This window comes from Hippoglossus hippoglossus, chromosome 4 (assembly GCF_009819705.1).
Source record: "Hippoglossus hippoglossus isolate fHipHip1 chromosome 4, fHipHip1.pri, whole genome shotgun sequence".
Taxonomy (NCBI): Eukaryota; Metazoa; Chordata; class Actinopteri; order Pleuronectiformes; family Pleuronectidae; genus Hippoglossus; species Hippoglossus hippoglossus.
In genome coordinates this window covers 5639846-5784024 of record NC_047154.1, presented here as the reverse complement: position 1 = coordinate 5784024, position 144179 = coordinate 5639846, and the positions used below count along the sequence as shown (strand labels likewise).

The following is a 144179-nucleotide window of genomic DNA, read 5'->3' as shown; positions in this document are numbered from 1 at the left end:
CTGTATCAATTCTCGGCGGGAAGGCAGAACTTGACATAACATCAGTGCTGAAAGATGTTTTTTCATTTGCTTGTGGTCACTAATACACTAATCAAAAATGTAAGGGAACACTTAAATCACACATCAGATCTTGATGAAAAAAAGTATTCAAGTATAAAATCTTTACTGATGTACATTGTACAATTTGTTGAGAACAAAATGACGTAACGGTCAATGGAAACCAAAATCATCAACCCATTGAGGGCTGTATTCAAAACCACACCGAAAATCAAATTAAAAAATTTAAATCTGATCCAACTTGCGTTAATTTCATCACGGCAACTCATAATGTGACTCAGTAGTGTGTATGGCCTTCGTGTGCCTGTATGCACTCCAGACAATGTGCGGGCATGCTCCTGATGAGTCGGCGGATGGTGTCCTGGGGGATCTCCTCCTAGACCTGGATCAGGGCTCCTGGACAGTCTGTGGCCGTACTTGACAGCATTGGATAAATGATACATCACAACCCATAGGTGCTCGATTGGATTTAGGTCAAGGGAACGTGTGGGCCAGACAATGGTATCAACACCTTCATCATCCCGGAACTACACACACACTCTGGCCACATCAAGCACTAGGATGCACCAGCGTAATGTCTTAAAACTTCATTTTAAAGAAACCCTAAAAATGAATTCTTAGCCCCTACAATTGCAACATTATGCGTTGTATCTTAAAACTAACTATTGATATGCTGAGTTGAAATTACTTTATCTTTTGCAGTCAAATGTAAAAGATTTTAATGCAATACTTTGATCCTTACTAGAATAGTCATATTTACTTTCTGTTCAAGCGTTGGATATGAAGTCAACATCATGTCTTATTTGTAAGTTGTGAAATTGCTAAATATTCTTTTACTGAAAGAGCTCTGTCTCCAGTCAACGACCAGTTAACCCATTCATACTTTATTTTATTTGACTGTCAGAGCACATACCTGTACCAAGGTCAAACAGTCCCCTTATGAAACCACATTTCAATTCACTAGATCCAGATTTTTATTTGGATCTGCACCATATTTGAATTGTTCTCGCAATGTTAAAGAAAGTGAAAAAAAATTAAACAGGTTCTTTTCTGACCAACACGTATCCTTCCAACAAGTTTTATGGAAAATCCATTGAATATGCAGATGAATATCTTATTGGTGGAGGTAATGAACGGCTAAATAACTTATCACAAGTTCAAGCATGAAAAGACGCTACTGAGCAGTGATGATCTTACATCTCAGTTGGACAGGAGGTTGGGTGGTCTGCCCTCTACAGCTTTCCCTCCCTTGCTTGTTTATCCCAGCGGAAAATAAGAAATCTGTGATTTTTTTGCACAACCCATCATTTACACTTGATAATCAAAATAGTATCCCATATGAATATGTAGATACAGAGAGAGATGATGTTCTGTGATTTCTGAGAACTACTGATTGGTGGGAACTTTCATATAGAAGCAGCCTCCAGCTCTCAGTGTAATGTGGAGTGAGAGCATCTGTGGGAAACAGTACAAGGCCAGGAAAGGATTATTCCAGCAGCTCACGCTCTTCATCCTACAGCCTCTCCCTCATCGTCTTCACCTGCTCCCAGCTGGCAGAACCCAAGGACACACATGTGCAGTCACTGTGGTTAACAGAACAACATCCTCCTTTCTGAAAGCAGCAGAAGATGATTGTGCTGCAAAGTGGAATGGACAGCCATTGCTGCAGCACTGTGTTGGCAGAGTCACAATAAAACAATGGATCATAAAGTGTCGTTCACAGTCGAAGATCAAGGAGGTAAATGTGGAAGCACTACCTTGAAATTTGTAATGACAAAAGCTCTGGGAAAAATAATATTCATGTGCAGCTTCTGTCTGACCTCCACTTTCTGGAAGTGAAAATACGGTGTGGATTAGTTGATTTAATAAAGCAGGGATATGCAATATTGCATAATATTTATAAGCTGGAAAAAGTTTGTAACATATCATATATACAGTACAGTATATGTCTAATATGTCCCAGGCGATAGACTGAGCCCATTCAGCTGTATCATGAGTGCATGTGTGAATTATGTACTTAAGAAAAATGCAAATCAGACGTGTTGCCTGCCATCAGACCTCTAGGTACGTGTCATTTTGTCAGAAGAAACACTGTTACCATGGAAGCCAATGATGTGTAGTGCAGTGCTGGCAGGTGAGCACAGTGGTGATCTATGAATGCGATAATCTACTTTAGTGTATTTTTCCACAGCATTACCCGACTACAGCTGCAGCCGCTACTGGTCAAATTTACAGAGAGAGACTGCAGAGTTTTCAATGAGGACCTGGAAGATAAACTCATGGTTTAGAGGTGCCTGCACCTGATCCCTGCCCCTGGTTTATCAGTTTATTCCTAGAAGCAAAACAAGACTTAAAACTTTCCATCACTGGAGAGCGATGTGATGAACTTGCCAGCATTGTTTCTCGACTTTAAAAGGCGTTAATTCTAACTTTGGCTTTTGCAATTACAAAACTTTACATAGTCCTTTAAAATGTTAACTAATCTTTGAACTTACCCCGAGTGGTACAGTATCTTATTCGCCTGCTTCAGCTTCAGATTAATCTTACTTGAACTAGAAATACCGCGGTTGTATGCCTTTGCCAATCAGCGCAGTTTCAGTCTACACACATTTTCCGTGACCTTTAACCTTTGACCACTGAAATCTAATCAGTTCATCATTGAGTCCCAGTGACAAGTGGTCAAAATTTGAAGAAATCTCCTAAAGACAGAATTGAGATATCATGATTAAGAGGAACAAAAACATGTTTTGTGAGACCACCATGACCTTGACCTTTGACCACCATCATTTAATCTGTGCTTCTAAGTGAACATTTTTGCCAAATTTGAAAGGAATATCTCGAGGAGTTGAGATTCATGTATTCAAGATTCCAAAAACATGGTATGTGTGGCCACCGTGACCTTGTCCTTTGACCTTTGACCTTTGACCACCCAAATCTAATCAGTTAATGTTTGTACCAAATTTGAAGAAGTTCCCCCCGGGTGTTCCTGTGATGTTGCGTTCGCAAAACCAATAACGTGTCCTGTGAAGTTGAAGTTTGACCAACACGTTCTAATCAGTTCATCTGTGAGTCCAACTGAACATTTGTGTCAAATTTGGGGAAAGTCAAATTGGTGTAGCATGTGTCATCAGTCACTCATGACCTCACAACTGCAGACTGTGTGTGACTTGTGTCAGGTCGATGAGGTGAACTGCACTGTGTCGACTTCAGGATTAGTTTAACTTGATTTGTGGACCGACTGTATTTGTAAACAGACCCACGTCTTTAAACCTTCTGCAGGGTCAGCACTTTTCACAGATCATTCTAATGATTGTTATTTATACTCTCTGTTGCAGCAGAACCCTGTTCTCTCCTTCTACTGTGGATATAACTGTTGACAGTTTTCATGAGAACAACATCAAGAACTGATGTGTTTGCACTTTATTAAATCATTTAGAGCCTCTTTAGGGATGTTTTATGTTCATGACTTTCACACTAACACAACCCTGATTGTGTTATGTTATGTTAAAATATGTCTTACAGTGCATGTTCAGTGAAGAGACGCGTATTTTGCCTCTGTGGTGAAAGGACAAACATAATCGCATCATTTATTTATGGGTGTGAGCAAACAGTTTTCAGAAGGGAAACCCAATCATGTTACTTGTCTTTGCCTTTAGGTGAACATCCTTTATTGAATTTCGGACACGTACAATTGAATTTGAAGACAGACTCAGGCCCAATTTGTTTAGATTTTAGATTTGAAAAATATATTCCGCTCCTTTCCTCTAACAGGGCAATAACCTGCAGCCGATAAATGGTTCAGATATTTTGCTCAGGTGCAACTCTGGAGATCGGCAGTGATTTAATTTCTCTCCTGCTGGTTGTAAGTGGTTTATGAATACAGCAGTTCTCTAATAGTTCACATTATTCATTTCATCTGGTCCCAAATCTATTTTGACAAAGCTCTGGAGCTGTACAAAGAGAAGCTCAGGTCAGATATTGTCTGTCAGGCACATTTACTAATAAAACAATTCAGTCCAACTACCATCATAGCTTCAAGGTGAATGCATTTAAACAAATGACACTAAAAGTGCAAAATTGCACTGATGTACATTTATGAAAAAGCAAATCTTTATTTCATATTTTCTGGTCCTTGGTAGTAATGCACATTTCAGATATAAAAAGAAACCATAGGTATGAAAATAGCATGGTCATCAGGGTTGAAATGTAGATAATGGAGGTGAAAAAGCAACATCTTCAAAATGTAATGATAATATAATAACCCCACTCACAGGACACTACGCTGTTGAGGAGTACAATCTCAACACTTGCACTGGACTTTACCATTGAGAAATGACATATCTAAGTCACACTGAAGCCACTAATATGTAAACACAAAGCAGAAAAGGTTGTACAGTTGAGTATTGTGTACACATCAGGTTAGATAGGCGATAATACATCAGTGGTGAGTCAACAGAAATATGACTCACCACTGTGGAAACACACTGTTTGGCTACAGAATGAAAGCTCGTGGTAGAAACACACTAGAGCTGCAGAGACGCCAAGTCAGAGCACGAGCTGTCAGTGAAATTTCTGCCACGGATAAAACAACAGCGGATGAAATGACAAAAAACATCTTCAAACACTTCTAGGCTAATTATTTCTGTTACGCTCATAGTTTGCAGATAAATGGCACTTCACAGTACAGCACTGAATATGTGGAAACTGAAGCCTGAAAAAAATCAATAGACAACAATTCCCCATCTATCAAAGTAAAAACTGGCACAGAAATGTCTTTGGCTTATTCATCACAGTAAAGCTGCTTTCAGACATGCACTGAACTCCAGAGAATCTCCGGAGGGATTGTATGCGAGAACGCAAATGTCCGAGTGAGAGCCTCTGGACTTCCTGCTGAGTTTCTCCTGCCAGCCCCCCTCAGGAGAACGTCCGAAGGAGAACACAGCAGGTGATCTTCTGCAAACAAGTGGGCGTGTTGATAAAGCCTCTAACACGTGACAGACGTAAAAAAAATAAACACGTAGAGGTCCCAGACGAAGATGTTAATCTCTGTACATTTTCCACAGTTCATGTCTGAAAACAGCTTGATGCTGAATGTGGCTTAGAACCAGTGCTGTCTTTGCACTGCGTTTATTGTTCTTGAAGTTGACACAAATTCCACTAACACTCTGAAAACATTCAGTTTAAGTGACAAAACTTTCCAGATCACAGAATACACAACTTTCTTAGCAAGGGGTTAACACGGAACAACCGCAACAGACTGTTGAGTTTCATCTCTAAATGTCTGTCACTGGCTCGGCCCCCCTAGATGCCCCGTCTGCATAAATCCCGCTGATCCTTGCCACAGACGACACGGCGTCCAGAGCTGGTTCACCGCTTCAGTCTGCAGCCACACACATGCCCACACTACAGCCTGGGATCAAATCCCTCCCTGCAGTGCTTACCCTCTCTTCTGTCCCAGTGTCTGGAAAGATAATACCCGAAATGTCAACGATCCAGCTGGAGAAACATGTTGCTTGAAATTAAGAGTGAATACAGAGAGGAGGTTGGGAAATAACACAGCGGGGGCAGATCCGATGATCGAAAAACCAATGCGTCAATTTAACACATCGGAGGCACATTGAATTTATTTTGTCGAAATATATGATGCTTTGTATCTCATGGGGTTCCATGAATGTTCGATGTAGATCCCTTACATGAAAAGTAAGTAACCCACTGTAATTGACCATGTTGGACAACGGGGTGGACCTATGTCCCATGGGAATCCCTTAACTAACATATGACAAAATCCTATTTAAAGTAGTATCAATAAAATCTTACAGAAAATTTGATAATAATGAACTTTTGAAAACGTCCATACAACCATCTGGAGCCATGTTCACAATGACTCTTCAACTTTTTCTTTTCAGTCTTATTGAGATAAATGTTACAGGAACTTTCTTGTGTCTGTTCGTGTTGTGTGTTTCGACAGTATTGCCTGATAATACAGAGTGAGACAAGAACGACTTTATTTGACACTCGGTGTGATTTTAACAGTCAGGGTCCATTTGGCAGAACACAGACTTATGGATGAATGCGATGCGGTGTGAGTCAGTCTGCGATGGAGCAGCCCGACATTATACGCCTCAACTCTTTCACTGTCATAAAGGCAAATGTGCCACAAACACAGTGTATGTTCTTGGAGAATGCAAAAGTTATTGTAAAGTATAGCACCACTCAGAACACCTTATTGCATCGTCCTTCATCTGTCAGCAGGAGGGAGTCAGAACACTTGGAGTTTTCACATCGTGGCCGACAAAATGCCACATGCGGGAGTTTGACTTTTGTGGTTATATTAACATCTATGTTTTTTTTTTCCTTATCTTTATTAAACAGCTTGGTCTTTCAGTTTGAGAGCAGCAATCACTGATTTCACGTTCAGATTTTATAATGCTCTCACTCAAATATCCCTGCTTGTGTTTCGATTTTCTTGTGCTCCAGCTTCAGCTCTTCTCCTCACGCTGCTTCTGTGCATGTGTGAAACCTCTGCTCTCAGACTTCTTATTCTGCTCTCACATGTTTTTGTGCCACAAGTCTGTTAAATTTCCAGGTGTAGTGATGCAAATGAAACTGCCCCACCCTCCTTTTGGTTACTTTTGCTGTTGGTACTTTTTTCCATAAAATACAAGTGGAAAACAAAAAGGATGTCTTTTTTGTTATAATAGTTGCTAGCAACTTTTGCTGCTCCACATTGACCAGCAATCTACAGGACACCAACAGGAAGCTGGTGAATGCTGTGAAGGGCAGGAGTGCATGAACCTGGTTTAAATTACTGACCATATGGGACTCACAAAGACACACCCACAACGAGGGCGGGACAATTTCACTTGTCAACACTACATCTGTCTATTGGTTGGGGAATTTTGAAAGATTTGCTGCACAGAGAAATTCTAGAGAGGAAGAAAAAAATCAGAGAGCAGAACAAAAAATCAAAGAGCATATGTTTCACTTATGCACAGAAGCAGATTGAGCTCGAGGAGAAGAGCTGAAGCAGGGCCGCAGGAAATCTAAACACAAGCCGGGTGAATTTGAGTGTGAGTGCAGGGTTTTGAGTGAGAGCAATACAAAATCCTGAAATCAATGAGTCCTGCTCTCGAACAAAACACACGCTCATGACTAAAGATAGAGAGATGAGAAAAAACCCATGAATGTCCAGTTTGTGGCACCAAAGAAAAGAACCAAAATGCCGTCAGTAGTTTGTGTATGTTAAGAAGATTTTGTGAGTGTGTGTCACTATCATATGTAGCTGCTTCCTGTTTGTCTTGTTTGCAGGCACATTGGGAAACACTTTACACCAGAGCCGGCAGAGTGTACTGTCCTTCTCCATGTGGAACTACTGAGTGTACATACACACTGTGCTACTTTTCTTGCCTTAGGTTGCCATACTTTACTGTGTGCGCAATATAAAAACACATTAGTTTAAGTATTTTAGGGTTGTTGAAACATTCCTGAAAACATAAATGGGTTAGTGGGCACTAGCAAAATATTTGGCACATAAATAGCAAATCTAATGATACAAATAAAAGAGCTAAAAAATGGGGGTATAAAAAGTTCTACTTCAGTATTCTGCCCAAGGCAAAGAAGTGGCCTTCGCTGAAGTGAGGTCTTCCCCATGCTGAGGTTATTATGAGAGGTAAATATCTGCTGCTCGTCTTGGCTGTGGGCAGGCTACGCTAAGGCAGTTCAACGGTTGCTAATGCCAAGTCTAAACACAGGGAAATCAAATCAGGAAACAAACAGTCCACATTAAAACTATAAGTCTGTCTCTGGATGTATTAGAGCTTAATGAATGGTAATGGGTAAATTGTCTATTGCATGCAAACAAGAGTCAACAGCCAAACAGAGATGAATGGGATTATTATATTTCTGCCTGAATTGATGCACAAATAACACCCATTATATTTAATTTGAGTGTCCTATTCAGGAACTGTGTTCTAAAACCGTAGGGCTTTTGTTAGTTTAAGAGCTGAAAGCAGAAAACTCAATTCTATGTCTATTCACTTTATATGGTATTTAATGTGCTAAGGGCTCTGCCATAGCTGCTGTGCAACATGCATGCATGGCATGAACATGTGTGGCATCTAGGAAAATAACAATTGAATTATGTGCTTGGCTGCCTTCGTTCTGAGGGTGTTTCATCTTTAACTGTGAAACAATGCAGTCAGCAGACTCCACACACAACTCCAATTTTTATGTCTGCACATAGCACAAGATTTCTTCTCTAACTGTACAACCTCTGAAACCTTAAGCATTGACATGGAAAGGTTAATACAGTCATAATGTATGACCCAGATCAAATCAATAAACCACTCATTGATCTCCTTTCTCTTAAGGGAATAGTTTGAAATTTGGAAAATACGCTGATATCTCCCTTCTAAATAAAGAGAATGGTCTTTCTTTTTCTTTCCTTCTATCTGTCTCTCTATCTATCTGTCCTTTGATTTCATGACAGCTGCTCATCTGATTGCCTTCAACCCCAGTGGGTGTGTTGCTGTGGACCCGAGGAAGTGCGGTGTCCACTGTGAAGTTTTCTGGATATAGTGATTGAAATGGCAAAAACTCAGTTAGTAGCGAAGCAAAGTAAGTAGCTAGTTAGCTTAGCATAAAGTATAGATACCCCTCATACATACCTTTAAAATGGTTTATACAATGTCCATATCAAAAAACTACCTCAACATTGTGAAACTGTGTTGGGACAAATAAAAGTATGGTGGCCTGCCACAGTCAAAAACACATAAGTGCCAAATATTCATTCATTCTCAGGATTTTAATCATTAAATACCATTTGGTTTAATTAATGCAACAAGACATTATAATTAATGTGTCATTTTATAAAATAAGAATTATTTTACATAAACTAAATTCTGAGGGGACATCTTTTTGAGAAAAACATGAGAAAATAGTATAATCTGGTGGAAAGTAGCAATAACTAGTCATTTTAAACCATGACTCCAGAGTAAAATCACAAATAATTTAGATAAAATAAACATTGAAGTAATGATCCTATGCTGTAAAAAAACCTTTATGCTAAGCTTAGCCTAATGGATTCCGACTTTTTTATTCAGCAAGTATTTATCTTTGTGTTGGTGGATTAGCGTCAAATATAACAAAACTATTCCCTTAAAAGAAAGGTATTTTCAAAATCCTCTTATTGAGAGTGTGCACAAGGTTTCCCATGACAATTAAAAGGACATCCCCATAATAACTGTAACCTCTGGGTTCACACTGTGGACACCTCGGTGAGAGATTTGTCCCAGCTCGAACACTACATTAATACAATATAAAGAGCAATTTAAACATTGACTTCACGAAAATGTGCCAGTAAAGCACAAATGATTACTTCTGCTGTTCAGATCTTCCTCTTCCCTGGATACAATTTATTTATTGTGTATAAGCAGTAATATTGTTGCAAGCAGGAGGAATGAGTCATGTCTAATGGCTGAGAGTCCGTATGAACTTAATGGTTCTTCATGTTGTTCTTATAAAAAACGCCTGTTTTATAAATGTATCTCAAAGCTCTGAATGAGAGAAGCCATAATCAGTCAAAACCAGGCTCTTTTAATTATCACTTTATAAATAATGTCTCCCTGATTATTGTAGCAGATAGTATCTACCCCTCCAGAGGAAGGCACTATGAATGGTTTGAGTGTCATTGGAGTTTCATCAACTGGATTTGACTGATGGCTGGATAATAACGTGTCTGTACATTCCCTACGACACAGGTCATCCTCCTGACTGAGAAGTTTGGAGTCCTTCTCTGTCTATGTATTGTCATGGCAGACAGTCCATCCTGTCCTCACTGCCGCCCTGTTTGGCACAGGCCTACTGACAAATGCTGGTTTCCAGGTGCCACAACAAAGAGTTAATTTGGTGTTACCTTGTATTACACTTGAATTTCTTCTGTTAAATTGTGCTGTCCTCCGTTTGAAAGCAAACAGGCTCCTGCAGAGTGCTAAAGGTAGAGATAGCCCACCCAGTAGACCACGTTGAACAGTAAGAAGGAGGTGGGGAAAAAGACGCGCGAGTACGCATCCAGTTCAAGTAGATCTATGTGGATGCGTCCTTTTCTCCACCCACCTTCTTTGCACTCCTCGAAGCAGCAGAAGAAGCTCTGGCAGTCTTTTCCATCCAGACACTCGTAGACACAAGCGTCCTCAAAGTCCTGCCAGTACAGGGAGTTGTTCAGAGTGATGACGGTGTGTGGAGATCGCACGTCCAGGACGGAGTAGTTCTGAGGAGACAGAGTGACAGTCCTAATAAAGCCCATCGAGCAAAAACTTTGCTAGTGCAGATTAGATGGTTTATAGTTTTTTTTGTGTAAACTTGAATAGGTCTATTTTCCCAGTCATACACCAGCAATGTGGTATAAAACTTCCATAAAGTTTACTCAGACGGATAAAAATAGTCAAACTCTTTTTACCAGGGTCAGTTTTCCTGCTTATTCACACCAGACTTAATGCCTCGCAAATATTCAGTGTCTCCCATTTTCATTGATGCTGAAGCATGTTGGTTTGATCTCATGGCTCCAGAATTCACCTTTGTTCCACTGTAGCTGTGTGGATCATGGCTGACTCGTGCACTTCACCTCCTTGTTTAGTGATGCACAATATGACACCAGCAGACTACAAAGTGGAGCAGCGACCTCACAGACTGTTTACAGTTGGTGGTCGCTCTGGTAACTGGTTATTATTATCCACATTGAAACAAAGACATCACATCTGAATGTAGGAACATTTGACTGAACACAAGATTTATGTGACTGTACCGTTAATCCCTACTAGAGGTCAACCATAAATATATATACAATGCAAAGAAATGTATAAAAATATATTTTATATAGGCTATACTATTTAATATTGATCGTAAATGCATAAATACTCAGCAATTTAGACAATTGCTGCGTATTTTTGCATTTACACGGTCACGGTTATGCCCCAATTAATTATCTAATGGAAATGTTTGCAGTATTATTATATTAGGTGCATCAAAATATAGAATATTAATCACATGCAGGAAAATAAATCTCAGGGATAAACCACTACATGAAGACGCCTGAGAAATCCAGTCATAGTTTTCTTGATTATGAAATAAATCCTACATCAAACAAACACTCCAGATTACCTATGGAGGTGGTTTGACAAAATTATCCTATATTTTGATTCAAAGTACAGTGAAAACAGGCTAATTTGGAATAAAAAAGTTCATACTAATATTGTCACAGTTCAATTCAGAGCTATACATTTAAAGATTCAGTGTGTATGATTTAGGTGAAAGGGATCTACTGGCAGAAATTGAACATAATCCTAGTGATGTTTTCAATAGTGTGTTTCATCCAAATTGTACGAATTGTTGTTTTCTTTAACTTAGAACGGGCCATTTATATTGAAATACTTTATCGGGAGCGGGTCCCCTCTGTGGAGGACGCCATGTTTTTTTACAGTAGTCCAAACTGGACAAAACCTGAAAAAAACCCTATTAAGAGGGGGAAAAGAACATGGAAACCTCAGAGAGCCACATGTGAGGGATCCCTCTCCCAGGACGGACAGAAGTGTAATAGATGCCATGTGTAATGGAGAACATCAGAAAAATAGTATTTGATACTGAGTATATAATATACTGAGTAGGTATATTGTATATCAAGCAGTCTTGTTGTAATCATAGTCCACAACCAGATGCCACCATAATCCACAATCCATCATCATGATCCACTGCCGCCATCAGGGTTCACCATCGGCTGCCACCGCGATCAATGTCCACCACCACCATTCTCCACAATCAGAAGCCAACATGATACAGGATCCGCCATTACAACTGACGGCTACCACAGGTTCTCTTTCATGTTTGGAAGGGGAGGGTGAAGTGAGGGGTCTTCAGCTGCAAAATGCAACTTCACCACTAGATGTCACTAAATTCTACACACTGAACCTTTAATGTTCCTGTAATTGAAGCTTTGAGTGATTTTAGGCTCTGCTCTGCTCTGGGCTCTCCTCCTTTAGTTGTTGATGGGCTAGAAAAGGCCCCTCAGTCTTGTAAGCCTGTTCAGACTGATGCAGTGTCCCTTAACACAGTGACAGTCTTATCAGAAGAGCTTATAAAAGGCAACAGCATCACATCATCTCAACGCTGAACTGTGTTCTCACTTCAGCCTTGTGATAATCAACCCAAAGCATTATCAAAACATCTTACTGTACCTAATAGCATCATCTCAATCTGCATGTTATCATTTCCTTATAAGTTAATCAGTGGATTCATTTAAGGAATGCCTTTAGGGAATATTGATTTAACAGATGTGTATGGAAAATATCAACTTACTGGTCGTCTAGGCTTCATACAGCTGAGTCTTCTGGCACTGTTTGAGTAGTAATTCAATGTTGCATACTCCATCAGAGCAGCGAAGACAAACAGGAAGCAGACAGTGACGAACAGGTCCATGGCAGTGACATAAGACACTCTGGGTAATGACGTCCTGGCCACAGTACTGAGAGTAGTCATAGTCAGAACTGTGGTGATACCTGAGGGTCAGAAGAGAGGACGAACCGATGTTAGGACTGCTCAGATGTAGTGATGGAAATTCACAATCTTTAGGCTGGTTCTGTCATATTTACACACATCCTTCTCCCTCAAACCGAAGCTGGTCTTGATAAATGTTTTTACTCACTTTCTGTGATGTAACATTTGTTCCCTTTGACATTCAAATCTCAAGAGAGACCAACATTGCAGGACAAACTGTGAACAATCAAACAACACACAAAATAAAATCTCGTCATTGTTTAAGTGCAAAATCAAACTGACTGAATTTTAAAAATGAAAACGTTCAGCAGTGACAAGCAGGATGACGATAACAGAAAGTAAGTGGATCCTGGTCAATTGAAGTATTTTACGGATCTGTGCTGTATTTGCCTGGAGACCATCATCTCTGGAATGAGATGCACACTTTATTTTTCTTAGCATAGAGAGAACGTAGACTCCATAAAAACCTTGTTGAATATCATGAGTGATAAAGCTCAAATATTGTCAATAAAAAGCTATCGTGGATAAAGGTTTTCAGACAACTTGTTGCCGTGTCCCACATTTGCTACACTCTGACAGAGCTTAACGATTAATAATTTTTATAATAATAATTTGATGCCTGCAAAATGAATCAGCAGCTATACTTTGTTATAAGTTTATCAATTTGCATTATTTCCATTCATTTTTTGTTTTATTTTGACATGCAGTAACACTTCCTGTCCCTTCAGTTCCTGAACACTGCATCAACTTCACCTGTACCTGCCTAGTTCCTGTCCCTGCATTTCCCACAAGGGAACCCCGTATATGGTGGGCTCTGTGTAGCTGCCAGTTCCAGGTTGTGTTTGCTACCTCATGGTTGAAGGCCCTACACTTACACCAGTTTGCCTTATGTGTCCTCATGCTCATCTTAGATGGAGAACATTACCTGCTAAACATTAGCACATTACAGATGCCCTTGTAGCCATGTTAGAATTTAGCTTAAAGAGCTGCTGTCTCTGCTTCCCATTGCTTTACTAAGTTGTGAAAGCAAACAATTGCCTATTTCATCCAGCAGACATGGTAACCATTAGAATTTATGGCCAATATCCACTCTCCTTTTAGCATTTTTTTTCCCGCCATCTTGTGCTGATGGTGTCATTTTGGAGCCAGAGTCTGTGCAGTGTTGTGGAACTGGAACCGTGGCGTCGAGGTCCCATCGATGAACGCGCTCAACCAATCGCAAGTAAGTCTCAGCTGTCAATCATCACATTTCACCCCATTTTCATAGCATCAAATGAATAATTGGAACCAAATTAGAAACATGAACACTTAAGCATATATCAGTGTGATATGAACTACCTAAAATGACTTAAGTTTGTTGTTTTTGATTTACTTTTGGGGATGTTGATGTTTATCACTACGACCGACCTCTTTGACAAAATACTGTATATGTTAGTCCTCTGATCCTTGGAGGAAATGTGGGGATAGGGTGCTGTAAAAAAAACTGTAATGGTAAAACTGTAGATTCATCTAGTTTAGGATTCTCTGGGTTACTGCATGGAGTCCACCTCTCTTTTATTATTAAGAGAACCATATCGTTATCTTAACTGGGCAAATTAGCTGCCAAGCTAGAAGGGCTCTCATTCTGATGAACAGCAGATGTTTCTGAATTCACTCAGATTGACAGGCATTTCTGAATGATTTAATTTTCTCCTCTCCCTGTCCTCCATAGCATGTGGGAAAAAAAAAACATCTGTGACTGTTTCACTGAGGTTCCCATGGTAACAAGCTGGCCCCATCTATTTCAGGCGGACATCTCACACTTTTCCTTTAGCCTCTGCTTGCCACAGTGATTACCCCTACCTGCCTTCTGCTGACACACAGATTCTACAGTCTTTAATCTTTACGATAGAATAAGCTTTGGATTTAGAGAGAGGGAAAAGTCTGGGACACATGTATCTCTACTGACGGGCAGCTTGATGTGGATGTAACTGTTAGGTTTGCCATATAATGTGCCACACAATGGATGAGATGGCAGCTGGTTGAGGGCACAATGTATGAGACGGCTTAACCTACAAGCTGGTTTACTGTGTGATAACTTGCTACAGTGCTTAGTTATAGCGTCATGTTTGTGCCACATTAGTGAGCGTGCAGTGGGACTCTCGCAAGCACATACTTTATATTTTATATTATATTAATATTAATCTGAGCAAACAAAAAATTGTCCTGTGCGTGCTCAACTCTGCCTGAGCGCTCCCTTGAGTTGGCACAGCGTACTTATAATATCACAAAATCAGCCAATCACGGACTGGGAGGAAGCAATTCTGTTCGGCTGTTTTACGTCCAATCAGGCTGCTTCCACAAGAAGCAAGCAAGGGATTTTTTAAAAGAATGAGCTTGTATTCAGAGTTGAGCGGAAAAATATGCTACTCGCTCAGAAAAGTCCCAATGAGGGCTCACTTATACTTATACCCATACTTAGTACAGTTCAATATTATATTATTGTGACTCACACCTGAAGTGAAAGGTTTGCTGCCTGGCACTGACTCACTCCAGTTCTTTATTACATGTAAGTGGCTTCATCTTTTCTCCCACATGGTCTCAGTTTGCCCTTGTACCTTTACAATTAAGGTCCATTCATTGTCTTCATTCTTTCTCCTGATTTACAAGCAATTGTTCATGATGCTTTGAAGAAAAGATGACACTCTCATTCATTTTCTACCTTTTATCCCTCTTCATCAGTGGGGAATGTAGTTTAGAGCACAGTGTGAGCAGATGAAACAACAGCAGGGCTGAGTGGTTCACTGTGAGTAGTGGCTGATGTTTTCCTCATACTCAAATTATTCCAAAGCAAAAAAACATAATTTCTTAAATTTTTAAGCCTTAAACTTTGAAGTTGGTGTATTTTTAACTGAAGGGCTCAGCAAACGCATCTCCACTGAAACATATGAATGTTGGATAAAATATAAACAGAAAAAAGGGAAAAGAAAGACTGAAATCAGTTACCTTAACCAGAATGTTCCACAGGACTGCAACAACAACAAATAGAGTGTGTACACAGGAGGGGAAAAGCACAACAAAACAGAAGAAGAAGCAGATGGAGTGACGCAAGTTAAGTGGCAAATAAATATCCACATAGTAAAGATAATGACACATAAAAACGAAGCATATTCAAAGCAAAACATGGTTAAAATGGAAGTTCAAAAATGTTGACTCAAAAGCAGAGTTTCAGACACACACACATTGTCCTGGTGTGGATAGAGCTACTGAACCGCAGTGAGTCCACAGTACCTAAAGCCGTTCTGGCTGGCGTGGCGTCCTTTTTGATCCAGAAGGACACCCAGGAGAGGACCACGGTGAGGATGCAGGGGATGTAAGTCTGGATGGTGAAGTAGCCCATTCTCCTGCTCAGGTCAAAGTACACCGTCATCACCACATAGTCCCCTGTGGCCACAACAGCAGAGCTCGGTGTCAAACTTTGCAGACACACACATGCCTGCTGACATAAACTAGAAACTCTGTTCTGTTATGTATATAAAAATCTATACTCTATACTTAAAATATCTTCTTATAAATGTGAAGTATTCATTATTCATTATAATCATAATATTTTGTTTTACTATATAACGACTATAATCATTAACATGCAGTGCTGTGTATATTATAACACATGTTTCTCTCTCCAGCTGATTTCAGATAATGTTATTTGTAAGAAATGATTGGTTTATTAATTTGATAGGAAACCGTGCTCATTAATCAACAAACCAAATACTGTAAATTAAACAGAGTTGGCTTTATTAGCCATTTTTCAACTGTTGTCCCAAACCAGTTTTTAAAAGGCAACCTGAAAAACAATAAAATTACCTGTCTTATGTAATTAGTAAAAAAGGCACTTACTTATAGCACTTTGTAGTTTGGCTTTTTGAAGACTAATTGTACTTTCTTGTTGTTCTGGGTTTATACCCTCATGGTTGAATGCACTTATTGTAAGTCGCTTTGGATAAAAGCGTCAGCTAAATGTAATGTAATGTAATTAATAATTTCTATGGACAATTAATGTGCATTTTACATGGCAATCGTTTGATTGCCATGTAAAATGCACATTAATTGTCCATAGAAATTATTAACTATACGGACCCTTAATATAGTATAATTTAATAATTATATGAATAACCTTTGATTAAACACATAATCAAAACAAGCTAAATAAACATGATTAAAATAAATGATAAAAATCAAACAGTGTAATGCAACACTCAGATACGACACAGCCACAAATACACATGTAAACTAAATCACATTAGAGAAAGTGAAGTGATTACAGATAATCACAAGTTTGTTGTAAGCCATGTCTTAAGTGAATATTTAAAGGTTAAACAATTACCAATGCTTCTCAAGTCAACAGGTGAATGATTCCAATGATTGGTGGAGCTGACTGAGATGAGTGTTTGCCCAAACTTGATGTGGCTGTACTGCACAACACCGCCCCCTCTGGTGATTTCCCTTGTTGCCCGACCACTACTGTCCATTATAAACTGACCCAGTGGGGGAGGTGCAGGCCATGTAAAACCTTGAAGATGAGGCTAGGATCATTTCAAACTAATAATTAATTAAATAGATTTTTTGTTTTTAACATCTGCCAGTAAAGGGACTCAGTTGGTAGAGGAATCATCGTGCTTGCTTTTGACCAGCTCGTGAAACAATATGTGAGAGAAGATCATAGCTTGTATGAAAAGTTTGGTTGCCTATGTCATTTTTTTCCTTGTGTGTCTGAAGTTAGTGAGGTTTACTTTGATAGTATTGGTCACCTTTCTAACATGCTTTTGAAATGATAGATTTGAATCTAGAATGATTCCAATATATTTAAAATCCAGCGCCCCTTTAACTTTTCTCCTTTAACAAAGACATCAAGTTTGTGAGTCTGTCTGGATTTTCGTAAAAAACTTGTGGCTTGTTGCTATTTATATCTATGGATCTATAACTGTTTCATTATAAACATGTTTGATATATATTTTATTAGCCAATCAGCTTTATATAGGAGAACCTTTTACATACCAACAGTTATGTTTCTGATGTGCATAATATAAAAAAATCGACATGTTTCACTGAGTACTTTAAAAGCACGATGGTCACAAAATCGAACCCAATTTTTGATAGAATCTGTTATTTTTTCAGCAGTAAATATTATTACATTTTGTAGTTACCTCTATAGTATACACTATACTTTCCACCATTCCCCACTGCTGAAGCATAGGATAGCTGTGAAGTAGTATCGAACTGCTTGTCATGTTACCACGCAGAATCAACCACGACTAAAACGTAAATTCTGTCCGACAGCTGAAATATGACAACTTGTCATTCATACCATAAAGGTAATTTCTTAGCAAGCTGCTGGAAGTGAGCAGGATGAATTAGCCTTAATAAGGACAACTATGGCAGCTGTGACTCAGGAGGTAGAGTGGGTCATCCAATAATCGCAAGGTTGGTGGATCGATTCCTAGCTCCTCCAGTCTGCATGTTGAAGTGTCCTTGGGCAATACACTGAACCCTAATTGTCCCTGATGACAGTGTGAGAATGGGATGTGTGAATGTTGGAAAATATGCTTTGTGTGAAAGGGTGAATGTGATCTTGTGACGTATGAGCACACAAGATCACAGTCCTTTTACCAGTTTATTCAGCCTGCTGAGGACGGTTATTATGTACAGTCCCCAAAAAAGTAACTGGTCTAAAGAAAGTGAAGTGATTTTAAAAGGAATTCAGTGCAGCATTGCAACCACTATGTCCTATGGTCGTCTTCCTTCAACTAGTGACTACATAAATGTCCGGACTTTCTCCGGAGTTTGCATTTCACACATGAACAATGCTGCAGGACATTCTCCCGTCAGACTTGTTCACAACAACACAAATCACTGGAGTGTTCAATGTGGCACCGCTTTTCATCCTGAGATATTTTTATTGTTTTAGTTTTTTCATTTTTGCGTCTGCTGCGTGTTGGAAATGTCATCAACACACCCACTTGCTCGCAGTGAATCATCGGGAGGATCTCCTGCTGTGTTCTCACATTAGTTAATTTGGACATTATCTGGAGTATTTATTAGGAGGATGGCAGAAGAAACTCTAGAGAAAGTCCGGAGCCTCTCACAGGGACATTTGCGTTCTCGCATACAGCTCCTCCAAATAATAAGGGATTATTTGGAGTTCTGTGCATGACTGAAAGCATCTTGTGAAAGTCTCTGCAAGCCACAGCCTCATCACATTTGCATTTATTAAACCTGGGAAAGTAACAGTGCCTCTTACCTGCTGTAGTCTTTATTATGTCTGTAGTGTTTCTCAGGCCCATAAAATCAAACTGGTAGAGACGCCAGTATTTTTGGTCGGACGCCTCCACAGAGTTCTTCCTCCACTTGTAAATCATCTCATCTCGTGGGTATCCATCTGCAATTACACAGAGCATGTGTGTGACCCTAGGTGCTACGTGGCGCATTGGATACCCTGTGCAGACAGACCTAGGGCCACCCAGAGCAACATTTGTCTTGTGCCGGAGGCTGGTTAATGAAAAGACAGTCTGGAACGAAGACAGAGGCAGAAGGAATGTAGATTAAATGAAAGTTTTGGTTCAATAAGGTACTGAATCCATCTTGATGTTGTGCCTGACCTTCACATGATGTGCACCAAGCCTAGGAGTGCTTTTACAATCGATCAAGTGAGGTTAGTGATGGGTTAATGATTCCATCTTTGGTGTCGCACTAGCCTGAATCCTTCCCATCTTAAACAGACATATAATCGTTTTAAGAAGAAAAGGTAACAATATTATGATCGTACCTGATGGCACTTCGATGTAATAGGTTTTCAATTAGGAAAATCATGAACTGTGAGAGAGAATGTTGCCCTAAATAGTAATTATTTTCAAATCTGCTTTACGAATCAATTACAATAACATTTACCACTGTTCTTATTTGCTATTAATTATGTCGTCACAGATTCACTTCTGAATTCAAAATTTGCAGAAAATAATAGTTTATTGTTAAATAGCTCTTGAATAGACAGAACAGGCCAAGTTCCGGCGAAGCATCATACAGGGTACAAGACCATGACACACAGCAGATATTAAATAATAAAATCGGAACAGAAAATGTTTATTCATCGTCGACATATTTGGTTGCAGGAACTTCAGCACGGGAATTTCTAAAGAATTTCTGTAGCCATCTAGAGTTGTTTCTTTTCCCTGCACTACTGCTGGTAGTTTGTGCCTCTTTTCAACTACTATAAATTCAAGGTCTTTTAAGTTTGCACGATTCCTTGTCAAGCTCTCCAAAGGTTTTCAACAGGTCAACCCTCACCTCAAACACAGTTTTCCTCATAATTTGGGAAATTCTCTGATTCCATCATTTCTTTCATTCACTGAAAAGCTTCTTCTTTGTTCGGCTTATTGGCGGCTGGCAACCAACGTCAAGGTGCATTACCTCCATCTACTGCTGTACTTCTCTTTCCCTCATGGGGACATATACATATTACTGAAAGCCAGTAGCTAAACAAACTAATGCACTATACTTGCAAAGATTTCTATTCTGGTTCCATCTGTCCTTAGAATGTTATCCCAGAAACCGGCTGAAACACAACTCGAGATTTCTCCAGCTCACTTTGAAGCTCTTTTTATGTCCTGCGTATTTCTACAATCCACACCAGCCTTCAGACGTCTCGCATTGAGTTTCTTCTTAGAAATATCTTGACAACATAACAAAGTCTTCGGCGACTGCCTTGTTATCTTTTTTGATAAAAATTTCCTGTGCGCTCAGGCAGCTCTCTCCTCTTTGGCATTGAGAGAAAGAAACAGAAAAAAAATTGGCCCCTTTTTATGCAGTAAAACCTTCATCCATTAGTTAACTTATTTATACATCTTTTGAAGAACTAATTTAATTTCATCCAGAGTAACCATTATTATCTGGAACACATTTTATGTCTGTCATTTATATAAGAGAGTATTTTTTTCAGTAACGTAACCTGAGGAAACCAATCTGATTTTCTACTTTATACAACATATTTTTTCACATATGAAATCACAACGTGAAAAACCGTAAAATAGAATTTGATATGTAAAGGGTTAGTCTTTTTTACTAAAATCTTTCTTATTTGTGTTTCCCTGGGCAGTGTTTCAGTACCAAGCCACTGTGAGGATCTTAACACAAAGAGGGATGTTAGTATTAAATAATTATTTGGAAGACAATTACATGAGTCAAACCAGTTCCACTGTTTATAGGGACATCTGACTATTGATTTTTGAATTGGATCAGTCTCCTCAAAATGTTTCCATGTATTTTCTGAAATAGACAATTAAAATGTGTTGTCTTTATTGGTCAAGTCTGTTTTAACACAGCTACAGTAACTGCAAAATAATAATCTGCATGTTTGGTCAGTTTAGTATTTAAAAATAAAAATAGGCCAGTGTCTCAGTGTAGTGATTTCTGTGGAAATATCCAGTGTAAAAGGGATTATCACCACCGTGCAAGAGAAAGATTAATTTACAACTGCGGTAATGAAAAGGTCTTATTGTCCAAAAATATTTAATACTAGGATTCAGCAGCCTTCTATTACTGAGTGTTTTGATGTTCCACATTAAAATGTACTGATGGAGATGTGACTCTAACAGGGAAGCACTAGGGCAAATACAAAAAATAGACCGTATAATGACAGTAAGTTCAGTTGGAGTGGAAATATTTCATGAATTTAGAAACATTTAATATTTTCACACAATCACATATAATGCAAACATGTAGCTGTGACCAAAGTAACCAAGTGCAATGAAATGGTTTGTAAACTACTGTTAAGCTTAAGTAATTCGTCATTTTGTGACTGCAACAACTTATCCAGTTTTTTGATTAACACGTTAGCAAACAAGTGCCTATTCAAACATCCAGTGGAAGCGGGGCAATGTTAGCAATTTTTATAATTATTTATCTATCATGACAACATAAATGTCACTTTATTTTAGCTCTGCTCCAGTCTACAAAGACAAATATCTGATTGTCAGATGGAATATAGTTTCGGTTAATATTTTTCAGCAGCTGGTTGCTGTGGCTGGAAGAAGGTTAAATCATAGAGTAAATTTATGGTTCATAAAGCAAACAATTAGCTTAAAAAAAGATAATAAAATGCTCCATAGGGCTGGAGGAACCATAGTTTAGTGATAATTATCCAAAATAAAAAAAATAAAAAAATCCAGCTGTGAAACTTTTTGTCAAGAAATTTGATTAAACACATTAAGGGAGCCAGTCATATTTTCTGAACCTTAAACTTCTTAATAATGAGAAGAGTAATATTTAAAATTGCCCGAAGAAAGTCTTTCACAGACATATCAGAATTTGCTGATATGCACCTATATGAAACATTCTTTTTATTGCTAAACATTTTGTAAACAATGCAGAAAAGATGTGCATTTCTGTTTACAATTTTTAAAATACATTTACTTTCTTGATTCAAGTTTTATTTATTTGGTTGTAATTGTGTTTTTAGTAATTTATTATAAATTTCATGATTAAAACACATTTTGGGAATAAATGGCAAATTTGTTTCAATGTGTATAATTATGTATCGGTTTCCGTAGTTTTTTTTAACTACATAATATCTGCATCGTTCCAACAAATACATATTGGTCGTGTTCTATTAATTTTACTATTGCATCTTTTCAGACATGACTTCCGGGTAAAATCTGGGGAATTAGCTACAGAGTTTTCCTGTCACACATGCACAACACAGCAGGAGGTTCTCTGCTCAGACGCGTTCACAACAGTCACAAAACCTCTGTATTATTCAGGCGAGTGGTGGAGCAGCCTGGTGCAACAGACAGAGGCAGGATTATATGTATTAACTCCACTGCAGAGATCACATGATCATGTTTACAGCACCACAACACCATTGTCAGCTCTTATGGCCTCGAACTCTCTACACATCTACTTCGGTGTCTTCTATGTGTGTGACAACGCCTTTTCACCCGGAGATATTTGTTTTCTCTTTTTCTTTTTTTTTTTTGCATCTGACGTGTGTTAGAAGTGTAGTGAACCCCAGTGCGTGTCTGAAAGCACCTTTAGTAAACAACCTGATAACTGCGCTCTCTTTATGTCTCTTTATTTATGCTGCATATTTGGATTGCACTCAGTTGATCATTCCAATTCCCCAGAGACATGATGGATTTGTAATGGTAAAAAAAGGTTATAATGTCCCCTCAGATGAAGCCAAGCAGTGATCTTGATACTTTAGATCCACTGCAGATAACATGTCACTCGTGCAGCATGATTCATTTAGTGCTAGATACAGGACATTTAAAGTTAAGTAGATGAACGACATTCACTCTGTAGAGCTGTTATGAAACGAGCTAGCTTGAGTCAAAGGTTAGTCCACAGTACTTGGGGTTTTTTTCCCCCAGACGAGCTGATGCATCTGTACTGCTGAGGCTTCCTGAGACACTTTGGAGTTCACTTTTAATGAAGGGGTCGACTCAAAATTAAAGCCCTGCTTCTTGGCAATAAATAGTTACATAATCAGGGAATACAAGAAAACAAAGGAATGCCACATAAAACAGCTTGAAATGTTCTAATAGGAAGTTATAGAAATAGATGGTGTTTCTGTTTGAGCAAATGGGCCCCTGAACACAGGCATGTAAAAGGCTCCTGATCCCTCCCCCTCAAGCTGATTTCAGACAGGTGAGGGGTGACCCAGCAGGCAGAGGCAGGATGTAACGTACTCATTCGCCTGCCGGAGATCACATGATTATGTTTGCAGCACATCGAAAACAGCGTCAGCTTTTATCACCGCAAACTCTTTTGTCTTCAACGTGCTTGGCACTGCTTTTTCACACAGAGATATTTCTATTATTTTATTAAAAGCAGCTATAGAGATCAATGTGTTGTGGAAGGTGTACTTACAGCTGGAGAAGATGAGAGGGCAGGAGTGCTCGTCCATGGGGAAGTTGTGCAGCTGAAGCTGGCATTCTGCGTTTATTGTCAGTCTGCAAAGAAAAGAGTGAATGTTTACTGTTTTGCTACAGTAGTAAACCACATGGGTAAATACAATTTTATTTTATTTACTGGCAACGTATCTTATATCATTTTTATTATTATAATACAACATTAACATGTGAGTGAATGCATTGGTGAATATTCGTTTTTTAAGTTGTCCCTCAGCCTCTAGAGTAGTAACGATTATTACAAAAGTCTCGACCAGTTAACAGTTGCCACCCCTCTGCGGTTTAGGGATTTGATGAGAATAATCCGTTAGTGTGAGACTGAGCTGTGAGATTGAAACATCTCTAAATCATTGAGCTTCAGAACACATGGACTGGAGCTGGGAAAAATCTGCCCTTTACAGCCTCATTCAGTTTCTACATAAATTGCCAATCAAGTTCAATTGTAGTTAACAAAGACCTTTTAAACCGTTTTTAAAAATAACCACCAGTGCTCATTGGTAGCTGTGGCTCAGGAGCTCGAGTGGGTCGCCCCCTAATCAGAAGGTTAGTGGTTTGACCTCAGACCCGGTCACCCCCATTCAGGGCTTTGATTGGTCATTACAACTAGAACAGCGCTATATAAATACAGACCCTAATTTTTTTCTAATTTAAGTTTTTCAGGCTTAGATATAATCTATCATGTATATTATAAGTAAATATTAGATTAAATACACATACACATTTCATTAATACATCAGTCGCTCGATAGCAAATTAAAGGTTGTGAGTCCATGTTTTGTTTGGATTTTGTAGATGTGCACATGGGGACACATTTATCAGCAGGTAATAAAGTAAATATCGCAAATGCAACATCATTGCATTCTTGTTAACATGCTGTGTGCTTAATGTAAGACTGCATTAAATGAGAGCTATTATCTACGAGAGAAATAACCTGAATTGGAAACATAAAGATGTATTCTGATGACTTTTATCGGCCTCCTCAGGAAACCTAGGCCCTGCAGTGTGGACAGACCTTTGACAGCTTCCATTGGCCAATAACTTACAAAACTCATAAAACACACATTTCTAGATGTGATGAGTAGCTGTGTTCACTCTCTGGACAAGTATTGACAAACATTGGTGTGGTGTGAAGACGGACACAGTTTGACATTGTATATCTTCCCACTGTTCTGGTGCCATGTGTAGCTTCATGATAAAGTATTGACAAGCTTACACACACACTTCTTAGGAAACAGCCAATTGCAATTATCACATGTAGGTTCTGTGTAAATCTGTCTGTGGTGTAGCTACAGGCCAGCTGTCCCTTAAGACAACACAAACCTGCGGATATAATTTTGAAGCCAATTTGTGGTTGGTGTTCAATTATAAACTGGTTGAAGCAAACAAATAGATTCTCAGCTCAAAAAGAAAGAGGCAACAAGAAATGCGCTTGACCTCTTTAACATGATGAAGTATTTTCACACATCAGCCTGAATTAACAGAGCCTGAAGATAAGGTTGTTTCAGTACACCAGGAATCTGTGTTCCCCTGAAAATAGCGTTTAAATCATCTGACTGAGAAACAAGCGAAGTCTGCTTTCTGTTAAAGTTTGGGCTGCAGTTGTAGTCATGCTTGCGTAATCTACATTTCTACTATTTCCAGAAATCTCTTTGTCTGCCTGTGGAACGCATATCTGAACAACCATTCATAATATTGGCTTCACATTGGCATGTGTATGGTTAATGGCCCAATTAAGACAGGCAATCAGACAATATTGATAAACTTTGTTTAATATAAATAATAAAATAAAAAATAAAAGCTTAACTAAATCATTCAAACTTGAATATGAACCAAACACGTGAGCAGTAATAACATTAATTCAGTTTCATGTTATTAAAAACATTGACTATAAAATTGGTGCAAAAAAACAGAATCCAGTTGAACATGGACGTGCAACAGCTTCATTGCAGATAAACCAGGTTGGATGAACACAAAACTCTACACACAATGTCCAGCACACAAACTATAGAAGGTGACAGTGTATTCTAGACCTCCAGGGTATTACCAGAGGCCAAGAAAACAGCCCATTACAAACAGGCCTGGTTAAAAGGGGCACTGCACTAGTGGATGAAAATACGCAGCTCACTCATTTGCTTGGATAGGGGCGATCAGAACATGGATTAACTTTTAATGCAAAGCAATTAAATAAGTATTCTGTTTTGTTTGTCCAATCACATATATGCATGCATAGACGCCTATAAAATCCTTTCTCATATTATTAAAAAACAGTGTTTGGCAGTCTGAGAAGCCTTTCAATTCACAAATCTGTGTCAAACATTAGCATTGTAATTGTGAGGATGGTAGCCAGTCAATATTACATTCAGCTCAAAGCCCCACTCTAGCCTACTTGCAGCCTCTCAGAAGGTCTTTAGCCCCTTTTTGTGTCTTCAAGGTAGCAAGGCTGCAGCTTCAGTCCACCTCACAATTGTGTATTAATAGCATGAACATGGATTCGAGGAGGCCTTATTCTTCTGCCTTTGTCAATGTGTGTAAAAGGAAGAGCCAGAAACGCAAGACGGACGTGGACGCTGTGACACTGTTCCTGGCCTTGTTTGGTTCAATGTAAACCAGCAAAGGATTGAAACGGCAATTTAGTGACATCTTTCTATAAAAAGGGTCTTTTGTCCACTATATAACAATTCCAAGAAAATGTGTATAATAAATATGTTAAGATAACATAAAAGACTAAAGCAGAGAAAGCACTTTAAAAGCCCCCTGCTCTGGTATGATGTGTAAATTTCATTACAGCGTGGAATTGGAACAATACCATGTGTATGGGAGAGGCATGGATATCGTGAAATGTCATCTCTGTTTACTCCAGCCAAGCCACTGCACAATTAATACTAAATGACATTTCACTGTCTTCCTCTCAAGCCATCGACGGATATTAGTGCTCAAAGTGTGCACGCTCCTGAATAGTCAACATCAATAGGACTGCATGAGAAAAGGATGTAGCTGGGCTTTGTTTGAGACTCGACTAGCTCTCTATGAATTGTTACATTTCCCTCGGCCCAACACGATGCATCACAGATCGTGTAATCCTCCACATCTACAATACCTAACAGTAGCGATTAAGAATCTGGATTTTTTTTCATAATTATTTTTTCATGGAATAAGCGATAATAGTTGTAAAGGTTAAATATTGAACATCCCCCCCCTCCCACTCCACAAGTGGATGAGACGGTACCAAAAAAGGAAAATTACAAACAAAAAATACAAAAATACAAAATTATATTATATTTCTCTATCATGATTGGTCACTGGTGGCGGACTGCCCGTGGGGATCACCGGAGCATTTCCCATTGGCATGAGGGTGGTTTTGGTTTTGCAATGACCACTCAACTTGACCAGCAATGATATAACAAGCAGGAACGAGTTGATGGACCTCTTGGCACAGGCACAACTCTTAGCTTACCTGTTAACCTACCATGCCGGCTGCTCTGCTGGAATGCAGTGGCGCAGCTAATGACAGGTCTCTCTTTCTACAATTAGTTTGTCATGGATACTTTTTTACATTTGCTGGTCGATTACATTTTCTTAAATATATTTTGTTATCTGGTTGACTTTCTTGCCAGATGAACATAGTGGCCATAGTCGTCTACATCAAGAAATACAAAATGAATGGTCTTTAGGACTCCTAGTCTCTTGGTTTGTGGGAGGATGGCCAGGGATGGAGTCAAATTTCCAGCCTGAATTATAGTTTCTACCCGCCCCTGTTGTGTATATTTACTCTTGTCAAGATGCAGGCAACTCATTAAACCTCTCTTCAGGTGTATATGAGAAGGAGGTTGAGTAGACCTCTAGGCTGTGAGAATCATAGGCAAATACTGTATGTTGGCAAAGACTGAAGCATCTTTCTGGGATTTAGAGATATATGGAAGAATATTCTTGGGTGAGAAGCCAAGGAAAACAAAGAGTGATGATGGATTAATGAATGTTTTAGGAATATAGTCAAAAATGAACTTCCTGAAAGTGCATAACTTCGCTGGCCGAGACGTCTCACACAAGCACATTAAAGGAAAACCCAAATGCTAAAGCCACAACACAACTACAAAAGCGACTCACAGAAACCCAACCACAGTTGAAGTAAGTGACAATGCAACAAGCAAAATAACTTACTGCGGTCATGTTAGTAATCATCGGTGAAAACGTGGACAAGCAAGCCGCTGCTTATAATGAATTTGTCTATACCATGTGTTAAGGTACAGGTGGAGCAGCCAAAAAGGAGGGAAAAAAAAGTTTTTACGAAATCTTTTTGGGTGCAACAAGCACCTCTACCGTAACACCTCAAATAGACAGGGATCACATTTCAAGCGGCAGCTGGCTTGTCCGGGTTTTCAGAAAATGTCGTCCCACTGTCAACATCCGTTGTTACTCACTTCCGTTGTTTTTGTGTTTCCGTTGTGTGGCTTTTCTATTTGTGTTGTCACTTTTTCATTCATGCTTTCTGTAAATGCGCTTGTGTGAGACGTCTTGGTCACTGTACATAATGTTGAAACTCAGTGTGGATCAGACTACCACTGCTGTCTTACCTATAGGTTCTCAGATGGTGTGATGTTTTTGATAAGGTCATAATGCTGTAAATCAGCGCCTTAATTGTGATGTAGTATATAATCCAGTAAATTATCTAGAGTTTTAGGAGGAAGTTTTGGGGAAGGTTCATTTTAGGGACAACTGAGAGAGGAAGTAAAACTTTTCCTTGACAGATATTTGAATGCTGGAATACCTTTTGTGCCACATCCCATAGGTACTGTCATTCCTGTATTAACATTCAAATGTTACGACAATGCCAAAAAGATGCTTATTAGTGAAAGAGCACTTTATATTAATGTGGAGTGCTACAATTACAAAGAGTGCTTTGGGGCACAAGGGTGGCTGCCTTAGTAAATTGGTGCTGGAAATTAACTGCAGTTTGCGCTGCAATTGCTAATAACAGGGGCTAATTGCTTTGTGGTGTTCTTTTTGGGGAAAGTTAGCATCGCAAATTGTTTCACATGAAGGTCTTAGTGATAGAGGCTGCTTGAATTTGTGACAATGTTAACAAATTGGTTTATTGATAAACATTATTGGTTCCAAACAGGTCATATAAATTGTCACACTGCACAGAAAATTGGGGATTTGTGAATGGCATTACAGGAACAATGTTAAGAAATGCTAATGATGATTTCAGATAACACACTATGTAATAACCCATAAATTAGACTGAATGTATAAATAGCGATTTCTTTTTTTTTTTCATCAAACTACATGTTAATTGAGTCATTTTCCGGTTTAAATGATCCAATTTAAAAAGGTAATTATTTCCATTCTCATTCTATAATAGCCCCTAGCTCTATGTCTAAGCAACTCATTTGGATAATGTCGACTATCTTGACTCAACAGGTGAATAAACACTGCGTATGCCCCAAAATGGTGCCTGCTGGCTTTCCAACACGTAATCCTCTATTTAGAAAATCTGATTCTGCAGTGAGTAACACAAGGGTCATATAAAAGGGTGTTGATGGAAAAGTCAGGTGAGAGACGTCTAGTAATTAAATAATATTTGATTAGGTTGTCAGCCAATTTCAGCTATTGTATCTGTGAAATGCCCATCAGAGGCACATTAATAACTTGTGCGATCAATCATTTTGTGGAGTGTTTCAATATGATCACGTTCCATTATTGATTAATCAAAAATAATCAGATTAATCTATTAATAGTTTTTTCTATAAACAATAAGATCAGGTTGCAATTTCCCAGGGAGATCTGGATGGTTGAAAACATTTGGCATTTTGTCTTGAAATATTACAGAAACATTTAAGATGCTTATATGCATCACATAAATGTTGCAGCTCTACAATAAACTTAATCACCTATATTTGATGACACTGTTTGAAACGTCACTGTTGACATGGCAAGGTTCAGGTACATGTAATTAACTAGTATATGGGTGCAACAAATGTGCACAGCCGCAGATAACAGTGCTAATTATTTTGCTGGTATTTTCACTGGCAGACTGCCGGAGCACACAGAAGAACTGGTAATAAAACATCCTGTATAATTAAGGACGAAAACTCTAAATGTGTGTATATACATTTTAATCCTCGTCCCTAAATGGTAAAAGCCTTAGCTCGATTTATCTCTTAATATGTGTGTTTACCTTAAGGTGTAAAGTATTTTCCCATCATTCCATATTCTGAGCAGCTGGTTAGGCATCGTAATCCAGTGGGAATCCGCATTCTTGGAGTTCCTGAAGATGGTGTCTGGCAGCCAAATAAGTCCGACCATATTGCTGTTTAGAGTCAGTATCTTCATCGTGCTGTTGTATCTGAGACGGCTGTCAATCCACGTCTGGGCAAAGATGATGTCGATTTGGTATTCCTAAAATAAGAGAACCACAAGTCATGGAAGTGGATAAATGTGCAGTGTCACTTGGTTTCGTTTCATTTCCAAAACATCATAATAATTCAGTTCTGTATTCTCAGCAAGAGACAGACAAAAAGGGAACAAATTCACCTGCTACTCAATAGAATCGATTTTCCTTTTAAATGAGCGTGAGTAGAAGCATTATGTGTTTCAGCAGCACATCTCTGTGTGCCATCTATCATTCATCACTTTCACCAGCGGCACCATCTATCATTTTACATGTTCACTGGGCCATATGTGGAGCACAGACCTCACCTGGCATCTCTCACTGATCTGCCTAACTCACCGTTGTGCTGACCACAAACTCCCAGGATGCAGTGCATGTGTTTTCAGCAATAACTGCACAACAGCAGCAACTCTATTTTGTTGAAAAAACATAATCTATTAGATCTGAAGTGATGCATAAAAAACATGTCGCACTTAATGTCAGGCTCATGAGTATGCCAGGTTACATTTCCGTTATGGAGTTTATAAGGTCAGTTAAGTTACTTATGAACGTTTCTATGATGACACTTTGTAACAACGTCAGTGATCATCACAACTTGAATGATTTAGTCCTTCAAAGATGGTGGTGCGGCTTGTTTTCTTTCTGTTATGCTGCATGAGAATTGGCTCCTGAATCCCTTTGTCCAAGATCTATTAAATCATCAGTAAACAATTAGACTTGGTCCACAGCCATGTTAGTGGCCTTACTATTTAATGTTCACGATGTCAGTTTGGTGTGTAAAAAGGAAACCTGCTAGCAAACTGATGCATATTCACACACCTGGCTGTAGGACATGATCATGCATTTGAAGTTGTTTTTTTGGTGACAAACATTAGTTAATTATTCACTCTTTGATTTCTGTGTTTGTTCTCTACCAGCCCCTTATGGAAATATCACATTCTTGAGCTTCTTCTTTGTTGTTGTCTAACTGTTGTCTAATTTTTACTTCTTTTAGTCTCCATGTGATCATTTCATGTTACTTTCTTTACTATGCAAGATGTGTTTTCAACCTGTTGTTAGAACTGGATTACATCTATAATGAGTATGTATACAGAATTTTTCATTCAGATCAGAATGAAACGATCCACTAGATTGTTTTTGCAGTGTTCAGTGTCTTTTCTCAATCGTAAACTGAATACAAACATTTTCCTCTTTCATGTTGAGGCTGTGTTGCTCAGATCATGTAATGTTAACATGACAAAGGTACTCAGCTGAGATATAACCATCAGATGTCTTCGTAGCTGTTACTTGTGGTGATTTAACACCTTAAAGTGTGAAAAACACAGAAGTCACAGTTGGTCACACCATTTCCTATGAGTAAATGTACACTGTCAACATACAAAACCTCCAGGTATTTCTTCCTCCCTACAGTGATGGTGGAGGGCAGTGTGTAGTCTTACTGAACCCCCGGCCTGTCAGTTACAGTAGCTGCTTGTGTGAAATTAGTCAAAAATAATGATCCTGTTAATGACAGTAAACTGTATCATAGATTAGAGGGAAAACATCAGCAGTAAATTACTCTGTAAAACCTATGTGTAAAAAGGTTTTGATTGAAAGAACCACTGACAATCTATATACAATTTCATCAGATGAACCACTACAGTATTGTGTATAAGAAGATATGTGATTGCTTAGCTAGTTACTGTATAAAGATGGTAACAACAGTTATTTAAAAATGATGTAGATAAGACTGATGGATCCCAGTTTATGCCTAATTTTTCTGACAATGCCGACACTAGGTGATTTTCAGCCTGATTTGCCATTCGCAGACGGGTTTTGCTAATCGCCGACAAAAAACCCAGATTGGTGCTTGATCGGCAGTTTGCTGTGTGTGAACTCTTCACTGACGCTGTTGGAGACGCTTTTTGATTAGTACCTGTCAAGTCTGACTTCCAACCTCCTGGAAGTTGGAATTGGTGACAACTCCAGCCAGGTGGTGAGGGTACACGTGTTTTTTGCACATGCCTGGAAACGGGAATTGCATTGAAATCAAGTAATAACCATGCATGTGTTGGACAGAGTAACACAGACTCAGTGCAGTTTATATTAACTGCATCGGCCTCGGGTCCGGTTCAGACGGAAAAAACTGAATGCCTGTCAAGTTCAGGTCAGTAGTTTGGCTTGGACAAAATTATTCGGCCAGAGCTGTATGGAGCTGCTCTCTATTCATTCTTTCACAGGTTGACACAGAAGAGCAGATTGATCATTCAGATTCACGTGTCTCTTCTTGCTTGTGTTTTTGCGATTGAAGTAGTTTGGGGTCCAGTCTGGGGTTTCTCCTGGTGAGAGATGCAGTGTGTGACCTCCCCCGTCGCCAGTCAGTCGTGTAGTGTGAACTCAAGCGACTCCAAGACTCCTGATCACACATCATGAAGTTGTGTGGTGTGAACTGTGCAGCTATCTGTCAAATTTGAAAGTTGTGTAGTGTGATCTCGGCTTTAGTGGGGCCACACACTCGCACAAACAAAGCCAACAATTCTCCTCGGCAACAGTTGGGCTTTAGAGGCATCTTTGGTGACAATATATAAACAGAAAAATATGTAATATAATGAAAATATTAAGTGCGTCCTGCAACTTTCATAATGCTGCCACTACCTAAATTACATTTGACCTTCTACCCAGTCTCTGCACCAGTTTGAATAGCTCACTAATAAGAATGACGTCTATAATCAAGAGAGCCACTAGGTGCTCATGACCTGTAATTGTTTGGCACTCAGCTGATTTTAATAAAGGAGAAGAACCTGAACAATTTTGTTAGATTTAATGACCAGAGGAGGAAAAGTGCTGCAAATCAAATAAACGAGTGTAAAGCGCTGGGAGAATCACATTAGGAAATGGTGAGTTACAGATAACACACCTGAATTTCCAGCTTAGTAATGTCTTCTATAATTCCACGTGAGTGTGTACGTTAAAATGTGCCGAAAGAGTATTGATCCCACCCCCCCTCCGCCCTCCCTGCTGCATGCAGCTGCTTTGAGCCCTTACAGGAGGCATCGCTGTGTAGAAAATGGGTCTTTCACTGCGAAACCTCAGAGGAGCTGCTATATTAAGGCTGCTGAGTTAGAGGTACTGTATATACTTGCAGTAAAATCAAAGCTACTGCTGCACACTGAAAATGGACCCTACATGATGAATTTATTCAAACTGGAGTGCGGATCAGTTTTACCCCAGGGAAATGGGAAGCTCGTGTTTTGGAATAAAGAGGTACACACTGTATAGCCAAAAGTATTTCTGTCCTATAGCTTTGGTGTATTTATGGTCCCAACATGTATTAACCATTGTTTTATAGCTCCTCCTTCTGTTAAGTATATTGTATTTGTCATGTTGCAATTCAACTTCAACACTGTTAAATGCAGTTGTACCTGCTGTTCTTTTGTCATTGTGATCTGTTGACCACACAACAAGGCATGACATTGAGTTTATTTTTAATAGAAAAACTACGGCAACAAAGTGGCATCTAATAATATTGAATAAATCTAAAGTGCTGTGATACAATTTAAAAGTTAAATTGAAATACGTATTGTATATGTGCTAATATATAAGTTAGAATAAGGACTGTTTAGTGAATCCAAATCAATTTCACCCTGATTATAAGTGACTGTAAATTAATTTATTGCTGATAATTGGTAAATCTAAATCCAATTCACCCATATAGTTAGTAAATATAAATTCATTTCACACAGATAAATGGTAAATATAAATTAATTTGACCCAGATAATTAATAATCTAATAGATAAATAAACGTTGCTTGGATAATTAGTAAATGTAAATATGTTTTCCTTTTGAAATTGATTGTGATTAAACTGGTTTAGATTAGTTAATTTATTCAATGTTTTTTAAATTAAATTTGTAGCATTTAAAATCCACTCAATTATATTACATGTCACTTTGTTGCCATAATATTTAAGCAACCCTTGATCACAATTTTTACAGTTTAGTTCCACTTAAGAAAAATCGTACTAATACAAAACACTGTTAGACAACGAGCGCAGTGCCTGTTCTAAAGCCTGCTGCGATGGACTGTTTCCTTGGGATGATGCTGGTTGCAGCTTTCCTTCTGAAACTCCACACGTCAACTATGATGAATCAAATTCTGTTTTTTGCACAGATTTTATAGTCAATGTTTTGTATAACATGAAACTCAATTTACTTTATTACTGTTAACATGTGTCTTATATACAAGTTCGAATGATTTACTCAAGTTATTTGTTTCATGTATTGCATGTCAGCTGTTTCAGAGATCTGTGAAGCACTCGACACAATGTTCTGTCTCAAATTCACAACTTTTCAAAACAAAAGCTCTGTAATTCCACTCAATATAGAAATCATTGCAGCAACAAAATGAACAAGGGTTACACAATTGTGCTCCAATGAATTTTGCTGTCATGTCGGAAATCGGCACCAGTGAATGTCAGTCCAATATGGTGAAATAAATACATTTTTCGAATGATCTAGCAGGGATTTTAACCTGAGGTTTAACCCAGGTGCCGACCACTGCTGTAGCTTATCAGAGGACATAGAAGAAGACATGTTCCACTTGGTCCACAGACTCCCCAGCCTGTCTTATTAAACATAAACAGAGAAGTTCTAATCTCCTTATCTGCTCCTTCTCCTACTTTCCTATTAGCATCCCCCACCGTCTCTGTCCTTGTTCACTGCTGTTCAGTGTAGAAATAACTCCTTTTATTCAGACATGAAATAGTCACAACTTTAACATCTGAACATATAAGTAAAATAAACATGTTCCTGCCTAAATGTGTGTGTATATTTAGGGCAGAGGGCTTACTTAATGTTCAAAAGTCCAGTTCTCTTCACTGCACTACTGTAAATTAGGACAAAGCATGCAGCTCCAGCTCTGCAGTGTGAGGCAGACACTTGCCGTAAAAGCCATACAGTCCATACTGTATCTGTCCTGTGCTTTGAGACATCTTGTCATGTTCCCTTGTCCGGGACCTTGTGTCCTCATTAGACCCAGTTTAAGGTCACTTGCAACAAAGAAAACGTCATCACCCACCTGCAGTGACCTGCTGCTTGTTGTCAAGTGCACAGATACAGTTAGAAGGAGGAATCTCTACTTTGATTCAATGTGCTGCAGTGCAACAACAGCCAGGGTTTCACATATGCACTATGTGGTGAACTTCAGCAATCGGTTCTGAGGTAACCAGTCCAATAAAGATCAGGGTCAATGGTTTTACATTTCTACATTTATGTAACACAATAGGTAAAAATAAAACATTTTAGGTGCCTGTTGGAAATATTCGATGTATCTTCTGCTAAAAGGAACATAATACACTGTATCGTGGCCCTACATCCAATTATTTGTTAAATGCTGAATCTAATGCACTCTGTGAGAAACGTGAATTGTTGCTTTTTGTTGTTACTACATCCGGTATCTGCTTCAAATATTACCCCTTCTGAAAAGTTAAGGGCTTCGATCGTAGTAAGTAGAACAGTAGAGGGTCGCTTATGTCTTGATGGGAATCCAAACCTTACATTACTCTTCAAATGAATTTAGGGACTGTCTGTCACAGCACTATAAAAGACAGAGGGAGCTCGTAGTGTGTTCACACTGGTATCATGAAAGTTGTGAGCACAGGTGTAACAGGAAATATCTATTTTGATCGTTCATTACATTCTGATTGAACAGCACTGGAAGCATATTAATATTCCACTGAGATCTGTTCTGTTTGTGGCGTTACCAAGAGCCTCATTACATGATCCTCCTGCTAGTGACTTCATTACCAAAGTCTTCCAGCCAGAAAAACTGAAAAAATAAAGAAATATGAATTAGATGCACCACTGCGGTTTATTGAGTGAAATACCCTTTTTGTTTTTGCTACCTGAGTCATCCAATAACTAAGTTGGACCAGCTGACTTACCCATTGAAGATAATAAAAAATATCATGCCCATCTCATTTCACAGCAGGTATGAGCCAAACAATTAGTGAGCTGCAAATTGCGGGGACATTGCAAATTAATATTGTGCTGGGAGCCAAAAGAAAGCCACAGTACCAGGGATGTTGCATTAGCCCCGCCAGCAGCTCACTTATGCAGTCTGAAATGAACTGGCATGAACACTGTATTTCTCTGGGTATCCGTTGTGTGATAGACTTTGAGTGAGTGGCTCTCTCCACAGATGACAATAGCATTGGGGATCCCACTGGCGTCGGCTTTTGTTTTGGAAGGAAAATCTGGATTACACAAGGTTGCCTTTGACACTGCATGACCTCAGTGTAAAAATAGCTCCCGTATAATTACAAAGATGCTGCCTTCTCCAACTTAACATATTGTTTGTTGCTTCTTCTGAATGAGTCACTCATGCTGTGGTTCATCATTAGTGAGTCTGTAGAAGAAAAAATGACAGACGAATGGATGGAAGGTAGTTGACAAAAAATAACGGATGCTCACAGCAAGCGTAAAAAAAAAAGACTGATAACAGTCAAATATGCATGTGGAACGTTTTTGCACACACTTGCGATAGCCTGTAATCTCTGGATAGGTAACATGACTGCATGGAAACAGCTAGTAGTAGTGTGTTGGGAATCAGACGGATGTTAATTCACAGTTTGGTCAACTACAATATATGACGCCTGCAGCACTGTATTGCACTATGTATTTGTTGAGATATTGTTGCAGCTGTATGGAAAACACATATTGTCAACCAAGACACAATGCTAAGATTGTAGTGTGAGTCCTTGTACACACGATACATATATGTGGAAAATGGCAAATTCAGTCCCAGGGTCATTTTGGTGCCTACACCTAAAGGAGTGGAAAGTGAAAATAATAATATATCTTATAAGAATTGAACATGTCTTCTGAGTGAAAGTCCTGTTTTATACCCGACATATCTTGTTTCATTTATGCACTTTGTCAGTATTTATACTTAAACCAAGCATTGTTGTTTTGGCAAGAACTAACCAAGTGGCTTTGCTGCCTGAACCTCACTAAACAGCAAGCGCCAACTGAAAACAATCAGAAAGGAAAAACTACAAATAAGCAACATAACAATACGTGCAACCAAACAGTGTGCCAATGAACAAGCTCCATTCTTACCATGTGAGCTACATTCTTTGCCATCTATGCACTTCGTCAATATTTATGCTGGACCTAACCATAAACTTGTTTTCGCAAAAACCTAACCAAGTAGCTTTGTTGCCTAAACGTTTAACAGCAAGATAAAATAATTTTAAAAAAGCTTCAGAATACGTAAATCTACTAATTCCAAAAAACCTCTGTAGATCTTGAGAACCATTCTTCTTATCTGCTTCACACTTAGCATGTGTAGAATAGACTCCAGCAGCCACTCCTCTCAAACCATTCAGGCATTGTATGTAGGTATCCCCACCTGTATGTCAAAAGTCCGATACTTTAATGAGTCAATGTTAATAAGTTCATATCCTTTGGATATTGGAGTTTTTTTTTTCTTTGATTGTACTTTGATTTCCTAATTTTCCTCTTAAAGAGAAGGAAATGAATCACCATCGGTCTCATGGAGAAGTCATGACGCCCTGAATTATACACTGCATTGTAATTAGAAACAATACAAGTATGACAACTGATGGCCCTGTGTATAACTCCTTCTGACAATAGGGTTTCAAATGAGCTAGTCACACGGTAAAGAGGGGGATGTTTGCATACTTGTCATAGTAGCACTGGAGATGCAGGAGAATGCAGCAGTGCTGTTTCACATTAAACAGAGTAACAGGCTGTTATCTGTGCATGGGTGCTGAATATTTCAGAAATACCATCATAAAGAACAGGACTTAACTTTTCAATACAATGTCCCATATTAGGCTGATATGACAAGATACAAAAATGACAGGGACTGCACAATTTTATAAATTACACAAGTAAAAGAGATGTAAAATGTTTCAACCTGTGATTAGAATACGCACATTTGAAGTGTCATCTTACTGTGTCAAGAAAATACATGTATTCACAACCCTTCTATTGTCAGTGACTTGCTGTTTGTTGGAAGGTCACACAGATCTGTGCAAGCACAGCTTATTCCTTTTTCAGATACTCTGACCCAATGCTGAGTTCAGCTTATACAACCAGCAGGTGTTCTGCAAGAGGTGGCTCCACACCAGGTAGAAAGCTCACACACTCACACATCAGAACAGTGTAACATCCGTGTGTTACACCCAACTTAGACTTGAAATTGAATCATCCAAAATAACTGATAATGCCAGTGTAGTTTAGCAGGGCCTTTCTGCTGATCTGATCTGAAACACATCTGTTTAACGATAAAGTTATTCTACATATCGCAAGTATTCCTGTTATTTCCCACAATGCCTTTATTGTACAAATAAGTTGAGAAGCAAGAAGAGGCTTCTGCAACAAAAAGCATTTGATGCATCTCACCTAAACCCAAATATATTTACTTTACTTACGCAGTATACTTAAGTTTAGATAATATACAATACTGCTCTGTTAATTGACAAAAATTAAATGCCAATTATCACATAGTATTAGCTCTAAATCATTTAATGAAGAGAAACTGTTTTGCAGAGTACAAGCTAAGGAAGAGAGCCATTACAACCACCACTCGGTGTCTTGATTTAGCAGTGGAGCAGAGGGGTCGACAGTAACACAGCAAACAGAAGGTCTTTAAGTGACTCATTTCTAATTTCTAATTCTCATTTCTAATGTCATAATTCAGACTTTCTCCAATATGTTTGTTGGTCCTCTGGGACCTTACCCTGTGTAGATAATTATTATGACACAAGTGATTAGAATCTTGTCATTCAAAGAGAAATAATTGTAGTCATCATCATACTCGTACCACAGTATCAACACCAGTGTTCTTGGTGAGGTGGGCTGTCCAATAAAGCTGCTTTCAGACATACACTGGACCCCGGAGTTTCTCTACAGATTCTTCGGAGGATGTGTATGTGTGAAAAAGCAAATGTCTGAGTAAGAGCCTCAGAGTTTCTGCGGACTTTCCGCGCCTCACCCCCGGTAGGTCCGCAGAAGTCGTTGTGAGAGCAGTGGATCTCCCACTGGATTACAGCGAGCGAGTGGGGAGGTTGATGGTTCTAACACACGACAAAATAACGAAAGGAAATCAAATTTCTCCAGGTAAAAAAGTTGTGTCATACACGTAGAAGACACAGACGAAGTTGTCAAGAGAGTTTGTGGTGGTAATAATTGTTGTTGTGAATGCATCTGAGCAGAGAACCCCCCGCTGCATTGTGCTTGTGGGAAAGACAAACTGCGGAGAAGGTCCAGACCCAATGTCTAAAAATGTCTCAAGTGTCTTGTCTGTTTTGCTCTGCAGTTCTTTCAATATGATGTTAAATCTGTTTTTCCTCTTAATTAAAGATCTCCCTTAGCCCGTCCATCTGACCATCGATACTATGTAAGCTTTTCAAAAACCCATAACTCTCCATTACTTGACAATTCTTTATGTATATTCAACTCTACGTATGCAGGAAAATCCTGCCTCTCGCCCTCCTCTTCCAGTCAGTACGTTCCCTCTTATCTCCCACTTTCCTTCCTTCCCTCCCCTCAGCCTCAAAGTTAAAGCCTGTCTCTCTACAGGCTCATAAAGTCTTGTAAGCTGTGATTTAAAAAGGGAGGATAAAGTCATGCCTCTGGGAGACAACCCTCGCCAGCCCCTGATAAACACAGTAATGTCTCAACAACATAACATCTCTCAATTTCAGATTCATACACCATTTATAGCTGCAGTCTAACACAACTCTGTTAATATCTAAACCTGTGAGCAGCTTGTTTAAACCATCATTTACACAGCTATTACTCCTGTGGTGTCATCCAAGTGTCAGTCAGCCCCGACATTTAAATTCGACTCGAAATATATATATATATATATATATATATATATATATATATATATATATATATATATATATATATATATATATATATATATATATATATATATATATATATATATATATATATATATATATATATATATATTACATAGGCATTTCCATCATGACATTTATTCTGATTAAATCATATAATCCTGAACTGAGTGATGCTGTCTTGAGAAAGACTTTGTTCTTAAACATCCAAGATCCAGTTTTCTCAGAAATAACCCATTACCTTGCAGTGTGCTGCGACTATGTTTACATGGACACCAATGTTCTGACTATTGACCATATTTAGAATAAGACAATATTTCAATTTATTATGTTTTTCAATATTTCAATTACACTGTCGTCAAGCAGTCTGTAACTGCTGTATGTCGATGCTGCAGAATGCTGTGAAAACTCCAATCAGACGTTAGAATGTGATTGAGACGTATAGATGTCTATAGACTACGGTCACAATACTCCACATGCATGAATCAGTTATTGGTTAATCTGTGTGTGACTTTATTCAGGTTAAGATAATCAGAAAATACTGTTTAAATGACAGTGTCTTGTTCAGGCTATTGTCGTAATCTGGTTAACAGTGGAATATTGTAAACATAATCTCTGTTTCCACCATTGCCCCACACATGTGACTTATGCTCAATTCATGAGCAACAGTTATAGCTCGGGTCCACTTACCATATTTATTGATGACACTGGTCCAATGCTGTTCACAAATATGTCGACATCTATGACAGTTGGTTTAACTGTGGAGAAAAGAGCAAAATAATTATTAAGTCACATTTAGATACCATAGCGTTGTCTTTTGTGAATCAATGAGGCAAAGTGAAACCAAATCAGTGACTTTATTGTACAGAATCTTTTGCACAGTGAGTGAAACAATCTTCAGGGAATCTAATTGTAAATGAAAAGCATCAAATATCATATGATGAGGAATGATGGGTTAATCTAAAAAGGCTGTTGATCATGTCCAGTTAAAGTGAATGCGTTACTATATATAATTTTTTACTTTGTTGTTGTGATTTATGTATGTATATGTATAGGCTTTAGGTCGGGTGTTTAGTCCTATGGGATGCAGAGATACCTTGAAAAATGTATTTATTTTCTTGACCTTGACCTTCGGCTGATCAGCTCTTAACTGATCATCAGGAGATAAACTAATCATATGAAGATACTCTCCTGAGTAATATTTCCAGCAAGTTGGATGAAAATCTATTCATGCATTGTTGAGTTATTTTGTACACACACACACACACACACACACACACGCACACACACACACGTATATATTGCAGTGAGAATATGAGGACACATCGAGTTATGTGACAGGAGCAAAAGGAAAAATGCCAAGAAACTGCTTGGGGTTCAGAAAATATATTACATGTATTTCTTTTCGTCTGATTAACATCAAAATATAATTTAGTGCTGCTATCAGCAAAACAGGGACTCAATGTGTTCCCCCCCTCTGGGTGGAGGATGGGGGATTGAGCTAAGATCAACATAAAGTCTTTAGTTTGTGAATCCTTTTTCCGATACCGGTGCAAAATCAATACCTTTCTATCAGTTCTGGTGTCTAAACTATGCCAGAACTGATACATTTTTGTTTGAAAAGAACAACTTATTTTTTTAAATTAACTGTTGACAGTTCAAAGTTTACTTAACTTAAAAATAAATAATATATATAAATAAGTGCAAAACTCTTAACAATTTCACAAAATAAAACCTAACCCAGCTACAATAATTTAAAAATAGATAACAGTTTCTGTGCTGAATACAGAAAAATACTCCAGCTCCACACTGCTTGGTTTGAGGTCACGTTGGCAGTCGAACACAGAGCATCCCTCTGCTTTCAAATTAGAGTTTGGATACCTGACCCCAACTCGTCGTGGACAAACAGGCCGGTTTCTGACAATAAATAACTATTGTGTTGCGGGTCAGGTCGGTTACATTGACTGGGCTGATTTCTTTACACTACACATGTCTGTAATCAGGGAAATGAACATAATCGTGTCAAATCAATGGCTGAAAGTCTTTTATGTGAAATACAGCCACACTCTGGACTGTTTAGCTCTAGGCATTTTGTTGCCATGTCAACTCGAGTTTGAGGTAGCTACTAGCTATGGTTATATGCTGCCAGAGCCATGTAGAGAGTGTGATGCCAGTGAAGTGTAATGTTTACTGTTGATGGTGCCTGTAAGCAGGACAACAATTTCAGTACTGAGCCCAGGCAATGAAATCTGCATTGTGATTCGGCAATCACAAGGCAACCCCAACCCTAACCCTGAGGCTGAATATGAACCGCTGCCTGATTGACACAGTATTTTGGTGCCCAACCCTAGAGATACAGATAAGGCCTGCGAACGTTAACAGTTGACAACAGTCCATTTTATTCAAGGTGACTCCTTTTACTCGCCCTACTTTGACAATGTCAATACTGTGTGTCCCCTGCTTTTAGCTGCCAGAGGTGCCGATAATCACACATATTCTCGCCTCCACAAGAAAGATCCTTAGGAAAAAGGTGTCGCATGCAATCTTTCATCTTGATTTCATAACCTACAGCAACACATCAACATAGACCAGTACACACAGCTCATATGTGTGGCTGTTGGACGGGAATGGGATTCTTCCTCCTGGTTCAGACTGCTTCGCTCTTGGTGGAACCCCCCTGGCTTTCCCCAACTCTGCTGCTCTTCAGGATTTCATGCTCAGTGTAAGAGTGTCACTTAAAGCTTGAACTTTTTAACCAGCTAAGTGGCAGATGTGACATAGTGCTGCCATGAGCATTCACATTTGCATAGCAAAGAGCTCCTCCATCATTTTACATTACCTGTCTTTGGAGTCTTTGTGTCTCGGCCGATTAAATCCATAGCGAGAATTTTTCCACCTGCCAGTTCCCATTTCAGCATTGGGTTCACGTGCTAACAGATGGCACACTAGAGAACACTTCCGCAGAGTCCCTGCTGATGCAGCTTTTCAAATGCACCATATTCGTCACAACACAACACCTGGTGAACAAAGAGACTCTATAAACCACTGAAATTAAGACCGCTTCAAAGATTTGAACGTCAAATCATTCTAAAACCTTTTGTGATAACTCATTTGTACGTTTCTGTAAATCAAGTCTTAATCAGCGACCGCTTAATGCCACATAACCAGCAGATGGGACAGGGCTAACTAGTCAACGTGTGTAACCTGTCAAGTACCAATGTCAGCACCTGCGACAGGATGTGCTTTGACCTGGGAAGCTGCCACCAAGGGAGGACATTTAGCACAGCCCTCAACTCACCACGGCTCTGCTTCTCACGCCTCTTCTTATGCTTGTATGCAGACAGCCTGCTGGTACCACTCAATGGAGGCTTTAATTACCAGAGATCAATAACGACCAAAGGAGTTTCAAAAAGTTTAAATCAATTCACTCTCTAAAAGTAAACCAATAAGTTAAGATAAGGTCTTCCATTAACAGAGTTTCACAGCAGTCATTATGTTAATAACAGACAAAGAGGAGAAGAGAAAAACATGATACTTTTGTGATCCCATTGGAAAGATAAACCAGTTCATTACACTGTTTCCAAAAGAGAATATCACCAGGTTTCATTTTAATTTCAGGACAGCACATTCTCCATTATAAAAAGGTCCACTGTTGCGTAATCCCCTTTCATATTAGACTGATATGCAACTAATTGCATCAGTAATAATGTTCAGCAGGAAGCAGTCTGACATTCATACAGTGCAATGAAAATTATGAATGTGTGGGTCAGTTTAGTGGATGGGCACACAAGGATTTAGATCAAATTCACTGAGAGCGTTGTCTGTCTTCATGCACAGATTAGGTTTGAATTGATTCTCCCCACCTTGTGTCTCTTTAGATTATCGGCCCCTTAAAATCTATAAAGGATGTCATGTCCAGCTGTACAATTACACAAAGACGACCAGCAGGAGCACCTATAGAGACACACGTTGTACAATGCACTCACAGAAAGAAAGATCAGCAGGATATCCACGTTTTAATCTACCATGTGGAAATGAGACTCGTACTCGATGACACGCTATATATGCACCACTACTTTCATTCGAGCACAGTGTGCCATTGAAGGAAGAGTCAGGTGAAGTGGAACGTAAATCAATGCGTGGGGATTAACTATTGTTTTCCCAAATACATTTGTCTCATAGATTTTTAAAGATGCCTTTCACAATGGTGCATATCAGTGTAGAGCAACTAACATATTGTAGTTGTAATTTCACCCAATTCAAATGCCTGATGCTGTGTCAATGCTGTGGACAATGGTCTGACTTACACACCTTGCAAACTGAAAATAACAGAATGCATGACCCCTGCAAAATAGTGTTGGCATTTGCACGTAGGGAGGGGATCACTCTCTAAAATGGCTAATTCCCTACAAAAACAGAACAAGACTGCTGCTGCATGACTGCACGATCCAAATCTTCATCAATACTTCCCATTTTTAGCTTGGTGGTTGTTTTTGTTCATGTAGCAAAAAGACATTTTGAAAACAGTAACATGCTGGAAGTGGAAGGGTAGGAGAAATCTGCAATAAGCATTGAAGGGCAGATTTATACCAACACCCTCATCCAGTTTGAAGCCGTTTTTAGCCATGAACTTCGGAGAATATCCTCACGACTGAGTACTGACTTTTTCCGGAGTTTACCTTTCACACATTAACAACGCAGCAGGGAATTCTCCAATTAGACACATTCACAACACTGGAGACTCTGAAGCGGTCAGGTGAGGGCTGGCGCGGCGGGCAGAAGCAGGATGTAACGTATACGTTCCACTGCTGAGATCATTTTGTTTACAGCACGTCAACACCGGCACTGGCCTGTTTTACCATAAACACTTAAATCTTGTTGTCTTTCTAAAGTGACATCATCATCATCAGTGTCCTCTACGTGTATGACAGTTCTACGGCTTAGAGAGGAAATTGTTGTACCTTGCAATGAAACACCCAAGGGTTGGACGATGCATATTTCTTGATCAGGAAATGTGATGTGTTGTAGCATTGCTCGTGTCGGCCTATGAAGACGATCCTGGGAAATGTGCTGTAAAACCAATTGGCTTTTCAATGGTTTTTCATGTGTTCACTTTGTCCTTTTGAAATTTTAAATCTAGGCAATGAAGTTGGATTACATTACTTCCTTTATTATACAATGCTAATTGTGTTGGAGCCTATAATTCTGCACCTGCCTACAGTGCCACTGAGCAGCGGCAAGGCTGTGACTGGTCATTCAGTAAATGGGGACAGCTCATTAACTTTAGGGACATAGATAACTGAACTGGAAATTAATTAAAGTTGTGTGTGGACTGTTTATCAGTGCAGCCATCTCTGAATGGTCACCTCCCAAATACACTGCACTGTTTGCGATGCTTTCTCCTCAAATGCCAATAAAAACTCAGCATCTGAAACTGGGCCTTTTGAAATAACCGCAGTTTAGACGAGAGAACAACAGTGAATGAACTCTCCCAGGGGATGGTATATTCTGCTCTGCAATGGGTAACAAGTACTTGGAGATAAAATCAAGCAGTGGGGGGAGAGGGAAGCAATAATCTCTTGTGAGATTTATTTGGCATTAGGGTGGGCAGAGGATGATGAACAGGTCCCCTGAGACATTAGCTAATTTCCAGGTTTGCTCTGCAGCCTGGCCCTGTCTGATGAATGTACATTAGCTGCTGGTGAAGAGCAGTCACCCTGACTGATATTTATGGAAAACATGTTGAAATAGTATTAGAATGAGCTTGTCAGAACGTAGTTTTATTCAAACGAGACTGAGTCCCAAAAACTCAATGGACTGATTCCATTCAGCATTTATAAATTACATATTGAGGAGTTTAATATGGGAATCTCTTCTTTTCCACCTCTCTGAATACTTTACTGTCTGTGTGTGCACCATCGCAGGAGACTAACTCTGTTTAGAAACGTCTGAAATATTTAATGACTTCCTCTGATGTTAAGGGTCAGACTGATCAATTAGTTTGACCTGTGATGCCCTGTGTATCGTTCAGAGTGGGTTTTTCATCTTCCCACCACATCCTCTCCTGAACGGCTCCTCTGTCTGGATGATAATCCATCTTTGATTTTCAATAAACCCTCATTACTAATCACGAAAACGGTCCGAGGCAGTGAGTAGGTGTTGCCCACTCTGCATAGTAGTGACTGTTGGTCAGTGCTGGAATTAAGAGGATTAACTTCATCAATCAAAATCACAATACTCACAAGAACAATATTTTTTAGATGATGAACATAGAAAAATCACACGTAGTTTTATGGTTCATAGAACTACAACAGAAAATGGTCATATAAAAATGATCATAACATAATGGGTTGTAGCTTATATTAAAGTTTGAATGATTTACTGAACTGCTTATCAACTTCAGAGGTTTGTTAGGCAAGCAACACAATCTTCCGTATTTCCACTTGATATAAGGAATTGCAGCAACAGAAAACAACATGCTTTTAGTTTGTAGAGACATTACAGAAGAGGAGGTGATTCAATGAATGTTGCTGCCATGATGGAGATCAACGCCTGTGTCTCTCGTGATTGTCTGTGTCAGTCTGATATGGTGAAACAAAAATAATCAAATCATCAGAATGATCTGGTGGGACATATTTTATTGCTGGTGCACCAGTTTTTGAGCTGCAGGCCTCCAACAAGACATTTGGTCTGTTAAGCCCGGCCCCCACTGACTGCAAGGCGCAGTTAATACTGAACTTATCACGTGTCCAATGCAACACTGCACTTCCTTGGGCCATTAACAATACACATGTCAAGTGTGAAGCCAAGATGAGGTCAATGAGATACGAGTTCCACATACAGACAGATGACTGGAATTAGTAGGGTGATTAAAAAAAATGTTCCCCGACGTACTGTAGAGAAACCTCCCCCTAAAATACAAAACTCACTTCATTCAGTTATCAAGATTTCTATTTACTAAGTCAATCTTTCCAGTTTCTGCATCATATTTATTCAACATTTCATAATCTGAAAGTTTTACTTAAAGTTGATTTAACAACCCTCACCTTTGTAATTACTGTGACCTTCTATCTGATAATTGTGACTTACTAGCACATAACTATGAACCTATAACCTAAAACCACAATTTTCTCATAACTTAGATATAGTATCTCATAATATTCACTGCAAGATCGTGTTTTGGTTTACACCACATCTACCATGGTGTCGGCTCTTATCGCCATAAACTCTCTTGACATCTTCATCGATGTCCTCTACATGTGTGATTCCGCTTTTTCACCCAGAGATGTTTGTTTTCTTTTTGTTTTTATCAATTTTGTGTGTTTCACATGGGATTCTGCAGACTTTACACTAGGGGGCCAGGCGAAGAAAGTCTGCGGAAAGTCTGGAGGCTCTCCTTCGGGCATTTGGGTTCACACATACTCCTCTACAGACAAACTGCGAAGGATCCCTCAGTGCATGTCTGAAAATAGCTACATGTATACTAACTGTATGAATCAAAGGCAGTAATGTTTCTTTATTTCCTTCATATATAAATGGAAAAACTTCAAGAGCAGATCAGTTCTATTACTGTCTCGAAGCAGCAAGCCTTGTGTTTTTTCTTTAACTATTGTTAAAGTGACTGCTGCATTGTCAAGTAATCAATCACTTCAATTAGCAGGAAAGCAGTTCATGTAGTCCGTCACATCGTATTCTCTCTGTAGTCTGTGTCTTCATCCTCTGAGCCGTAGCAGGATAACTGATGCTATAAAGACTTCAGCCTCTTGTCTCACTGTCGAGGTTTGCTACTTGAGAAATGCCAAAGGCTCTGAAATATTCAAAAAGCAGAACAGATCACCTCCCTCAGGCAAACTGTACCACGGCCGTTCATCTGTCACCCAGTAAGGAAGACAGCAGAGCTAGTTAAATGAAAATAACCGCACAATGGCATGAAATCCTTGACCCTTATTTAAGGCACTAGTGCAGTGTCTGTTTTTAAACCTGCCTGTTTAGAATGTACTGTTCTCTTGTTCTGTGTTAAAGCTCTGGAGCTACTTCAGAATTATTCATTGTCTTTAGTGAGTCCTCCTCAAACAGTTCTACAATATACTGTCACTTTTTACTGTTTGTGTGCTGGACGTTGTCTATGGTGCAGAGTGAAGTTAGAAAACTTTGTGTTCATCCTACCTGGTTTATCTGCAGTAAAGATTTTATGGTTTATTAATTGACACAAATGGAGCGACCCTTGCGAGCTAATTCAGGCAGCCAACTCGAGCTGCACTGCTCCAATCATGTGACATACATCATGTGACATACCTCACTCTCCACAATCATCTATAATACACACCCACCCTATAGGCGGTCTATTTAAGCTGAGAAAATGCCCCATTTCTCCCTTAGCTTGCCCCCGCTGCTGCGTCAGTATTGCTACTAGTTGCTTCAGCCCCTAGGCTCTGACAGGGGGGTTACAAGTATTTGCTCATCACTCCCATCATATCTATGTAATCATATCTGGGGGAGTGATTAAGTCGGAGCCGAGACGCCAAACACTAACTTGTTCTACTGTTGCAATAAACATTCGAACGTGAGTTGTCTGACTGAACTGCTGTTGTTTTTCCATACATTGCATGCTATCTATTTCAGAGGTCTGTTAAACATCAACAATACTATACAAAATCCACGCTCTGTTATCAAGCTTGATATAAAGCATTGCAGCAACAAAGCAAACTGTGCTTTTACTTTGTTGACAAATTGCTAAAGAGGAAGTGATTTGATGAATGTTGTTGCCAACCACTGCTGTACTTTATCCGACTTTATTCCACGTTCAGCTCGGTCCACAGACTGAAGGACCTGCCCTGCCCCCACTGATAGCTACAAAGCGCTGGTCGTCTGTTTATTCAATGCACTTCCCCATGCCAGTAAGAATGCACATGCCAAGCTTGAAGTCGGCAAGATGATTGGTTCTCGAGATATGCGTTCCACATACAGACACAGAAAGACAGGAGGACAGACATTTGCGGATTAGGTCGATAGGAGGGGAAGAAGGTGGTATGGCATCGCTGGAACTGAATTCTAGTTGCTGTTACTGACATGGTATACAACTAAATATAAGGCATAAAATGTAAAATGCACATCTGAGAGGTAAACAACAAGCATGAATTATTCCTCCAGCCTCACATTTCACCAGTTGTGTTTCTCTGACATTGCGGCACACAGCTCTGATTAACTACAATGAACTAAACCCACAATGTGTTAGCAAGATCAATCAACCACTGTTATCTGCAGAGCTCCTTCTGACAGATCCTGACAGCCTCTTTTGTAAACAATATAGTTACTGGGTGACAGTCTAAGTCTCTAATTGTCAGTGATTTGTCTTGTGTGTGAAAAGGTGCTGGTTGAAACAACATCTTCCTTTTGTACTTTCTTCTACACCAGTATTTTTTGTACTTATTTCTCTAAATCTTCCGTTTCGTCGTGGCGTGCTGAAAGCCTATTATGTTACTGTGATGGTGTCAGCTTTAAACGTTTTGTGTCTTGACATTATGCATAATAGAAAAAACAAAAAACGCTGCTGGCAATTATAAAGGGATTTTCTCCAAGTCTGTTGTAGAGACACTTGGAACTAGCGTTGCACTGTGATGTTGTTTAGTTCAAATGCTTCAACATCCCCTACGTCACTTTACATTCAAGACATGTGGTGGACATGCCCCTTGTTGCTTACCCATGGTCAATTACGACCTTTAAAAAGTCACATTCATTTATGCTCAAGAGGACGAGGTCAAATGACTTCAGTGCACCGTTTGCTCATCTCTGGTTTGTCGTTTGTGGAATTGAAAATAAAAAGCTAATTGCTCACATTAAGTCTATTGTTGTATCTTTGAGGTTGTCCATACAAATTAATTTAGTCCACGTTGGCCAGGCAGCCAGGGAGGAATACAGATCTGTGGTACACTCAGAATATTTATCTGAAGTCTCAGACTTTGTATCTGGATAAGTGCTAAGTACAGACAAAGTAATACATTAATACATGTAGTAATTATAACATTCAAGTAGATGTTGACAGTGGCAGCCTTAGATCTGCATTTAATTCAGTTACACTCAATTAGCTTCTCTCAAATGAACCCACTCACTGTTTTAATCACACCCTCAATCCTGTTCAATCATATGGCAAAGAAATTGAACATTTAATAATATTCCTCTAAAACTCCTCTGACTTCTGTTTGACCGTCTTTGGTTAAGTTTGAATTTACAATAATGGACCACACAAAAATTCAATTACAGTCGGTGTCTGTCTGAAAAGGCTGTAACCAAATTTATGCAAAACTGGTTATCTCAGCTTTATTCCCACACAAGAAGATGATCTTGTTAATCTTGCAGCAGCTGCGTTGCGTACAACATTCAACACGGCTGCCCCTCTGAAAAAGAAGGTAGTGCATCAGAGGAGATTAGCTCCATGGTACAATTCACTAACACATGCCTTAAAGCAGACCTCCGGATTGTCAGAAAGGAAGTGTTGGGGTTCATTGGCATTTCACCAAACTGGGAGAATTTCACCTCGCCTGGAAAGATGGTTTAATAGCCTACAATAAAAGCCTCCATAATGCCAGATCCTCTTATTATTCATCATTAGTAGAAGAACAACCCCAGGTTCCTCTTCAGCAGTGTAGACCGGCTGACAGAGAGTCATAGTTCTATTGAGCTGCCTGTTCCTGCAGCAGTAATGAATTCATGAGCTTCTTCACAATTTTCTTTCAATTCATCAGAGAAAAATTAATCACTTTCTTCCCATAACTGGTGGTAGGTCAAGCGTTGTCCTGTACAGCAGCCTTCAAATCAACTGTAATGCCTGATTTATTTGCTTCCCTTCTATAGATCTCTCTGAGCTGACTTTAATAGTTCTTTTATCTTAACCATCAACTTGTCTTTTAGACACAGGCTGCTCACTGCAGAGATTACAGTAATTAAACCAGGACTTTAAAAAGTCAACCCTTGACCCAGATATTTTAACACTGTTGACCTATATCCACCCCTTCATTTCTTTAATCCTTGAAAAGGCTTTTACAAACCAATTACATGATTATTTGTGCAGGAACAGTTTGTTTGAAGACTTTCAGTCAGGATTTAGAACCCATCCACGCACATAAACAGTGCTACTGTAAGATCCTAATGATGTTCTCTTAGCCTCAGACAATGGACTTTTCTCTTTACTGGTGCTACTGGATCAATTTAAAGAAACTGCAATAGGCTGATTAAAGTCATACTTATCATATTTATTGTAGATTTATTGTAGCTCATTTACTCACTGACTCCGATGCACACAAAAGTTATTCATGGAGTTCCACAAGGTTTTGTGCTGGGACTTTTTACACAGATGACACCCAGCTTTAATTATTTATGAGGCTAGATGTATGAGACACAATTTGCGAAACACTATGCAATAAAACTAGACTACGCACTTCTTGACTTTTATCTTGTATATTGGAAAGTATCTCATCATACCAATAGATCAATACTTCATTCTCAACATACAGACTTACTTATGGTTCCTATAGTATCTAAAAGTATAGAATGGGAGGCATATCCTAGAGCTACCAGACTCCTCTCTTGTGGAATCAGTTTGAAGTTTGGGTTCCAGAGAGAGACACCATCTCTACATTTAAAGTTAGACTTTAAACTTCACTCTTTGATAGAGCTTATAGTTCGGGCTGGCTCAGGTGAGACCTGAACCATCTCATAGTTATGCTGCTATGGGCCTTGAGTGCTGGAGGAAGTCTCATCGTGCACTGAGCAATTATTGTTCTTCTAGTACATCTTCTCTCTCTCTCCATGCATTAATATCACACTTCTACTGTGGCTTCTCTCTGTCAGAGTTTTCCTCTCTTTCCTCTCTCTCCCTGCCCTTATTCAGAATTTTCAAATGTTTTATTTATACAGGGTATGCCAGTGAGAGAAAGCAGTTTTTCAAATATATCTTGATTAATTTTACAATATAAGAAACAATAATCCACAAATGTAAAAACAATTATGAACACGTAAGAAATAAAGCCAAATAAACATTAAATGCAATGTAAAAAACACACAATATATAACATTAAAGCAATATATACACAAGCTCAATTAAGACACAAACATTGAGTCGGCCCTGAGTCAGCTAAAACAGATTTAATGAGATTAAAAAGGGATTAGCTCATCTAATTTAGCTCTTTTCTGCATGTTGTTCCACTTGTGGGATTAATAAATTGTAACAGTCAATTTCTCAATCTTTCTCAAATGTTTCCTTGATTCTCATAAAACTATTGAGACCTAGTTCCGTGTGAAGGTCAGCTATAGCAGAAAAGAGATGTCAGGTACCCAGGAGGTTTGCCAATCTGTACTTTGTAGATAAAAATAAGGCTTTGTTGTTCTCTTCTCTCAGCCAACAACTGCCACCCACTTTCTCATGATGCCTTCTTAAGCCGTCTGTAGTTATGAATCCAAGGGTGCAAAGATATTCTGCATCAAGAGGTTTAAGGACAGAGGCAGATAAGTGCCTATAAATGACATCAACATAATCCACGACCGATAAAAAGGTTGGCTGTACAATAAGCTTTCTGTAATGACTGGTAAAACATGTGTTATTTATATAAAAGAATATGAGTTGTGTGTGTGGGTGTGTCTAAGGTTGCTTGGTGAAAAGGTCACTGTGTTGATTACCTAGACACCTCATTCAGTGGTTGACAACTGACGAGCAGAACATCCATAAAATGTTTAATTCCTTCTTCATAAATGAAGTCATTTTCATAGTCTGTATATAATGATTTTAACGTGTCTCCATCTCCTCCCTCTATCCAGAAAAGAAGACAAAATATCCTGGATACGAACGCAGCCATCTTGCACGGAGGACGTCATTTGGAGCCAGAGAGTGCGCAGTAGAGACTGGGGTATAGAGCTGCAGTATGAGGTCCCGTCGACACACACTTTCAACCAATCGTTAATCAGTCTCAGCTGTCAACCATCAAATTTCAACCTGTTTGGATCAAATAATTAATCAAAACAATCAAATCCCAGTGTGATAAGAACTAAAATGACAGAAACCATCTTTGAGAGTATCTTTGTACTATGAATTTCTAGTGTGGTCCAAAGTCCATCCATTAACATGGAGGAGACAAGTTAAGGACCTATCGACCACCAGCCACCAGGGGGCATTTAAGAGGTTTTTGGCTTCACTTTTTGGAAGCTGTGATGTCTATCTATATAGTCTACAGTTAATGCATACAATCACAATTTATTCAATATGTATTTGTTGGAGCGAGGCACCTCAAACGCATCACAGCTTCCAAATTTGGCATTTTAACATGGTGGGATAATGTCATCCACTAGTTTCTCTGGCTACAAAACATTATGAAAATGAAAAATCTGCAAAAGAAAATGTAAATGAATGCACTTTTCCATCCACTATCATGTGAATTGTAAGAGTTAGTTTGTCAAGATAAACAGCTGATTTACTTGATTTTACATTCTCCATATTATCTTAAATGTAAGTAATGCTTGTTTCCACTGCCCTCAAGTGGCAAATAAGAGAGAAAAAATGTAAAGTTTAAAGTGCTTAAACACTATCATTTAATCGAAAGCTCCTGATCGGTTACAAAATGGTCTAAGAGGTGAGCTTGTGTACAAGGCTACACAGAAATTGTCCTCTGTAAATGTATAATTCCTGCAACTTGGGCAAACTTGTTCAGTATTACAATTCACTTGTGCCCTATTTCACTTAGTGGTCCTGAGGATAAATTATCAAGTTTTCCTGACAAGAATGATTTATATAAATGTAAATATACAGTTAATCACAGTGTGACTCTACAGGATTGTTTTTTTTAGGTAATAGGTGCCATTAGCTTCCAGGGATAGGATTCATTCCCCTGTTTTTCCCCTCACTGAGTCATTTTCTTTCTATCAGGTTAGGAGGCTACCAGCTGATTCATCACCATATATGCCTGGGTGGTGCTCTGTCCATATGTCTCCTGATACTGTTAGAAAATCTTTAACTTATTACACTGAATTATTTTTTGTATGTGTTTCGAGAGACAGGCGAGGATTTAGAGCGTGGAGGGAGGTAAATGAAATCACCTGAAAGGGGCCACAGGGTGAAGCACAAAAAAACCACCATATGGGTTTGGATGCATGAGGAGATATTAGAGTCAAAGTGACACTTAGGATGTGAGAGTGAGATCATCTCTCTCAGGACAACGTCAAAATGTCTTTTTCACGGCTCGATGTGTGGGCAGTGATGTCCAGTGTACCGGTTTGTTCTTTCCGTCCTCTCTCTGTCAAATGGAGTTTACCTGGTGTGGTATCCATAGTAACAGATGTAATATAATACTCAAGTAATACAGATGATAGACCATGAATAGGATTGACCCTACAGTTACCTAATTCAATTACCACTATAGGCCCTGGATCCTCAAGGGGCACAGGAGGACATCGGTTCATTGTGTGGAAATGCATGTATGGTTATTTGATTAACTGCACCTTTGTTATTTACTGTAATATCCATGACTGGAGCCAGCAGTTGGTTAGCTTAGCATATCATAAGAAATAGCACCAGGAGGAAAGGCTAGCTCGGTCTGGCTCAGTCCAAAATTAAAAAATCACCCTAAAAACACATTGTCTTCTGTATTCAATGCAAACACCAACAAAAATGTGAATATGACAGGTTGTAGTTCTACTTTGAGTTCAGTCACCCTGCAGCGAACAGGAAGTCACTGTGATTGGTTAGGAGACACCATGTGACAGTACTGTTCTGGCTTTCGTTCCTCCTTTTGATATTAAAGCCAGTCAGACGCCATATGAGACTTCCAACACATAGCACATATTTATTGTCTTCTTACCGTGAGTTGAATTGCTTGCGGGTCCCGTTGCAGAGACGAGGTGGATGAATGCTTGTGTGAATGTGTGATATATGAGGTGGCCTGACGTCTAATTCAAGTCAACTGGCAGCTTAACGTATTAAATAATGTCTGAGTCCAAAGTAGCAAAATAACAAACAGTAATTAACGAAAATCAACAAACCTAGGAGCGTGCGGTTGAAAAACTGTTTCTCTGCAGTCTGTGACGTCACTGGCTGTATTAGTCTCAGCTGGTCAGCTATAGTCAAACTTGTACAGTTAAGTACAATTATCCATCTTAAACTTGTCATCTGTACATTTATGTTTGTTATGAGTGCATGTTTGAAACTAAGCTTAGCTTATCACTTATTGGATGTAGCTATCAAAACGAGAGTGGAATAGATTTTTCTCATCTAAGAAAGAAAATAAGTACTTCATTCAAAAGGTCAAGGCAGATTTTGGATGCTTGCGTAATCTTGAGGCTTTTCTTGTGGTGTTGCCGTAAGGTGCATGAATAATTACAAATTAACTATACTTGGCAACTTCCTGTACTGGAGAGACACTGTTGGCTTGTCTGGTCTGCTCTGTGCATTTGATCCACAACACAGGATGCGGAGCCAATGCGGAGATTAGTTACTGTCTTTTTCTTGTGTCATTGCAGCGACCTATAAAGCATAGATATGCACATCATATTAGGGCTGCCCCCTGAAAGCCAAAGACTCCTATCATCAGTCAGCCTCCCCTCAGTCTACTGAGGTTCTTCAATTTGAGTATTTCCTTTTTTTGTCAGTGAAAAATTTACTACTGGGGACATTTTGCTCCCCAAATGTAGCTGCAGAGTGAGAGCTCATAACTTTAATGCTGATCTCCAAGGTAAAATAGTCCCACTAGGTGAAGTTGTCCTGTAACTCTTGATGTAGTTTACTGCGACAGGTACAGGGCGGCTGCAAACCTGGACCCAGGGTGACACTGAGGCAGTTGTCCAGAGAGAGAGAGAGAGAGGCTTTGCCCGGTCAAGCTCCAGGATAACATTTTCTTCTGCCATCTGCTTAGACGTGGTGAATTTATAGGTCACAGCCACTTGCAACATATTCTTGCAAAAAAATGCTGCACAGCTCTGATCCGTAGCATTGACTTGTGTATTGTATGAGGTGAACATTGCTGTCACCCAGAACGTCCCACTGAACCCTGTTCATAAATATGGCAGTTCAATCAATCATGATTTATAATCATTGAATATTGTTATTTTAGAGCCAATTCCAATTAGACTGACAAATGTTCTTTGGGTGTGGCCAAACAGCATTAATTTTCAGTTTGTATTAACATTTATTGTTGACCACTTGGGGCAGTACAATGTGATAATGTAGCAAATAGGTTTGTTAGCCTACAGTTAGCTAGTAGCTACCTCTAGTCGACACAACAACAAAATGCCGAAAGCTAAATGGTTGAAAGTGCGGCTGTATTTCACGCAAAATGATTCTGACGCCGTGACGTGCAGCTCGTGTTTCAAACTTTGAGGAACACGACAAACTTAATGAAGCATCTGCAGACACATGGATACATTTGAAAGCAGAGGGAGGCTCTGTGTTTGACTACTTGGGTGACCCCCTGTCAAACACATCAGCTGGCAATGTGGGGAGACATTATTTTAGTTAGGTATTCTTAATTATGTGATTTTTTTTATTATGTAAATTTAGGAAGAGTTTTGCATGTACATATTTTTGTATATTTAAATCAAGTAAACTTTTTTTAATTTTGCCTTAGCAATGCAAAAATCTATTCTTATCATTGACTGTCCTTATGTGCTTAACCATGAAAAATATATCGTTCTGGCACCGTCTAGGCATTGGAAGAAAGTGTTGCACCAGTACCCAAACATACTGAACCCTAGTGGCAAACATGTTGGTAACCAGCTTACACATCCAACACGGTTAGCATTGATTTGGAATTGTGTTTTTATTAACATTATTAGCTGTCAGTATGTCTTTGTCGACTCATCGATGGTGGGCAGGTTAATAAAGACTTAAGAAAGAAAAAAAAATTCTGAATAAAAAGACTTTGCCTTTAATTTACTTTAAAATTCTTTCTATTAATGATTTGTTTATATAGTATGTGAAATTAAACTTTCAATGTTTGTTTTCGGCCTTTCTTTCCGCTCCAAGCACCTGTACCAAAATACCCGATATAGACCTGCATCAATTTTCAAGCTTCGGCTGCTGTGTCCGTGTTTATTACATTCTTTCATAGGGCCCAACATTTTGAGCGGCGCCCCTGGCCACACATGAAGAGAAGTAATCTAATTTTAGGAAAAACATCAACTATAAAAATCTTCATTCCAGATAAACTAGGTAGGATGAACACAAAATTCACTCTGCACCATAGACTGTTTATAAAAACCTCTGCTCATACCATCCAGCTCACAAACAATACAAAGTGACAGTATATTGTAGAACTGTTTGAGGAGGACTCACTAATGACGTGGAATAATTCTGAAGTAGCTCCAGAGCATCAACACAGGACAAGAGTACAGGCAGGTTTAGAACTGGAACTGCACTAGAGGCAATCATGTCTGAGATATCGCATCCTCTCAAGACCGTTGCTTTAAAACAAAACAGCGTGGAAGAGTCAGCTGTCTCACAGAGACAGCTGACTCTTCACTCTGATGGTTGAAAAATAACACAAACCATGGATTTTTCTACAGAGATAGAAGTTGGCTTGACAGACATTTGGAGTAACAGAGCCAGGCTCATCAAAACCAACAAGTAACACATGGTCTGATCATCTCACATGACGTGAGAAAATGGAAAAAGCACAAGAGTCATTGAATTGTAGCACTCATATCTCTCTCCTCCACTGAAAGTTTCAATCTCCAAATGTAATTTGTATTCATGAAGACAAGCTGATGAGTTACATGCTGACCTTTGCTACTGTATGTCAGCGGGTAGGCAACAAACATCTGAAGAAGTGGGTCATTCTCACTTGAAGACAGAAACTAAGATTAGACTGTGCACAGCCTAAGAGAGAGAAAGATTATACCTTTAAACCTCCCTATATTCATATTGTTAATCTATTATTACTTAGATCTGTAAGAGGGTCAAATTTCAACTTGGCTCGTCATATTCCAGGTATTCTTAAAAAAATCATGTTTTTTATATCTCTCCTCTGATATTATGAGGAATTTTATTCTTTTCTTTTTACATTTTAAGCAAATATTATTTAATCATTACCTTCAAGTGTGGACCTCACCTTAACTACCATTCAGTCAAACTACTCTACCTGATTATATGAAAAATTCACAAAAATCTCAAATATTACTGAACTGATGACTGCTGATTTACAGTATATTTACAATATAATTACATTTACAGACAAGAATATGTTGCTAAAATCAAATTTCTTCACAGCTTGTTGTACCTGTGGATATTTTAGTAAGATATCTCTCTGTAATATTAGTCAGTTTGATAAAATGATAGGTGTACCTTAAATAAACCTATTCTTGATTGCATGGCTTTGTTTTAACAATTGCACTGCCGCCTATTGATTAGTTAAGTGTAATTCAAAACATGGCAGATAAACAGCTGACGTGGTCTCATATCCTTGATGGATCCAAAATGAAGACTCCAGACTTTCAGCACATGACCACACTGTGTCCTCTCCCGCTTCACTTAGGACTGTGTACATGAGCAGCTGACTGCACGGCTGCTACCAGCATCTTCTTACACTGACAAGCAAACCCGTGCTTATCATATTGTACAGAATTCAAAAGTTGCAAACTTATGAAGACAGTTTGTTTATAAGATGATATTAGGTAAGATGGAGAAATTTGCTGTGTTGTAGCAGCAAAGAGGACAGTCCAAAAATAGACATCAGTTAAAGTAATGAACCAGGAAACATGCTATGTAAATGCAAGGATATATACAGATATAAATCAAATAGAATATCTACAGTTTAAACACAATAAATAATGTGATGAATGAACTCAAACGACTGATTTCGACCTGCTGATGCTGCCCCCAGTGACATGTAGTCTACGTCTGAGGGTTTCATTTTCAATGATATCCCCCCCAACACACTTGAAGCAGACGATGAGCTGTCATGTAGGCGTCACAGCCATTTGATCAAAAGCACAATGTGACACTTAGACCACTGTAGCATTATATCAACAAAAGCATAGTGATAAATGTCTGTTGTAGAAATGTTCCAGCAACTCATTCATTACATTATAGCACAATCGATGTATTTAAAGTGATATACAGGCTCATATCGTAAAAAGCAGCCTTTTTAATGAAGTGTTAAAGATTATATATTAGTATTGATTTAATTACAATTGACTAATGATTGACAGACATCATATATTTGTTCATATATGATGTTATTGCAGGTCAGGTCACTTTGAACTCAATATGCTCCGTGTGAATTCCATACGTCCCTCAGCTCCCTGCACGCTGTGTATTTGCAGTGTGCAGCTCTTTAGATGAAAACACATCTATCAGAACATGAGGGACAAAGGTGACATTACCTCCGATATCCGGTCTGAGCTTCTTATCGTACTCTTTCAGCAGATTGTTGAGTATTTCCGTGGCGTCGGTTTCCTGTGATCTAGGAGCCAGCCTTTGGTTCACTGTGACATCCTCGTAGTCCTCGTACTCCAGTGTCAGAGAGCTGCGGAGGAGGAGGAAGGGGGTTAAAACAAGCGATGCCATGCACGGTGTTGTTGTGCACACATGTAGACATCAAGATCACGTCCACGCGGCTCCTGCACATAAACTCACACAAAGTTTACTTTTGGTGACAAACATTCGCAGCGCAGCGCTTTGCTGGAACACAACGTGGATTCGCCTTTTACGCAGATGCGCCACAAAGGAGAGTGCGCCACTCACCAGGTGTGAAGCAGTGACAGCAGTAGGACACAGGCCAGTGGTTTGGTTGACATGTTTCTGCAGGATGACAACAAGTGGAGATGTGTGAGAGGGCGCAGCGCAGCCGGGAGCGTGTCACAGAGCCGGAGAAAAGCGCGTCATAGTTTGTAATCCAGCAGAAATGCACTCATGGTTAAAAGTCTGAAGACGGAGTTGTCACATCCTTCCGCGCGGGTCGTTTCCACGCGAAGCTGCAGCCTCTCTCGCAGTTGCGGTCTCATCCTCGGTTGCGGACGCACTGCTGGTCGTAGACGCGGGTGCGCGCAATCTGAGTGTATCCAGAGCTCCTCCAATTCATCACCAACTCCTCTGTGGGTAAGTGCGCGTCACTTTCTGAAGGACTACTTCCAGTTCTCCTGCAAACAGGAGCGACGATGATGATGATGATGATGAGCTCTCTTTTCTCTTTCTCCAGCACGTGTGGGCACATGTGCCAAATACAGAACATGCCTCTGTAACTGGGTTTGAAAGAAAGAAATACTTTGGAACAATATTTTAAGATAAATCATGTATACTTGTAGCATAAACTTTAACCTAAAAGAAGCTAATCCTAATCAATAATATATATTAGCATTTTAATATTGGCACTTCAATTTCATAGTTTAAAGAGATACATCACCGGAAAATGAAAATTCACTCATCTACTCACCACTATGCTGACGGAGGGGTGAGTGAAGTGCTTGAGTCCACACAACACTTCTGGAGTTTCAGGGGTAAACACTCAGCAGCCAAATCCAATACAATTGCAGTAAATGGTGACCACTTCTTCAAACGTATAAAACAATAGAAAAAAAACCAAATTCCTCCGTACTGCCCTGTGTGGTTTCATCCAAGTGTCAATCCATTTGAATCAAAACGCGTCAATTACACTGTTTTTAGCCTAAATGTCCATTAGCAGAAGTAGCGATGCTTAGTGGTGAGTAGAAATGGAGTGAGTTTTCATTTTTCAGTGAACTATCCCATTAAAAAGCTACATATGAATATGTTACATATTTATTAATAATTATATATACATGTATACATCTGTGTGTATACATGAATCTACATTTTTAATGTGTGTATACATGTTTTATATGGAGCTGGATAACTCAGTGGGTAAGTCTCCTGACTTTAGTACAGGAAGTATATCATCTTTTCATAGTTCTAATTTATTGATTATTATTTTGATGATGCACCTGCAGTTTGAGTTTATGCGGCTGCTCTATTTTATTCATTTGAAAGCTTGAATATCAATGTGCTGCAAGAGCTTTTTATAGCAGCCGAATGCTACTAATTGGTATGGTACCTAATACAGTAGAAAGGACCCTTTGTAGCAGTGTTTGTAATTGAAGGGCTCTTGTTGTGCTGTGTTTAGACAGTGGTGTTTGTAGCAGTGGAGCTTTAAACACTTTAGGATAACCCTGATCACGTCACCAGGGTAACCCTGATCACGTCACCAGGGTAACCCTGATCACGTCACCAGAATAACCAGGTTAACCAGCAAAACCTAAATCACGTCACCAGAATAACCCTGATCAAATCACCAGAATAACCCTGATCACCAGGATAACCCTGATCACATCACCAGAATAACCAGGATAACCCTGATAACGTCACCAGGATAACCCTGATCACGTCACCTGGATAACCCTGATCACTTCACCAGAATAACCAGGTTAACCAGCAAAACCTAGATCAAATCACCAGAATAACCAGGATAACCCTGATCAAGTCACCAGGATAACCCTGATCACCAGGATAACCCTGATCACATCACCAGAATAACCAGGATAACCCTGATCAAGTCACCAGGATAACCCTGATCACCAGGATAACCCTGATCACATCACCAGAATAACCAGGATAACCCTGATCACGTCACCAGGATAACCCTGATCACGTCACCAGGATAACCCTGATCACGTCACCAAGAAACACTGATTACGTCACCAGAATAACCCTGATCACGTCACCATAATAACCCTGATCACGTCACCAGGATAACCCTGATCAAATCACCAGAATAACCAGGATAACCCTAATCACGTCACCAGGATTACCCTGATCACGTCACCAGGAGTACCCTGATCACGTCACCAGAATAACCAGGATAACCCTGATCATGTCACCAGGATAACCCTGATCATGTCACCACGATAACCATGATCACGTCACCAGAATATCCATGATAACCATGATCACGTCACCAGAATAACCAGGATAACCCTGATCAGGTCACCACGATAACCATGATAACGTCACCAGGATAACCCTGATCACGTCACCACGATAACCATGATCACGTCACCACGATAACCATGATCACGTCACCACGATAACCCTGATCATGTCACCAGAATAACCCTGATCATGTCACCAGAATAACCCTGATCACATCACCAGAATAACCAGGATAATCCTGATCAGGTCACCACGATAACCATGATCACGTCACCAGAATAACCCTGATCACGTCACCAGAATAACCCTGATCACGATAACCCTGATCACGTCACCACGATAACCGTGATCACATCACCACGATAACTGTGATCACGTCACCAGAATAACCAGGATAACCCTGATCACGTCACCAGAATAACCAGGATAACCCTGATCACGTCACCAGAATAACCAGGATAACCCTGATCACGTCACCAGAATAACCAGGATAACCCTGATCATGTCACCAGGATAACCCTGATCACGTCACCTGGATAACCCTGATCATGTCACCAGGATAACCCTGATCACGTCACCATGATAACCATGATCACGTCACCATGATAACCATGATCACGTCACCACGATAACCCTGATCACGTCACCACGATAACCCTGATCACGTCACCACGATAACCATGATCACGTCACCACGATAACCATGATCACGTCACCATGATAACCATGATCACGTCACCATGATAACCATGATCACGTCACCATGATAACCCTGATCAGGTCACCATGATAACCATGATCACGTCACCATGATAACCATGATCACGTCACCATGATAACCCTGATCACGTCACCATGATAACCATGATCACGTCACCATGATAACCCTGATCACGTCACCATGATAACCATGATCACGTCACCATGATAACCCTGATCACGTCACCATGATAACCATGATCACGTCACCATGATAACCATGATCACGTCACCATGATAACCATGATCACGTCACCATGATAACCCTGATCACGTCACCAGAATAACCAGGATAACCCTGATCACGTCACCTGGATAACCCTGATCAGGTCACCAGGGTAACCCTGATCACGTCACCACGATAACCCTGATCACGTCACCACGATAACCCTGATCACGTCCCCAGGATAACCCTGATCACGTCACCAGGATAACCCTGATCAAATCACCAGAATAACCAGGATAACCCTAATCACGTCACCAGGAGTACCCTGATTACGTCACCAGGATAACCCTGATCACATCACCAGAATAACCAGGATAACCCTGATCACGTCACCAGGATAACCCTGATTACGTCACCAGAATAACCATGATAACCCTGATCATGTCACCACGATAACCATGATCACGTCACCAGAATATCCATGATAACCGTGATCATGTCACCAGGATAACCCTGATCACGTCACCAGAATATCCAGGATAACCCTGATCACATCACCAGGATAACCCTGATCACGTCACCTGGATAACCATGATCACGTCCCCAGGATAACCCTGATCACGTCACCAGGATAACCCTGATCACATCACCAGAATAACCAGGATAACCCTGATCACGTCACCAGGATAACCCTGATTACGTCACCAGAATAACCATGATAACCCTGATCATGTCACCACGATAACCATGATCACGTCACCAGAATATCCATGATAACCGTGATCATGTCACCAGGATAACCCTGATCACGTCACCAGAATATCCAGGATAACCCTGATCACATCACCAGGATAACCCTGATCACGTCACCTGGATAACCATGATCACGTCACCACGATAACCCTGATCACGTCACCACGATAACCATGATCACGTCACCATGATAACCATGATCACGTCACCATGATAACCCTGATCACGTCACCAGAATAACCAGGATAACCCTGATCACGTCACCTGGATAACCCTGATCAGGTCACCATGATAACCCTGATCACGTCACCAGAATAACCAGGGTAACCCTGATCACGTCACCACGATAACCCTGATCACGTCACCACGATAACCCTGATCACGTCCCCAGGATAACCCTGATCACGTCACCAGGATAACCAGGATAACCCTGATCATGTCACCACGATAACCCTGATCACGTCACCAGGAGTACCCTGATCACATCACCAGGATAACCCTGATCACGTCACCAGGATAACCCTGATTACGTCACCAGAATAACCATGATAACCCTGATCATGTCACCACGATAACCATGATCACGTCACCAGAATATCCATGATAACCGTGATCATGTCACCAGGATAACCCTGATCACGTCACCAGAATATCCAGGATAACCCTGATCACATCACCAGGATAACCCTGATCACATCACCAGGATAACCCTGATCACGTCACCACGATAACCATGATCACGTCACCACGATAACCATGATCACGTCACCACGATAACCATGATCACGTCACCACGATAACCATGATCACATCACCACGATAACCCTGATCATGTCACCAGAATAACCCTGATCACATCACCAGAATAACCAGGATAACCCTGATCAGGTCACCACGATAACCATGATCACGTCACCAGGATAACCCTGATCACGTCACCAGAATAACCCTGATCACGTCACCACGATAACCGTGATCACGTCACCAGAATAACCCTGATCACGTCACCACGATAACCCTGATCATGTCACCAGAATAACCCTGATCACATCACCAGAATAACCAGGATAACCCTGATCAGGTCACCACGATAACCATGATCACGTCACCAGGATAACCCTGATCACGTCACCAGAATAACCCTGATCACGTCACCACGATAACCGTGATCACGTCACCAGAATAACCCTGATCACGTCACCACGATAACCGTGATCACGTCACCAGAATAACCAGGATAACCCTGATCACGTCACCAGAATAACCATGATCACATCACCAGGATAACCCTGATCACGTCACCAGAATAACCAGGATAACCCTGATCACGTCACCAGAATAACCCTGATCACGTCACCAGAATAACCCTGATCACGTCACCAGGATAACCCTGATCACGTCACCATGATAACCCTGATCACGTCACCAGGATAACCATGATCACATCACCAGGATAACCCTGATCACGTCACCTGGATAACCCTGATCACGTCACCACGATAACCATGATCACATCACCAGGATAACCCTGATCACGTCACCTGGATAACCCTGATCACGTCACCAGGATAACCAGGATAACCCTGATCAGGTCACCAGGATAACTCTGATCACGTCACCACGATAACCCTGATCACGTCACCACGATAACCCTGATCACGTCACCACGATAACCCTGATCACGTCACCAGGATAACCCTGATCACGTCACCACGATAACCCTGATCACGTCACCACGATAACCATGATCACGTCACCACGATAACCCTGATCACGTCATCACGATAACCATGATCACGTCACCTGGATAACCCTGATCACGTCACCTGGATAATCCTGATCACGTCACCACGATAACCCTGCTCACGTCACCACGATAACCATGATCACGTCACCTGGATAACCCTGATCACGTCACCTGGATAACCCTGATCACGTCACCTGGATAACCCTGATCACGTCACCACGATAACCCTGATCACGTCACCTGGATAACCCTGATCACGTCACCACGATAACCCTGATCACGTCACCTGGATAACCCTGATCACGTCACCATGATAACCCTGATCACGTCACCTGGATAACCCTGATCACGTCACCACGATAACCCTGATCACGTCACCACGATAACCCTGATCACGTCACCTGGATAACCCTGATCACGTCACCTGGATAACCCTGATCACGTCACCACGATAACCCTGATCACGTCACCACGGTAACCCTGATCACGTCACCAGGGTAACCCTGATCACGTCACCAGAATAACACTGATCAAATCACCAGGATAACCCTGATCACGTCACCAGAATAACACTGATCAAATCACCAGAATAACACTGATCAAATCACCAGGATAACCCTGATCACGTCACCAGGATAACCCTGATCACGATAACCCTGATCACGTCACCAGTGTTATCTGACAAATTAAATTATTGGCCGCCCCTATTAAATAAATAATCACACTATCCTTGGACAGTCAAATGCAGAAAGTCTCCTCAACACGAGAGAAAATAACACAAATGACCACATGATATATATGAGGGTACCTTCTGGCAGTATTATGAAGTGGAGTGGCTCCTTTAATCAGCCCCTGTAGAGGAGCCATGAGAGGGTTTTCTTGACAGAATATTGCAACTACATCCTGGCCCCTCTTGCCTATCATTTGAGATGGATGTATAATTCTAGCAGAGCCTGAGTGGTGCACTGGTGCATCGAGAAAGAAAGAGACAACAGCAATTTCTGCCTTTGCCTGGAGGTCTCGCACTGTCAAACACAGAGGATTCTTGTAGGGTGGAAATCGACTGCTGAGATATATAAATAGTTTCATTTGGATCTGATGATACGAAACAACGTGAATCATGTCTTTACAGCATCAGAGTGAGTCCGACAGCAGACCCTCATGACAAAAGCACAAAGCCACAGCTCCATACAGAGACTTGCATGTTTGTGCATGTCTACAGGTGACTGGTTCAGTATGTGGCTCAACAGACAGTGTGATCCCCTGACACCCATTCTGTCCTGTGCTGCTGCAGCTGACTGCTGTCGTCCTCTGGTGGTAAAAAAGAGAAAAGCAGAAACTAGATAGTGAAGACTGATGATATCATCAGGACTTGAACCCGATAGGGAGGGAACCAGATCAGCAGAAGGAGCTCGTACAAACTTGGACAGGACATATATCATCTACAAGAATCAACTGGGACCTTCGTGCTTTGTTAACTAGTGGTTCATACACTACCCACTGTAATATAATTACAAATAAAAAGACTCAAAGGAAGTGATTAAGAACACTTGTTTTTAAATTTTCTGTCATAAATTATTACATTTATTAAATAAAATTATTCTAAAATTCTATAATTATTAAATAAACCAACAAACATATATAGGACAAATGTGGTGTCCCAAGAAAAGCACAGCATGATTTAGTAAATAAACATGTTTTCATTTTGGGTACTTTGTGAATATTTAAATCTAAATTACATACACAACTTAACATTTGTAATACTAGTGCACTGCCTGTTCAGCACCTGCCTGTTTGGAATGAGCTATTTGCTTAGTCTGTGCTCAAGCTCTGGAGCTATTTCAGATTGATTCCTTGTCATTAGTGAGTCCTCCTCAAACAGTTCTACAACATACTGTATTTTATGTATATACAGTATTGTTTTGTGTGCTGGACCTTGTGTGCAGAGTCTATGATGCAGAGTGAAGTTAGAAAACTTTGTTTATCTGCAGTGAAGATTTTAAAGTCAATGTTTTTCATAAAATTAAACGGAATTAGCTTTATAACTGTTCATGTGTGTGGATTATATAGAATTTGTGATTTTTCATACATTGCATGTAGTCTATTACAGAGGTCTGCTAACTGTTTCAGAGCCTCAGGTTCTTTTATGACTAATGAATAACTCAGTTTACAGACCTGCGCTCTACATGTCTAGTTAATATTTTAGCCTATGAACATATACAACAACATTGTATAAGCAATCATCCAACCACCAAATTAAAAATACACACTTTTGCCACATTTCCTACACAGTGAGAATTGATTGGCAAGGGAGTAGAATAATGTGTTGATTAGATTGAAGGTCACACAGATAATGTCACATTATGCAATGTTGCTCTGGATGTAAAAGTGTGAGCAGAGAACTTGAGTTTTTCAGTCACATCACTTTTCCTCCACAGGAGGTTTCCAAGTTTGTAAGTTAAAAACAAGAAGTGAAGATGACCATGCTTTTTCCTCAGGGCTCGTATAGTAGACTTTCAAACACCTATGAAGACCAGGCGGGATATCAAAAGGAAGACTATCAACACGATAGTCTTGGCTTGCTTTACTTCCCCTTTACGACACTTTTCTTGATTTTTTATTTTTTATTTAGTATTTTGTTATTTTTAAAATACTCTGTTGGATATGTTGTCGACCTTATTTGCAAATGACACAAGGAGGGATATGTGATGTTCCATGAAAATAAACACTCCTGAGAGGGTGTCTTCCAAAAATCAATACATAGATATAATCAACGAAAGAGTTTGTTCCTTTGAAGCAGTGTAGTGAGTTAGTGTGTATAGTGTATGAGGCAGTTGAAAAGATATGGTCAGATAAATACAGAATAAGGATTTATACTGTATAAATAAAGACATGATACAGAGATAAAGTCCCCTGTGCCACTGGGGAGGAAAAGCAGATTCAAACTTGAGTCTGTAGCTGAAAGTGTTAACTCAGCATCCAGAAATCAATTTACATCAGTGAACGACACGAACGGGCTATAGATACCTTCTACCCTGATAAAGTAGCTGCAGTACAAGTCTGAACATAAGGTACAGCCAGTGTCCTCGCGTCCCTTCTGACTAAGCAGTTTTGAAGACATTTCATAGATAGTTCCCATAATGAATAGAGCCTTATATTAGATTTTCCTCCACAACATTTTTTTAACATCAACTGCAATTCCCTGTACCTGGTACAGTTTTCACCTTGTGAGTCTGTGTTTGTGTGTCCTCGTGGCAAAATGTGCTCCTGGAGAAACCCAATGAAACACTGAGTACTTTGGTAGGGAATGCCATTTGTGCAAATAAGGTCTTAGAGATTTTGTGTTTGGACAACATTAAAATGTGTTTTGAAAGGTAGATTTATTTTCTTTCAGACGTTCATTTTGGCATATTAACATGCCAATTATGTTCTTGTTTAGATTTAGGTAAAAAAATTTAGGTTGAGCTATATGGCTTACCTTAATGACAACCGTTCACTTTATCATGATGCACTGTTTACACCAATATCAATATCAATACCAATCTTTTCCACATCTGTGTCTGCTTGTAAAGTTTCTAGAGTCCATATCACACTGAACAAAAACCCATTAACACTCTAACATCTGGCTTTGGTCTTCAGTATAAAAAGATAGTAATTTGTGGGTTAATAATTCTGCGGTAGTCATGAGTAGTTCTCATCTTGTCTTTTTCATCTGCAATGTGTTGCATTGTATAGGTGGTGAAGGCCTCTTGCCTCCATTAGTAACTTCTGTAACTCTTTGTCATCCCAGGCACATATTGTCTCAGTCCTTATCTCCTCGTCGCACCTCTCTCTCCTTTGGCTGTTCTCATATATATATAATAATAATATAATCTTATTATGATGATAGTAGTGTATAATAATAATTATGTAAATAATCTGACCACTATGATAACAATATTATTATAATCATCACAGTAATAATCGTACTAAATAATGAAAACAATAAGTAAAAAGAATACGTATCCCCATCTTGTTGCAACCAATGCTTTTTAATATAATTATGTAAATAATGCATTGCTATTATCATCATTACTATCATTAATAATAATCCTAACCATAAATATAATGTCAATTAAGTGGGAATGTGTACCGCCCTGTCCACATGGTGGTAAGGCAGAATCTGGTCACTATCGGGGGTAAATCCACATTCAGGCAGGACAAATGTTGGATTATTTTTTAATTTTGTTGTTGTGGGTATAATGTTTCTACCTTTTAGTTTGTTTTGTTATTTTAGATTTGACTGATTGGTCCAGCTCTGTTGTGGCTTTTAAAAAAAACATAAAAGTGAGTATATACAATGCATATACGTAAAATGTGGACCTTTTAATTTAGTCTTTTACAGCTTCAACCGGTCTCGATTAATAACAGATACTGCCACTTTTCTCTTGGCTGGATCAGTGTGTCATGTGTAAAATGTGTGTGTAAAGGTCAACAAGCAAGAGGACAGTGTGGAGTATGTCTTGATGGAGCTGTGATGCAGGATGAGAGAGGATGTCCTCTCCATCAGTATATACTGTAGCCCATCTCTGCTTCTCAAGCTATATACTATGATTGATGTCATTTGGTGCCATCAGTGACAGCTTAATTTGGTGTAGAGTATGGACATGCTGAATGGAAAAAGCAACTTAAATGGAGCTAAATCCTTGACAAACAGCTGTGAGCCAGATGTTACTGCCACAGAGACCCCCAAGATGGATTTAACCGTCCACCAACTGCAGAGGCAGCATGATCTGGATGTGCATGTGTATAATCAAAGGAGAAACCGCACGCGCTGACCGTTGTTCCATCAAGCAAGATTAAGCCAGTGTTTTATCACATCCACTGCATAAATGTATCTAGATATGAACTGTACTCTAGATCCATGCACTATCTACTGAATTATACTGTGTGCATTTGTCTGGCATCACACAGGAGAGAAAAGTAAAATCCTTGACTGGTGACAATTATTATGACATAATGTTTACAACGTTACCCTCCACAGCATAAATTTCATCCTAACCACCAGGATAAATAGTCGACAGACGGAGTCATCGAAAGCTTTATTTGGAATCCGGTATGCATAACAATTTAGAAAGAAACAGGCGTTAAGGTTTCAATCAAACCCATTGGTCAGCACAGCCTTTTACATAAAAAGACAATTTAAATAAGATGAGATACATTTAAAAAAAATGAAAAATAAATAAATATGGACAGAGAGAACTGTGCTTCCAAAGAGGAAAGGGCTCAATTGAATCAGAGTGTTACCATAGATAGAAAAAGACTATTGCCAAAAGGATCAAATCTGGATAAAAAGACATCAACAAAATGAAGGTCAAATGAGAACATATTACCTAAAAAGAAGTCATTATTCATATGAGCATTATTTATTGCTTCAGATATTTGCATTTAAAGAACAGCCTCTACCTAAAATTCCCTTAAATGTAATAATCATAATACAATACAACTGGTGTGCTCCATAGATGTATTGAATTGTGGCAGGCCACACAGAAGGCATAAAGTCACATGAGTAGATCATGCTCATATGTCAATTGTTCATGGAGCCACACGGACAAGAGGCTTAAGATGTCAATCTCTGAGAAATATGAAGACAGCGAAGCTAACTCTGCCCAAGTGTATGTTGTGCATGCAGCCATCGCTGTGACAATCATGCAAAAACGCTCGACTTTACGAGTTTAAATTTGTTTCCAGCAAAGGAATACTAACCACTCTCACATCTGTGCACTAAAGCTACGGGCCAAAAGCAGTTATCTTATCTCAGCATGAAGACTTTAAGAGGGAGGAAACCGTCTCTCCATGGTAACGCAATCCTCCTCAAAACACAAGTTAAAGTCAATAATTACACAACTTATTCCGACCTAAATTGAGACAATAACTGAAATAAAATAAAAAACAAGTTGTGTTTGTGACCTGCAGTTTTTTCTTAGTTCAATGCAAGTTCAAAATATAGTGTAACTCCTTGATAGCATTCAAGCTAATGCTATGTTAGCGTTAAATGTTGAGCAGTGGTGCAAGTCTTTTTGTCTGAGATGGCCACTCCCTCTTTTCTTTATGATAAGCTAAGCATTGTTATATTTATTGTTCATCAACATGATACTATCGTTCTTCTTATTTAACTCTCAGGAAATAAGCAAATCAGCATATTTCGAAAATTGGCTCCTTCAATGGACGAACCTTTATTCAAGTCTTTATACTCAGCTAAGCTAACCAGCTACTGACCATGACTTCAGATTTACAGCACAGACATATGAGTGGTATCAATCTTCTCCTCTCACTCCTGGAAAGAACTGAATAAGCACATTTCTCCAAGTGTCAATCTAATCTTTTAAAAAAGTAGTCTTCATTGACAAATTGATATCAATATTTGATCTTACACTTTGGCCTGAAACCCTAAATTTAGCAACCTTAACATTGTTTAAAATGATAAACATTTAAATATCAACAACCTTGTCATTGTGACTTTTTGTCTCTGATAAGACTGATAACCTGTTCAGCTCAGGTCAATCTCTTAACCACATAAGTTCATTATGACAAAAACCATGTGTATCAAGAATATTTGCAAGTTGTCATAAAAGCTCATAGAAACAAACTTATCTATAAAATAAAATGTTTAAAAAAGCATCATATATTCTGTCAAAATTGCTAAAGCTTAAGCTAGTCTGCTCTTTTTTTTTTTTTTTTTTTTTCAACATCCAGTCAATGAAGCACTAGACTAGAGTAAAACTGTGTTGCTGTATACGCATAACATTGAAGCTAACTTTACTGGCTTAGTGGTGCTTTTTTAAAAGCAGGGCATATATACAAGTACATGTTTCTTTAACTACAACCAAACGTACATACATGATTTCTTAACGTAGAAACATAAGCTGCCATTATCACTTTAGCTTGAAGTCTGGCCATCTTTACATAAACAGAAAAATAATATTAATTGAAAACTAGCCATTCTAGATTCAGAGAAGTAGCAAAAGGTGAGCAAAAAGCATCTGTACTTTATCATGACAAGTATAATGAAAGTTAAAAACTTCTGAAAAATGAATTGCAGGAGATTTCAGTGCATTCATAATGAGTTATCACACTCTGAAGGCAACATTTAGCATGGCTATTCAACTGCTTTTAACAAGGAAGCAAAGTTCCATGTACCTGGGCCCAGGCTTGCATTCCTGGACCTCCAGCCCATTTGTACAAAGTAAGAGTTACAAAGATAAAAGCCAGTTTTGAGTAACAGTACAAATTTTGTTTTTGCATAGCATTTGGCCTTGTTTACCATCATCTACTGTAGACTCAAGGAAAAAATATTATGCCAAATGCCAAACTTAAAAATAAATCTGAATTTGGCAGAACCTAAATCTGTGACTGTGTTCTAAAATGAGATAAACTAAAAATTGTGAGGAAAAGTTGTGTATACCTATCTGTACAATCCTAAGGCAAACATGGCAACATTTTCCTGATGCAACAGACATGCAATGTAACCCAATGACCTAAGAAAACACATCTATGATACAAGGACTAAGTGCCCTGGCATCGCAGAGCTTACACAGCCCCTTTGATTACTGGTTCTCTATTGAGGTACGTGGCCCAGTACACCAGGTTGAAAGTCCCAAACAGGACTGGGAACACTATCCTGGACATCTTGTCAATCTTGCTCACGCTGTTGTAAGTCTTTTTGGGGTCTGGGGCCTTGGTTTCAGAGGGTTTGAGCTGAACAGCTGTACTATTTGAAATGGTGGAGATAGATGTGTCCTTTGTAAGGTTGGTGGTATAATTCACACCGGCTGAGCATGTGTTGTTTGGCTTTTTAGACAGAGCCAAAGGGTCTTTTTTCTGCAGAGGAGAAAAATACATTGATTTAGCTTAAGTACACACAACTCTGAACAAATCCAGTGCTGCAAATTCAATGAATTAAATTAATGACATTGGCACACACACGAAAAAACAAAGATAACAATAAGAGATGGCCAGTGAAAGGTGTTCGAAAGTCGGGATCAATGTGCTCGGTCAATAATGAACTGACATTCTGCCACAACACTGGCACACTCAGCAGTGAATTAATTGATCCACCATTTTAAACGTCTACATCTTGCCCAATTTATCTCTTACTTTACATAAACGTTTTCACTCCTCCTTTCGTCGCCTCCCACTGCTCTTTTGCTTTAAGGAAGTAACACAGAGAAGAGAGTAACAGAGCCTGTTGCTGTGTCGTTAGCTGATTGTGTTACAACAATGTTGGAAATAGAAAGGTTATTTTCTATTACTGAATGTGTGAATTTGTGTGTTGTTGACGGTTGATGGGACTGAGCTGCTGACTGAATCACTAATAGAATGATGTTCCTGGTTGTGGATGTAAATGTGGGGCTTCCTGTCACAGACACTGGACCTTAGCTCTTGAAGAGGGTTCCATCTTTTGCGATAGCTTTTTTGAGCTCATTGTTTTGTAGTTTAACAGCCTGCAACTTGAATGTTGTGGTTCTGTCTCTACATTCTATTCAACCTCATTTAAGCTGCAGCAGGCAGCTGTTTTCAATGAAGAACCTCACCATCCGTCCAACCAACCAACCAGCAACCTTTATCGCTTATCCTTTGAGAGTAGCAGGGTTGGAGAGGCGGGGTAAACTATGGATGGGTCACCAGTCTATCGCAGGGCTGACATATAGGGACAAACAACCATTCAAGCTCACATTAAAACCTTCAGGCAATTAAGAGTCCTCAGTTAACTTAACCTGGCACAGGCAGAGCAAAACAGACTCCACACAGCAAGGCCCTGGCCCACGGCCCTGACAGTGCCAACCATTGCACCATGCAAAACTCTGATAAACCCAACATAAGGTACTTGCCAAGTACCAAACTGCAAAAGAACAAAGTGTGTGAACAGCTAGGGAACACAGTGAAGCATTTAGCAGCAACTTTACTTTTTAATTCTGGTAAAACCAACTGTACCGTATCTGCAGCACCAAAGAGTACATAGAGTTAGCGACTAACTGGGGAACATGGAGCATTTTCTCTAAAAGGAGAATGAGTGCTGAAGTTACATTTATCAGATTGCCAGGAACATTAACTCAACTTTTACTGAAGGTGTAAATACAATTGCTAACATGATAGTTGTATCCGCCTTATAAGGCCATATGTCGGTTGTGGCATCAATGTCATCTCCAAAACCCTAATACCAGCACACTCACACTCACACTCTCAGAATCACAGACTCACACACTCACTCACTCACTCACTCACACACACACCAATAGAAAATACCTTGGGTTGTTGGGCTTCCATTGCCTTTTTTCCATCCCAGGCCCAGCTCCTCTTGGTGAAATAGTTGACTGTTGCAAATTCAATGAGTGCAGAGAAGACAAAGGCATAGCAGACAGCGATGAACCAGTCCATGGCTGTAGCATAAGCCACTTTAGGCAGCGAGTTTCGAGCACTGATGCTGAGAGTTGTCATAGTGAGCACTGTGGTCACACCTGGTGGGAAGGAAAACTGGGTCAGTTTTTCTAACTAGACTCAGTTGTTCCAACAGATTCAATTATAGTAGAGCACATTTCACTGCATTATAGACGGATCATAAAATATCAGGCGATGCATGTTTTGCATCTTTATTCAAATTCTACTTTCATTTTTATTGAAATATTGTTCAGGGCACAATTTAAATGTTAGATAGGAGATTTTAATCATTTAATAATGTAACCAGATGCTATTATCTATGTAAAGATATAGAGGATATGGTATTTTGTGATCTAAGCTTCTCTGTTCTTTTGGTAAAAGCTCTTGGTACTCGTTCCTGTGAATGTGAGTCCCTCCTTGTAAAACCAAGGGCCCTCCCAATGTTTATATAGCAAGATAGCTCCAGGACCGATTTCAGAGATGTTAACATGACCCACAGGTGGACACGCTAACTTAAACATCTCTTTTTCTGTGCTGTGACATCTTCTGAACGCACAAATACTGTAAACACACCTGTCCCCTGCCCACTACCGGGCTGTGAAACCACAAAAAAAGCAGCCTTATACATTTTACTGCTGTTTTCACTGAGATTCACAAATCCCATAGACTGTATAGGTAAACACTTAACTGACTGAGACTAAGGGAGAGGGAAGGTGTGGCAGATGAATCACTTGTTTTAGTCCGAGATGCTCATGGTAGTGAGATATCTACCAATGAATATAAGGTTACAAATATTAATAATGTGTCTGTGGTTTACAAACTCACCAAAGACAGTCCGTGCTGGAACAGACTCCCTGTTGAGCCAAAAGGAAACCTGGGACAAGATGACGGTCATGAAGCAAGGCATGTAGGTCTGGATGACAAAGTAACCGATCTTCCTCTTCAGGTAAAAGTGAGCCATCATCACGGTGTATTGACCTGCAGAAAACAGCAGAGTGTGTGCCTTTTACTTTTCTGACAGTGTCATCCCAATTCTGAATTTCATCAAAAATAGCAGGTAGTAAAACTGGAGAAAATAATATCTAATGAACAGGGAGGGGGGGGAGTGGAGTATAGATGTGATACAAAATTCCCCTCAACGATATGTATCTACAAGAGGACAAACTGAACCAAGTTGAAAATAACATTGTCTTACTTAAAACACAAGGTATATTTCAGAGATACTACATTTAAAATTCTGTTACATCTGGAAACTGTTTTGTCTTAGCTGATAGAATACTGATAAATTAGTTTTTACTCAGGTCTTTCACAAACACCCCCCCCCCCACACACAAAGTCTGTTCCTACACAGTTGTCTTTTGTGACCGTTGATCATGCTAAATCGGATTTTTTTCTCATAGCAATTGTTAGGAAATCTATACAAATATAATATAAACCACACACCTCCACGATGCCTCCACCTGAACCAGCAAACATTTACTTCTTACTATGCATCATCCTGTGAACATCACACTAACCAAACATCATTGAGCTGATGTAAACCTGGGCAGAATGCAAATGCTTTCCAATGACCTAATGAATACGCTAATTAGTATATACACCTTTTTGACATGTTAAAAGGAGGAGAGGCACAACAATAAATAATGCAATGAATTACTTCTAACTGTGATTGTTCTACTATGAAATGTCCAAATGTCAGCTGAAAGAGGCCTACTGCAGTTCCACAACATTTTCTTACACTGACCAATGTCCAGCAAAATACGGGATTTTGTCCTCGTCTTGTTTTGTGTTCTAAGAATTTTAAAAGAGGGTTCCTCTCTCTTTCAAACATTTCCTTTTTAAAACAATGTGGCTTCAGCTTGTTCTTATTAAAAATCTGTGTTTTTATCTACTTCAGTCAGCGGCTGTTTGCATAGTAGCAACGTATACACTTTACTTGACAACCTCCAGGCCAGACTACAAATGTGAGAGGGTGAGCTAAATTTTTGAAAAACAGGTTGGTGGAGAAATCCTCATATCCTGTTAACCAACCGAAGATTGCATTGGAAGGATTTTTTTTTGTCAAAAATCCTGTCGAGCCATGGAGTCTGATAAACTATAGAAAATCCACAGATGACTGCTGCTTTCTCCTGGCAAAATCGGATTTTTCTGTCTCACTAATCCCTTGTCACAATCTGCATCCTGTATATCTCTCTCGCTCTCTCTCGGCCACCCTCTGTCTCTGCCTCTCTCTCTTTCTATGCGTGTGTGTGTGTGTGCGTTCGTATGTGTGTGTGTGCGCAGCAGACAGTCCATCCCATTCTGTCAGGCCAGGCCACACTTGATTGGGGACATACATCCTTGCCTTGCCTGAGCTCGAGCACTAAAACAGACCTGGATAAGCGGTGATTACAAGCAGATGCACAGATGACTGAAGCGCAGGGGGGTTGACAGGGACCGGAGAAAAAGTTTGGATGGTCTGTGCGATGCGACGACAAGCACCATGTCCTTAATGAAAAGGACACCTGTGTCGCCTTTGCTCCAAGGACTACTATCCAGCAGCCCTGCACTGTGGTGGCACGACCGGGCAAACCCCACTCTGATCTGACCGCCTGCTGGGCTTCAAAGTGGATGGAAATCTCCGAGGCGTGAAAAAATGCGGTTGTGGATTATTTTACTGCTCAGTTTTGGGAGTGCCTGTGGGGAACTGCCATTCATAGCAGAGAACAATGCGGCGATGTTGGTCAACTGGTGAGTACAGATCGAAACCATCTGTTGAGCTTTGCCGCTTTCCATTTTGATCTGAAAGCGCCGATGTGTGTAATGTAATGAAGTTACAAGGTTTGCCTATCATCAATTCAATTCCTGTGTCTGTATTTTCATCCTCTTCAGCTTAACCTGTGGGGTCAAAGGTCAGCCTCGCCCACTGGGAGCACTTTGCGGAGCTATTCTTGGCTTGTTAAAGAGGGTTTGCACCTCAGATTAGCAATGCTAATTAAGGCCGTGCAGGCTCTGTGTGTCACCCTCTTTAACTGATCTGAACTCTGATGGGTGGGGAGAGAGTTAGCAACCTATGTGCTAATCTGAAGTCGTTAAGCGTTTGGAGTCGGCGTGTTTCACCAGCATGAGCTCAGAATTCTCCCGCTGCGCAGAAATACTTAACGGTTAATGTTACATTATCCACTGTCAACACCATCTTTCTCAGGCAGGATAAAGCAACACTATAAAGTACAGCTATATGAACACCTCCCATGTAATAAAGTCAATCCCAACAAGCAGCATCAATTTATTATCATACTTCTTTACATAACAGAATTAAGCAGATGCCGCTTGCCCCCCCCTTCTACCCATGTCTCCGCCGGAGCAGCCACTCCCTGAGCTGTGACGTCACTCAGTAAAAGCACAACTGATGGGCCTGCGTACGGATTAACCCTACAGACCCAATGGCTCAGACCATGGATAAGTGATTTTTTTTTTTTTGCCCACCCCCCCAGCAACTATCCTCTCTTGGCAGCCCCAGAGACAGCTGGCTATGTGTGGGAGGCATTCTCAAATCCTTGTGATTCATTCATTGTCTCTATCCCGCTTGATTTGAAAACATTTTCTTCTCACAACATCTTTGGTTGGCACACGCCGTAATAACACAGAGCTGAAAAATGGGGTGGAAGCAGGGGCTTAAAATCCCTGCAGCTGCCTGAAGCCGCTGCTTGTGACTGGTGTTGAAGAGGAGAGAATGTTCGGGATGAAACAACATAAAAGCTAAGAGAAGAAAATAGCTATGTGTATGACACTGAGGGATAAATCATCAATTTCTGAGGCCTGGTCTTCTACAGTCAGTCTCACTTCACTGTACCTCGGCTGGTGTAGATGTCCTCCGTCCCGGCAGTCTGACCAATCAGATGGTACTGATTGAGCCGAGACCCTTCCTCTGCCACCACCACCGATTTGGCTGCTCCCTGTGTCCACGTGTAGACCACCTCTGACACTGGATAAGCATCTGACAAAACAACACAGACAGATTAACACAAATTAGAAAATTGAATATCTATCAAAGGCCTGCTGTTAAAAATGTGTTTACATTTTTATTTTAATCTCTTAATTTATCTTTTGATATGAGCGGATAAGGGTGGCACAGGGGCACAGTGGTTAGCACTTTTGCGCTTGGTTTGACTCCCAGGTTGGCTGGGGTCTTTCAGTGTGGAGTTTGCATGTTTTCCCCGTGTTTGCATAGGTTTTCTCCGGTTACTCCAGCTTCCTCCCACAGTCTAAAGACATGCAGACTGGGGACACTTTTACTGGTAATTTGTCTGTAGGTGTGAGTGTGAATGGTTGTTTGTCTCTGTATGCTGGCCCTGTGATTCGCTGGCGACCTGTCCACGGTGTACCCCACCTCTCGCCCGATGTCAGCTGGGATTGGCTCCTGCTCCCCCTGAGACACTCAAAGGATAAGTGGTATAGATAATGGATGCATATATGTTAAAGTGGTGCAGATTAATACATCTTCATTAATACCCATGGTACCCAACAGCTGACCTATGGCCAAACAGTGACAGAGTTTAACAAAGAGAGAATGACAGTGAGGAAGTAGACAAAAAGAGAAAATATAAAAAGGATCATTTAAGTAGGTTTTAAAAAGTGCAAAATGCGAGTAAAAAAAAATTATGAGGGATGCACCAATCTCACTTTTTTCTCAAAAGAAACCACAAAAAAAATATCAATTGATTAATAATGAAGATAATCTTCATATTTATCAACAATAAACTATCTAGATATTCTGAAAGGAACACACGGCTGTACAGTAGCTATTACAAATTAACCACAAGATGTTCATATGTCAATATTTGTTGTGGCTTTGTGCAAAAGAATAAAATTGTTGTAATATATAGTTAGAGTATGGACATTTAATATCTGCACATGCGACTCAATCAATTTAAATGTAAGGTCCTCTTACTTTGCTTAGAATGATTAATTATCACAGTCTTATTACAGCAGCTTCATTAAATTATGCTGCTCGTCCTGCTGATACCTGGTCTGTTTCATTTAGACAATGATCCAGTGTAAATAGGTCCCATACTGAAATATGGACCATTAACAACAGCCACTGAAATCACTTTCTTTAACTGTGCCTCACAGATAGGAGCCACATGGGTGGCAGTAGATGGAGAAGTAAGGTTGATGTTTCAGTTCCGGGTTCCGTATATCACCTCTACGGTAGAAAGTCTGAGACCACTCCCCATGTGTGTCAAAGTGCTCTTGAGCAACACCCTGAAGTTGCTCCTGATGTACAAAAAAAAATCATAAAAATCTTTGTCAAAACAAAAACACACACTGACTATGTGCACCCACACACGTTTAGACAGCAGTGGCCAAAAGTAATAAAATCCAAGTTAATGCCCTCCAGCCTCGGTGCATGTTCAGTTTATTATGTTCATGTTCGCTGTGAGCTTTTGTTGTTGCTTCCTCTCAGGAAAAGATGAGTTTGACAAATGACAAGTTATGTGAATGAAATTTTGTAAGGGTTACATTTATAGTCATGTTAGTTTACAGCTGTGGGCTCCACCTCTGAACTCCAGCAGGTAAACTCTCACAGGTCATTTATTTCTACATCTACTGGTGCTTAAAAATAAACTAACATCCCACATGCATTGAACTCAGATACATCCAGGTCATTATCCATTAGTCCATCACTCACTAAGAATATAGTGAATGATGTACTGCTGTCTGAATGTTTAGTGACATTTTTATACCCTATATAGTGGACTCATTGTATCCCACAATGCATCGTGATATGTAGTGTAAAACTGATGGTCACTAAGTGAGCAATATATACCATCATGCATTGCGCTTGCGGAGATGTCAGGGAAAAAATGGCGGAGAGATGAGAGGATGGAGGGAAGCATGTCTCAGCCTCTTCTCTCTGGCAATTATACTCTTTCTTATTCTCATCAGAAAAATCTGAATCACCGTGAGGACAGACAGGTTTGTATTTGCCGGCAATTCCCAGTCAGTTTTAGCGCACGTCCCTAATATTTCCGATGGCGTAGTTTTGTTGTTATTTTTTATATCGGCACAAGAATTGTGGCTCTCAAATATGTAACGAGAGCAGAGCAGCAGATCACAGCACAAACTGCAGCAGGCAAGTTTATTTCTACATTTAAACATCATAATTCAATGTGCATAAGTATTAATAAGAGTAAAATAAACATTTAGAATTTATAAATGTATTACAAATAAAGTATATAAATGTCCCAAAGCATTCTGATGCAGATGAAATCGTATAGTCCTCTACAGAAGTTCTTATATAGTGAGTAGGGGGTAGTGAATGAGTGGGGGATATTGAACACAGCCAATAAGTTCATTTTAGGTCAGTTTGTGTAATCCTGCTGACAGCCTGACAAACACCACTGACAAAATAACTTAGCCTTGGTGGACATTATAACACATATATAGTCACTCAGTGCAACTGTTACGTGGTCACAAAAGATTTTGGCTACACTTGTTTGTTTGATAAACTCATTGTTGCTTTTGGTCTCTTCTGGACTTTATTGACCACAAACTAAAAGATAAATCAACATCAGCCTTATTCCTTAAGAATAACTTTGGTCTTGTTCTGTTCAGGCACCGTATATTAAGGTGTTTTAAACCTTTGTTCCTCTAATTAGTAATTCTCCAGCATGATAAGAACTTCTCTTACATTGTTCCCCACAAATATTCAGAATCATTCCCACGTTGGTGATATTCTATTCTCCTCCATCTTCTCAGATGTTGCTAAAAGATGTTATACGGCTGTGATACAACACTTGACCTTTCACCCACTTTGCTTCATTACACAGAGATTAACTTGGTGTCACTGTTAAGAGCTGGTGTTTGGATCTGATGTAATCACTGAGTGTATCACAATTCGCAGATGTTACTAATGGTGTGTTCTTATGTGTGAATGTTGGCACATTTTGACGGATTCTAGGTTTCCTCACAGGGTCATGAGGAAACTTTTTAGATGAGTTGCTAGTACACCGGCAGTATGAAGATCTTCTGCTTTAATATACAGATGAATTTCAAATACACACTGAATAAAAACATGTGTTCATTCTGAAGACCAGCAAGCACTGCAAAATGCAAAAACCGCCCCACTTGCTCACAGTGTCGCACAAACTGCACACGCTGTACTGTAGCTGCACTAAATCTGTGTGTGTCTCTCTCAGTCGTACTGCACTGCAGTGTCCAATCTAACAGCATTGCCTTAATCCAGCAACTGTGGTGTTAGAAGACTTCACAGCAATTTAGATTGACCCCAGCCAACCAGTCTGTGGATTATTGTCTCAAAGACACTCCTCTTTGTCTCAAACACGTCTTTGTACAAGTGACTTACATCAGCAGCGGAATTTAACATTTTTTGTTAGGCAGCACACTCACATCTGCAGGTGTTGTGAGCAAACTTAAATTATTGTGACATATAAATAAAAAAAGAATATACATCACAACTATATATCACCATTAAACCCCCAAATTATTTTGTGTACAGATGAACATTTCAGGGAGCTCAACCTCATGACTACACACTATGTATAAAAGCAAAAAAAGATGCATTATGTATTAAACTAGCCATTCTTGTCTTTAAAGACTGCATTCTGTTGTTTTTGATTGATTTTAAATAACAATATCAATATCACCTTTATTTACCCAGGTAGTTAATCCCTATGAGAGTAAGATTTTTTTCAATATTGACATGAGACAATCAAAGAAAAAAACGCAGGTAATATTAATGAGACATTTCAGTATCTTAGTTCTGAAGAGCTCAAGCTGAACTGCCAAACCCCTGTCTGTAAAGTTGCCCAATATTATGTATTCAAGTCTCCAGGAAGTCACTGCCAAGAAATGGTCCTGCAGATGAACATCCATAGTGTGAATCTTTTACAGTTTTCATACAGATAAAACAAATGACCTGTAGCATGTGGATTTGTGAGCTTTAGACGTGCTGGTAGGTGGATTTCTACCTTTAGACTGAGCCAGGCCAGTTGTTTTTCATTTCCAGTCTTTATGCTTAAACCAAGCCAGTTTGCTGAGCCGCAGCAGCTGGGTTCAACTTCATATTTAGCTCACAGTGATGAGAATGGTACCAATCTCTCGCTGTCTGTTCCTTGAGTGCGTACTGAAAAGAAAAACTGATGTGTACACATCCCTGGCTTTGTTAACGTGAAACAAACACTGAGGCTCGGACTGACCCCAAAACAGCGCTTTTTCCTCAAATCAGCAACAGGAGCAAGACAGGTGCACTTTGACCTCCGCCTCTTCCTCTACTTCTTCCAGATACTCATCCTCTTCCACTATGATGAAACGTCCACATAAATATTACCTGGCCAAATTAAAAACCTTACATGCTACGGCAGACCTCACGTTATTTCCCTTGGAAGTACATCCAAACGTTAATCCTTCCACCGTTGTGCTCTGCTGTGGAATTACACCACAGGAAGTAGAACAACTAGAGATACAACCCTGCCATATTATTTCTTAGCTGCTCCCTGATCTACCTATTTAAATGTCAAGGAGAACTGAAGAGAGAGGTGTATTTGTTTGGCTGTTAAGGTCAAACATCAACAGAGTTGCTTATTCCTTCATCTCTTGGCATAAAAATTAATAAGCATGTGTTACAAACTATCACTTTAATAAAGTAGCTCCATTGGACATATATAAATAAAATTAATTATTGACCTAATTTCACAAAACACTGTTTAACAATTCTATAAGTTCATCTTGAAACAAGGCTCTTGTACCTGGTTCAGTGTTGGTGTGAGCACCTGTGTAATGTTTTTAGGATGAAATAAAAAATTGTGAAACTGTCCTTTGTGAAGACTCACTCACACACACAATGTCTTTGTCACATGAACATAACAAAAAGCATTCTACAGGACACATGTACGGTTCGACTGTTTTCGACCTTTCCGTCCTTCTTTAAAAAATCCAAATCTCCTAAAAGAACCTTTTGATTTTAGCTTTGATTTTAGCTTTGATTTAGCGGACATGTTGCGTTTGTTCTCACTGACAACGATGGGCTGACATTGCTGTGACGAGTCTGGCGCTGAACTTTGAAGCAGAGGCACAGCAGCTTCAGTCAACAGACTGATACATGTAACAACAGGCCATGTAGTCACATCTTAGAACTGATTCTCAATTCATTTGGGTGAATTGTTAAACCGGCGAAGCAAGCGAAATGCAGGTTAATCATTTTTTACAGTAGTCATCAATGTCCAAAGTAACCTTTTAACCACACGTGCAGTGTGATCCACTTCTCTACTATCTATCAGTTCTATCATTATTTAAAAAATCCTAAACTATAGCTAAATTCATTGTCTGTCTCAGACCTCAGCTCATATCAGCAGCTGCATGTGTCTGAAAGTGTTGAACATCTGTTCTTCCTAACGTTAGCTTGTACCAACTAAAACTTTGCTTTATAATCAGGACGTCACACTTACAGAAACACAGTGAGACTTTACATGACACCTGTGCTGTTCACAGGAAGTACTGCATGTTGACCCACTGACATTCAGGGACAGTCCCTATCATATTCATATGATAATTCTGACAGAAAATATGCTGTATCATTGAAGGTGCATAGTTAGCATATTGATTATAAGTTAGCCTGTAGGGAAATGAAAGGTAAATTCAAATATGAAGATACTTATGTTAAATATACTTGTACAGTAAATACAGCAATATCATTTATATATAAATATATTAAGAAGCTATTGGGCTCATTGAGTCAGATTTTGGGGAATTTTCAGTTAATTTTGGCACAGTTTTATTGGTTAAGGTGGATGAAAGAAGGAGAAACTGAAATTAATGGAATAAATAAGTGTAAATTTAGAGTACTAGTTAATTAATGTGCAGAAGAAACCGCAGTCAGTGTTCACTGTATTAGAAGATAAAATACATTATTGAGTTTTTATCAACTTGTGTTTCTCTTTAAATGTTAAGGTCTGTGTCTACTTAGTGGAACAAAAGTCCAGAAATTGAGCTTTTAACAAAATAAGTAAGTAAACTAACCAACTCATCCTGCCCCCATTTTTAAAACCTTCCCAGTATTGTCAGTCGGTTTGATATTGTTCCTTTTTTATTTTGCTAAATATTTACATTCTCTTTATTGTTGAGAATTAGATGAAAAGACTGATATCACTCTCATGTCTGCACACAAAGCTACAACCACGAGACGGTAAACGTTAGCTTGGCAGCTACCAGCTCACAAAACAACTCTATAACAACACAATCAAATGATAAACCGACTTTATGAATCTACTGAAATGCTCCTGTAGTGTGAGGGATTTACAGACGTAATGTTACCAAATGGATCAGTCTCCCTGATTTTGACATGAAGTCCTGTGACAGGAACAGCAAAGGAATATAGTGGAAACCTACAATAACCAATTAGGGTGGGCGTCATTAACCAGATGTTGCGTACCAACAAAACATTTATTTTAAACTATTTCGACTTACCTCCAGATCATGTAGCAAAAATGTTTAAGCTATGCTGATTACATCTCTTCTGCCGTGACAGTTCTTTTTCTTGTATTTAGTTTTTCGGTGCCAAACACTGCACACAGATGTGCAACCAGCTGCCAATGACGGCCCTGCCTCCATATTTGTTTTGCTCTGAAGTTACTTTTTCCCCATAAATCAGTTAAACCTTATAGACCTGGCTATGTAGCTTTAGCTTGACCAATACTTAATAGCAGCAAAATAGTTTTTCATGTCAGTGAAACACTATATTCGTTTTGTATTCCTCTTAATTGAACCACAGATACAGTTGTTCTCGGTTTCAGTTTGGAGCTCCAGTGGAATAATCATGTAGCAGAGAGCGAGTTCAGTCCATGAGAGGTGATTAACACAACGGCAAAGGGCAGGTCTACCGGAGCTCTGAAAGCCTCCAGCTCGTGGGTGAGTGCTGTCCATTAGGTCAGAGGATTAGCTAGGGTTAATGGAGTCGGAGAAAACAGGATATACTGCACCACTGTAACTTGTCCAGTTTATAACCCTACATGGGATGTATTTTTACTGTCACATCAGGATTTCTAAGTTGTCTGGTCGACAAAGTGCTTCTTATGCTTCAGTTAGCAACCAACTCACCTCCACTGCAGATGGAGAGAAGAGAGAATATTCACATTCACATCATAGAAACACTTTTTGAAGGACTTTTCATACTATAGTATATATTTTGGATATTTACATGTATTATCTCCATGAGGTTATTTGTGTTTGTTTGTTAGTTTGTTATCAGGATTAGGTCAAAACTGCTACTTCTCTGGAGGTGCAGACCCGCACACTGATTTTTGTCACTTTCTTTAACATTGCGAGATTCTATGTTTGCATTGATTTCTCAGGGAATAATTAATGGATCTAAAAGACAAAATCATGTTGAGAGGACTCATATTCATGAGCATGTCCAATTTGGATTAGATCCCCATATAAATCAGGACCAGTGAATTTAAATGCAGTTTCATAAGGGGACACTACTGAGTGCCATTCTAGTTTATTAATATATTTATTACAATTTAAATTTATCGTAAATCAGCAGTTTAAGTCAAGTAAATGATCTTAAATGGTACAATGTTGAGAAGTAAACTTCTTATTTAACTTATTACTACACCATCTGATGCATGAGGACAATACTGTCCTGCAGGAAGTTGTACTGTGTAACAGACATGATGAAGAGCAGCCCAGTGACCAGAACCTCACTGTTTATAATGAATAATGAAGGCAAAGCAAACTACAAGTGCAACACATTCATATGAACTTCTGCGGCATTAAATGTTATTTCATTTCCATGCTGTAAACATTTTTTTATGAATATGTTTGGTTCCTGGATGAGTTCAAAATTTAGGTTACATTTATTTCAACAAAAAGATGAATGATGAATGAATCCTTGTTTTTAAAATGGTTTATTTTGTTTTAGTGGTTTAATTTCAGCAACACTGAGACATTGAATAATGTACATTTGAGCAACAGCTGGGGAGAAAATTCAGATAAAGAAAATGGAAATCAATGTGCATTTCGATCCATATGTTCCGTCAGTATTTATTTTCTAAGGCTCTTTTCATTGCACTTTACAGCATTTTGCTTACTAACCTTTCCTTTACTAACCTTTATGTTGTTTTTTCTCTGGCTTTTTTCATAAATTGAAAATGTGCATATAAACAGATGGACATGCACTTTGTGTGTTTCCTTTCTTCACCTGTTAATTGTGTGTGATGTAGCTGTTGCACACAATTGGATAAATGCAGTCGTACTGAAGTTTCTCAGCTAACTGTGATCTCCATCACTGTATGTACGGGAAACCAGGTGAAGACTGCAGGCAGGTTCTGTCTTTCTGAGCTACCAGATACGTTAATGGACAAAGAGCGCTTGGTGTCAGGTACAATGTGGTCATGGTGTCTGATTAACACCATCAGCTCGGGCTGGAGGTGACCAAAGCGGGTGTGGGAATGGCTAAATGTCATGACACCTGCGGCCTGCTGCCTGTGAGTCCAGAGAGGCCGGAGCCAACCCTCCAGACGTCAGCGGCAGGGGAAACCTTAAATGCTAATCTTAAGCTTACATGACAGGAGCTCATCAGATATTTTTGTACCGCTGGAGCTGTGGGAGGAAACCTAACTAGCTTAGAGGGCTGGGCACAAGCCACCAGAGTGGTTTAGCTGAGCATGTGGAAGGTGTGGGATTGGATTTCTAAATCTTACCTTGGTGGTAAATGCTTTGTGTGTCAGTGTGTGTGTTTCAAATATTTCCCATTAAATGTAGCTGAGGCAGCGAAGGATGCAGGAGAGCAGCCCTGACACGGTGATTAATGGTTTAATCAGGAGCAGTGTGTCCGTGTCTACATGGCTATCTCCTGCTCTGCCACAACAATAGCTTTGCACCTGAGGGACACAGGCTGTCAGACACACCACGGTACATACGTCCCCGTGTCCCCTGCACAGATAATGACACTGCAGCTGATGCCGTGCCAAACCTATAGGTGACTTCTCTCACTGATGACCTCAAATGCTTTAAGACTTTGCTCTTGTGTCAATGATGTGCAGCTCACACATATGACACATTAACACTGTAACTTTTCCTGCATTATTTAATTTGAACCCACTGTGTGCATTTACTTAGAGACTTTACTTATGTTTACTCACAGCTTCCAAATTTAAGGGGACAAGCATGGGCGTCCATTGGGAAGTCCTCCAGCTGCATGGGGCATTCTGCTGATATCGTCAGTCTGAAAGGAGAAGTTGTGCAGAAAATAAATTGAATCATGTGATCATCATCATTATCATCACCATTTTCACAAATTATCCTTCTCATCCTTCAGTCATTTTTATATGAATATTTTGTTGCCGCGTAGGTTCAGCTACGTTTTGTATACAGAGATAAAAATCACAGTGTTTCTCAGATATTTAACAGCTGAGTAAAACTTTCCCAGCACAGCACAGTGAGCAGCTGAGCCACCAGAGGGAACCATAGTGATGCCTATTTAGTAAAAATGACACAATTTTATCCGGAAAAAGAAGCTTGAGAATCATTTAAATATTTGAGCTTTATTTTATGCAGTGTGGCTTCCACCTGTCTTCGGGAAATTGAAATAAAGCTTTACTGAAAACAAAACCGAGAACAAACATACCCATGCAGTGGTGAAGATGTGTAACTGCTGAGCCTCCACACAGGCAAATGTGAACCACACAACCTTATCTAATGCTGCCCTCTGCTGGCCACACTCATAACAGTCAGAGCTACTGTCACTATGAAAATGTTTACAAATACCTACTTATGCCAGGAGAAAGTAGGAGTGTGACACTGACCACAAGTCATTCAAATGTCTCCTTTAAAAACTGATTACCATAATTAAGGGTGTACTTTTTTACTCTATAACCTTTACTCACTTTCTACTACTTTTTCTTCTGCAATTTGGAATTCACAGGAAAATGTAGTACTTTTAGTCCACTAGATGTATCTGACCGGTTTTTTAAAAAAAAAACTTCACATAAAATTATACAACTGCCTTGTAAAGGGTTTTTGTAGAATAACACCTAGAGTGTTGTAGAATAAAAAAACATTGTCCCATCAGCACAATCCTGCTGCTGACTCACTCATCTCCAGCTGTGCAGCCAAGCTCCATTCAAAACCACAGAACTTTGTATCAGATTGTAGCAGGATCCCAAGATATAAACTATGCCAGGTTGAAATTAGAGGGGAACAAAATATACCAAATCAAGGATCAGAGTTGTAACTAGTTGATGTTTTCAAATGTTTTCATGATCATTCAATCAAGTGATTTATTTTTTTGAAATAATTGTTTATTTTATGACACATAAAGAAATAGCCACAACTTTGAAGAGCCAAATGTCTCGATTTGTTTGACAAGTTGGCTGGAGAAGCATCATTGATCACTTCTCATGGTTTCACTGAAGCAATTAATCGATTTACAAAGTAGTTATTTTCTGCAGATCGACTTATTGATTAATCAACTAATCGTCTACTTTAATAATACATCACCTTTAAAGAAATCAGGCTGCATAATGAATTCTTTTCATTTGGACACTCAACAAAATGAAGTAACATTTTGAATGCAGGGTGTTTTCTTGTGTATATATAGTAAATATAGTGCTATTGCTGCTTTAATCTAAAGAGCGCAGTATGTCCTCTACCACTGATAAAAGCAAATATACTCTGCATACATGAAATCTAAATGGACCAGAGGAGTGTGATTTCAGTATATGAAAGGCCACCTGCTGCCTGAGCTGTGGAAATATGGAACACAACAACACACACTGACCTTTAAATGTAAATAGTGAAAAGAAGAATAGAAATACTGAGGCTGGACTGAATGTGTTATATTACCAAGCACATTATTGTTTTGTTTACTGGTTCATTCAGTGAGTTATGTCATATATCAACTCCTAGTGGAGCTTAACAGGGACATTTCTGGTGTTGTGTATTGTATATTGGAACCTTGATTCCCTGTTGAAGAACATGTTGTATGTCTCCATTAGGCTATTATTAGTTGATTATTGATTAACTGATTGTTTCTCACATGTAATATTTTACTGTTTTTCTCAGTTTTTTCTCATTGTAACCTCAGCACATTTTGGATTGTTGGTGACACATAAGAATCAATGTGGACATGGCACCTTTAACTGTTCTTATGGACAAATACCTTTATGTTGTCAGTGGAAGTAGAGTAGAAGTGGTTATTTAGAATTAATTTGAGATAAGAACAAGTGTTATTATCTAAGTGCAGATCTACCACCTGATATCCAGGTCATCCAGGTTCCTCTAGCTGCACAGAGCTCTGAAATATTTCTGAGCATGACTAATATCCAATAAGGGACTTTACAGTAAATGGGCCGTGCTGAATGGCTTTAATTAGTCAAATGTATAGGGTACTGACTTTGTAATAAATCATAACGACCCATAAGGAACTTGCAGACACACAGATGAATAACCCAGTGGAACAAAAGAGGGGCACTGCTGTCCACTGGTACATGTTATGTTTTAGATGAATAGGAAATTATTGTTATCTGCTGTGTAATACTATAAATACACTGCATGCGAGGCGTGCACTGCTTTCATCAAAACTCCGTCTTTCCTCTCAGAGATTTCTTCATGGTACTCGAGCTGGGGCACTGCACAGTAATGCATGCATAAAATGTTTCTCTAATAACCTTGTTCCCAGAACACAAATGCATTAACGGGCCATCGTGAACCCATTTCTAATGGCTCGCAGTGTTTGAAAATGAACCGTAGATTTGTAGCAATTTTGAAGTCGGTGGATCAATAGTCATTTTTGACTTGCAGCCATCTCCATTTCCTCCAACTTCCTTTGTTAATATTTGATTTAGAGGATTCATTGTCCTGATAAGATGATGAGCCAGCACTGAACTGAAAGTGGATGTAAATGAGATAATTCCTTCTGAGATGTAATATCACTTTCTATAGAATGGACCGTATTATTTTCTCTCATTTAGCTTCCACAGTTAACATTAAAGAGTGGACAGATATGCTTTAACCAGAGAAATTAAATGATTTTTTAACCCTTAAGTGACACCTGTCTATTGCAGCTCATTTATCTTACCTACTAATTCCACAAAAGTCTCCGTCTTTCTGTCTCTGCATATGTATTCTTAAGAGAAGGGCAGTCTCGAATCTGGTGTGATTTGGAAATACGATATGTTCAATATTAATAAGGATTTGATGGACAGGAAACCAGCAGCCTGTAGCAGTCAGTGGGGGCGGGGCAGTGAGACCTCAATCCTAATCTACGTCCTTGGATAAACTACAGCAGCGGTCGGTGACTGGGTCAAACAGCCGGTCAAAATATCTGCCAATTATTAATCGTATTATTATTCCCGGGTGTTGCAGGAGCTGGTCGTTTACTTGCTGCAAAGTGGTCTATTGAGCTGAATTAAAGAGCTATTTGATAGAAAAGTTGTGAACTTGCGACTAAAGAGTGTGTCGATTGCTGAACAGACCTCTGAAATAGCCAACATGCAATGTATGGAAAATATAACAGCAGTTAATAAATCATTCAAACTGATGTACAAACCACACACGTGAACATTAAATCAGATTAAGTTTCAATTTATAAAAAAATATATATATTTATTCACTGAAGATACACCAGGTAGGATGAACACAAAGTTTTCTACCTTCACTCTGCACCATAGGCTGTTTAGAAAAAGCTCTGCACACAACGTCCAGCACTAAAGCAATACAAAGTACCAGTATATTGTAGAACTATTTGAGGAGGACTCACTGATGACAAGGAATCATTAGCTCCAGAGCTTTAACACAGGACAAGAGAACAGCCCATTCCAAACAGACACTGTACTAGTACTTTAAAAAATGTAAAAAGGAGACTATGACTGAGTTGAGAAAAACAGTCAGAAGCCAAATAGGTCATGCAGGTTTTCTGTGATGTGAGGAGTGAAGCCTCCAGTTTCCTGCGTCACAGTACTGGGTGGAAGCAAACATTTCAGGTTCCTCTGACCACCAGTATACAGTGTGGGGACAACATGATGACGCATCAATGCACCACTGAGGCGTATAGTACGAGTGTGTGAGCTGTGTAAGTGCACCAGGGTTCTTAAAAACCCTGGTTATAGAAGTATTACATACTGGTGGAGGTTTTAGTCAGTTCTCCAGCTCTTATTGGATTACACAACACTTCTAAACCGCACTCGTCAGGTCTCATGACTCAGTTAGTCTGATTAGCAAAGACCAGTTTATCCTACTGTCGTCCGAAGCAGGATTAAAGATCAACCTGGGAACAGCTTACCTCATGGTGTAGAGGAGCGTTCCGTCGTCTTGGAGCCGCAGCAGTTTGTTGGGTGTCGTCATGTTATGGGCGATGGATTTCTTGCCATTGAGGAAGAAGGTGTCGGGGGTCCAGATGTTACTGGCCAGGAGATTATTCAGGGGAAGCCTCTCCATCGGGCCTTTAAAACATAGTCTCTCATCTTTCCAGCTTTGGCGGAAAAATACGTCAATAGTGTATTCCTATAAAATAACACAATAGACACATATTTAACTCTTCAGCCACATAAACGTAAATGATGCACTTCTCTTTGTATTATGTTCATTGAGCCTCATTTTAGGAGAAAGAGGAATCTAAGAACATCACAGTATCATTACGTAATGTGCATTTTATGTTACAACTGACTCTTTCACACGCTGCAGAAAATGTGGTTTCATTTTCATAGAAGAAGGTTCTCACCATTTCAGTGTCAGACACTGGACCGAAACTTGTGACAAAGATGTTGGTTTTGATCTCCGTCACCTTTTCTGTAAAAAAAATAGAGTGAGTACAGTAAGCCTTTACGGGAACTTTTTATTTTGCTTAGTGTATTACATTGAGCAAAATGTCTGTTTAGAACCTGGTACACCCAGAGACGCTGTGATAGTGTCTATATCTGTACCGCATCAGCAGCATCTAACCTATCGATCCTCTTGTTGGCAACTACAGTGTGTGGCTTCAAAATATATTGGACCATTGATAGGGGGGCTACATATACAGTACTGATGTAATTCATGTAATGAATTGGTGACAATTACATTTGAGTTTTCCCAAGAAAATATCAGTCTCTGACTTATGACTATGACATTTCCTCAGACTCGAGTTTGATTTCGAACATGATCCCTCAAGACAGTTTTTAGTCTGTAGTCGTATTCGTTTTCATCTGTTCCCCACTTTCCTTGTATTTTTCCTCATATTTTTCCCCCTCATGTTTTCTGTGTCTTTAGATGGCATCTGCCTGCCTGTCGGCCACCTGCTTCATCTGTAAGCCAGTTAATACCACAATAAAATGTAATGATACTCTGTAGAGAATATACAGTGTCTCTGCCAAGGCCCAACAGCCCCCCTAAAGTCAATCAAGCAGCACCACATTGCACACACTGACAGATACCAGTTCCCTAAATGTGCCTGATTAGTTTTAAAAAGACTAACTCATTATTTACTGAGAAATCAACCAAAATATTAAAAGTGTCCTATCTCGCAATGTTAAAGTAAACTAACTAAATAACAGACAGACCATAAACAAATGCAGACGAAGGGGATGTTTTCATTGCACCTCATGTACCTGCCTTGGTGCTTTCTGAAATCTTTACTCATAACAGGCCCCAGCTCAAGTTTGCATCAGTTAAGAAACGGACTGAGCTTGAATTTTGAAAGCTAAGCTACCATTGCTGAACACAATGTGACCTCCAGGCTCAGATTGTGATACTTTAATGCTCTACATTAAATACTGCACAACATACACTGGAGGCTTTGCACTGTGTTACCACTGACACTGCTGATGTGGAGACATTTTCAACCACACTTTCCCTGCTGAAGCTATTTTATGTACAGCAAGATAGAGAAGTGAATAAATTAGAATGATCCACAATACAGTCGCAGTGAATGTGGATGTAGATTATTTTACCTTGTTACTTCAGATGATGTGACAGATGAATGTTGGTGATTCAATGTACTTTTTAACGTGCTCTATTTCAAGGCTGAGATATATTAGATTTACAGTTGTTTAAAATATTCTTCTCCCTTTAGTAGCAGAACATTTTAGGAAGGGGAAAAATGCAATATGCATTCTGTCCATTCAGATTGTACTTAGTACTCAATGAGATATAATAATATAATATTTGAGATATAAAGGGATTTCTTCTGCATAGCATTAAAGTTATTTCAAGTCCCAATACTGTAAGAAGACTTGGATTAGACTTTGGTGACTCCTAGTGGAGTGTTTTGACATGAAACAAGATGCGTATTTTTTAAGACTAAATAAATAAAGTGCTCTCTGGAACTTTATAAGGGTGTTGATTTATAGATTATAACACATCTATATAGAAAGAAAATCCATATGGAATATATTGTAATCACACTATACATTTGTACTGTCTGTTGTATCCACTGCCACACTCTGGATGCATCGGACTCTAATCTTACACCCTGAATCTATCGGTGCAGCTCAGGAAGCTCCGGACAAACATCTGCAGGACCAGTGTGATACAGGCAGAGTGTAGGGTTTTATTTTTATGCAACACTGTGAAACAACAGAGCTGCAGAACAGAAACTCTTTCTCTAGGCTACATAATGTATTGACCAGAATCAGTGAGAACTTTTCTGCTCTCGCCCACGCGGGCCTGTATCTGCTGAGAACAATGGAGCTGTTTTTTATTGAAAGCAGTAATGGCTTTCTCAAGGTCACACCTATGTGCTTCGGCGGGCACTCGCAGTGCCATTAAATCATACTTAGAGGAGGTCTACACAGCTGATCATTTGTGGAGGACTTGATGAACACGGACAGATGGCAGATGTTGCAGTGCGGAGCATTGTTCTCTGTGAGGACGGTAATCTTTCACGCTGAGACAACACGTCCCTCTCTCATTTAGAGCTTTCTGTATTCTGTGTATTAGACTAGAGAGAGAGATGTCCAAGACACTGTCACGATGCCATAATCAGTTCTCACCTAGCATATGTGTGACTGCATTAATTACCTCAGTGACAGGGTTGGAAGGTGTGGAAACTTCTATATGCACTGGGCTTACCTCCCAGTCCGGGGCGGAGTCTGTTGTCATAACCATCCAGCAGTCCGTCCAGGATGCGGGTGAAGATGGTGATGTTGTCGTTTAATTCTGCCTCTTTGGGAGTTCCAGTTACATCCTGCGAGAGGCTGCACATGAGAGCAAATGATCATTCAGGAGATGAAGGGGAAAAAAACTTAAAATAAGAAATAACTCAGTGTCACCTCAGAAAACCTGAATTCATTTTTTAAAACCGTAATTCATCATCCGAGCGAATGTTAAAAAAGTATTTCACATTTCCTCAGAGGTGAATAATTCAAAACGTGACTTTATGAAGTGCTTGAGTCAGTTCCTTACCTCAGACGGCAGGTGATGCTCGCAAGCAAGACACAGACCCACAGACGCCTCATTGCAAAGCTGTAGCACATTCCATCACCCATTCCTGAAACGAGATGTCCCCACACTCAAAATTATACATTAACTGTAGCACAAGCAATACTGACTGTTTATATCGATAAAATAAAGCAGATTTGACTGAATTTAACTATTTAAAAACTCTACATTTCTGTCAATCATATCTTTCCCCAGCAGCTACACTGTGCAAACTAAAGAACAAAGTATCTATCTCTATAAATGTCAAATAACAGACGCTGTATTTTTCATTATTGTAGCCTCAAATTTAACTATATGTTATTGCAGGGATTCATTCGCATGTCAAATACTCATCTGCACTCTAGGGTTATTAAATCAGATGTTTTCACTACAAAAGAAACAAAGGAAATGCTATTGCAATCACTCAAATGCAGCAATGCCTGTGCACCCAAAAGTGCTATTCCCCTTTCTAAACACAACTTCTGGCCTGCAGATGTTTGCAGCTTGTCTGAATAAAACCTGATCATGCAAAGTACTAAGTTCCCTTTCTTCAACTCAGACTCTCAAACACTGTGTCCTCTCTTTCTCTCTGTGCTGGACCCCCTCCCAGTAGAGACCCTCTCCTCAACCCCACTGATCTGCCTCCTCCACAACTTGATCACTTCTGACAGGACACAGGCTAAGCTGCTGTGTTTTCCACCACAAAAGCATAACGCGTGTGTGAAAACGCCTCTCACACACACACGCACACACACACACACACACATCTATGACATCTATGATCTGCACCGCTGTCTGAGATCCTCCACATCCAGCACCCCTGTAATCCCGCAGTCCTCCCTGCACCGCAGCTGGACTCCACACACACAGTGAATCCCTCTCGGTGTTGTTGCTGTGACTGTGCGCACCCTGCACCAGCATCGTGCACGACTCATACGCGCCCACACCCCCTAAAAAAAACACAACCCACCCTCTTTCGGTACTTCTGCTCCTCTCATCACCACCGGCCGCGCTTCTCTACGAGTCTGTCTCTCCAGCAGCAGCAGGAGCAGCAGCAGATCTCGGGGGTTATTCTCTTCCCTGTAGCCTACTCTCCTCCGGTGCCCACACGTCCCACTACATCTCCCAGTGTACAGTACTGGTCCGTGCCGCCGATGCGCCCTGCCGCACAGGCGCGGAGCCGCAGTTGGCAAATCTTACCACACAAGACGATGCGCAGTCAAACTTCTCCCAGCTGCTCCAGCAGATACTGAAGGTCTCGCACGCAGATCGCACTGTTTCAGCAGCGGGCATCAGTTCAGCAGCGCGTCACATCCATCCGCGCACAGCGGCCGCGTAACACTGGAGAGACAGTGAAGGAGGGAGGAGGAGGTGGAGAAAAAGAAGAAAAAAAAGATGTGGACTAGTTTCACTTTTGGCGATTAAAAGGTTGGCAGAGAAATACCCGAGTCCTCCCAACGACACTGGTGCTCACTGACCATCCTTTAGTTTAAGTGTTCGAAGTACAGTACAAATACACTGGTGGGAATTACAAAGGGGAGCGAGCAGTGTGGTGAGAGAAGCAGGAGGATGTGTGGTCAGAGAGAGAGAGAGAGGGAGAGATGCTGAGGAGAGATGGTGAGAAGGGAGAGAGAGGAGGAGGGGTGTGATGGACAGAGAAGTAAAGAATAAAGTATAAAGACAACCAAAGGAGGGATGTTCACATCAACACAAACCCTTTAGAACTTTTAATGATAATAGTTTATCAATATATTACATCACTACAAACATGTTATAGTCTTGACTCTGGTAACACTTGGCAACACTCATCACAGTCTTTTTATAGTGATAAAGAGCTGTGGTTCTTCAGTGTGTGTATTTTACAACAGAGGTTCTCAAACTAGGGGTCGGGACCCCCCTGGGAGTTCACGAGAGGGTACATCCATACTATCGTTTATTAAATGGCGTTTTCAAACTAATACTGTCCACACAAGAGTTTTGGCTCTGTTTCACTTTTAATCCCCGTCCATACTGACACGCCAGACAACTGCTCACGCACACGGATGCACATGCTGGACACAGGAGCGACTCGATTAATAGCACGTCTCCTACATGTAAACAGTTGTATCAATGTAAAATACTCAATTTATTCCAAAAGGCGGAAAAACAAAAAAATGTCCATGTGACCTCTGAGGGGACTGCGATGTCAGTTTAATGCACAACAGGAATATTTGCAACATGGGGCAATTTTTTGGTGAATAAGCTCACATCAATATCCTTTGAGATGATGGAAGTCGCAAATCTCAGGCAGGCTACGAAAAGTATGGGAGCCGCTGTGTTACATGAAATGCAATGACGATTTATTGTATATTTATGGAGTATTTGTCGTGATTCTGATCCCTGAATGTTTAGTTATCCTGATTTAAGACATTGGAGCAAAGGATTGATGGGTGCGTCCTTAGTCAACCATATTGAGATATCCTCATTTATCATTTGTTTCCATTGTTGGTAGCTCGACCCACTCCAGCGTTGTCTTAAGTAGGACACATACCTGGAAAAAAAACAGCCCTGATTTTTTTAGTAAAAGACAAAATGACACACACTCTCCAACATTCATGCATTCACATCCACCAGGATTACTGTAAACTCACTTCCAACTGATTTTCTTCAACTTTAAAAAAATAGATTGTTTGTGAAGCTGTAGCACCTTTATTGATTTTGACTGTGCACGCCTCTTCTGTTTCCTGTGATTTATGATTGGATTCTGAAACAAATCTCCAGCAGAGACATAGAAGAGGTCAGGGAAACAGACAGTGACAGTCAGCAGAAAATAATGTCTTGCTTTTTTTGTGTGTTTACAGGAATGCTGTTGATGGGAACAAAAAGCTGTACGCCATCTATGATACGAGGTAAGAATGTCTTTTTCTTGAGTAAAAGAATAAAAGAAAAGACGTCTCGAGTGAGTTGAGTGAGTTGATCAGAAATGCAGCAGAAGACCATGGTTTATTTTCTTATTAGACAGTTGAAGAAACTTCCACTTCCACACCATACCTGGACTCCTCTAGAAACGAAAAAACACGTCAAATGTCTTGAACCAAATATAAAGCAATTTGATGTAAATATTGCTCAACAGCAGATACTGTGGTCTATCACAGGATTGATAATCTGGCTAATGTTAGCTAACAGTAGCCACCACAAGCTAATGGTCCTACCAGACTAAATCCGTTTTCTGCTGAGTCATTCGAGCGGGGAGTGAATGCCGATTTTATTTATTCCCTTTGCAGAAAATGGCCAGAGGTTGGCTGGTTGCAGGTGCTGGTGGATTTTTTGACCAGTGGGAAAAAGGGCTTAAAGGGATAGTTCACCCAAAAATGAAAACTCATAATTTACTCACCACTATGCTGCTGGAGGGGTGGGTGAAGTGTTTGAGACACTTTAAGAGTTTCAGTGGTGAACAGTGTTGCAGCCAAATCTAATACAATTGAAGTAAATGGTGACCACCTCTTCAAACATAAAACTTAAAAAATGTAAAAGTCCATAAAATGCCTCCATACTGCTCCGGTAGTTTTATCCAAGTGTCTATAAGCTGTGACATTCAAATTCGACTCAAACCGGTGTCATTTAGACCATGTTTTTAGCCTAAATGTCCTCTGATATCCTCCTAGCCCGGAGCCACGTGCACACGCGCATGAACTATCCCTTTAAGAGGACGATTTTTTTATATATTAGTTCAAATGTCAAATAGTCCTGCTCCAAGATATTAGCAGTATTTTTCCTATAGGCAGTGAGAGTGCAGAAAAAACCCGTTGTGTGGGGGGGCTCCAGTCCATCCTGCCCCTGCCCCTGCACAGTATTTACGCTCCTGCTGTGTGTGTCAGATCAGGACAGTCTCTTTAATAAGCTCATACAGTATATGCAGACTGGCACGTGTCTTATCATCGTTACCGGGAAAGCCTCGCGCACATGAAGAGTCATTTTCCAAACTCGGAGATTATCCGGAGCCGAGGAGCCTCCCTGTTGGGACGATTGTTCTGAAACTGGGCGACGGTAGAAAGTGTATTTTTACGCACGCGGCTCCTCTGGAAATCGGACTTGTGGATTCCTGTGGTTATAATGGATTATTTGAGAAACCCCAGTGGGGTGTGAGCTGCTGGCAGACCGACAAACAGTCAGTCAGGCAGGCAGTCAGTCAGACAGACAGACAGGAGGAGGAGGAGGAGGAGGATGGGGACGCAGAGCAGCCTGAGTGAGACTCCACAGGCGGAGATGAACACATCTAACATCCAAGTCAGCGCGCCTCCGCCTCCTGGTAAGGCGGGTTGAGGGGTGACATGATGTGGAAGAAGTCTCCCCTGATTTCACGGAGCAGAGTGTGAGCACCGTGGCTTCCTCCTATTGAGCAGCAGCCGTCGGTCCGCGCACAGCTCCGGAGGGATGTGGTGCAGCCACAGAACAGGGCTCTTTGACGTCCTCTCTGTGCCGCTGGTCGTGGCGCTGATGTGCGGTGCCCAGAGGTGAGTGTCCGGGGCATCACACCGGACCGAAGGCAGCCTCTCCTCCCGCAGGAACACTCACCGTCCCCGTTGTGCTCTTCTCTTGCAGCGTCAACGAACCGGGGAACATGTCTTTTGTCAAAGAGACTGTGGACAAACTGCTGAAAGGATATGATATTCGTCTCCGGCCAGACTTTGGAGGTATGTCCCTGACACCCCTCATCATCTGTGCGTGGTGTCCATCAACTCTACTGCTTCATTAGAGTCCATCAGTAACTTTACTCTGCTTGTTTTCCCCAAGGTGCACCGGTGGCTGTGGGCATGAGTATAGACGTGGCCAGTATAGACAGGGTGTCAGAGGTCAACATGGTAAGTTTGATGAAAATCTCTTTTCACATTTTGGAGTAAAGTGTAGTTATTTTGTCGACTTTACTGGACTGATTTTACTCTCAGTGGACACAATTCACTTCATTTATGGTGTGTATGGTGATTTAGTTCACTGGAATCGACTGCACCATTTTCTTAATCACACCCTTCATGAATGGTTTATAAAATGTAACCAATTGTTTCATAAATCATTAGTTAATAATTTGCTTCATCAGTCATTATTTGCCATTTCTCAGCCAGTTTGTCAAAAAGCTTCGGCTGATCTTAACTGTGTCTTGAATAAAACATATTTATAAATGTATTTGTAAATCAAGGGTTTCTTATGTCAGCATATGGTGGTCAGTCATTAGCAGGCTTCAATGATCCATCCAGAAGCTAAGTGATCTAACAACCCATTAGAGCAAGCACTCGCCAACCCTAAAGTTGTTCTTATGAAAATCGTAAATGCAAAGCTTTGGTAAATGATTTTTAAGTAATAATGAAGCCATGGAAATTCATAAGCCTCTGCAAATGGTACCCTCTTAGAAATATAACAGTAGCCACAATGAAATTTCACAAACTGGCAAATCAAAACTTAATCTTGTGAATAGCTAATAACTGATCTATAAGCCATTAGTAAATAATGTATTAGCCATTATTAAAGCAATGATTTATAAAACCATCTTAGGGTGACTAAGCAAATGTTAGCTAATCTATATCTAATAGTATAAAACAAATAAATATACACAACCAAAAAACATAGACAATTTATATATCACATTTTATATAGTTTTTGCATTGCCTAGAGTGGTTTGGTCTTTAGATTCAGAGAGTTGTGTGGTTTTACATCCTGGTTCATTGGCTGTGCGGCTATCAGAGATAGCCACCCTAATAGTCCTGTTTAAAGATAAGGTCACGGAAGTCCTGTAGACATATCTTCTCCTTTCAAACATAGAAAACATGTCAGACCTTCAGAGGTGGACACACTTCTGTTATTTCACTGGGGGCTTCTTTGGTAGACACACGGCCCTGTCAGGACCAGTGGTCCTCATGGGAACCAAAGCTTGGTCCTTATCAGGCAAGAGGTCATTTCTGAGGTACTAGTTAGGGGTTAGTTGGGACTTGAGGAAAAGTCAAGTTGAGGATTTGGCTCAAATTGGTTATGGCTAAGGTTAGGTTTAGAGTGTCCTCAATGATTAGAGGTCAGTGCTATGTCCTATTAAGGATAACTGTGCATGTGTGTGTTTCCGTGTGTTTCCGTGTGTGTGCGTGCGGAGTGAGGTTGGCACACCATGGGTTCTACAGTTTAATGCCTGTATGCCATCTATCATGAGTCTGAACTGCTGACAGAGCTTGATGCCTGATCACATGGTACCAAGAGGAAATAGCCACTGACATGCTGTCCTGACAAGTGTGTGTGATGAAATGTACCCGCAGTGCATTTTAATGCATCTCTACGCAGCAGCAGAGACAGTGAGAACCACAGAGACGTTTCAACAGAGAAGTTAGTAAAATAAATGCAGTCTAGCATGGAGAGAGATGGGATGAGATTTTCATCAAAATTCATGGTCCTTCTAGAAGTCATAACTCAAAAATATTTTTTTATAGATTCAATGTGACTTACACTTCCATCTCCATCACATCTTCCATCGTGAATAAATGTCTAACCCGAAACCACGTTGTAATCCTGGAAAAAAATGCTTCTCAAAAGTCAAGAACTAGCCTGAAAATCATCAGGTTATAAATTGTCTTCAGTATTAAAGTGAAGCAGTGACAGCTGCATGGACATCAATGGGTTCATTTCAAACAGGAACAGCTAGCAGCTTATTCAGCATACTTTTAATGCATTTGTCTAAATTTCATCTCGGGGTGGAGCAACAGTTTTAGACTTTAAAGATCCCTGAAATACAATAACTGGCGTTACATTCGGATGAATAGAGTCCTCAGTTTGCTCCAAAATTTGACCATTTAACATGACTACTATAATGTCATTTTAAAATACACATGAAAATCCATAATCACTTAACTAAATTTCAGCACTTAACGGGCCAAACTTAATTTCCCTATTAGAAACCACACCTGCTTTTAACTGGAGAGTTTCTGTCTGTGCCATCATACTGTATGAAAGCACTTGGCTGCCTCAGTGGTGATCATATCAGACCGTGTTAATGGTTTTGTTAATGGTACAGCTCTTCATCAGGCCGGAGGAACTGGACATCTCTGGAAAATGCAGACTTCCGGTCAGCATGTGCTAAAAAGGATTTACTCGTGATATGAATGATTGGACACCAGGAGCTGATTACATTCTGTTCATGAGGGATTCTAAAAAGAGTCACTAGCTTTCCAGTGACAAACACACAGGAACCTTCAGGATCTCTGCTCAGGCTCCTACAGCATGTTGATCGTAGGAAACAAACTGACCTCACATCAGTTCTTCCATGTTTTTATTAAAGCCTGGAGGCATGATTCACATATAACAGGGTACTCTGAGCAGCAAAGTACCTTGAACAGAAGCAGTTTATCCTGAACAACATTATTTTGTCCTGTTGTGTCTTCCTACTGGGAGCGTTTGTGGCGTTTCCTCACAGTTTGTTCACGAGAGCTCAAGGTTGCAGATGGATGTGTGTGTTTAAAAGGTGTCATCTCAACATAGTGATTGAAAATAATGAATATTAAATTGCTGGGAACTCTTTCTTACTTTATAAGATACATTGTTTTGTGACAAGATGTTATTTGAGGCATTTACTCTGACGTCACTGCCGGGTTTCCATATATTGATTATGTTTGGGCAGGCTGCCGAAGTAAATTTACAACCACTCAAGCAAATTCATTGTGTTTCAGTTGTTGAGAACCTGAAAATGACCTGGAATCATTCTTTATCAGAAACGGTAAAACATAAAAATAACATAACAACAGCAACCTGCACCCATCACTCTGTCAATCCACATATCGATAGGCTGTTCCCTCACAGGCAATATGATCCGTTGCTTGCTTTTTGGTGGTTTGCCAATCACTTAAATGGAGGAAAAGAACATAAAGGGATCATTAGCTGCCTGTTATTCATTGGCAATGATGCTTCAGTAAACTGATCATATTCTGTGTCGACTCCTTCATGGAGTCAGAGAGCTTAGTATCTGACTTGAGTAAAAGTTATGTTAGATGTGTGTTGTTGCCCTTGATGAATTTTCAATTGTGGTATGTACTATTTATGAAGCAGAGTAAGAGTCATATATACACCACATACTGTATGTCATTAGTCATTTACAATAGTAAATCTCATTACAAGTAATATATTTAAGTTGAGAGAAATTCAAAATATTTGAAAATGCAAGTAATTTATTTAAGTTCAGAGAAAACTAAAGAAGAAAATAAATCAATTATTTTAATAAAAAATGTTTTAAATTCATATCATACTTATAAAACATTACCACTACTTAAATAGTCATAAGTAATCATTTACGTCCAACATTTTGAGTGTTGTCAACTTACTTGGTTTTACAGTGTATTTCAAACCCTCAGATTTTTTATAAAATATATTTTGTAACAACAGAATTGTAGGTAAATCTAATTCTACATATACATAAACTGTCATAAATACTCAATGCAGTTATTCACATTTCATATTTAAAGCTACTTCAAAAGAGACACATAAAGGACAGATTTTGTGAACAAAAATCTAAGTTATTACTTAGATTGTATTGATCGTGTTTGATCGTGTTTTTTTATTCTTTTTACTACTTAACAGTTGCATGGAAATATTCAAAATTGTGTATTTGGTGTATTTGAAATATCTGTACTTGACAGATTCCACAGTGAGATAATTGCAAGAAGGAGTCAGTCCATCTTATCATTCACCAGGAGGAGTGTTGACGCCACATTCCCTCTGATTTACTGTAGCTGCAGCAGCCTCAGCAACAATACTGCCGTTGCTCCTTCCTGCACTTTAAAACATTACCTCTCATCTATTCATGCCCCTTTGTTGGTCCTGTTATTGCCTTCTTTGTCATGGCTCTAAATGGTCCCAGCTTTGTGTTTCAGGCCCTTTGAGGTTGTCTCTGAACAATATACTACAGTTAATGGTTAAAGTTTGGCCCCACAATGTCAGACTGTATCTTACAAGATTAGTTTTCACAAGGTGGTTGGGTCCTGAAACAATCTACCGACAATCAGTTGGGTGACGATGTGTTTTGTAACAATCACTGATGAAGAGGGTTTGGATGCTGAAATGACTCAGAACCTGTGAACAAGTGCTTCAGCTAATTGAAGCAACTGAATGTGTGGCATCTTTTTATCAGATCGTCTCTCAGACCTTTTATTTGTGAGTAGTCGGTGGTGGAGATTTGTCGTTTCCAGAATAGCTGCCATGTCTGTCCAGTTAAAAGATGTGAAGCCAACACCAGCGACAGCTCAGTGAGAGACGTGTCCAGTCAGATCATGGACGGCTTCGTTTTGATGTCCAAGTGAAAATGAGATCTGTCAGTCATCTATTGAGCAGCTTGGCAGGAGAGACATGAGTCCTGAGTAAATCCTTATGGAGCCTGACCAGACGACACTGAGAGGAGACACACTTTGTCCAAACAACACAAAAAAGCCAGAATGAGCTGAACCAAATGCAAAAGAATCATTCTAATTGTTAAAGAAAAATATGTTTATTTTTTGGCATTGTTTTTATTTTTTGTTTATGTGAAGGAGGAAAAAACACTTACTACACTAACTGATCATGAATGATCTGCCTCCTCTCTGTAGCTCCACTTTGACTTGCTGACTGGATGCTTTTAAAGTGTGTGTTGGTGAGAAAGTGTCTGCACATGCCGGCCTGTTATTTGCAGTAACCTTTAATCTGTTAACAGGATCACAGACCACATTTAGTAAATCAGTGTCAGTTGTTAATGCCGAGTTGAGAGTGGTGCTGTAAGAGATCTGCAGTGCACTGTGTGTCTGGGTCGTCTCTTTGCCTCAACACGTTCTCCTGTTAGTGTCTCTGCGTGTCTTCACTTGTAGTCCAGAGGAAAATAAGAAAGTCACACCTCGTCAGATTTTCATCTGCACTTTTTCCTTTATTTAATTTTTTTCCCTTTTCACACCCTGAGCTGTGATCATTGAGTGACGATCAGTGTTTAGTGGGTCATTTCACTGGACCTGTTATTTTGAAATGAGACATCTGAGGACATTGTGTCTCCGTTGATACTCGCATCGCAGTGTCAGTGAAATCTAATTTCACTGCAATGGATCAGTGAAGTTAGAATTTACTTCAACGTATAATTGAATAAGGCAGAGATGTAGTACATGTGTGTTTAGCGTGTTTGCTTGGTTAGAAGTTTTCTCCCATGTATCAACTGGCTCAGGAGATAGAGAGGGTGGTCCACTAACTAGAAGGTCGGTGGTCCGATCCCCTGCACCTCCGATCTGTATACTGAAGTGTCCTTTGGCAAGATACTGAACCTCAATCTGCCCCTGACGACTGTACTGACAGTATGTGAATGGTGCGAATAGAAGCACTGTATGAATGTGTGTGTGAATGGGTGAATGTGACCTGCACTGTAAAGCACTGTGAGTGGTCAATAAGACTGGAAAAAAGCACAATATAAATACAGCACTATATAAATACAGCACTATATAAATACAGCACTATATAAATACAGCACTATATAAACACAGCACTATAAAAATTCTGTCAATTTACCATTATCTCCCATGTTTCTGCCTATTTTAAACCCATCAGTAACTGATCTGTTAGCTTTGAAAACTCCTCTTGGACATGTCAATATTTTCAATAAATTAACATGCTATATATATAGATATAACCTGTTAATTATTTGGCTGGAAGGTATAGTTTGTTACTTTGTTATGGACAAGGCTGAGCTAACCGGCTGCTGTTTGGACACAAATGAGAGTGGTATCAATCTTCTCATCTAATTCTTGTAAAAAATGTTTTACTAATTTAACAAAATGTCAAATATCAATGAGAAGGAACCAAGGAAAAATATTGATTATAGCTAAACTGACCTTTGAGAATGATTCTGAGTTACATATTTAAATTCAAGTTAAACTCAATCAAGCTGCATCAAATTTCTCACACTCATAGATAGCAATTGCTGAAATGTGCCTGACTTCTTTCATGAATCCAAGAAAGATCAGATCCATGAATAACTCCCTGGGAAATCAGTGAATATGGATAACTTATGGATTATTTGATACGTTTTTTTGACAAGCTGACTGAGACACATAAGCCTTCAGACGTGCACTGAACTCTTGATAAGCTCTTGACATTCTCAAGAGGGGCTGTATATGTGAACGTAAATATTCGTGAGATGAACGTGAGAGGTCCCGCACTTTCTCCAGAGTTTCTCCTGCCAGCCCCCTAGTAAATACTGACGCCTGAATTAAAAACTAAAATAAAAAGATTACACAGACAAAGATGTCAAGAGAGCATTTGGTAGAAAGGGCTGATGTCAATGTGCTGTAAACAAAAACATGAGATCTCCACAGCGGAATTTTTACGTTACGTCCTGCCTCTGTCTGCTGCACCACCTCTCTTCTGAATGCGGTGGAAATTTGTGTGTTGTGAACGCGTCTGAACAAAGAATCTCCTGATATGTTGGTCATGTGTGAAAGGCAAAGTCTGGACAATTTCCGGACCCAATTCTGCAGACATTTGTACAGTTGAAAAATCTACTTGTCACTACCCTCTGCTGTACTGGATTTACTATCTACTCTTTAATCTCCGCAATAAGTTAAGATCCGCCGGTTTATCCACCAGCTGGTTTGTTTGGTCAAGCTCTAATGTTGATATACTGTGGATCTATGGTTTATATGTACTTTACCTCCTGAGTTTTAACAAGCTGATTGGCTTTTGTGTTTAAGCCACAGGTTAGTTCACCTATACAGTGGTCAACGTTTTACTAAAAAGACAAGAGCTCTGCATTTAACTTGTATTGATTTTTTTTATTATACTATATATTATTTCTATTTATTTATCTATCTATGGATAGAACAGTTCAACTCAACCCTATTTGCAAGATTTTTAACAACCATCACACACTTTAATAACATCTGTCTTTCAATCATGTTAAAAATGTTAGAGATTCTTTGGGAGCCAAATCAATGTAAAGGACATTGATGACTGTTCAGTTACACTCCTCATACTGTACAGATCAGGGAACCATTAGGTTTCTCTCCCTTTAGATGAGGAGTGCTGGTGGCATGTGTTCAAAGAGACAGTCACACAAGGTGTTAGCCCGTTATAGCCCGTGTGGGCAAGCTGCAGAGCCTGTTGTCTTGGAGATGAGAATATTAATATATTTCTGACTTAACTTGCTCCACTCCTTTTATTTTTAGCTCCAACATTAAGATTGTTTTGTGTCTTTTTCCATTCTGTTGTTATTTTTAATAATCCTTGTTAAGTGGGTGTTTATGTTACACAAGTTTACTCTAAGAACAAACTGCAATATTTGTGTATTTATGAGGAATCACTGGCTGTGACCCCACAGAGTCTCTGTCCAGGCATATAAAGCACCTTAAGCTGTTAAGCAGATCATCCCGCCATTGTTGTTACGTATCTATTCAGCAAAGACAGTATGAGTCAGATGGAAGAAAAATCCATCATGTGCTTTAACACCCATCCTTTTTGGCACTTTAACATTATCCACCTTCTGCATGGAGGAAGTGTTACCCTTAAAAACCTCATACTATGGATGTTCTCTCAGATTTATATTGAAGGGCTGAGGCTTCAGCTCCTCACACGGTAAGAAGAACTCAGCTAGAAATACTGGAGTCGCCTAAACACAACATGCTCAGTTTCACACCGTGCCGGAACAGTCATGAGTGTTACCATTAGTGGGATGGGACCCTACAGGAATATAAATCCTCTGTGCAGCAGAATCCTTCATCACTCTTAACAAGATGGTACAAATTTTGCTTTTATCGGAAGGAACAACCAGATTCCAGTTGAAAACGACTTTTGATTTATACTGTACGATCAAATGCGTTTTAGGTTGCAGAGCGTTGAGAGAAAATGCTGTGAGAGCTGACATGATTCCTAACTGGCATGTTTTAGGGAGCTTTTACAACTACCTTATTTATTCAGGACCTTCAGACCTTTTTAGGTGTGAATGGTGCTAAATGGACTAAAATTTGGTCTGGGGGGGTCTCAGTCTGGATCAAACAAACCATTTAAGGTTGTTTACAGTGCGACATTTTTGGGGGATAGTTCGGACTTTTGGACCAAGTGCAGGAAGTTGCGGCAGGATTAATATTAAGATTCCTTTATTGGTCCCACAGACATGCACACACACTTCATGCAATGGGGGAAATTTGTCCTCTGCTTTTGACCCATCCGTGTGAACACAGGACACAGGACACAACACACACAGTGAACACACAGAGGAGTGGGCAGCCATGGACGGCAGAAGAAGTTCAAGCAGCTCACAAGATTGCTTGCAGTCTTTGCCTTTGAGAATAAAATGTTTGAATGACGGGAACATTCATTTTGGTGGTACTTATATCATGATGATCATGATCAAGTGAACCAGTTTATTCATTTTCTCCATTCAAATGGAAAAAACTACTTTTGTCTATGGACTTTATTCAAAAGCTTCACATACTATTTAAATACTTCAATAGCGTGAATAGTTTGACATATTTAGAGGTGAAAAAACAAAGCTTACAACACACTGACAAGTCTTTTCCACTCAGCTGGAATCACTGAATGTAAAACCAAACTTTAAAGCTGCACTTATCATTATTTTCATATTGACATGACCCATTGAGGCTTTAGGCTTCACTGTATCTAACCAAGCATCATAAACTGCTTAATGCATAGCTATTGTTCAAATTTTTTAGCTATACAAATAATCTTCCTTGTTGCTCTTGTATTTTTGTCAATTTTTCAGTCATATATGAATGGATTTCAAATTCTGTCATTGTGCACTTTCCCCCCTGAAAAATACATTTTGAATTTAGACAGGACACATTCTATTTAACCCATGATCTTAGATTGAACACATTTCATAATTAAGTTTTCTCTTGGTCTCTCTATACAACAAAAATAGCTCACCTGCAACTTTTCTCTCATAACACAGTTCTTACCAGTAGCCTGTTTTTAAGGCGGTTGAAGGAAGGAAGTCATGTAATGACTGGTTTGTTAAATGCTGCGTGGGAGGATGCTGTGACAAAAATGGATGAAACACGTTGTTTGTAAAACACCTACAGTACACTTTGGAATCCTATGGCAACAGTCAGCTGTCTCATGGAGTGATGGAACCCCTCCCTCTTGTGTGGAGTAAGTGCTATTCCTGTATTCCCAGCAGATATTGTGGTGTTGACTTGACATAGACGATGTTTGACTGGCACAAAGTAACCATGTATGAGAATGAGACTGTGAACTCTCCGAGCTGAAGATGACATGACAGTGTCGTCCTCCCACTGGGCCTCATTTACTCACTGGTGCTGAGAACAAACCTCTTTCTGTCTCTTGTGGTCTTCATATCTGACAACAAACAACAGCACCCTTCAGTGTGGCCAAACACAAAAACCAAGAACATCTGCAGGTATCTTCACATTCTTCTTTTGTGGCCAATTGCTCCACTGTATGCTGAAAGCTTTTGTTATCAGATATAGCCATTAGTAACATTATTTGCATATTATGGGATTTTACAGTCAGTCACTCTCTGGTCTGTGGTCTGCACTGGAGGTTCAATTGCAACATAGCTGCTCCATAATTCAAAGTTTTTTAGTGGAAACACATTTTAGCATTTTATAAGACTCTGCAGTTGCATTAGCCAATTAGCATGAACTTTTCCTGGCCTGGCCAATCACGATCAAGCAGCGGTACAGAAAAGCCGTTATAACCTGACAATCACTATTAGTCTGCTGATATGCATTTGCCAACACTTTGTCACCACTTCCTCCTCCGAAACCTCCTCCTGTTTTATTCTTTGTGTTGAGTTGGTTTTGATGATAATTTTTTTTTATTGAATAGGTATTAGATCTCTCAGTAGAATTTGTCTTGAGTGACCCAAATGCACACATCAGACAAGGATGGGCAGAGCAGAAAAGTATATTTAATTAAATCAGCAGGTTAACAGTCTCTATTTGCAATTAGAAAGGCACAAAAAACTCTGAACTGACAAAGTCAAAGGGAAACACAGAGACCATATATACAAAGGAGGCAGGGATAGTTGAACACATTAGGACAATCACAAGGGCAGTAAACAGGACAAAGACAAAAAAGCTGTGTCTCAATTCAAAGGGCTGTATCCTTCGAAGGCTGCATTTGAAGAATGGTTGCGTCACAGCGATGCAACTAGACTGTCCCATTTTGAAGGTTCCTTCAAATGTGTCCTTTCCCTCCCGAGACATGAAGCCTCCAACGGGTGGATCCTTCCCAGTGCAACCCATCCCAGGATTAATTGCGCCTCAGTGATGTCCAATGCTTGAGTATCGGATTTCAAATCAACCGAACTGTTAACGGTACATACTGTATATTAAAAAACCAAGGTGTATTAAAACCTTCTCGTTGTGTCCAAAGAGCTGGTGACACCGATCATGGAAATCCTGGAAAGATCAGACCATCTCATCTCAGCCCACAAAGCCAAAGGAGGCAGCCCCAGAATTGAGACACAGCTCTAATAACCAAGAAATAGACAAAAAATGAAAGTGGCTTCAAAATAAAACAGAAAATAAAGTCAAGAAAAGTTTCCCCCAAAACAGTCTTTCAAGAACAACAATCTAATCGAAGTCCACAAAGAAATAACCAAAGACCACGACTGAACAAAAGTCTTACAAAAGTACTTAGTCCACAAGAGTTATTGTTCAGGGGCAGAATCTTGCCGAGTGCCTCCGACAGGCTTTTCCTGCCAAGTTGTATATATATTATATATATCTTGTTGATTTAGCTTTTATTATTTGATGATATTGATTTAAACTGGTTCAACTTGCCCAAATATTCAAACAAGCTTATTAATTCAAATATAAATCATATTGTGACCATTGCATTCAGAATTTATTCTAAATGCAAATGTCATTTTATAATCAGGAAAAGAAAGTGTGACTGGTAATTTTGTCGGAATATGTATGTATTAAGGAGATCAAAAGATATTTATATAGGCAGTGGCGGATCAAGGATTTTTCTAAATCAGGGGCGACAATTTACAAAGAGGAGCCAATTATATGTTCAACATTCATGAACCATTCCTGATTCAGTAAGGTTCACATTTAAGTCATTCCATACTGTTAGCTCTATAGTTTTTTAGAAAAGCCAAAACATCATTGAATACATTTAATATCATTCCTTGTTCAATCACATTGTGTTCCTCAAATAATTAGACTACTGTCATCACATTTCAGCTGAAGCCAGTGCCCCCCTGGCCCAACCCCTGGATCCGCCCCTGTGTATATATCAGAGGAGCCAGTGCCTTTTATTTAGTTACAGATATACAGATATCCAGTGTGATTGTCAGAGGAAAGCTCCCTGTGCCAACATAAAGCTCCCTGTGTACCAACATAAAGCTCCCTGTGTACCAACATAAAGCTCCCTGTAGAGAATAAACTGAGGCATGGGTTCAAGCCCTGTGGGACCCTGCAGGTAACACAGGGTACTGCAGGGGAGCAGGAGGGTGCATTGTGGGTGTGTCCATTGAGACAGTGTTGTTTTTGAGATGCTAATGTTTATGGCAGTGAAGGACAACAGCGGAGGAGAGATGTGAAGATGTAAAAGAGACAGAAATAGTTGCGGTCCAGACATTGAGTGAGAGGGCTGCTCCTCTAGATGAGCTCCATCTCTGTAGAGTAAGAGCTGTTGTGTAAAGCTGATTCACCCCACCCACACCTCTGCTGTGTGTGGGTGGGCGCGTAATGAGGGCATCTTCTGTTCACAGGAGGTCACAGAGAGTTGGGAGGGTGAAGGCATTTCTACAGAGAATAAAAAAGTAAAACAGCCAGGTCTGAAGCCATGCAGGGATATTCTGGAAAGACACTCAGGATATTATTCACTACTCACTCTGATGTATTGGAAATATGTCTGTGGCCCACGTCTGTGGTCAGATGCACCGTTTTCTTCTTCGTTTCATTTCTCTTAACTGGCAGCTTCAGTATAAAGGACATTACTTGAGGTAACTTTTAACACATTGTTTTATATTATAATATTTCATATTATATTGCTAGTCGTATCACATTGGCAATACAGTCCAAATACGATACAAGCCTATATAGTCAGCCATGCATGTTGCACCTGTCCCTTTGCACTTTTTTTTTTATCAGTATCAGGTCAGCAGTTTCTGACATGAAGAACCACACAGACCAGCTTGTACTAATTATTAGTTCAGTGTTGAAAAAAAGAACATATGGATTTTTATGTCCAAAAGAAATCCAGGTATTTTTCGAACCACTTCATTATGAATATACCGTCGCACCAGAGAATTGAAATGTAGGCATTTTCAGTGCAGCCAAGTTTTTTGTTTATTTCTTGAGACCTGCTTATTTATTTAAGAGAACATTAGTCAGCAGAACAAGGCCGGGCCAAGTGAGCTAGTAAAGAGCCCCATTAATGGCCTGGAAAAGCTTTTGTGTTTGATGGATACTGTTGTAAATTATTAAAATAGCTTCATATCATAGCACATACAGTATGGCTGATAATATTTCATGGTATCTATCTATCTATCTATCTGTCTGTCTGTCTGTCTGTCTGTCTGTCTGTCATCTATCCATACATCCCAGCACACCGAACAGCAGAGAAGGATTTTGTCATTGACGCAGGTCTTGAAATACGTCTGCTGTCGACAGACTGATGAGAATCGTTGTCTGAAAATTCTATAAATATTATCTTTGTTATAAAAATCCATCCTAAGCTGTGGGCTGAAAAAAACATTCAGTTCAGACAGTGTGGGCTACACTGGCCTCGAGAAATAACTATCACTGACTCATGTTTAACTGCAAGTATAACTACCTGACATTCTGTTTTGCTTCCAACAGGACTACACACTGACCATGTACTTCCAGCAGTACTGGAGAGATAAGAGACTGGCCTATGCAGGGATCCCTCTCAACCTGACACTGGACAACAGAGTAGCAGATCAGCTCTGGGTCCCTGACACCTATTTCCTCAATGATAAGAAGTCCTTTGTGCATGGTGTCACCGTAAAGAACCGTATGATTCGGCTCCACCCAGATGGCACTGTTCTTTACGGCCTCAGGTGAGCACTGCTGTTGTTAACTTCTCAAACAGTGGCCCAAAGGGAAACATTTAGATTTATTTATTTATTTATTCAACATTATTCAATGGGTTTTGTTTGTTTAATTAAATTTTACTTATTGTCATTGGCTTTAAATGACAATTTGTTATGATAAAAAATAATTATTTGAACTGATCCTTCTTTGTTGTCCTTGCTTTATATATAAGGTAGCCAGTTTCTTAAATTCTACTGAGTATATACAATTATTCGGTTAAGTAAGACTACCTCTGTTGGTTTTGTTCTGGTTCAGAATCACGACGACAGCAGCCTGCATGATGGATCTGAGGAGATACCCGCTGGACGAACAGAACTGCACCCTGGAAATTGAGAGTTGTAAGTTTTAGCGCCACGTCTTGTGCTTCGTAAAGAAATACAGCCTTACAGCTCTACTTTTTCATCACTTAAAAATATGAACCGCACTGTAATTGTCGTAAAACGTTCTCACACTCCTCATCTCGTGGAGAGAGAAACTGCACCGACTGCTGAATTGCTTTCGATTTATTTAGACGTCGTATCTCAGGGAGATTGCCTGCTTCACCCTCTCCAGTCAAAGCTACTTGGTCTATCCAGACAGGTTTTAACCAGACAGTGGAGCAGCACAGTAGAGCATGGTCATAATTTGTCCAACTTCATACATCTTGATGATATGTCTCTCTGTGCTGCCATTAACTCTGCATGGATGCAAGGATTCCATGCGTTTTGGTATGTGTGTCTGCCGGCACGGACACACAGCCCCGTGAAGATTTACATCTGAAGCAATCAGCACTTACAGCCACATGAGTCCATGTGATTCTAAGGTTTTGTTGTAAATCAACTGCAGCTGCAGTAGACAGGTCACTTAATCAAATAAGAACACATGATTAATACTACAAAACGAGACGACTGTAATTTCAGAGCTATTTCACTCATAAGAATCACGTCTCACCTCGTCATCTATGTCTCTCTTTGCAGATGGTTACACGACAGATGATATAGAGTTCTACTGGAAAGGGGGAGACGCTGCAGTGACGGGGGTGACGCGCATCGAGCTGCCTCAGTTCTCCATCGTCGACTACAAACTGGTGTCGAGGAATGTGGTCTTTTCCACAGGTAAGTGAACAGTCATCCTGGAAGAGGGCGGAAATCCAAATAATGCTATTCAGTTCACACATAACTGTTTATATTTCTCATCAAATCCATGAGATAGCATCCTGCGGAGCACTTTTGCCTCTTTTGCTTAAATATTTCGAACTGAAATCCCACTGCATCAATGTTCGTGTTCAATTCCATGCCCTTAAAGCAGCAGGAAATGTTACATTTCTATAGTATTTCTCCATCACATGAAATATACATGGCTAAATCAGAAACATCAAGCACAAAACCTCTCAGTTATAATTTATTGAGAGTTCAATGCTTCAAAACTCAGCAGTTCTGCTTCAGGGGTGTGTTTATGTCGTTTGAAGAGATCTGACCAACAGTGACCAAACAATCCATCAAATGATACACGATTTTAATTTGGAACTTGCTGGATACTATTTTGTGCAAAGTCGTCACACTTAACTTTTTGTCATGTGAAAAACAGGTCGAACTTCTGCAGGAAACTATAGTGGCTGAGATGACTCACACATGTGAAACACAACGGAAAACACAAATGCAAAAGCCACAACACAACAGAAGTGTGTGACAATCGATGTTGAACAGGAAATGAGCTACGTGCTGTAGTCAAGTGTGAAAACCTGGACAAGTCAGTTGCCACTTAAAATGTAATATAATGTAATGTAATGGAAAATGAGATGCTTGTCTATTTGAGGTGTTACGGTACAGGTGCTTTCCTCAAATAGACAAGTATCTCAATTGGCAACTGACATGTCCAGCTTTTCACAAATGATGACTCACTTGACCCATAAATCCATTATTTGACTAAAATAAGTAACTTTGCTCATTTCATTGATAACATCCAATGTAACTCACTTCAATTGTGGTAGTGTTTCTGTTGTGTGACTTTTGCATTTGTGTTGTGGCTTTTGTAGCAGAAAACTAGTTTTCTTCTGGTATTCCCATCACTCCTAGTCAGAAGCTGAGAGAGAAAAAGTCTCTAAAGTTTTACCTGAGGTGCCCAAATGTCAGCAGATCTCCTGTGTTTTGTTTTCCTGCAAGAGTGTACACATTCTTAATTAAAGGATTTTTCCTCATATCATGGCCTCTCACACTAGAACACAAGAACTGGGAATAATTATTGAGAGGCATGTCTGTGGAGGGATAGGAGGCAATTATCCCTTTGTTTCTTCAAGCTCCTGATAAAGGAAAGGTGGCTGTACTTACAGCGGTGTAATGTATTCATGAAGCAGAAAGCGCAAATGATTCTCCTGTAATACAAAACCTCAGAGGCACCAAAACGGTGATTATTCCCACTGCTGAATTAGTGACAAGGAGAATGGATATTTTTACTGAACATTCTGTGGGGGATGATACTGAGAGAGCTGATTGCAAGTATGTGATATTTAACATTTTCTATTTACAATGGCATGATTGGGTACACGTTTACAAAACACAGATGACAACACCCACACCACTCATACTGTAATTGTTAAATTCCGAAGCTACAGCTGCAGCCGGTGAGCTTTAAATAAAGCTTAGATATTAGCTTTGCGTTATGACTGGGAGCTAGCATGGCTCTGTCAGAAGGTCAATTTCATGTCTGTGTATCAGCACCTAAAAGGTCACTAATCAGCATTTAACATCTCATCATTAAATCACATTATATTTATAATAAGAATTCAAAGTCATTTATTAGTCCCACAATACAGAAAATAGACTTTATATAAAGATGGACGACATGACAACTCCCCAAAAGTAAAGCCAAAGCATCTTGACCGCCTCCTGGTGGCCTGCTGCAGTATCGGTCATAGACCCTGTCTCCTCCATGTTGGCAGAGAGAACATGGGCCCAACTGAAAAGTCAGAATCAAGAAATCATTACAGGTAGTTCTAATCACACTGATGTTTGATAACGTGTTAATTATTCCAGTAACTTTATTTTAATTATTAATTTGATGCTTTAAAAAGTAAATTGTCATGATGGTCGCTACTGTGCAGACTGGCTCCACATTACATCATCGATAGTGGCCTGTGGAAGAAAGTGGAAACACGTGATCCATCTTTATATCCAATTTATGATAGAGACATTATAATAATAATAATATCGAACTATTCCTTTATGCATTGTACTAATATTGATAGCTGCGTAACCTGTGTGTGTGTGTGCTCATATATTGCTCTGTAGTGTATATTGTGGTCCTTGCGCACAGATAATCTCAAGGCTAAATTTTATCAGATGATTTGCAATTCAGGCCACACTTTCTATGGAGATGAAACCAGTTCATGAGACCATTGTCACAGGAATCAAAACAAAATTCTTGAATTAAAGGTTTAAGCTGTGTCCCCTTCACCTTGGACTTGTTTTCCTGCAGGTGCCTACCCTCGTCTGTCTCTGAGCTTCAAGCTGAAGCGAAACATCGGATACTTCATCCTACAGACGTACATGCCCTCCATCCTCATCACCATCCTGTCTTGGGTGTCTTTCTGGATAAATTATGATGCCTCGGCTGCCAGAGTTGCATTAGGTATGATGTGTCCAGTAGATTGACCTCAGTTCTGTGGTTTCACCTTCAGATAGACTGTTGTATTTTATGGTTTGGGCACATGGGTTCGTGAACAGTGACAATCTCTGTCCCACAGCTACAAACCGGACAGACGACAGATACTAGGATATCCACCCAGTCAAAATGATTTTCTTAAAAACCTTAAAACTTAAAACTAACAGAACAATTATTCCTTTCAAATTAACATATTTATCTTAAGAAAAAAGGAGACATTAATATAGCATGACACTATAGTGTTCTTGATTGTTAAAAATTGATTTGCAGTCTTACTGCTGCGGTGTGCACAGGCTGAAAAATATTGAAGAAACTGTTTTGCACCAAGAAAATATGAATTTTCTGGAACACAGACTTTTCAATGATCCATCTTAAAAGTGTATGTTTGATATGGGGCTTTAGTTATTTATTGCTAAGGAATCCTTAATGGATTTTTTAAAAAGGGGTTGAATAACTATGGTCGACCTGTGGAAAAAAAAAAGGCTTGACTGAAGAGAACTATTGACTATCTGTTGTACATCTGGTACTATTCAGTTTAAACGTCTTTAAAGAAGTGTCAAGGCAGCGGGTAGCAGGCCTTTAGGTGCTGAACGTTTTCTGTCTATGCTGCATAGGTGGTGGAAATATGCCAAATGAACTATACAGAGGTCTGATGTGGGAGGGAGAGGCTACACAGTCATTCTGCCTGAGATGGAGTTACAGACTGTTTGTCTTTTCTTTAGAATTTTATCTGTGAAAAAAGGTGCAAAGTCACTGCAGTGTGGCAATACATTTAACAACATGTGTTAACAACTCTGCTTTACTATATCATTAAATGTCTTTCTTCACATTGTTGAAACTTAGAACCTGACTCAAATAGATTATTGGGGTTAATGCTGATACCAAAATGAGGTAGTTAAAGTACCTTTCTGATACCATTGCACTAATAATATGTATATCATATATCATATTGATATTTTACAGTTTAATCATACAATGTATGTATACTTTATTTTGAATAAATATAAAGAAAAAGAAAAAACACAAATCTAACCAAATATCTAGACCTCAAATTTAGAAATATAAGTAAAATGTAAACAAAACTGCACATCTTCTCTACAGTTTATTCTGTAAAAAAAGTTTTCATATCGCAAACATAAATGCAGATGCCAACATTTCATGGGCCAACCAATAAAGTGGTTGGGTTCTATTAATAAATAATACTAAGCTTTTATTCTTTCTTAATGGCTCTAACTCCCCATTTCTCTTCAGTTTGTGATTTGATAATCTCTTCTCACAAACCACCGATTTGATGGTGCTTTGCTGCAGTTGTGAACCATCGCTGTCCCACAGGTCATAAAGGACAGATTAAAAATAGGAGATAGACATAAAAGAAAAATATGACATTTAAGTGGGAGGTAATGAGATGCTCTGAATGGATGGCTACACAGCAGAAAATGTGACTGTTGTTTCACGGACCATGCTTATGATTGATGGCCTTTCCTCGTCCTCTGAGGCATTGCAGTGTGGAGAAAGCGTCTGCTGTGAGCTCATGTCAAGCTCATGAAGTTTACCATACTGTGACCTGACAGGATGATAGGTTAGACCTCGTTGGAGAACTCAGATCATAACCAGGGGATGGGACCTTTTCCAATAGTTAGTGGAATCACAGAGGTATTGAGAAAAATAGCTTTTTAGGCCTCAGATTAGTGCACTGGTGGTAGTTAAAGCGGCACCAGTAAATATGTTATATTAACAATAGATCACATTATGATGTGTCATGTGAAAGGTGTAGCTAAAAATGACAAATTCAAGTCAGAACAATTCCAACCCATCCCTGGGTCATGGGCATGGCAGGGAAAGATTGTGATATGACATAACATACTAGTGGTGAATTATTCCCACGTTAGTCATATGTTGAGATAAATAAGACACAAAAATAAAACAAAATGAAAAATTATACATACTAAAAGTACCATCATGTGTGTTGCTTGGAGTCTGTTTGAGTCAGATGCTCAGTGGTGTAATAGGAGAGTGAGTACTCGCACTTTCCACAGGCCTCTGGGACTGAAACAGATCTGAGGTTCAGTTCCCTGGAAAACACCCTACTTCCTCTGTACTGCATTGATCTCTGCTGAAATATTTGCCTTAATGGAAATCCTCATTCATCATCTGTGCACTCAAGCGAGAAAGAGCAGCTTCCTGCAGCTTTCCTTAAACATCAGCAGTGATAAGAAGGATGAGGTCGATTATACAGAAGCACCTCTTCAGGGTCAGACCTGTTCAGGGGACACACTCCTCTGGTTGATCTGCTGTAACACCTCCTCCTTTAGAAAACCACTGTCTGAGACAATGCAAGATCAATGCAATTTAGAAACCATTTACACTTAGTGTATTATCCAAATCCAAATTCAATTCTCTTTATATGATTTACTCCAGGTTTCATTCCTCTCCACCATTATGGTGGCATGAATATCTCCATAACTAGGCTGCATTTGTAGGTATATCTATCAGGCTTATGTTAGATAAGTGGGAAATTATGTTTAATGTGGGACATTAAGAGTTCATACGGTATATTTACTTAGAATCTCACTGGTCTATGGATTTATATCAGGTAATTGACCGTTTGCTGAATGCTTTCTCATCTCTAGCAGGCAAACATTTAGTTTGGTAGATTTATTGTTGCTGGCTAATAAAGCTAACAACAGCATGAAAACACTGTCTTTAAGTGGCATTGTAATGTTTACCAGTTTCATTTAGAGGTAAGAACCTAGTTAACAGGTTAAATATGCTTACCATGCACCTGATTAAAAAACTGTGCTAAAGCTGTTTTCTTTCCATGCAAAATCTTAGCAGATTTTTTAATATGGTTATATTTTAAATTTAATTAGTATTTTTTTACTTTCGGAAAACAATTATGGCTAAAATATGATTTTGAGAATTGTATTTTAATTGTATATGATTTCTTGAATAATCTCATGACCATCCTTCTGCGTCCTGCGACCCCCCAGGGGGTCCCCACCCCTACTTTAGGAACCACTGATATAGATGGTATCGAAATATGGACATCTTTGTTCTTGTATTACAGTGTGGCACTAGTGAGGCTCTTTTGCTGTTAAACTTTTCTTCATAGTCAGATAATTTGTTTCAGAAGAGAAAAGGCTTTTAAGATGTGCACTAACCAACGTGTTTTACTGCTTTTTGAAGTTCCCTAATTGTAGAGCAGGACAGAGCTGCTAACATTAGCTTACATTCTTGTAGCATTCAGGTGGTTCTAAACAGTAGGGAGGTACTGCAGCATATATGATGAATGAATGAGCTTTTTTTTTTTAAGATAACCTACAACACCACAATCTAATTGATGTCCTCCTTGACCTTTGACATGCTGATGTCTGGGGTGTACGTTACAGAAAATGCCTATTAATTTATACTTTACTTTTCGTTTCATGTATTGGTTTGGATTGCTGACAAAACACCTCCCTATAAACTCTTTAAATGCCCACGGCAGCCTAATGCACATCACTTTAACATAAAGTTGTGATAAATCATCGTTTAGAGGAATTTATCCTGAATGCATTTAGGGACTTTCTAAAGTAAAAAAAAAAGATAAACCAAAGAGATAGCATATGATCTGCAGTTGTCACACAGGAGTTAATGGTAAATACAGTCTGTCCCTGTCTGTTTAAACTGATAACCAGCACATAAATCAGTTTGCTCTCTCGGACAGAGATGATCCAAAAAGCACAGAAGAGTCTGTCCTGTGGTCTGCAGCCTTTGGTTTAACTAAACATGTGGAGAAGACAATGGGCTGATCCATGATGATGATGTTCTCCCCCCTCAAGGACTGTTTGTTCCCTGAGTCGCCCCGGATGGTGGATTACAGAATGAATAATCTGTTTTTGTTGCTTGCTGTTGATTTGGATTTTTATCTAAATGTTATACACCTTTAATAGAATGTTTCAAATTAATTTTATAGTTTCTTTATTTAGGATAGGGTTCTTTATGAAAAAAAGATGACTTTTACACGTTGATATAACTTTATGTCATTTCTAAATAACAAACATTTCCTTAGTCATTTTTTCATGATGCTTTTTTGGTCAAATTGAGCTTGGCCTGCATGAGGCAAGGTGATTCAGGCTTTTTAAAGGCCTAACACAAGTGTCCCAGATACAAAGTGACCTGTCCCAGATTATCAAATTTAGGCAGAATTTTCTTTTTTGACATAAACAACACTAAAAGCTATGATATCTCCATTCTTTCTTCTGGTGTGGTTAGAAATCATCTTATGGATTACAGGAAGGTATAATATGTTGAACTAATATGTAAAACAGATATTGGAAAAAGACGCGGAAGTCAAAATTGCTAAAAATGTCCCAGATTACCAAAATTCACCCTATATGATTATCAGTTCTTTACCCGCCCATGTACTAGTATTCACTGATGCGATGTCAGAGGTCAAGTCCACAGTACTGCTGTGAAAATGTTTGAGGGTTTGTTGAGAAGAATCTCCTCTGAGCTCTAAGAGGCTTTAGATTCTTGTTCTTGCCTTTGTTATGCAGAAATCGATGCCATGTACCTACAGCACTCTTGACACCCACACATACAGTACAGTGCAACAGTTTTGGTCTAATTATGTAAGCCTGACAGAAATAGACACACTGTCCAGGCTGGCGACATCCAGGAGACTAAAAACAAAACACATTTATTAGTGATCATGCAGAATACCAAGAGAGTTACGACACTGCTGTTCATTTAGCTGCTGTCTGTTCTGTCTTTGTATTCTACATGAGCTGTAAACCATGTAGTGGAGCGGTTTCATCAAAACAAAGAAGAAGGTTCATAACCAGGTTGGAGGGAATTGTATCTGCAGCAGATGAAAGTGACTCATATTTCTCATGTTTAGACCTTGACTGATAAAGTGTTCTCTCTTAATGAGCTAATACAATTCTAATTTATTCCACTCCTCTAATTTTATTTAAAAATGAGGTTACAGAGACTTGTTTGCTTTGCATGCTGCTCTTCTCACACAGAGTTCTATCAGCAGCAATTTGACCCGTGTGCCTTTAGACTGACTGCTTAGTAAATCATTTGATTTCACATCCCAGCAGCTGGTGTCCACTCTGCTCTGACTGGCACATCACTGATATCATCAGACAGAGGTTGATTCAAACAGGGTTGTCCAACCACAATACAATCTACTTTGTTGTGTTAACTTTCATAAATGATTATGATTACAGCATTAAGTAGGCACAGTGTTAGTATTTTACTCAGAGATCAGTTGTATATTATATATCCTGTGGATATATCAGTATTATATCTCCCCATTACAACTTAGTTTTGACTATTCTTTTTTTTGATTTTGTCTCTTGAACATCTCCCGACTATATGTATTGTAACTGTAGCAGAATAGTATAACTGGAATAAATACCATTTTAATTGACATTTACATAAATTCACCCAAAACGTTTACATCTGCATTATGGCTAAGACATAAATCTTTATGCATATAAAAATGCCTCATATAGCAAAGTTCCCTGGAGCTCAGGCTCTTACAGGATAGAACAAAAGAATCTGTACCTAAATATTTAAGATTACTTGTGTCGTCATGTTTCTCTTAACGTCTCTTTTTCTTTCAGGGATCACCACTGTCCTGACCATGACAACCATCAACACCCATTTAAGAGAGACTCTGCCCAAGATCCCATATGTCAAAGCCATCGACATGTACCTGATGGGCTGCTTCGTGTTCGTCTTCCTGGCTCTGCTGGAATATGCCTTCGTCAACTACATCTTCTTTGGGAGAGGTCCTCAGATGCAGAAGAAGCTGGCAGAGAAGGCCCAGAAGGCCACCAATGACCGCAACAAGTTAGACAGGCCCAAGGTGAGGAAACCAGTCACACTTTATTTCACACGAGTTGCACAAGCAATGTCAACCTGTTCTTAAGTAAATATAATGAAACCAGGGTTTATTCTAGATCTGGGTGTTGTGGCTCAAATCGGTATGATGATGAGGATGATGAGATCAATAGCAATATTTGTGGTATGTAGATATTCAGTATATTGTGCAAATTAAATAAAATGAAGCTTGGTTTTCCATGAATGAGTATTGTCAGAGGTGTAAGGAATTTACTGACAACCAAATAATTTAGTGCGGATTATCTTTTTATACTGTAACATGGCCTCTTAAACAACAAGAGTATAAAGTAAGTATTTCTTAGTAATGCCTCGGCTCATTATACTATTCAATACTATACTATTGAAATGTTATGTTGGGGTCCTAACTAATCAATAAGTCCTAATTAATTGCCACTTTTGTAAATAGTCCATAGCTACAAATATGTATCAATTTCACATTATCTAATTTACGTGTACACGATGTCATTCAAAACTTTGGTCAAATTTAAAATTACAATTGACACACCAGCGATATATAACTTGAAATGTACCTATTAGTTACAATATTTTAAATGAAATTCACTCTTTGCATTTGCAGTTTCAAATTACCTGACAATGTGGGGCCTAAATTTGGATAAGAGTATGTTGGGATTTTAGTGTCCCATCACAGACAGCAGCTTCTAGTTACAGAAGTCCTGTAAATAATTACATTATATCTTAACTGTGATGTCAACAGCAATGATTAATTTTCAAACATAGAAATGAAAATAAAATTTGCATTGGAGTCTTTTCCTATATCGTTTAGGTGGATATAATTTAAATTTGATGAAATAATTTCCAAGTCACTGTCGCATCAGAGCCTGACTGGTCCTCACAGCGTCCTCTCTCAGGCCAGGACAAAGCTCAGACAAAGGCGTGTGTTTGTGTTTTTCCTGGATAGTCTTCCATTCTGGAAGGAGGCAATTGCAAGTCTTCGTCTGTTAAACTGTCCAATCAGGTACAAGGGCGTCATCCCTCACAACGGGTGAGTGTCTGTCACTTCCTGTTGTGTCATATCTGTGAAACCTCAAGTCAAACTTCGCTGCTGCAGGGCAAAGTTTGACCTCCTCGTGTGACGGAGGAACGTGCTTTATCCCCAGCAGCCATGTCCGTCACCATCACCATCACATATTCCTGTACGTTGCCTTTTCCTCTGTGGTGATTTACCTTGGTATTATCCTCATGTTTCAGTTGCTTTCTAATTATTCAAACCAACATGTTATTCTTAGATACATGTAGATGCCTGCATTGTTGTGTAATACTGCAGGAGTCATCAACCTCTCTACTTAGTAATTGTTGCCAGGGCTGCTCAATACTGAAAATCATCATCACTGCAATATTAACTTGAAAAGTTATTTAATATATCCTATACAGTAAATGATTAAAATAAAAAAATCACTTTATAATGAAGAATTGTCTTCTTTACTCTACTGATTATGGAGCATTTGGGGTAATTACATCTACACTGAACTCAAATTAAAAAAAACTGAACATGAACTAGAAACACACACCTAGAAAGACACTCAGAGAGTCCATACCTCTATCAAGGCAGACCCCCTCTATCAAATGTATGAAAATGCCACATCTCACAATGTTAGAGAGAAGAAAATCCTAGATCAGCCCCCAAATCCAGATTTGCACCAAAATGTAGTATTCCTCCTTTGAATATGCCCCACCGCTCCGGTTGAGTTGTTTTTGCATAATCCTGCATACAAACATACAAATGCAGACTAAAACATCCTCATTATCATAATTATGATAACATAACTTTTATGGAGAAAAAAATTAAAATAATCTATTTTCCCGAAATTACAAAATATGAGTCCTGGATTTACCTTTGATACTATAATAACTCTTATCATGTATTAAATATTTATCAAAAGATCAATCCACCACTATCAATGAAATGCTAGATTAATGTATTTCATTAATATATCAAATTTGAACTACTACTGTCTTTCCATTAATACCTGTGGTCTTCGTAGGTGTATTAAAGATCAGCCATGTCAATATTTTCCGATGTCAATTTTTTAAATATTCCTTTTATGTTTCACATTGTTTTGACCAAGAATTGGAGCGTGTCTACGAGAGGTTCAGTAGATCCCTAAGTGAAGTGAATCATGTGTTTTGAAAATGTTTAAATAAGTGAGAAGAAGGACGGTCAGACTTCTGTTGGGTTGTCGAAATGATCTTTAAATAAATGTCATATATCAATTTTCCCCTCAGCATGTCATGAATGTGGAAGTGCAGGTTTTTCTGTGAGAAATAAGACAGAAAGTGATTTTACCTGGTTTATAAAGCTGTTCAGGAATCATGTGAAGTATTTGTCTGAATTTATACCAAGATTATTTGTTTTGTTTCCAGTCATGTGCAGCTCTTCAAGGGATCAGTGGAAAGTTTTAATCTGGCTTGACCTTTAGATGGCACAGATACATATAAATGATGTGTACTGAGAGTGTGAGGAGGCATGTTGGTCGTCATTAGTTTGCACCGAAGTGGGACCAGAGTAGGAAAATAAATATTCACTGTCACTCACTTCCTCTCACGGCTTGTGACCACATTTATTTATGTGTACACCTTGTGCCTCTACTTTTGCCACATGGGTCTGAATGATTTATTTGTTTTCGTGTGGGAAGAAATAGCTGTCATGACATTAGTATTAGAGCCGTCCAGTCCTTGAGCTGATTTGTGAGAAGTGATTTAACTTTGGGACAGGAACCCTGCTTTTGAAGGCCGCTCTCTCTGTTTCCAGGTTGTAATCTATCAGCCTGCAATGAGACGCCGGCCCCGGGGCCTGACGTATGCTGCACATGTGTCATCAGTCACTGAAGCCTCAGCTCACAGACCATTTTTAACACTGCTCCTGTCTGTTGTGCCCAGGTCGACTCCCAGGGGAACATTTTGCTGACAACCTTGGAGATCCACAACGAGATGGGAGGGAATGAGGTCACAACCACCGTGAGCGAGACTCACAACTCTTCCTCCATGATGTTTGACAACACGGGGGTCCAGTACAGGAAGCCGAGTGGGCCACGGGAGCCGGGCCGCCTCAGTGTAGACAGAAACGCACATATAAAGAAGACCCGTCTGCGGAGACGATCCTCGCAGCTCAAAATCAAAATCCCAGACCTCACCGATGTGAACGCCATCGACAGATGGTCTCGGATAATATTCCCCTTCACCTTCTCCCTCTTCAACCTAATCTACTGGCTTTATTATGTCAATTAATGCACTGATGTTTTTTAAACCCAGCTCGGTCTCATTCTTGTTTTGGAATGAGAGAAAACATTATGGTGTGACCCTAATGAACTTTTTTTTACACAGCAGGGCAGACTTTGATCAGAGAACTGTCACTCAGGCAGTGTGCACATACACCGTCACCACGAGGATTTATCTACAGAATGTGTATGTATGTGAATGACTCTGCTCTGTTCTGACTCATGTGGAGACCTGGGACATTGTACAGTATCTCATGGGTTGAAGCACAGACTCTTATTTATATTGTTTTAGGTCAGTTATGAAAACTGTACCCATAATTTCAGTTTATAATGTGGTCACTTTGTTACGACATATTGCGACTGACAAGACAACTGACAATGATTCATTGTATTATTACATTACATGATTCCCTTGTTATAATGCTATACACACACAGGCCAAACTCTGAGTTTATGATCTGGACACGATTTGCACCGAAACCAGACTTGAAGGAATGGTTGTAAATTTTGGTAATATGCTTTTGTTTGCTCAGAATAAGTGTAGCAAGATAAATATCACTCTTATGATTTTACAATCGATATCAAGTTATCCACAGCAGGGGGCAACAGAAAAGCACTATTCCCCCCCCCCAACTATTCCTTTAAATTGCCTTGCAGTTGATACCACCAACTGTTGCTGTTTTGAAAGGTCCACACAGGAACTGCGTTATAACCTAAAAACCCAGGGGGCCTTGTGGAAATCCATACCAGCATTTTATAAAAGCCATTATTCTGTCATTCACTGCCTCTATTTAAAATACATTTTTAACATACTGTTGGAAATGGGCTCAGTCTTGCTGGAGTTTGATGAACAGATTGACACCACTCTCATGTTTGTCTGTTGAGTATAAAGATAGATAGAAGCATAGCTTAGCTTAGCTTAAAGACTGGAAACATTGGCAAACAGCGAGCCTGTAATCCAAACAGATTGTGTCTTTACAGCCGGTTACATGCTGTAGCAATTTCTTGGCTGGACAAAACTGGTAATTTTAATTTGTTTGTTTAGATTAAACTGAGATATTAAGTGTTAATTAGTGAGCTTTAGGGCTTCTGGTAAGTGGATTCCACCATTGGATCCGTTTGTTTCTAGCCTTTATGCTAAGCTATGCTAAGAGGTGCTAAGCTTGGCTAACTGGTTTTCATGCTAAGCTAGCACGTGAACGGTATCAATTTTCTCATCTAACATTCAGCGAGAAAGTGAATGAAAATATTTCCCAAAATATCAAACGATTTCTTCAACATTTGCAATTACCCATTTAATGTTACTTATTTGAAATGAAAATTCATATACAAACCAACAAATGAAAAATGTCTCACATGACGGCAGAAAAAGGTGCCCATGCTCGTGTAGTAAACGTTTACATTATCTTATCAGTTTACAATATTTATTTTATTTATTTATTGTCATTGTGCTTTTAGGACTGCTGTCATATTTTTAAAGTTATTCAATACACCATATCTCACATGACGACCTTCTTCTTTCTGTCAGACTGCTTGCTGTATTTGGGAATGAGTGCAGATCACTGTTGCAGATCTCATGTCAGGTTTTCTCCTCACGCTCACATTTCTTGACCCTCCCTGGAGTTTAATGTACATACTGTAACTGCACATTTTCGTTCAGCTCACATTCATTACATGGCTATGTTGTCAACAATGTTTTGCTCAGTGAATTCTGGACTTGCTGTTTTGTTTTGTTGGTCTTTACTCAACATTATCATTTCCTATTTGTGTTGTAAATATAAAACACAATATCGCAGCTTGTGATTATTTCTATTCTTTCTTGGAGGAGGAAGTAGATGATGTGAAATACTGCAAGTGGAGGAATTGGGAGCTATAAGCAGTACCCCGTCTCCAAAGCAACGACACCTCTCGCAACGCACCATCTGCACCACTTGGTTGAGCGACTTGCAGCGCGTAGGAGTGACACCACCTGTCAGCAGTCCACTCAGCTTAGCGACACTGCTTGACAGAGCCCAACATTCCATAACAAATCAAACAAAAACGCATTACTAAGGTGCAGCACTTCCAAAGAATGTGGAGACTTGAAATATTAACTGCACTTGAATTCTATTGGTTTCCTAAATTGCCCCAAAAAACCCACTTCAACTGCTGTTTTTTTTTTTTTACTTATCTATACTGGTAATTGTACTGACTTGACAAAAGCCTAATGTGTGTGTCATGTTACTAAACCCCCAATTGTTTAGTATTTATAAGCATTAAGTAAACTCTTAATAAAATGTGTTCCTTGACAATACAAAAGAACTGTAACTGGTATAGTAGTAATTATCAGGGCTGCCCCCAAATAGTTTGACAAACATTTTGTCATTGAGAGTTTTAGTCGCCAAGTTTTTATTGGTTTGTTGATCAAAGGAAAAAAGAATCAAACTCCACAGGACGTGACTGCACTCAGTTACTGACAGACGTTAACACAGCTGGTCCCTGTGGTTATTAGCTCGTAATTATACATGGAAAGTGTGGGATCGTTTCGAGAGAGTGAAGAACTCTGGAGGCAAACTTTCACCTATAGTTTTTTTTACATAAGACATGGCTTATCTGAAGCATGTAAGTAGCCCAACATTAGCCACTTAGCATGGCAGCTCACTGGAAACTTAGCCTGGAAAGATAAATATGCCCCATCATCACATTCATAATCATTACCAGCCAATAGTCTGCAAGTTTAGAGATTAGTTAGTTAGTTAGCAATGTTGTGAGTAACATGGTTAACATTTCGCTACATTGCATAAAAATACAAAGTTGTTATAGTGAGCCTTTAAAACGTACATTTCACAAACGCACACAAAGCATTGTTGAGATATTTAACCTTTAGACGAGAAATAAAACCCTATGGTGCCGTGGTACTCAAAGAAAAGTCAGGGAACAACTAACACAACTTCTTGGGTTTCATCCTTTCAGGACCATGAATGTCAGCGCAAAAGTTAATGGTCCAAATATTTGTTTAGATATTTCATTCTAGAACAATATCTCAGACAGAATGTGAGCAAAACAACTTTGCTATCGTTTGTTTCCATCTTTCACCGCAGTGTATATCATAGAGGTCATTTTATCTGCCAAAAACACACACACACACAAAATAAAAGTGTGTGTGCATGCGCGTGCGTGTGTGTGTGTGTGCATGTGCGTGCATTTGCGTGCATGTGTGCTCTTGTACAGCAATCTTTGTGAGGACCAGTTTGACCCTACAACCTACGGAGTGAGGACCTTTTGGGAAAGTGAGGACATTTTGGCCTGTCCTCACTTTGTGACCCCCCTTTAATGGACTGTTTGGGGGTTAGGACGTGGGTTTTGATGGTTAGGGTTAGAATTAGGTTTAAGTTAGGTTAAGGGTTAGGGTTAGGCACTTTGTTTGGATGGTTAGGGTTAGGGTAAGGGGCTAGGGAATGAGTGTCCTCACTAAGAAGCTGTACAAACGTGTGTGCGTGTGTGCGTGTGTGTGTGTGTGTGTGTGTTATACAGTCTATGGTAGCAACACCACTGAGGTCATGGCACAGCGCCTCTCACTGGGGCAATGCTGGTATAATTTTCACCTATAAAACAGCTGTAACCGTTCCTTCATCGTTCATTAGTCATCTACATTCTTCATTTATTCTCCTCGTTCTTTCTCTGATGTATTTCATTTCCTCAAACGTTAATCATCCTAATCTCATTTCTGTCACTACGCCTGTTTGTTCCTCATTCCCCCGCTTGTGTTAATGTTGTGATTGGTATAGTGTGGGATGAATGGATTGAAGGATTTTTCTGCTTGATATGCCGACACGGTTATAATTTAATTTGCAAATTAACATCTGATTTACAGTGCTTCACCTCAGATAGATGAACAGCGGGTGTGTATTCCTCTGCATCACTGTGATGTGACACACAGGCAGCCATTTTTAGGACATAATCTGACTGAAATTAAAACTGGTAGCTGGCTTTAATGTTGGGGCAGATGTGTTTTTAATTTAGTCAAGTCATGAAGCCTAAATGTCCGCTACTGGCAGTAGCAATGCTACCAGAACTAGTGATGCTACCGCGCGTACCCTTAGGCGAGAGCTTACAACATGGTGTAAATGACGTTGTTTTGAGTCGAACTTGAATGAAACTGTTTCATTCAAATTCGACTCAAAACAACATAATTTACAGCACTTCACTTTAAAACTTCACTTCACCCACCCCCCCATCAGCACAGTGGTGAGTAGATAATGAGGGAATTTTCATTTTTCGGTGAACTATCCTTTTAAGGTACATGCTGCCAGAAACATCTCCAAATCTCTTGGTTTAAGGATTTAAGCAAAACACAAGCCTTGAGAAATGTCAATCAGTCGCTATATGATCAAAATGAAAACGCAACAAAGTCGCAGGCGTGCAGTTTATTCAGAAATGCAAACTTTTAAAGAAACAAAAAGCTTCCTGTCTGATAAAATCCCTGTGGATGCTGGACAGTAAACTCTCCTTGAAAAATGCAGCCTGGAGGATTCGAGTGCATAGTAAGGGTTTTTACAGGAGAACTGTCAGATGGGCGGGTGAGAGAGAGTCACTCAAAAAAAAGTCATCAGGCATTACATTGGCTCAGTAATTGGCATGTAAATAAGGGATCAGATGGTTCAAGGAGAGAAAAAGAGTGCTTGACTCAGAGAAGCTTAAATGTGTATGGTGGAATATAATGAAATGACACAGACAGCCATTTATTTTTAATTATGAGATAAGAACATAATAATATACTATAGATTCATGAATAAGTGAATTACTGCTAGGATGAAAAGAAGTTTTTTGTTCGATGTCTTCTGATTCTTGGATAAAGAACCTCAGTGCGTGTAAGTGCAATAAAATCAATAAAGAAACCAACCAAAGACTTCTTTGGAAAACTCTGAGGAAGATAATGAGACCAAAGGCAATAATACATTTGAAGATGTAACGAGACAGTTCAAATATCTGTATGTTCACAAAGGATAAATAATCTAAATGAGTGATATCAAAAGTGGAGGCAGGAGCATCAACAGCCGGGAGTAATCCCCGAGGAGCAGGTGGACCAATAACCAGGAGGCGAGGCGGCCGACAGAAATTGGATCTCCAGGCTCATCAAAGACGCTCTTCATCACCAGCTGAGTGCTCAACACAGAAAATGTATGATACTGATACTGCAGGCAGCCTCACTCTGCATGTTCCACGACTCGCATTGTTAGAAAATCTGCCCTGAAACAAAATACAACCATATGGTGTAAAACAAATCTTTCCCATTAGATCAAGAACCCCACTTCAGATGATTTCCTTTTAGTTCTGTCAACTCAGAAAGCTCTAAACGCTTCCATCAAGGAAAACAAATGGCACAATGTTTGATCTTGAACTTTCGCTTCAAAATCCACAAACTAAAATAAAGCCCCTGGACAGACTGTCCAAAGTGTATTGTTTAAGTTAGCTGCAGAAAAAGATACATTCATTCACATTAGTGAGTTTGTCCAAACTGAAGATAATCCATGTACACTGTCCCTCGTCGTCTGAGGCCTCACACATGGGATGGATAATGCACAGTTGCAGCCTGGATTGCTTGTCTAATATGCTAATATGCTAATATGTTAAACACTGTAAACATTGTTTAACATATTAGATAGGATATTTCTATGTAGAACATGTGATTTAAAAAAAACAATTGATATAGTATAAGGATCATTTTGTTGTTTTTTTTCTTTTATTGACTGAGGATTAATCTTATTTTTCCATCCGTCGTTTTACTAGTCCAGGTTTCAGACTCTTGCATGTTGAAGCAGTTGTTGTTTTTTAACAGCCCGCAGAGAAAAACATGGTCATTTTACTAAAAAATTCAAGCTGAAGTGAAATGGTGTGGAATTAAAAAGTGAATGTGCAAAGCGGCAAAAGTGTTCTTTAGTGTGTGTTTGTCAGCACAGGAACTAACTATCAGTGTTTTCCAAGTTCCTGTCGATTATAAGCACGGAGCAGAAAAAGGCTTGGTAAGCGGATGGTGCGCTCCAGAAAACTCACCATTAGTTCAAGGTCAATAGCCAACACAGAACGGGAACGAGAGTCGCTGATATTTTAATGAATCCCACAGAAATCCATGATGGGGAAATAATGATACTTCAAATTTGTAATTATAGTATTACAAATTAAATGGGTTTATAGTAGAATAGAATAAAGTTGTGTTCGTGTGAAACCACAGTTAAGTTTCATTTGGATGTTCGTCTTCATAGAAGATCCGATATTTTTTCCACCCGCTGCTACTGTAATGCATTTCCTCCTTTTTTCCTTTACAATTGATTAGACATCTCCGAGTTGAACCTCTTTGGACTTTACTGTGCACTGTCAGCAGTCTGTGGAAAGCACAGCGGCTCAGCTTTTCACTGCATCCTTTCTATTGCCTTTGTCTCTCTACCGTTTTCAATGATACACTCATTATTACAATCAGCAGTTGTGTCCAGCTCTTTGAGTCTGTTTTGTCTGCACATTTATGTTTGTGTTGGTCGCCTAATTCTGGCAGGAATTCAAATGAATATGACTAATGAAGTGTTTCTAAATAACCAATAATGCCGCCAGATGCACACCCACACTCCACAATATAATCAGTTAAAGAGATGCTTCAATTATAAGGATAGAAGTGACAGTTTATTAACATTTTTTATAAGCAAAACCAGTTGACCAAAAAAAAATCTAAATAGGTAGCGCCGGTAATAACGTACAGCTCTCTCCATATAAAGTTATCTATCCATCTGTCTGTTGCTCATTGTGAATTCACATGCAGCTCGGAAGGTCGTTGTTCTGACTTCCGACTGTTCTCGTGATTGAAAGTCTTAATGAGGAAAAAAACATGGACTTTGTAAACAAAATGAGTTGTATGCATGAGTATTTAACACCTCTTCCAACATTTGCATGATAACAAAGAGCAAAAGAAAAAGGATCAGGTGTGACAGGCACATAAATCACCATGTGAACCCACAACCACACCTACAGCAACACTGGTCCACGGCACGCACTGCTCCGCTCTGTCGTTTTGGAAAATAGAACAGAAGGTGCAAATATTTAAGTGGGCCACTGTGGTGGTTTACTAAAGGCAAGGAAGTTTTATTTATAAAGCACATTTCATACACAGAGGTCGATTCAATGTGCTTTCAGGGACATTAAAAAACAGAAAAGATTTTTTTTTAAAGCACAGTTTAAAACAAGAGCTAAAACAAAGTGGTATAAATGTGGTAGAGGGATTCAAAAAGGGTAAAAGGAATAAAAATGATAAAACTTGTATAAAAATGTTAAAATAAGTTGAAAAAGAATAATAATTCAAATAAAATGGATAGAAATGTGTAAAATAATAAAAGAGAAATATAATAAAATACAATGATGGTCTGACCTTGTGAAATAGTTTAGTTAAATGCACAATCTGGTTTTAAAAACTGCAGTGGATGGAGCTTTCCCCAAGATCATCAGGCAGTTGGTTCCAGCGCTTAGACTTGGTGCCACTAGCATGTCTTATGTATTTGGGAGCAGCTTCATGATGAAGGATGATGTTAGAATTATTTTTGGTGGGTCGTCTGGGCCAAAAATTCCAGGGCAGATTTTTTTGGTCCCCATCAGTCCCCAGTTTCACCCATAGATGCATTTTTTATTTTTTATTTCAGGTAAACACTTGTCAATCAACGAGTCAGAGTTACTAACACACCCTTGGCAATTTAGTGACAATGTCTAGGTAAAGTATGAAATATTATATTAATGATGAGAAGACAATAAAGCCTGAAACATTTTAGTGAAAATACCAACAACAGGGCAATAAAGGCCTTTACCTCAATGGTATGATCGAGCACATCTTGTGGTTTTATTTGTTTCTGACCATAAAATCTCAGATGGCAGCAGCCCCTCATATGGGAGAGCAAACTCTACTCAGAGTATCACAGATTTGTTGTCCTGTCTGGAAAAAAGAGCTGCGACACCAGATAGCAGGATGATTTTAAACCCCTGCAATCACCCTATACCTGCAAGTGTCAGCACTGAAAAAGTCAGCCAGCTCAGCAAAGTCGTCCCTGTACAACAGCCACCCTTAACCCTGCGTGTAATGAAGCATACTATAGATCATTGTAATACCTCTAAATAATATTACCGCCGTGATGCTCCACTACCTTGGCATCCACCATTGGAGGTGGCACGGTGCCCAGAAACCCTTTAAATTAATGAGATAACTGTACATATGCTGCGTTCACCTGATTACCCCCTGAGCCTGCACTGATACTGCAAACACACACTTCTCCTGCAGCTCCACTTGGCCTCAGCGCTCACTTTGCAGAAACCGAGGGAATTCACAGTTATTGATGTGAGACCTGCAAGTAGACAGGGAAAGAAAGTCATGTGAGGTGCGATATACTGTAGAAGTTGAGTGTTACCTGATTCATATAATCACACAGGAATTGGGTCATTTAGGGGCCATATAATAAACAACGGTAATGGTATGGACTCTGTAGTAGCTGAGTTTAGGTCACAGAGGCAGTTTAAAGCTGCTTTAATCAATATTTCCCTATTAACAATGGATCAATGACTCTAAGTGTAAAAGGGGGTGCTCATAGTCATGAACCCACAGAAAATGTATAACCACAGTGGTTCCCCTCAGTTCCATGAAGAGTTTCAGTTCCTTTAACACACTAATTTGGTTTTTCAGGCCACAACTTAACTAAAAAAACACTTCACATTACTGGCCCAGCTCCAAACAAGACACAAAGTTAGCCACTAGCTGATGGTGGAGCATTTAAAAACAAACACAACTAAAAACTGGATTTTAACTGGTCAGGTTGCCAGAAACATGCTTGTAAATGCAGACTAATATTGCTCCATTACTTCTAAATATTAAAAAAAGCAAACGAGCTGTTTGCTGACAAGTTCCTATATCAGTTCAAAAGGGGAGAAGTTGTCAGTGACTTGTTTTGACTTGCTTCATCGTAAAGTTATACTATGGACAATAAATCAGTGAGGCCCCAAAGGGCAGCAAGATAACTGTTAGAGCTCGTCGGATGATTCAGAGCATAAACTCCACTAACAGACCATCTTCTCTAACATTGACCCATATTAAACATATATGAAATGCAATATGAAGCAACTTGAGTCACACTTTTTTTCTTCCTAGTCAAAACCTGGCACCTTGATTAAGCTATGTTAGCAGCAGCTAATGTAGCTTTGCATAGCCTCATGCAGAGATAAGGAGCTGGCCATGGAGGTCTGGTAACTTCATTTGCTTCTAACTCCACAACCACCAACCCCAAAACTACTGGACACATTATTACAAAACTTGGTGGAAGGACGTGGAACGGATCGGGAAAGAACTTATTTTAAGACTTATTTCAACATTTTTGTTGATTTCTCAGAAAATAATTAGTGCAATTTGATGCTGATCCAAATACAAATCTAATGAATTCAAATGTGGTTCCATGACTAGACTGTTGGGCCTTGGTGGTTGTGCGCGCTCATTGACTCTCCTCGGTTTCAATCAGGCAGTTGTACCAGAAGACCTCTACAGAACAGGAATGATTATTAGATTTGTAAGCAATCTTTGCATTTTTCTCATCTCCCATATCCCCCCTAGATTTTTTAAGTATCACAAATTTAGAAGGATGATGTGATTGATTTGTTAATGTTTCAAAAACATTTCCAAACCTTGACAAAGAGTTGTGAGCACATTTTTAAAGGTCTCAAGCCACAAAGTTTCCTTCCACCTCAAAACTCTATTGTATTCACAATAAAAAAAAGTGTCTGATCAGCTGGATTTGAAAATAACCTTGAAAAAGGCTGTATAATAAAATTACTAGCTGTTTATGAAAACTCACTGTAAGCAAAGAGGCAGTGGCAGAGCTTCTTTTCTCCTTCCGTCTCCTCTGAAATGTGTCCAAGTCAAACCCAGTGCCTACAGAGGTGAGTGTATCAGGAGCACAATTCTCCCTCTGTGGCAGCACAGCAGAGCCAAGGGGTCAATATGAGAGGTGTGAGAGAGCTCTAACACAGCTCTCTTATGGGGAAATAGAGATAGTCATTGATTCTGTTTTTTCCCTCTGCAATGACTCCTCACATGAAGGACTCGCAGAACGGAGCTGCATCCTCCTGAGGCAAAAGCCCGGCCTCTGTGTCCGCCAGTAAAGAGAATGTCAGCAGACTTTCACTGGTGTCCGGATGATTGCCTTTACAAATCAGCCACTGGCGTCCCCATCCAGGAATGCTGAGCATTTCTCTTCTGGATCTGAATATTTAACACATGCATCTGAAGATAAAACACTCTTTTTTCATGTCACAGGAACATGCTGGGATCTTTTATGGGCTTGTGGAACACGTTTAAGCACTTTGAACTTGCAAATTGATCAATGTCCTGCCATTGCATCTGAGCCGGGCCCCTGGTACGCATTGAGTAATAAGGATTACTAGAGACCCCGAGGGTCAGGACTCTCCTTATATCTCTCATATATCATTGTTCATGCAGCCATGCACACAAAACTGCAGAGAATATATACAACTGTTAATTTCTTTTAAATTTGAAATATTGTCTTATCCTTTGCCACCTCATCTCTTCTAATGTGAAGTATCTTAAAAGAAGGAGAGCACAGGGAGGAGTGAAAGAGGGATATTAATGCAGGATATGACCACAGGCTCATAAATGAGACATTAATTGATGGCTTTGCACCAATAAATGTCCTGTAAAAGGAGTTTTTTATTATAGGCCTTGTAGGATTGCTCCTGCAAAGTAGTTGTTAAAGAAAAGCTGATTTAAACTGCCCACATGTTAAGAGTATCTGATTGAGTCAGTGGAGCAGGGGACATTTTACACTTTTTTTTACCACAGCTTATTGATGCATTGAAAAATATCCACACCCAGTGTTCAGTGACACTGTAGCAGCTCCAGTGCGGGTGCGGCAGATGGAGAGCAGGGCACCAGTGTTGAAGTTGCTGACTGAGGATAGGAAACACACAGATGTACACTGTGTGACACTATGATTTATTATCAAGACCACAAAGTCTTCTTCAGGTCGTTATAGTCTCTGCAGAGTTGGAAAAAGATGAGCTGAAGTGTTGACGACAGCAGCAAGGTTAGTGTGTGACTACCATTTGTGCATGTGGCGTCCATAAAATGATTTGTTAGCACCAATGTGAAAACAGATGTTATTCTTATTTTTAATCAGCATAGTGTGGCTCATTAGTTATATTGGTGGAGCCACTGCACTGAACAAACGTCACACTTGAATACCCCACATGCCTCTCTATATTCTATTAAACCCAACTACAGCCTCCTGTGTACATGATGGTTGTCTCCCACACTGCTGTGTATTTTTAGGAGAAGTTCTGTGCTGTGTGTTTGTTTAGCAGTAATGTTGTATGATTTTTTTATGCCTCCATGTGGGTTGTCTGTCTGAACGTCCCGTTCTTGTGAACAAGATAACTCAACAACGCCTGCAGGGAATTTCTTCTTCAAATTTTGTACAAACGTTTAGTTGGACTCGGAGAAGAACTTATTAGATCATGGTCAAGGTCAACCTTCAAGGTCTAAGTGACCTCATGTTCTTGTGAACACCTGTATGGGAATTTCATCGGTTAATGTGACCTCACGAAACCCTTTTTGCCCTGTTCTTACGAATGGCACAAAAGAATCCATTCAAATTTGGCACAGATTAACTGATTAAATTTGGGTGGTAAAAGGTAAAAGTGACCTCATCTGAGTCTGGTAATAATGCATAACAGATTAAACTGCACAGGTTGTCAGAGACATACAATGGCAGGGCAGTAATTGTAGTTCTAATTACAGACATCCTTCTGATGTAAGGGTGTAAGCTATTGAGGACATTGAAATAATTTTATTTGTGTGCGTATTTTATGTGTTTCAATCACACTCACAAATAGATTTATTCAGCTATTTTATTAGTCAGTATGTCTTATTTGTCATTTAGCACCCTTGTAGCAGTCATTTAGGTTAACATGGTCTGTGTCTGTAGTTGATGACATAATTTTTAGGCGACTGCACACTTTTTTTTAATCAGACATCATCCTGATGTTCAGGCATTTGAAACCATCGCTGGTATGTAAAAGTAAACTTTTTGTTGATTAATAATACGCATATTTTCACATTAGAGACATTTGAAGGGTTTGTGATCAGATAAAAATAGACACGGTGTGTTTATGTGGCCACAGGAAGGAGGAATGTGCATGATTTAGTAGCAACATCATGCTTATTTATGCTTATCTCCTTATTATGTTTATCTCATGGTAAATTTGTACCTATTTGTGTTTTATTTGAATAATTTCTGATAAAGTCTACTTAATACTGACCTGAGGGTCAACTTGATACAACCTTGGGTGTGTTGTAATTTGGAGTTCATCTGCCTGTCAATTCATGCAAGGTGTGTGAAGAGCACAGGATGACTTACTCTCACATGTGCATACCATCACCTAGAGAGGGAGTGACAGGATACAGGTGAACATGAGAGATAGAGGACACTGTGGTGGAGCTGGGTTAGAGTTGTCAAGAGAGTCATGTTGAAACTCTTTAAATGTCATGAACGCAGACAGAACTGGAACTCTTGGGGTTCTGAGATCAGGTACAGTAGCAACACATGATTGGTGCGTTTGTCTCTTGCAAGAACCCTCAAGGTGCCAGTATAGTCCATCAGATCAGTGCTGGGGGTTGTTAGTATCTGACCATTTCTGCAACAGTCCAAATCCGACCTTCACAAACCCCCTAACGCTGTGACTGCCCACCTCTGCCATGGTGATAAAGGAGCCTCCTTGACACATTTACTGTATTTCTGTCACTTTTTATGTGTAAGTTCAACACTGAGAATGTTTTTCAGGAGAGACTCATACACCTTATATCTACCCCATGACAACCACCTTCAGCCATTTGGGAAAACTAGGGTTTTACTTGTGGTGTTCTGACATAGCTTGAAAACACATAATAACAACTACAACAACCAAGTACACCCCAGCTCAAAGAGTTTATGGTGCCTTTGAAAGAGTAATGGGTGTATGAATGAAATCACAATCTTGGGCACTTGGGCTGTGATTTATGGCCTCAGTGGCCTGTCATAGTATCCCTGAACAGCAACATGGATTTTCTGACATTCAAAATTGAACGCTTCCATCATCTCTATGACTTATTGGGAGATCCTGCAATTTCATTTTAGATCGCCTATAATGACATATAAAATGTCATTAAGTAAGACTGGCATTAAGGCCAAAGACTGATGAAGTAATTACTCATCCTTACTTTAGTCTGTGATGGCTTCTGACATTATATAAAACATATTAAAATGGGGAACACATGGCAAGAAGGGAAAAACATGTTTTTAAAGATAACCTTGCAATTCCTGAATTTTAACTGGTTTTAACATTTTTGTTATTTTGTTTTGTCTTGTTTTGCTCCGTGTTGTTTTATTTCCATGTATTTCATAAAGCACTTTGTAAACTTGTTGAGGTAAATGCTATAGTTTTGTTTTACTTTTTATTATTATTTATAATAACTCTTTTGCTTTTTGACAGCACAATAGTCAGTTAGATAAATGTCTTGCTCTATTCCACTCATCAATACGCAGCTGCTTTAAGTGGTCATTTTTATCTAATGAACAACTCAGAATTAGAAGATTTTTTAACATAGCACACATCATTATTTTGTTGGTCTGTTTCAGTGATAGGGTCAAACACTCTTGGTTGTTGCCGAATGTAAACGAGCCCCCCCACCACATCCTGACTGCAGTATAGGTCAGAATCCCCACCTCCTCCATGTTACTGTCATTTTAGCTAGTTCTTATCACACCGATTTATGTTAATGTTTCCAGCAAGTTTAGTTTTAATTAGTTATTTGATGCAATGTAAATGGTTTGAAACATCATGATTTTTGAATTTACAGCACTAGCACAAGATGGCAGCTTCACAGGAAGAAGTGGAAAAATATCATCAAGCAACTATAGCATGTTGGAGGTCATAAATACGTGTGACCAATGTGACTGAATGTACCCTTTCCCACTGAAGACAAAAGCCAGATACCAGTGCGTTTCTTTAGTGAGAAATGTTTTCTAGTCTCTTTGAAGGGGTTATAGTCTTGTTCATAAACAAAAGTCATTACATGATGTTTTTAGAAACATTACAAGCTCATCCACTGTGGACGTGACCTGTCAGTCAACCTTGCACCTGCACAAATGGTTAACAAGAAGGTAATCGTACAGAAAAGAGCAATCAATAGCTATAAACTGTAACAATAATCTGTCCCCCGCCAAAAAGTTGTGTTCCAACTTTATTTGTGTTAGTTGTAAACGCAGTTCTGTGTATGGAAATTATGCTTATTGTAGGAGAATGATCATTAGGAGGTGTCGTTCATCCTCTGCTCTCATTTTCACATCAGACTGGCCTCTATCCACCCCTCAGTCACTGATTAAAAGGTCATAGTGTGGCAGTGTCCTGTAATTAAGAAGGCTCTACCCTCTGGCACAATATGCCAATTGTTTATGCAAGACCTCTTTCTCGCTGTGATTTCCCCAAGCCCCGCCAGCTACATGTTTGTGCAGATACAGCAAAAATGTCTCCATTTTGCAGGGAAATTCATCAAATCAATTATTGAGTTAATTACTTTGATTTATTTGGGCCTGTGCACAGTGAACCTCCTAATGCATTACACACCCAAGAGGCAGTCAGCTGAATCCTTTCATAACCAAGTCATGGACACAGAACTGAAAGTGACAGTGTTTCTCGAGAGCTACGGATCAACAGAAATTTGGATAAGACTGCTCATGTGTTTGTGAAATATATATTTTTAGTAACTTGAATAGGTAGTATTTTATTCTTCAATCTGTCTCTCCTACATCAGTCATTTTTATCTTGTGTGATTTTATCTTGAAAAATTGTTCCCAGCTCTTCTGCCCTGTTTGTGCTACATCGGCCCACATTTCTCAGTGCAGCCAAGGAAGATACCTATTTTAATCTCGTCTTCATCAAAATGGCAACACTTTTTTAATTAAGCTGAACAGTATCCACTTCACGAAGTCTCAGGAGGAATGTTAATTCAATGAGCTTTCTCATTAAACACCAATCAAGACCCTGCATTCTTTGTACACAAGCTTCCAGTAAATGCTGCTCCACTTAAAGGGCCAGTGTGTAAGATTTAGGTGACAGGGATCTCTTGGCAGAACATTATTATAAAATAAAGTGATGATTTCACTGGTGTGTAACTATCTAAATTGTATGAATTGTTGTTTTCTTTACCCTAGAATGAGCCCTTTATAATTAAATACTTTATATTATCGGGAGAGGGTCCTCTCTGTGGAGGCCGCCATGTTTTTTTTACAGTGGTCCTGACTACTAATATATACAATGATTTACTAATTGTATTAAAGAATCTCAATATGTCAATTGATATGGCATACCAAAATCATCCACTTTAGTCCTTTGTGACGCAAAGTGTGCAGGTGCTGGATTGGTATTTGTAAATGTTCCAACATAATCATCAAAATGCAGAAACAGCTTAAATACAATACTCCATCTAAATGTATGTGAGCCAATCAAGGACACCATGCAGGAGTAGAACTGTGTCAAATGTAGTCAGATGATATCGTTATGTTCGAGTCATGCTGTCTGAAGATCATGAGGATGTGCAGCTGAACTAGATTTTTTAGTGTTGGCCCTAATTTTAACTCTAATAAACAGGGTCTGAGCATATAGGTTAGAGAAGATGAATACAATTTGAAAGTAGCATGAATAACTTTCACCCACACCCTGTTGTGATTCAAGCGCTTGTAAGAAATGTCGCCCTCCACTCTTTCTATACCTGGATTTGTTAGTGGATGTGCCAGACTATTCGCTAAGTGTACATTTTGAAAATATCCCGATGATGCAGAAGTATCGGTGGACGACTGGGGAGCTCAGGGGCTTCAGGACCAGAGTTTTCTGTCGGGGAGAAGAGCTCCCTGTAATGATTGGGGGAGGAATCGGACCCAATATTAAGACTCAGACAATGAGTGACATATAATAAAAGCTTTAATGAAAGACTTCTAAACCGGGCAGATAGTTGTCATCAGCGGACAGGCGAAGCCCTGACACAATGAGTTTGAACTGCAGCCAATACAAAGACAAGACGACTGTATAGTCGAAGTTTATAATCTGGCGACGAGTGCAAGGCAGACCAGGGTTCTTATACTGCATCAGGTGATTGGGAATCAGCTGCAAGAGTCCAAGGGACCTGCAGGAGTAAACCATGCCCAGACCTGCCAGTCAAATCACACACATACTCACATATACCAAGAAATCAGTGTTCATTCATTCAGACACATTCATTCAAGAAGGTGGGGCAGACCATGTACAGACCTTGACTGAGGCCTTTTTAACTTTGCAGAAAAAGCACAATATGTCTCCTTTAAACTGCAATCCTTGCCCAATAAGGGTATTTCCCTTGTTCACTACCTGACAGACTGCAGGGCTCTGCTCACCTGTTTATAAATGTTTTATTAATATTGAGCGTATCACATGTCCTAATTGAATCAAACTCGTCACTGCACTACCTTTGGCCATTAAAAATACACGTCCCAAGCGTGAAACCAATAAGATCAATGGTTCTTGAGGCATGTGTTCCCCAGACAGACAGACAGACATTTGTGAAGTTAGTAGGTAGATATCATAATTTTTCTTATTTTAGTGAATAATCATCCGAAACAAAAAACTTTTAGAATAAAGATCTCCATAATTATTTAGTCAGCATGTCTTAACACAGTAGAGGATCATTGCAAATTTGTTACAACATTATGACAATAACTGTTAATGTATGGAACTGAATAAGAATTCTTCAACACTGCCTCAGGAAGTTGAACATGTGAGGATTTTAATCATCCCTCACTTGGTTGTGTTTGCCATCTGCAGAAACGGATCACCTTTGATACAACGACCTCGAGCCCCTTTACATCACTCCAACAGATTGATCTGCAGCTTCAACCGAATCAGCAGGTTTACTCCCGGCTCACCAGGAAATCAGTGGCCTCGGCAGTAATTGCTCTTCTGTGTGACAAACATAACATCCATTCTCATGAAGAGAGGGTCACCAGGCTGATGTACAGGCAGGGAGACGGATTATTCACACTTCATAGACTTGAAAGACATTTTTTACATAGAGATTTAAATGGAGCAGCAGCCAGACAGATCATCACATCAGGTTTACTGCCTGAACAGTTGGTATATTCTCTTATCAGAACATGGAAGAATTTAGAACATGTGCAATTATGGCTTCCTCGTGGTTTTCTTCACAGCTACAGATCACATCAAAGGTGCTAAACGTTTCAGCAACAGAAGTATCATCTTCACAGCAGAGACATTATCTGATATCACAGGACGCCCTCACATATTTCATATTCACATCCTCTTCATTTGTCCAGGTTAAAAGTTTCATGGGTAAAGAAATGGAAATTGAGTCTGAATGTAACAAACCTGACATGTGATCTGAACGCACTTCTAAAACAGTCGATTTGTATGATTCATTCATTTATATTCACAGTATGATCATCATACAGGTCATTGAGACTGGTGAGGTTGGTGTAAACCGAAACATAATTCGAGAACAAAAAATAAAGAAGGATTTTTCATTTGTCATATAACACCTACAGTATGGCCATTTATAACATTCCCTCGTCTGCACCCACGTCCTGTAGTCTAGATGTTGCACTGGGAGAAGTGAAGCACGGTACTGATTGGAGTATCATGCCCTCTTCTGGCAGGTTGCTCGCTGCCTGTGACAGAGGATGAACTGCAGCGGTGTCTCTGTTAACCTCCAGTCTGCTCCATTTACAGAGCAGTCCTGTTTCATTCCTGTGGGATGTTCACTTTCCTATTATTTGACCTTCCACCTGAGGGCACTCTGAAAAGAGACCATACTGTACTGCTCAGAACAAGTAAAGAGAATTACTCACCTACAGTGTATAAATATATATTTTTGATGGATGTGTTCTTTACTTGAGCATTTTCATTTCTCGCAATAAAAATATACTGTGCTACATTCAAGAGGGAAAAACGTTTTACTCCAGTACATTTACCTGATAATTATTAGTTACTTTGAAGACTAAGGTATTACATGTCTTATTAAAAGTATAAGATTCCCAACCTTGCTGGCCACCAAGCTATCACAAAAAACATTGTCTGGCCGGCACCTTGTCAAGATTCAAACGTCGATGAGCTGAGAAAAGTACCAACTAAGAGATATTAATGAGGCAGCAACTAAAGATTTAGATTTAGATCTAAACTAAAGATTATTTTTGCTTAAAAAACTGACATAAACTGATGAAACTAAGCTTCTTACTCGTGTTGCAACTTAAGAGAGGACGAGCAAGTATAGACTAAGCAAACGCAAA

General features: G+C 39.5%; 3 protein-coding genes across 10 annotated transcripts; 1 reads left to right on the top strand and 2 right to left on the bottom strand.

The window, feature by feature from the left end:
- Nucleotides 1-9269: 9269 nt before the first annotated feature.
- On the bottom strand, nucleotides 9270-59872 carry LOC117760192 (gamma-aminobutyric acid receptor subunit gamma-3). 4 transcript variants are annotated; one of them, XM_034583029.1, is made up of 9 exons: nucleotides 59530-59872; nucleotides 59169-59311; nucleotides 40500-40567; nucleotides 29721-29941; nucleotides 23503-23585; nucleotides 18881-19018; nucleotides 15874-16026; nucleotides 12406-12605; nucleotides 9270-10324 (listed from the first exon to the last, which is right to left on the bottom strand). In XM_034583029.1, exons 1-9 carry the CDS (start codon nucleotides 59580-59582, stop codon nucleotides 10046-10048), a joined length of 1338 nt encoding a protein of 445 aa, XP_034438920.1. In that variant the 5' UTR covers nucleotides 59583-59872; the 3' UTR covers nucleotides 9270-10045. The 4 variants fall into 4 exon arrangements, with proteins under 4 accessions (XP_034438920.1, XP_034438921.1, XP_034438922.1 ...); XM_034583030.1 differs by lacking the exon at nucleotides 9270-10324 and adding an exon at nucleotides 15589-15611 and having other exon boundaries at nucleotides 12449-12605; XM_034583032.1 differs by lacking the exon at nucleotides 9270-10324 and adding an exon at nucleotides 15589-15611 and having other exon boundaries at nucleotides 12501-12605; nucleotides 15874-15986.
- An 11386-nt stretch (nucleotides 59873-71258) lies between these two features.
- On the bottom strand, nucleotides 71259-96545 carry gabra5 (gamma-aminobutyric acid type A receptor subunit alpha5). 4 transcript variants are annotated; one of them, XM_034583025.1, is made up of 10 exons: nucleotides 95938-96115; nucleotides 94953-95037; nucleotides 94620-94744; nucleotides 92293-92360; nucleotides 91855-92075; nucleotides 87716-87798; nucleotides 78403-78546; nucleotides 75396-75548; nucleotides 74439-74650; nucleotides 71259-73013 (listed from the first exon to the last, which is right to left on the bottom strand). In XM_034583025.1, exons 1-10 carry the CDS (start codon nucleotides 95963-95965, stop codon nucleotides 72723-72725), a joined length of 1410 nt encoding a protein of 469 aa, XP_034438916.1. In that variant the 5' UTR covers nucleotides 95966-96115; the 3' UTR covers nucleotides 71259-72722. The 4 variants fall into 4 exon arrangements, with proteins under 4 accessions (XP_034438916.1, XP_034438918.1, XP_034438919.1 ...); XM_034583027.1 differs by lacking the exon at nucleotides 95938-96115 and adding an exon at nucleotides 96168-96545 and having other exon boundaries at nucleotides 72723-73013; XM_034583028.1 differs by having other exon boundaries at nucleotides 72723-73013; nucleotides 95951-96103.
- Nucleotides 96546-98851: 2306 nt separating this feature from the next.
- gabrb3 (gamma-aminobutyric acid type A receptor subunit beta3) lies at nucleotides 98852-126770 on the top strand. Of its 2 annotated transcripts, XM_034583022.1 has the most exons (10): nucleotides 98852-99460; nucleotides 99549-99640; nucleotides 99741-99808; nucleotides 112775-112995; nucleotides 113285-113367; nucleotides 113986-114123; nucleotides 116483-116635; nucleotides 122284-122528; nucleotides 123483-123566; nucleotides 125462-126770. In XM_034583022.1, exons 1-10 carry the CDS (start codon nucleotides 99381-99383, stop codon nucleotides 125807-125809), a joined length of 1512 nt encoding a protein of 503 aa, XP_034438913.1. In that variant the 5' UTR covers nucleotides 98852-99380; the 3' UTR covers nucleotides 125810-126770. The 2 variants fall into 2 exon arrangements, with proteins under 2 accessions (XP_034438913.1, XP_034438914.1); XM_034583023.1 differs by lacking the exon at nucleotides 123483-123566 and having other exon boundaries at nucleotides 98853-99460; nucleotides 125462-125809.
- The last annotated feature ends 17409 nt before the right edge of the window (nucleotides 126771-144179 follow it).

Excerpts from the sequence above, each read along its gene's own strand:
- LOC117760192 (XM_034583029.1), bottom strand. The coding sequence starts at position 59,582 with ATGTCAACCAAACCACTGGCCTGTGTCCTACTGCTGTCACTGCTTCAC. Across the intron at positions 59,312-59,529 it reads CTGTCACTGCTTCACACCTG|CTCTCTGACACTGGAGTACG; the intron begins GTGAGTGGCGCA and ends CCTCCTCCGCAG. Across the intron at positions 10,325-12,405 it reads GTATGAAGCCTAGACGACCA|AACTACTCCGTCCTGGACGT; the intron begins GTAAGTTGATAT and ends CTGTCTCCTCAG.
- gabra5 (XM_034583025.1), bottom strand. The coding sequence starts at position 95,965 with ATGAGAGGAGCAGAAGTACCGAAAGAGG. Across the intron at positions 92,076-92,292 it reads CAGTGTCTGACACTGAAATG|GAATACACTATTGACGTATT; the intron begins GTGAGAACCTTC and ends GTTATTTTATAG. Across the intron at positions 74,651-75,395 it reads TCCAGCACGGACTGTCTTTG|GTGTGACCACAGTGCTCACT; the intron begins GTGAGTTTGTAA and ends CCTTCCCACCAG.
- gabrb3 (XM_034583022.1), top strand. The coding sequence starts at position 99,381 with ATGTGGTGCAGCCACAGAACAGGGCTCTTTGACGTCCTCTCTGTGCCG. Across the intron at positions 114,124-116,482 it reads GAATGTGGTCTTTTCCACAG|GTGCCTACCCTCGTCTGTCT; the intron begins GTAAGTGAACAG and ends GTTTTCCTGCAG. Across the intron at positions 116,636-122,283 it reads GGCTGCCAGAGTTGCATTAG|GGATCACCACTGTCCTGACC; the intron begins GTATGATGTGTC and ends TTTTTCTTTCAG.